Source organism: Taudactylus pleione, unplaced genomic scaffold (genome assembly GCF_031769625.1).
Source record: "Taudactylus pleione unplaced genomic scaffold, aTauple2 ptg000337l, whole genome shotgun sequence".
In the NCBI taxonomy this organism is placed as follows: Eukaryota; Metazoa; Chordata; class Amphibia; order Anura; family Myobatrachidae; genus Taudactylus; species Taudactylus pleione.
Genome location: NW_028284738.1, coordinates 2,829,499 through 2,973,677, shown reverse-complemented (window position 1 = coordinate 2,973,677; position 144,179 = coordinate 2,829,499).

The window sequence follows — 144,179 nt, the reverse complement described above, 5'->3', positions numbered from 1 at the left end:
TGAGACTCCGTGCACACAGGAAGTTGCCACGATCCTGCGCGAGGTCTGGTCAACCACTAATATGCACATGTGGCTGATGGATCTTGATGTTACCGATGTTACACTATCTTGCGTACTGATCAAACTGTGAGTAAAGGGAGATGGGCGGCTTAATATAGGGCTGGGTGTCTGCGCCTTATGCTGCTGTCTCCGTGCGTGTGCATTGATTAGCATATTCTCACAGCGGATGGGTGCATACGTCTGCTAGCGTGCGTTCCTTGCTGAATCAGGCCCTGTATCCACCCCGCAGATACAGATTCAGAGCCGCTCGTTCGCTCCGAGCGATGTTCGCACATCTGCGCATGCGTATGGGTCGTAATGCGCATGTGCCAACCAGTCAGTGCGGTCGGAAATCGAGCGCTCGCAAAATAGCGAGTGCCTGCTAATTTGAGTGACAGGATGAGGCGTTTGTGGGTGGTAACAGGGGAAGGCTTGAAAACGGGGAGTGGAGATCTGAACGCAGGCATGCCAAACGGTCAAAACGGGCGTTTTAAGGGTGTGCATAATTAACAAAGCAGCGTCATCGGCCATGTCACTTGGTTGTCTCTTAGCCTGAACTGTTCGCATGATTGCGGTAGGAAAATCCAACCACAAGCACTGCGAGCAGTTCAGACGCCTTTCGATGTACTCGATTAATCTAATAAATAGCGGAGATGACGTAGGATGCGAGCGGCCAGGGGTGTCTTTACAAAATAGCAAGCGCATGTTTCGTTCGCTCGCTCAGACATAGAGGCATCAACAGACCGCAAAGAGCGAGCGCTCAATCTAAATAGCCGGCCACTTTTTCTGAACGAGCAAGCGCAAATAGCGTCCGGCTCTGAATCAGGCCCACTGTTTTTATGGTTGAGGAGATTTTGGAGAACTGCTCAACAAAAAGGCTGATTGATCACATTACTAATTTGCAAAACATTTGTAAACAGAAATATCTGCCGTGTGTCTGTGCCGCTGCTCTGTTGCTTAGTTTAGCCGGCCAGCCTTTGGCCTATATTGGTGTACTATATTGTGAGCTGTGAGGGGGTGAAAATTGAGTGGAAATCACCCTAGTTGTGGCCCTGCCACCTACTGTAACCCTTGTTGTGCCCCTATGATGGCTCCCTCGTCTCCCTGCCACCTACTGTAACCCTTAATGTGCCCCTATGACGGCTTCCTCGTCTCCCTGCCACCTACTGTAACCCTTAATGTGCCCCTATGATGGCTCCCTCGTCTCCCTGCCACCTACTGTAACCCTTAATGTGCCCCTATGATGGCTCCCTCGTCTCCCTGCCACCTACTGTAACCCTTAATGTGCCCCTATGACGGCTCCCTCGTCTCCCTGCCACCTCCTGTAACCCTTAATGTGCCCCTATGATGGCTCCCTCGTCTCCCTGCCACCTACTGTAACCCTTAATGTGCCCCTATGATGGCTCCCTCGTCTCCCTGCCACCTCCTGTAACCCTTAATGTGCCCCTATGATGGCTCCCTCGTCTCCCTGCCACCTACTGTAACCATTGTTGTGCCCCTATGACGGCTCCCTCGTCTCCCTGCCACCTACTGTAACCATTGTTGTGCCCCTATGATGGCTCCCTCGTCTCTCTGCCACCTCCTGTAACCGTTAATGTGCCCCTATGACGGCTCCCTCGTCTCCCAGCCACCTCCTGTAACCCTTGTTGTGCCCCTATGATGGCTCCCTCGTCTCCCTGCCACCTACTGTAACCCTTGTTGTGCCCCTATGATGGCTCCCTCGTCTCCCTGCCACCTACTGTAACCCTTGTTGTGCCCCTATGATGGCTCCCTCGTCTCCCTGCCACCTACTGTAACCATTGTTGTGCCCCTATGACGGCTCCCTCATCTCTCTGCCACCTACTGTAACCATGACAGCATTTAGGAGTCCTACACACGGGGGAGCTCCACATCTTTTCACACCTCATAGACATAATATATGTTACCATTCCATGCAGATGAATCCCCAAATCCCTGAATTTAGGCCTTGATCCAGACCCGCGCGCTGCCACAGGCAGCACGCAGGGTCTGTGGGCGTTTTTTTTTTGCTATTTTCTCCTGCCACTCGCATGGCTGTGGGAGACCTCCCACAGCTTGTGCAAATGACCTGGAGACCGTTGCGATTATCGCGACCATTGGCCTTGCGACAAGATCCTGTGGTAAGGTCTAGGCTGCCGCAAGGCCGAGTGGACTTCCTGCTCTCATAGAGCAGGAAGTCAACTACTGACATCAGTAGTGATGTCAGTAGTGATCAGTAGTGATGTCAGTAGTGATGTCAGTAGGTCCTCCCACAAATGCCAGGCGTTCCTAAGGAAATGCCTGCGTTTGTGCAGCCACCCCCCCTACCCGCCTACAAAACAGAGTGCACTGTCACTCACCATCGACAGCCGCCCCATTTTGTAGCGAGCCCCGTAGCAACTGAAGTTCAGTCGCTCGGCGGGGCTTGCGCATGCCTACGCCAGACACGGTGCATGCGCAGTGGCCAAACTTCGAGCCGCTTGCGAGCGCTGTGAGCTCGCGAGCGGCTCTGAATCAGGCCCTTAGTCTGATATTGTAGCTGCTGCTTCCTATCAGTTGGCCGATGTTAATTGAACTGCGCCTGCATCAGAGTCACACTGCACAAGTGTCGTGGTGGTTTACCAATGGCAGCCGTAGTGAGTATTTGGACGCCGAGTGATTGACAGTCAGTGTGCGTTGACGGGAGGTGATGGGGTGCGTGTTGCAGCCAGTGACTGCGTCTTTGTATGTAAGCGACAGATTAGAGACGCTAGCGGGTATCTCTGTACAGAGTACAGCGGCTGCAGCATTAGCATAAACTCTCAGTACTGCTGCGTACAAGGACGCAGCCGCAACAAGATTAGAACCCAACTCTGAATCAGACTTTGTTTCTGCACTGTTTTAACTGGTAATATATATATATATATATATATAATAAAACATCATATAGATATAGCATCCAAGGAAACATTCTCCCCTAGGGCCTGATTGTGAGTCGGGTGTATCTTGTGAATATCGGCAGGTGGCACAGAAGATGCAGGCTGCACACGTGCCGTGCCATGCCTACGCACCTACAGAGAGGATATGACAGTGACTAGTTTGCCTGCTGCGTGGCTGGATCTCCCGTTTGTGAAATGGGCGGCTAACTTGCGTACAAGGGGAAAAGATCAACCTCATGGGAGTGTCGCAGGTGTGTAACAAGACCACGGTGCGAGTTGGGTGCGTGCGTATGGAGAGGGGGCGATGGTTGCTGATTGAATTTTCACACCTAGCGTGGGGCAGATGTATGTGCTGATACTAATGCTGACAGCTGCGACTGCAGGAGGAAAAACAGGGGCACACAGACCGTACCCATGAAGCTGTACGGATACCCTTATTATCAGGCCTAAGTTATGGGGATCAGCGTTGTAAAAACAGTAAATAACCTTTACAGGCCCTTTAACAACTTCTTACACTGCTGCGTCATTCAGAGAACCAGAGCTGGATTGGGCCGATGGCCACAGGGCCAGCTCGAGGAGGGCAGAAGTGCCCCAGGCCCCCGTGACTCGCACCACTCCCCTTTGAAACATAAACACGCCCCCTTAGATAGCGCTCGCGCCTAAGGCGCGCGCACAGGGCAGACTGCCAAGGCTGATGTACAGCCACAGTCCATCCCTGCATAGAACTGTGGGGGTCATTCAGACCCGCTCGCGAGCGCAGGACGCTCGCAAGCGGGTCGATGTTGCCCCCCTGCGCATGCGCACGACGGAGGGAGCTCCGTTGTGTGCATGTACGAGACCCGGATAATGACAGGTTCTCCGTCGCTCCGGGTCTCGCACCAAAGGGGGCGTGCTGTCGATGTTGATTGACAGCACGCCCCCTTTGGTGGGCGCGCCAGGGGCGTGGCTGCCAGACGGAGGCGTTCCCATGGGAACGCCTACCGTCTGAAGCCGGCCCCACTGACATCACTAGTGATGTCAGTGGGAGTGATTTTGGCTCTGATAGAGCCAAAATCACTCCAGGGCTTGCGGCAGCGAGACCCTACCACAGGGTCTCCGTCGCAAGCCCGATGGTCGCGATGGTCTTGACCATTGCGACCATCATCATGGACGCTCGCATAAGCTGTGGGTGGTAACCCACAGCTATGCGAGCGTCCAAAAGGACGCTCCATTTTCATGGTGGAGGGCCCTGATTCAGAGCGAGCGCTCTGGTCAGAGCGTTCGGCTCTGAATCAGGCCCTGTGTCTAAATTATGATTTACGACTGAAATAACATTTTCTCTTAAAATTATATTGAGACAATTACATACGAGTGTCAGGTACAATTTATCTGGATCCCGATGTGTCAATTGTTCAAACAAATCAAAACTTCCAGGTTCCTAATAATAATAATACTAATACAAGTACAATGTTAATCGTTTTAATGAATAAAATTCACAGGAAGGACTTTGTTTAGCACAATGTTGCTGATTTACCACGGAACAGAAGGTGGAGTAATTGGCAATAAGCTGCAGTAATTAGCACATTGTTGTGGTTATACAGGCTGGCAAGGCTCATATTAAATTAATTTTATATCCTATAGGAAATTTCTCAGGAAAATGGCATCTTAGTATCCAAAATTGTGCTTAAATGTAACTAATAATTATATTCAATTTATAACACATAAAAACATAAAAAGCAATAAGCATTCCCTAAAAGCCAACAAGATTAGCGCACATTCTCCTGTAAACAATGTAACTGCCAGGGGCGGGCTGGGCCGATGTGGTCACCGGGCCGGCCTATGGTAGGCCAAATGATTTCACCCTCCTGCACCATCTCGTACCTGCTCTGGTGTCCTTACTAATACCCCTTTTACACCAGAGCTAAAACCTGGGTTATTGCAGGGTTAAAATGGATCGCTCCTAGGTGTAAAAGGTCGAGTGACCCAGCAATCCAACCCAGGTAACTTGCAGGGTTTTACACGGGAACAACCCGTGAAACCCGGCAGTGCAAACGGGTACCCCGGGTCTCGTTTATAGCATGGGGACTTTCGGGTTTCTCTGCGCTTGGAGATGATGTTGTCTCCAAGGGCCAGGAAAAGTGTCCCACTGCACCCTTGTGCAGTGTGAACAGCGCCGATCCAGGAGTAATCCGGATCGGCGCAGCAGTAGGAAGGGTCTGTCAGCTGCTAATATTTGTAATTGTGATTTTCACAACATTAGAACAAGCCCAAATTAGAACATGCCCCTCTGTGTACTTTGTAAAGGTGGGGGGGTCAGTGTCAGCTCCAACTCCGTCACACTGCTGGCCTGCATGGTAACATTATAGGCCCCCATACATCAGCAATTCTGCAATCTGCAATCGATTGACAATGGGAAATTACACAATTGCTGATGTGTGGGGGCCTTAACTCTGCTCCTGGATTTCCCTCTTCATTATGATTGCAGCCACCTGTGTTGAAGCTACCTTCTCTTCAATAAAGGTCCCCATACATCAGAGATTGATTGCAGCAATCGTGCAATTTGCAATCAATTGTGTATAAAAATCTTTCCCTTTTTCAATCGATTGTGGCCATTCTGCAATCGATTGAAAAAGGGAAAGATTTTTATACACAATCGATTGCAAATTGCACGATGGGAGTGGTGTATGGGAGGTGTATGGGAGCCTTTACCTAGTGCAGCACAGGTGACTTTGATCATAAATGAGTTGGGCAGTCAGGAGCAGAGCTTTGTGCAACTGATGGAAGGAGTTATGTTGGAGGGTCTGTGTGGCCAGTCTGGAAAAGTGTGTAATGGTTTCATGCTGGTTTTAGTTACTGTTTTTCATTTAATGTCCCATTTCTACTTTATTTCCTTGGAAAATTCATCAATTAACCAGCCCCCATAGAATTCTTTGAGAGCAGCTTTTATGGTCAAAAACAAGGGAACCCCAGCGGATATCCCCCATATTCCAGCCTTTCTGTCCAATACTTCTCTCGATGCTCCTCCTGTCACCATCTTTTCAGCAGGCGGTTTTGAGAGATGAGGATCATGGATTGCAAGATAGATTGTAAAATTGTATATCCTATGTGCCGACTTCCAATGGATGGGGGACGGCCCTGCTGATTATAGCCACAATTTGCAGCATTTTACATTGAGCGGTGGGTCTACATGGGATCGTGGCCTAAGAGCAGCCTAACCCGAACACTTAAATGAACTGTGGTCCTGATTCAGAGCCGGACGCTCTTTCAGAGCGCTCGCTCTGAATCAGGGCGGCATTTTTTTTCTTATGTGAGCCGGCCTCCTGGCCGCTCGCAAAGCTGTGGGTGGCCACCAACAGCTTTTGCGAGCGGCCAGGTGATGGTCGCAATAGTCGCGTCGGGCTTGCAACGAGACTCTTGTGGTAGGGTCTCCTCCATCGCAAGCCCAAGTGATAGAGCCAGGAGCTCACTACTGAGGCCACCCCCAAACGACAGGCGTTCCTTCAAAAATGCCTCCGTTTGGCCAGCCACCCCTCTTGCCTGCCTCCAAAACGGGGCGAGCTGTCAATCAAAATCGACAGCCGCCCCCTTTTGGTGCGATGGAGCGCCCGTCGCTGGCCGGGTCTCGCGCATGTGCAGTGAGGGACCATCGACATGCTTGCGTGCGCTGTGAGCTCGCGAGCGGGTCTGAAGATTGTGCCTGCCAATAATAGAGTCTCTTGGCAATGAAGGCGGCACTCAGAGACGTTTCGGAAGCAGAGCCCCCTTCCTCAGGACACTCACAAACACAAAATACAGTGCACAAAGACCACCTTAAATACCTGTATACACCAGTGATCTGCACATCTCATGGTCCGTAGACGCCAGACGCACTTCGGAACGCCAGAGACCATGCCGCAAACAGACGGCGCACAGCCAATGACGTCAACTGGGGTAGCTTGCTATGGCCGCTGTCACCTGACCGCGATCACCTGATCAGACGCTGGCGACAGTGTTACCAGCTGTCAGTAGAGGAGATGTGCTAAGCCTTGGAAAGAGATAAAATACCAACCACTTATCTCCTAACTGTCATTTTTCAAACACAGTCTGTAAAGTGACAGGAGCTGTTAGGTTGGTATTTTATCTATCTCCACTTTACTTTTCTCCAAGGCTTAGCACATTTCCCCCCATTATGTTCATGTTGAGATTGTGAATGTGGACATTTTAACTGTCAACATTTTGTCCGTGTTACCTTCCGAATGTCGAGATAATGGGGGCGATTCAATTGTTTTCACTGGCGTCTATGACTAATGGGTGCCAGACGAAGCAACTCAATTGTTGCTCCGTTCGGGCGCGATAGCCGCCAGCGCCGTCATTTCTGCTCGCACCCTCCTGATGTTGAAAGTAGAAATGTGCTAATAGTCCATGGTTTGGGCGCCCTAACCAGGGCTTTAGACGGATTGAGCTATTTTACACAACTAACCCCAGTCTAACTACACGCGACAAGCCCAAAAATTCATATTAAACACCCAAACCAATTGCGTTGATACATTGGGCACCTATTAATTATCACGCCTGCAAAAACAATTGAATGGCCTCCAACAACTACATAGCAGTAAAGGAGACCCTATATGTCTTCCATGTATGCAAAACATTTGCTGCAATAAATTGCCTTCATTTACTTCCAAGGTTCCCAGTGAGTCTCACTGGTTTTAGTCCATAATTAAGACCAAGAAGCTTTCTCAGAAGCCAAGTAATATGAATGTAGCATTAAGTGTATGGCGCTGAGTGTTATGGATTAGAGCGAGGACAGCAGCAGGGGGAGTACATATTTTATGAAGAGAAATCTACAAAGGAAATCATACTCTCAGAGAGCTCAGATCTAGAACGCAGATGAAGCTGACGCACGTGACCTAAGCTGACAATACTGGGATAAAACTTGATGTGTTTACCCGGCACATTCCTTGACAAATAAAAGTGAGGGCTCAGAATTGCCTAAATGCCTGTAATATCTAGAGACCTAAGAATGGCGACCGGCTTTGCACTAGAAGATTGTCACGTTGCTCGCGCTTGCCAGTCTGTAGCTGTTATCCAAAACACATGTAGGAGGTGTCGTTAGTTCCCCTCAGATGGGATTTTATTCCTCTATCCCAACAAATGTTCTCATATAATTAATTATTCTAATTTATTTCATTCTTCACCAGCCAATAAGTTGCAGGGTCCATTCACTGGCAGAAAGACAGCGCATTGCTGGTTATTCGGATGCACAGCATAGGGCCGTAACTAGGGTAGTGCGACCAGTGCCATGGCACAGGGCACCGCAGGACAGGGAGCGCTGTTTGGGCCTGTCAGTTTACCTGTTTATTATCATTCTCATATGTAGCTTCCTCTTCTTTTATCCCCAGCATCTCCTGATCTCCAATATCTCTTCCCTGGCCCTTCCCCATGAGGCCATGGCCCTCTCTCAGGTGCACTCTATTATGTCCCTATTTATCCCCAGCATTTCCTGGCCTCCGCTATCTCTTCCCTGGCCCTTCCCCATGAGGCCATGGCCCTCTCTCAGGTGCACTATATTATGTCCCTATTTATCCCCAGCATCTCCTGGCCTCCGCTAACTCTTCCATGGCCCTGCCTCATGAGGCCATGGCCCTCTCTCAGGTGCACTATATTATGTCCCTATTTATCCCCAGCATCTCCTGGCCTCCCCTAACTATTCCCTGGCCCTTCCCCATGAGGCCATGACCCTCTCTCAGGTGCACTATATTATGTCCCTATTTATCCTCAGCATCTCCTGGCCTCCGCTATCTCTTCCCTGGCCCTTCCCCATGAGGCTATGGCCCTCTCTCAGGAGCACTCTATTATGGCCCTATCCCCAGCATCTTCTAGCTTCCTCTATCTCTTCCCTGGCCCTTTCCCATGGGCCATGGCCCTCTCTCAGGTGCACTATATTATGTCCCTATTTATCCATAGCATCTCCAGGCCTCCCCTATCTCTTCCCTGGCCCTTCCCCATGAGGCCATGGCCCTTTCTCAGGTGCACAATATTATGTCCCTATTTATCCCCAGCATCTCCTGGCCTCCGCTATCTCTTCCCTGGCCCTTCCCCATAAGGCCATGGCCCTCTCTCAGGTGCACTATATTATGTCCCTATTTATCCCCAGCATCTCCTGGCCTACCCTATCTCATCCTTGGCCCTTCCCCATGAGCTCATGGCCCTTTCTCAGATGCACTATATTATTTCCCTATTTAACCCCAGCATCTCCTGGCCTCACCTATCTCTTCCCTGGCCCTTCCCCATGAGTCCATGGCCCTTTCTCAGGTGCACTATATTATGTCCCTATTTATCCTCAGCATCTCCTGGCCTCCCATATCTCTTCCCTGGCCCTTCCCCATGAGGCTATGGCCCTCTCTCAGAAGCACTCTGTTATGTCCCTATTTATCCCCAGCATCTTCTAGCCTCCGCTATCTCTTCCCTGGCCCTTCCCCATGAGGCTATGGCCCTCTCGCAGGTGCACTATATTATGTCCCTATTTATCCCCAGCATCTCCTGGCCTCCCCTATCTCTTCCCTGGCCCTTACCCATGAGGCCACGGCCCTCTCTCAGGTGCACTATATTATGTCCCTATTTATCCCCGGCATCTCCTGGCCTCCGCTATCTCTTCCCTGGCCCTTCCCCATGAGGCCATGGCCCTCTCTAAGGTGCACTATATTATGTCCCTATTTATCCCCGGCACCTCCTGGCCTACCCTATCTCTTCCCTGGCCCTTCCCCATGAGGCCATGGCCCTCTCTCAGGTACACTATATTATGTCCCTGTTTATCCCCAGCATCTCCTGGCCTCCGCTATGTCTTCCCTGGCCCTTCTCCATGAGGTCATGACCCTCTCTCAGGTGCACTATATTATTTCCCTGTTTATCCCCAGCATCTCCTGGCCTCCCCTAACTATACCCTGGCCCTTCCCCATGAGGCCATGGCCCTCTCTCAGGTGCACTATATTATGTCCCTATTTATCCTCAGCATCTCCTGGCCTCCCCTATCTCTTCCCTGGCCTTTCCCCATGAGGCTATGGCCCTCTCTCAGGAGCACTCTGTTATGCCCCTATTTATCCACAGCATCTTCTAGCCTCCTCTATCTCTTACCTGGCCCTTCCCCATGAGGCCATGGCCCTTTCTCAGGTGCACTATATTATGTCCCTATTTATCCCCAGCATTTCCTGGCCTCTGCTATCTCTTCCCTGGCCCTTCCCCAAGAGGCCATGGCCCTCTCTCAGGTGCAATATATTATGTCCATATTTATCCACAGCATCTCCTGGCCTCCGCTATGTCTTCCTTGGCCCTTCCCTATGAAGTCATGACCCTCTCTCAGGTGCACTATATTATTTCCCTTTTTATCCCCAGCATCTCCTGGCCTCCCCTAACTATTCCCTGGCCCTTCCCCATGAGGCCATGGCCCTCTCTCAGGTGCAATATATTATGTCCCTATTTATCCCCTGCATCTGCTGGCCTCCCCTATCTCTTCCCTGGCCCTTCCCCATGAGGCCATGGCCCTCACTCAGGTGCACTATATTATGTCCCTATTTATCCCCAGCATCTCCAGGCATCCGCTATCTCTTCCCTGGCCCTTCCCCATGAGGCCATGGCCCTCTCTCAGGTGCACTATATTATGTCCCTATTTATCCCCAGCATCTCCCGGCCTCCCCTATCTCTTCCCTGGCCCTTCCCGATGAGGCCATGGCCCTCTCTCAGGTGCACTATATTATGTCCCTATTTATGCTCAGCATCTCCTGGCCTCCGCTATCTCTTCCCTGGCCCTTCCCCATGAGGCTATGGCCCTCTCTCAGGAGCACTCTATTATGACCCTATCCCCAGCATCTTCTAGCTTCCTCTATCTCTTCCCTGGCCCTTCCCCATGAGGCCATGGCCCTCTCTCAGGTGCACTATATTATGTCCCTATTTATCCTTAGCATCTCCTGGCCTCCCCTATCTCTTCCCTGGCCCTTCCCCATGAGGCCATGGCCCTCTCTCAGGTGCACAATATTATGTCCCTATTTATCCCCAGCATCTCCTGGCCTCCGCTAACTCTTCCCTGGCCCTTCCCCATGAGGCCATGGCCCTCTCTAAGGTGCACTATATTATGTCCCTATTTATCCTTAGCATCTCCTGGCCTCCCCTATCTCTTCCCTGGCCCTTCCCCATGAGGACATGGCCCTCTCTCAGGTGCACTATATTATGTCCCTATTTATCCCCAGCATCTCCTGGCCTCCGCTATCTCTTCCCTGGCCCTTCCCCATGAGGCTATGGCCCTCTCGCAGGTGCACTATATTATGTCCCTATTTATCCCCAGCATCTCCTGGCCTCCCCTATCTCTTCCCTGGCCCTTCCCCATGAGTCCATGGCCCTTTCTCAGGTGCACTATATTATGTCCCTATTTATCCTCAGCATCTCCTGGCTTCCCATATCTCTTCCCTGGCCCTTCCCCATGAGGCTATGGCCCTATCTCAGAAGCACTCTGTTATGTCCCTATTTATCCCCAGCATCTTCTAGCCTCCTGTATCTCTTCCCTGGCCCTTCCCCTTGAGGCCATGGCCCTTTCTCAGGTGCACTATATTATGTCCCTATTTATCCCCAGCATCTCCTGGCCTCCCCTATCTCTTCCCTGGCCCTTACCCATGAGGCCACGGCCCTCTCTCAGGTGCACTATATTATGTCCCTATTTATCCCCGTCATCTCCTGGCCTCCCCTATCTCTTCCCTGGCCCTTCCCCTTGAGGCCATGGCCCTCTCTAAGGTGCACTATATTATGTCCCTATTTATCCCCGGCATCTCCTGGCCTACCCTATCTCTTCCCTGGCCCTTCCCCATGAGGCCATGGCCCTCTCTCAGGTACACTATATTATGTCCCTATTTATCCCCAGCATCTCCTGGCCTCCGCTATGTCTTCCCTGGCCCTTCCCCATGAGGTCATGACCCTCTCTCAGGTGCACTATATTATTTCCCTGTTTATCCCCAGCATCTCCTGGCCTCCCCTAACTATTCCCTGGCCCTTCCCCATGAGGCCATGGCCCTCTCTCAGGTGCACTATATTATGTCCCTATTTATCCTCAGCATCTCCTGGCCTCCCCTATCTCTTCTCTGGCCTTTCCCCATGAGGCTATGGCCCTCTCTCAGGAGCACTCTGTTATGTCCCTATTTATCCCCATCATCTTCTAGCCTCCTCTATCTCTTCCCTGGTCCTTCCCAGTGAGGCCATGGCCCTCTCTCAGGTGCACTATATTATGTCCCTATTTCTCCTCAGCATCTCCTGGCCACCCCTATCTCTTCCCTGGCCCTTCCCCATGAGGCCATGGCCCTCTCTCAGGTGCACTATATTATGTCCCTATTTATCCCCAGCATCTCCTGGCCTCCCCTATCTCTTCCCTGGCCCTTCCCCATGAGGCCATGGCCCTCTCTCAGGTGCACTATATTATGTCCCTATTTATCCCCAGCATCTCCTGGCCTCCCCTATCTCTTCCGTGGCCCGTTCCCATGAGGCCATGGCCCTCTCTCAGGAGCACTCTATTCTGTCCCTATTTATCCCCAGCATCTTCTAGCCTCCTCTATCTCTTCCCTGGCCCTTCCCCATGAGGCCATGGCCCTCTCTCAGGTGCACTATATTATGTCCCTATTAATCCTCAGCATCTCCTGGCCTCCGCTATCTCTTCCCTGGCCCTTCCCCATGAGGCTATGGCCCTTTCTCATGAGCACTCTATTATGGCCCTATCCCCAGCATCTTCTAGCTTCCTCTATCTCTTCCCTGGCCCTTCCCCATGAGGCCATGGCCCTCTCTCAGGTGCACTATATTATGTCCCTATTTATCCTTAGCATCTCCTGGCCTCCCCTATCTCTTCCCTGGCCCTTCCCCATAAGGCCATGGCCCTCTCTCAGGTGCACTATATTATGTCCCTATTTATCCCCAGCATCTCCTTGCCTCCCATATCTCTTCCCTGGACCTTCCCCATGAGGCCATGGCCCTTTCTCAGGTGAACTATATTATTTCCCTATTTATCCCAAGCATCTCCTCGCCTCCCCTAACTATTCCCTGGCCCTTCCCCATGAGGCCATGGCCCTCTCTCAGGTGCTCTATATTATGTCCCTATTTATCCTCAGCATCTCCTGGCCTCCATTATCTCTTCCCTGGCCCTTCCCCATGAGGCTATGTCCCTCTCTCAGGAGCACTCCGTTATGTCCCTATTTATCCCCAGCATCTTCTAACCTCCTCTATCTCTTCCCTGGCCCTTCCCCATGAGGCCATGGCCCTCTCTCAGATTCACTATATTATGTCCCTATTTATCCTCAGCATCTCCTGGCCTCCCCTATCTCTTCCCTGGCCCTTCCCCAGAAGGCCATGGCCCTCTCTCAGGTGCACTATATTATGTCCCTATTTATCCCCAGCATCTCCTGGCCTCCCCTAACTATTCCCTGGACCTTTCCCAAGAGGCCATGACCCTCTCTCAGGTGCACTATATTATGTCCCTATTTATCCCCAGCATCTCCTGGCCTCCCCTATCTCTTCCCTGGCCCTTCCCCATGAGGCCATGGCCCTCTCTCAGGTGCACTATATTATGTCCCTATTTATCCCCGGCATCTCCTGGCCTCCCTTATCTCTTCCCTGGCCCTTCCCCATGAGGCCATGGCCCTCTCTCAGGTGCACTATATTATGTCCCTATTTATCCCCGGCATCTCCTGGCCTCCCCTATCTCTTCCCTGGCCCTTCCCCATGAGGCCATGGCCCTCTCTCAGGTACACTATATTATGTCCCTATTTATCCCCAGCATCTCCTTGCTTCCCCTATCTCTTCCCTGGTCCTTCCCCATGAGGCCATGGCCCTTTCTCAGGTGCACTATATTATTTCCCTATTTATCCCCAGCATCTCCTGGCCTCCCCTAACTCATCCCTGGCCCTTCCCCATGAGGCCATGGCCTTCTCTCAGGTGCTCTATATTATGTCCCTATTTATCCTCAGCATCTCCTTGCCTCCCCTATCTCTTCCCTGGCCCTTCCCCATGAGGCTATGGCCCTCTCTCAGGAGCACTCTGTTATGTCCCTATTTATCCCCAGCATCTCCTGGCCTCCCCTAACTATTCCCTGGCCCTTCCCCATGAGGCCATGGCCTTCTCTCAGGTGCTCTATATTTTGTCCCTATTTATCCTCAGCATTTCCTGGCCTCTCCTATCTCTTCCCTGGCCCTTCCCCATGAGACCATGGCCCTCTCTCAGGTGCACTATATTATGTCCCTATTTATCCCCGGCATCTCCTGGCCTCCCCTATCTCTTCCCTGGCCCTTCCCCATGAGGCAATGGCCCTCTCTAAGGTGCACTATATTATGTCCCTATTTATCCCCGGCATCTCCTGGCCTCCCCTATCTCTTCCCTGGCCCTTCCCAATGAGGCCATGGCCCTCTCTCAGGTACACTATATTATGTCCCTATTTATCCCCAGCTTCTCCTTGCCTCCCCTATCTCTTCCCTGGCCCTTCCCCATGAGGCCATGGCCCTTTCTCAGGTGCACTATATTATTTACCTATTTATCCCCAGCATCTCCTGGCCTCCCCTAACTATTCCCTGGCCCTTCCCCATGAGGCCATGGCCTTCTCTCCGGTGCTCTATATTATGTCCCTATTTATCCTCAGCATCTCCTGGCCTCCCCTATCTCTTCCCTGGCCCTTCCCCATGAGGCTATGGCCCTCTCTCAGGAGCACTGTGTTATGTCCCTATTTATCCCCAGCATCTTCTAACCTCCTCTATCTCTTCCCTGGCCCTTCCCCATGAGGCCATGGCCCTCTCTCAGGTGCACTATATTATGTCCCTATTTATCCCCAGCATCTCCTGGCCTCCCCTATCTCTTCCCTGGCCCGTTTCCATGAGGCCATGGCCCTCTCTCAGGAGCACTCTATTATGTCCCTATTTATCCCCAGCATCTTCTAACCTCCTCTATCTCTTCCCTGGCCCTTCCCCATGAGGCCATGCCCCTCTCTCAGTTGCACTATATTATGTCCCTATTTATCCTCAGCATCTCCTGGCCTCCCCTATCTCTTCCCTGGCCCTTCCCCACGAGGCCATGGCCCTCTCTCAGGTGCACTATATTATGTCCCTATTTATCCCCAGCATCTCCTGGTCTCCGCTATCTCTTCCCTGGCCCTTCCCCATGAGGCTATGGCCCTCTCTCAGGAGCACTATATTATGTCCCTATTGATCCCCAGCATCTCCTTGCCTCCGCTATCTCTTCCATGGCCCTTCCCCATGAGACCATGGCCCTCTCTCAGGTGCACTGTATTATGTCCCTATTTTTCCCCAGCATCTCCTGGCCTCCCCTATCTCTTTCCTGGCCCTTACCCATGAGGCCATGGCCCTCTCTCAGGTGCACTATATTATGTCCCTATTTATCCCCAGCATCTCCTGGCCTCCCCTAACTATTCCCTGGCCCTTCCCCTTGAGGCCATGGCCCTCTCTCAGGTGCACTATATTATGTCCCTATTTATCCCCAGCATCTCCTGGCTTCCCCTATCTCTTCCCTGGCCCGTACCCATGAGGCCATGGCCCTCTCTCAGGTGCACTATATTATGTCCCTATTTATCCCCAGCATCTCCTGGCCTCTCCTATCTCTTTCCTGGCCCTTTCCCATGAGACCATGGCCCTCTCTCAGGTGCACTATATTATGTCCCTATGTATCCCTGGCATCTCCTGGCCTCCCCTATCTCTTCCCTGGCCCTTCCCCATGAGGCCATGGCCCTCTCTAAGGTGCACTATATTATGTCCCTATTTGTCCCCGGCATCTCCTGGCCTCCCCTATCTCTTCCCTGGCCCTTCCCCATGAGGCCATGGCCCTCTCTCAGGTACACTATATTATGTCCCTATGTATCCCCAGTATCTCCTGGCCTCCCCTATCTCTTCCCTGGCCCTTCCACATGAGGCCATGGCCCTCTCTCAGGTGCACTATATTATGTCCCTTTGTATCCCCAGTATCTCCTGGCCTCCCCTATCTCTAACCTGGCCCTTCCCTATGAAGTCATGGTTCTTTTTCATGTGCACTATCTTATGTCCCTATTTAAAAAGTGTGTGTGGGGGGAGCACCAATGCTCTCTCTGGCACAGGGCACCAAAAGGTCTAGTTACGGCTCTGGCATAGTACATACTGTAGTGCCCAGCTGTAAGACCCTGTTCATCTGCAATCATTGCTGTTGGAAGCACCATTGTATTACTGCTATTGCTGTTACCAATAAGACCAGAATTCTGGTTAAGGACATCTGTGTGGCCTAACATCCACTTTCACATTTGCTGACACCCGGTTGGAGTCACCCCAAGGTTTTACCAACAGGTCGCATTATTGCTGTCTAGTTACCGCCATTCGAATTGCCCTATTTCAAGGAAAAAACAATGTGACCGAGTTCTTCATGACTCAGAACAGAATGAAACCATAGACGCCTCCTCTCCTGGAATCTGCGGGAGGCTCCCGATTTTCAGGTAACTCCTCCCCCGCACCCCTGGTAGAGTAGGCACTTCTCCTACATTCCGCCCACTTCTTAGTGAAGTGCGCAGACTGGGGAAATACTTCCCAGGAATCCGCGATCCGTCAGGAGGGGGTGGGGCATAATCCCACGATTTTACGATAATCTCAACATTTAGCCACACCTCCTATTCAAATGTCTGAGATTCTGGGGTTTTATAAGGGGTGGGCCCTAATGATGCGTATAGTCTAGCCCCGCCCCAATTACTGCCCACCTGCATCTCCTGTCCAGGCTTCTCCCGTAGGTAAATATGATAGAGAAACGCAAAAAATTGGTAAATTCACATCTGCACATGTGCTATAGGCAAAAAATCCGCCATTTGCGTCCGTGCACAGAGAACAGTCGGACTCATAATCAGGACCAGTATGTGCAGATAAATGGAGCATCCCAGTAAAGGTTTGGTGCAGTGATAATGAAGATGCTATAACCCACTAATTCGCACCGGTACACAGTGAGGAGACAGATGTTTTTGCAAACTAATTACCTAGAAATCCCTGAGGCCTGAGGTACAGATCACATTATGCCATATTAAAATACTCATGGAAACGCGTTATTGCGCTAATGCTCAGTCACTACCTCACCGCCCCGCCATCTTGTCACAGGTGTGATGGAGACTTTAGCTCAGCTCTCCAACTTTTTAAGGCGCACAATGTTTTCATAAATTTGCACGCTGGAAGGCAGTGGAGAAAAAATGAAAATATAATATGTGTTTCCAGACAGTATTCCCCGTGTTCTCCTGCAGCGGTCACACAAATCAATAGGATGCCTGAAGGGCTGCGGACACTGAAGAACATAAAAGTTCAGCATCCCTCCTCTGGGGCTGTGTGTAATCAGTCTTTCAGGAAAACACACTTCAATCAATCTTGTTGTGTTGTAGTTAGTTTCACTAAGAAAAATAATTCAGTAAAGGAAAAATGCTGCTTTCCCCCTCCTGTAAGTGTTGAATTCTCTGTATGGGAACGGACAGCACAGGATCGGACAGCGCAGGAACGTACAGCAGGATCGGACAGCAGGATCGGACAGGATCGGACAGGATCGGACAGCACAGGAACAGACGGCAGGAACCAGAGCCGTAACTAGACTTTTTGGTGCCCTGTGCCAGAAAGAGCATTGGCGCCCCCCTCATTTTTCAAAGGGACATAATGCACCAAAAAAAGGGCCATGGCTTCATGGGGAAGGGCCAGGGAAGAGTTAGGAGAGCCAGGAGATGCTGGGCATAAATAGGGACATAATATAGTGCACCTGAGAGAGGGCCATGGCCTCATGGAGAAGGGCCAGGGAAGAGATAGGGGAGGCCAGGAGATGCTGGGGATAAATAGGAACATAATATAGTGCACCTGAGAGAGGGCCATAGCCTCATGGGGAAGGGCCAGGGAAGAGATAGGCGAGGCCAGGAAATGCTGGGGATAAATAGGGACATAATATAGTACACCTGAGAGAGGGCCATGGCCTCATGGGGAAGGGCCAGGGAAGAGATAGGAGAGGCCAGGAGATGCTGGGGATAAATAGGCACATAATATAATGCACCTGAGAGAGGGCCATGGCCTCATGGGGAAGGGCCATGGAAGAGATTGGGGAGGCCAGGAGATGCTGGGGATAAATAGGGACATAACATAGTGGACCTGAGAGAGGGCCATAGCCTTTTGGGGAAGGGCCATGGAAGAGATAGGGGAGGCCAGGAGATGCTGGGGATAAATAGGGACATAATATAGTGCACCTGAGAGAGGGCCATGGCCTCATGTGGAAGGGCCAGAGAAGAGATAGAAGAGGTTAGAAGATGCTGGGGATAAATAGGGACATAGGGGATAGGGGAGGCCAGGAGATGCTGGGGATGAAATAAGAGGAAGCTACAAGCAAGAATGATAATAAACAAAAATCTGACAGGCCCAAACAGCGCCCCCTGACCTGTGGTGCCCTGTGTGATGGCATCGGCCGCACTACCCTAGCTACGGCCCTGGCAGGAACAGACAGCGCGGTAACAATCATTGCATCCGTTTAGAGAGCTCTTTCATATGCAATACACAAAAACACAGTCAGATAAGCCGATTCCAATAAGGAATACTTGCGTACACTCCCGAGACGGCCAGGAGGCTCACGAAAATTGGGTGTTGCTCCCTGCTCCCCTGAAGAGTGGGCAAGTCTCCCTAAGCCTGCCGGCAACTATTTACCTGGGCCCGTGCCTGTTGAAGGGACCCTGCAGTGGCCCAGGTCATCTGCTGCCTCTTTGAAGCGCACTGTTGCGCGAGCATAATATTTTACTGCCAATACCCCAAGGATTTGGCCACGTCCCCCTTACTGTAGTACCCCAACCCTGTGGATGTCTCAATGGCCCTGAAGATAGTGAGCTGGGGCATACTGTAAAGAAAGCCCCATAACAAAAGTCTGTAAGGGCCCCTAGTACAACCTAATGGTGAGAAATGTATATTACACATGTAACCTTGACAAGGAAGATGGGTCCCCAGCTCTGGGCCCCATAGCAGCTGCACCCCCCTGCACCTATGGTAGTTATGCCCATGATAGTGAGATGACGCTTATACCCGCTGTCCCTTTGTTGAACACCTATGTTAGATACTGGAATGGGAAGTCCTGGGGCATCGTTGGTAGCAGTTGCCCCCATTATGGTATTTTGCAGCAGGAGGCGGGGTCTCAATGATGTGATTCACACAGATTGTGCCAGGATGATTCCCGCCCTGCCCACTTTACTGCTTTAGTGGACATTATTTAGGAGGGTTGGAAATAATGGGTTGGATGAGTTTAGTGGGGCATTCCGGAAGAGTATGTATGTATGTATGTATGTACAGTATGTATGTACAGTATGTATGTATGTGTGTATGTATGTACAGTATGTATGTATGTATGTATGTGTGTATGTATGTACAGTATGTATGCATGTATGTATGTATGACTATAGGCCGGGTGCTCCTTAGGTTCTGTATAGACACAGACAAGAGAAATGTCCTGTATTTATCTTTTTCCTGCTACAGTACATTCAGGGAACAAATGTGCCAAACACTGCATCAGCCCACAAGGGAGTATATCGCTCTCCTTCTATTGATATAGAAATTATGCACACAATTCACTGTTCATATTTAATGTATATATACACCAGCTAAGGGAAAATGTATCTATATAAAATACTTGTTACTCAGCACATGTTACCATATTTCAGTCCCAGTCCTAAGCCGTGAAGTCACTGACTTGAGTGAGAATGGACTCAGATGTTACTGTTTACACGCAATTGCTGTCTTTTATTTGTATAGGGAGATATTGCTGAGGTCTATTCACATACTGTACAGTATTCCCTATACAGATCTACAGACTGATACCACAGAGTTTCATGTAAAATCTACAAATGTTGCTGATTTAAACTTCAAGATTATCTTTACATCTGTAGAATTGATGGGCTTTTTGGTGGTCATTCATTATCATATTGATAGTCCTTTTGTGCAACACTTCACATCCATTTATCAGATAATCAATCTTCCTGCCTGTGTGTGTTACCAAATGAGGGATGTATATCTGTAAGCAGCACTATAGATTTACTGCAGGGTCTGAACGTAGCATGAAAGAAAGGATATCAGTCATATACATTCATTATATATACATATATGTACTGTATGTGTGTATGTAATGCATGTATGTATATGTATGTAATATATATATATATATTAGGGGTGTGCACCGGCCACTTTTCGTGTTTTGTGTTTTGGTTTTGGATCTGGATCTTTCTTCGTGTTTTGGATCTGGATTGGTTTTGCCAAAACCACCCTTCCGTGTTTTGGGTTCTGGGTTTTGTGTTTTGGATCTGTATTTTTTTGAAAAAAAGCATAAAAACAGCTAAAATCACCGAATTTGTAGGTTTTTCTGCTCCTATGCTATTATTAACCTCAATAACCTTAATTTCCACTCATTTCCAGTCTATTCTGAACACCTCACACCTCACAATAGTGTTTTTATGTCCAAAAGGTTGCACCGAGGTAGCTGGATGACTATGCTAAGCGACACGAGTGGGCGGCACAAACACGTGACCCATCTAGGAGTGACACTGCAGTGGCAGACAGGATGGCAGTTAGAAAAACTAGGCCCCAAACTGTACATAATGCAAAGAAAAAAAGAGGTGCAAGATGGAATTGTCCTTGGGCCCTCCCACCCACCCTTATGTTGTATAAACAGGACATGCACACTTTAACAAATCAATCATTTCAGCGCCAGGGTCTGCCACACAACTGTGGCTGAAATGATTGGTTCGTTTGGGCCCCCACAAAACAAGCTGGCAATTAATGTGTCCCTGCACAAACTGGCTCTACGGAGGCAAGATGTCATCCTCATCCTCCTCATCCACCGATTCCTCACCCTCTTCAGTGTGTACATCCTCATCCTCACAAAGTATTAACTCGTCCCCACTTGAATCCACCACCACAGGTCCCTCTGTACGTTCTGGAGGCTGGTCTCCCTGGAAGAGCTGATAATTCATTTTGATGAACATCATCTTCTCCACATTCTGTGGAAGCAACCTCCTACGCCTTTCGCTGACAAGGTTCCCGGCTGCACTAAACACTCTTTCGGAGTACACACTGGAGGGGGGGCAACTCAGGTAAAATAGAGCCAGTTTGTACAGGGGCCTCCAAATTGCCTCTTTTTCCTGCCAGTACAGGTATGGACTGTCTGACATGCCTACTTGGATGCTGTCACCGATGTAATCCTCCACCATTCTGTCAATGGTGACAGTATCATATGCAGTGACAGTAGACATGTCAGAAATTGTTGCCAGGTCCTTCAGTCCGGACCAGATGTCCAAACTTGGTCCTGCCTGCCCTGCATCACCGCCAGCGGGTTGCTTAGGATACCTAAGTTTTTTCCTGGCAGCCCCAGTTGCGGGAGAAAATGAAGAAGGAGCCGTTGACGTGTCACGTTCCGCTTCAGCTGACAGTGTGTTCACCAGCAGGTCTTTGCACCTCTGCAGGCTTGTGTCGGCCGGAAAGAGAGACACCACATAGGCTTTAAACCTAGGATCGAGCACGGTGGCCAAAATGTAGTGGTCTGATTTCAACAGATTGACCACCCTGGAATCCTGGCAAAGCGAATGAAGGGCTTCATCCACAAGTCCCACATGCCGAGCGGAATCGCTCCGTCTTAGCTCCTCCTTCACTTTCTCCAGCTGCTTCTGCAAAAGCCTGATGAGGGGAATGACCTGACTCAAGCTGGCAGTGTCTGAACTGACTTCACGTGTGGCAAGTTCGAAGGGCTGAAGAACCTTGCACAACACGGAAATCATTCTCCACTGCGCTTGAGTCAGGTGCATACCCCCTCCTTTGCCTATGTCATAGGTGGATGTATAGGCTTGTATGGCCTTTTGCTGCTCCTCCATCCTCTGAAGCATATAGAGGGTTGAGTTCCACCGCGTCACAACCTCTTGCTTCAGGTGATGGCGGGGCAGGTTCAAGAGTGTTTGCTGGCGCTCCAGTCTTCGGCACGCAGTCGCTGAATGGCGAAAGTGGCCAGAAATTTTTCGGGCCACCCAAAGCGTCTCCTGCACGCCCCTGTCGCTTTTCAGAAAATTCTGCACCACCAAGTTTATTGTGTGAGCAAAACATGGGACGTGCTGGAATTTGCCCAGATGTAATGCCCGCACAATATTGGTGGCGTTGTCAGATATCACAAATCCCCAGGAGAGTCTAAGTGGGGTAAGCCACTGGGCGATGATTTCCCTCAGTTTCTCTAAGAGGTTGTCGGCGGTGTGCCTCTTACTGAAACCGGTGATACACAGCGTAGCCTGCCTTGTAACGAGCTGGCGTTTCTGAGATGCTGCTACTGGTGACGCTGCTGCTGTTGCTGCGTAAGGTGATACATCTACCCAGTGGGCTGTCACAGTCATATAGTCCTTAGTCTGCCCTGTTCCACTTGTCCACATGTCCGTGGTTAAGTGGACATTGTGTACAACGGCATTTTTCAGGACACTGAGGACACTTTTTCTGACGTTTCTGTACAGTCTCGGTATCGCCTGCCTAGTGAAGTGGAATCTAGACGGGATTTGGAACCGGGGACACACTACCTCCATCAATTGTCTAAATCCCACTGCACTAATGGCGGATACCGGACGCACGTCTAACACCAACATAGCAGTCAAGGCCTCAGTTATACGTTTTGCTTCAGGATGACTGCTGTCGTACTTCATCCTCCTCGCTAAGGACTGTTGGAGGGTCAATTGTTTAGTAAAAGTAGTGGTGTTCCTACTTCCTCTCTGGGATGATGAATGACTCCCAGCAGCAGCAGCAACAGCAGCAGCGGCAGCAGTAGGCGTAGCAATGCAGGATCCTCCGGAGGAATCCCGGATAGGAGAGTCAGTCATGCCAGTGATATGGCCTGCAGGACTACTTCCGATCCTGACTAAGGAGGAAATTGACGAGGAGGGAGTTGACGGTGTGGTTTGCAGGCGCTTGGATACAACAGGACAACGGGATTTAGGTGTCCCTGGACTGCTTACGGTCTGAGCCAAAGTTTCTGAACTTGACAGTAACTTTTTATGAACGCGCTGCAGGTGCCGTATAAGGGAGGATGTTCCTAGGTGGTTGACGTCCCTACCCCTACTTATTTCACCTTTACATATGGTACATATGGCAAGACAGTTGTTGTCCGGATTTGGATAGAAATATTGCCAGACCAAAGAGGTGGAATGTTTGGTCTTCTGCCCAGGCATGACCGTGATGGGCTTTTTCATCCCACGGACAACAACTGTCTCCCCCGGAGCCTGATTTAAACAAACCACATCACCATCAGAATCCTCCTCGCCAACTTCCTCCTCAGCGCCAGCTACACCAGTATCCTCATCCTGTTGTACTTCAACAGTGACATCTTCAATTTGCATATCAGCAAGTGGACTGTGGGTGCTCCTTTCAGCACTTGCAGGGGGCGTGCAAATGGTGGAAAGAGCCACCTCTTCCCGTCCAGTGCTGGGAAGGTCAGGCATCGCAACCACCACCACACTTGGACTCTCCTTGGGGATTTGTGATATCTTCTTAGAAAGCACAGTTCTTCGCTGTGCTTTTGCCAGCTTAACTCTTTTGATTTTTTTAGTGGGAGGAGTGCTTCCATCGTCATGTGAAGCTGAACCACTAGTCATGAACATACTAGGGATCGACCTTAGCCGTTCCTTGCCACTCCGTGTCGTAAATGGCATATTGGCAAGTTTACGTTTCTCTTCAGCTGATTTAAATGTCTTTTTCAAGGTCATTTTCCTGAACTTTGCCATTTGGGATTGTATGTGCCCTCTACTATGACATTGGGCATCGGCCTTGGCAGACGACGTTGATGGCATGTTATCGTCTATGTCATGACTAGTGGCAGCAGCTTCAGCACTAGGAGGAAGTGGTTCTTGATCTTTCTCTATTTTATTTTTATCGGAGAAAGTTTGGTCCTCCATTTATGTTATATCGATTTGATATATACGTGCGGCTAAACACAGAAAATAATTTTTTTTTTGGTTTGGACTGGAGTGTACTTTGTGGGTTACAGCACCCTTTAACGGTCAAGCCAGCCGGCCCTTTACTTATGACACAGGCGCACTCTTGGCACTACTTTGTTGATGCACGTGCGGCTACTGCGCACACAATTCACAAACACAGAAAATAATTTTTTTTTGGTTTGGACTGGAGTGTACTTTGGGGGTTACAGCACCCTTTAACGGTCAAGCCAGCCGGCCCTTTACTTATGACACAGGCGCACGCTTGGCACTACTTTGTTGATGCACGTGCGGCTACTGCGCACACAATTCACAAACACAGAAAATAATTTTTTTTTGGTTTGGACTGGAGTGTACTTTCGGGGGTTACAGCACCCTTTAACGGTCAAGCCAGCCGGCCCTTTACTTATGACACAGGCGCACGCTTCGCACTACTTTGTTGATGCACGTGCGGCTACTGCGCACACAATTCACAAACACAGAAAATAATTTTTTTTTGGTTTGGACTGGAGTGTACTTTCGGGGGTTACAGCACCCTTTAACGGTCAAGCCAGCTGGCCCTTTACTTATGACACAGGCGCACGCTTGGCACTACTTTGTTGATGCACGTGCGGCTACTGCGCACACAATTCACAAACACAGAAAATAATTTTTTTTTAGGTTTGGACTGGAGTGTACTTTCGGGGGTTACAGCACCCTTAACGGTCAAGCCAGCCGGCCCTTTACTTATGACACAGGCGCACGCTTGGCACTACTTTGTTGATGCACGTGCGGCTACTGCGCACACAATTCACAAACACAGAAAATAATTTTTTTTTGGTTTGGACTGGAGTGTACTTTCAGGGGTTACAGCACCCTTTAACGGTCAAGCCAGCCGGCCCTTTACTTATGACACAGGCGCACGCTTGGCACTACTTTGTTGATGCACGTGCGGCTACTGCGCACACAATTCACAAACACAGAAAATAATTTTTTTTTTGGTTTGGACTGGAGTGTACTTTCGGGGGTTACAGCACCCTTAACGGTCAAGCCAGCCGGCCCTTTACTTATGACACAGGCGCACGCTTGGCACTACTTTGTTGATGCACGTGCGGCTACTGCGCACACAATTCACAAACACAGAAAATAATTTTTTTTTTGGTTTGGACTGGAGTGTACTTTCGGGGGTTACAGCACCCTTAACGGTCAAGCCAGCCGGCCCTTTACTTATGACACAGGCGCACGCTTGGCACTACTTTGTTGATGCATGTGCGGCTACTGCGCACACAATTCACAAACACAGAAAATAATTTTTTTTTTGGTTTGGACTGGAGTGTACTTTCGGGGGTTACAGCACCCTTAACGGTCAAGCCAGCCGGCCCTTTACTTATGACACAGGCGCACGCTTGGCACTACTTTGTTGATGCACGTGCGGCTACTGCGCACACAATTCACAAACACAGAAAATATATTATTTTTTTAGCACTTGGGGGGAGCACCCCTGATGGACAGAGCACCCCCTGGACAACACTGCAGCGCTCCTTTAGGACTGGGACACTGCACAGGACTTTGGAGTGGACACAGCCCCTATGGAGAACTGACTGCACAACACAGTCCAGCCAGCCCCTATGGACTTTGAAGTAGTGGACACAGCCCCTATTAACAACAGCAGCACAGCACAACACAGCCAGCCCCTATGGACTTTGAAGTAGTGGACAACAGCAGCACTACACTACACTACACTACACAGCCCTAACTCCCACCCTCCCTCTTCACTGTCCACAGCCGAGTGAGAAAATGGCGCCGACGTGGGTACCTTATATAGGATCCAAAACCCGCGAGACTCGGAAGGCGGGATGATGACGTTTTGCCTCGATTTCAGATCCGAGTCAGGCGGGAAAAGTCGAGCCTGATTCGGATCGGACTCGGATCGGGGGGGCTCGGGGGGGTTCGGATTTCAGAAATCCGAACCCGCTCACCCCTAATATATATATATATACTTAGAAGGCTGAAGATAGTACTTAAAGGGTATACAATTGGGAAACCGGCTGCCTTAATACCGGCAGCCAGCTTCCCGACTGTCATATCCCGGCAAGGGTGAAATGCCGGGCGTCTAGATGTAGACGCCCGCATTTCCCCGATGCCGGGAGACCGGCGCCCGGCATCCCAATCGTAGTGATGCTGGGCGCCTCGAGCGGACAGCTGCGGGGGGGGGAGGGTTAGGTTTAGGGCCCCCGGGGGGGACTTAGGGTTTGGCACCCCCCGGTGGACTTAGGTTTAGGCAACGGGGACGGGGGTGGTTAGGGTTAAGCACTTAGAGGGGGGATTAGGGTTAGGCACTTGGGGGGGGGGAGTTAGGGTTAGGCATCCCTAAGGAGGGTTAGGGGGGTTAGGTTAGGTTAGTAGATACTCACCTATCCACGATCAGGATTTCCAGCACTGTCGGCCTTCCGCTGCTCGGAACTCTGCTGATGTCGGGCTGCCGCTGACGGGAATCGCATGGCCGGCGGTATTTCATACCCGTTCGTACCTTAGGGATGATAAGGATTTCCAGCGCTGTCGGGCTTCCGCTGCCGGGCTCTGCTCATCTGTCGGCCAGGCGCTGCCGGGAATCGAATTTCATATCGATTCCACTTAAAGTGCTGAAACGTTCCTTTATCTCCCTGGTGGTGTGTGTGTTTTTTTTTATAAGGGAGTGCTGCACATTAGCTGCATATATATATATATTAATGATACTGAATTAGAACCACTATACACTCCTTCCTATACCTTCTAATATCCTGCCTATACCTTCTAAGGATGACGCTAATTAGCGTACGCAGTCATACAGAAAATAAAGACTTCAGACCTAGAATCTGTGGTTCCAAAGCACAAAGTATTATTCAAGTAAAAGTACAGCAGTTACACGCTATTGATCCAAACACAATTTGGCGCAAAGGAATTATACAGACCCAAGTACAGTATACATACTCAGCGCTTCCGGACCAGATGTAGGCATCAGCAAGAAACCCCTCGTCAATCAGCATTCAGCACGAAGACTAAGACCCAGAGTTGGAGCACACATATTTATACCCCCCAGAAATAGAAAACACAATAGAGAAGTTTGTTGCTGATGCCATTGGTTCCCAAGGGGGATGCATCTGTTACAGAGCATTTAACAGGCTGATTCAAATAGACCCAACCCAGCCTCTAACAACTGGGGGTCTCTGGATTCCCGCCTCATGCAACATCCTAACAGTTGTTAATATAGTCAGGTGCATAAATATTGGGACATTGACAGAATTTTCATATTTTGGCCTCTATTCACCACCACAATGGCTTTGAAATGAAACAAACAAGATGTGCTTTAACTTCAGACTTTCAGATTTAATTTGAGGGTAATTACATCCAAATTAGGTGAACGGTGTAGGAATTACAATGGTTTCTATATGTGCCTCCCACTTTTTAAGGGGCCAAAAGTAATGGGACTATCAACTCAAAAGCTATTTCATGGACAGGTGTGGGCTATTCCCTCATTATTTAATTATCAATTAAGCAGGTAAAAGGTCTGGAGTTGATTCTAGGTGTGACATTTGCATTTGGAATCAGTTGCTGTCGACTCTCAATATGAGATCCAAAGAGCTGTCACTATCAGTGAAGCAAGCCATCATTAGGCTGAAAAATCAAAACAAACCCATCAGAGAGATAGCAAAAACATTGTGTGGCCAAATCAACTGTTTGGAACATTCTTAAAAAGAAAGAACGCACTGGAGAGCTCAGCAACACCAAAAGACCCGGAAGACCATGGAAAACAACTGTGGTGGATGACAGAAGAATTATTTCCCTGGTGAAGAAAAACCCCTTCACAACAGTGGGCCAAATCAAGAACACTCTCCAGGAGGTAGGTGTATATGTGTCATCGTCAACAATCAAGAGAAGACTTCACAAGAGTGAATATAGAGGGTTCACCACAAGATGTAAACCATTGATGAGGAAGACCAGATTAGAGTTTGCGAAACAACATCTAAAAAAGCCATTACAGTTCTGGAACAACATCCTATGGACAGATGAGACAAAGATCAACTTGTACCAGAGTGATGGGAAGAGAAGAGTATGGAGAAGGAAAGGAACTGCTCATGATCCAAAACATATCACCTCATCAGTGAAGCATGGTGGTGGTACTGTCATGGCATGGGCATGTATGGCTGCCAATGGAACTGGTTCCCTTGTATTTATTGATGATGTGGCTGCTGACAAAAGCAGCAGAATGAATTCTGAAGTGTTTCGGGCAATATTATATGCTCATATTCAGTCAAATGCTTCAGAACTCATTGGACGGCGCTTCACAGTGCAGATGGACAATGACCGGAAGCATACTGCAAAAGCAACCAAAGAGTTTTTTAAGGCTAAAAAGTGGAATGTTATGCAATGGCTAAGTCAATCCCCTGACCTGAATCCGATTGAGCATGCATTTCACTTGATGAAGACAAAACTGAAGGGAAAATGCCCCAAGAACAAGCAGGAACTGAAGACATTTGCAGTAGAGGCCTGGCAGAGCATCACCAGGGATGAAACCCAGCGTCTGGTGATGTCTATGCGTTCCAGACTTCAGGCTGTAATTGCCTGCAAAGAATTTGCAACAAAGTATTAAAAAGTGAAAGTTTGATTTAGGATTGTTTAGTTTGTCCCATTACTTTTGGCCCCTTAAAAAGTGGGAGGCACATATAGAAACCATTGTAATTCCTACACCGTTCACTTGATTTGGATGTAATTACCCTCAAATTAAATCTGAAAGTCTGCAGTTAAAGCACATCGTGTTTGTTTCATTTCAAAGCCATTGTGGTGGTGAATAGAGGCCAAAATATGAAAATTCTGTCAATTTCCTAATATTTATGCACCTGACTGTATAATATACATTTTGTTGGTTGAAGTCTCTGTGGTCCATAAGTTGAGAATGCATGATGCGATCTCCACACCGATGATACCGGAATACTGTGGAAAGAGTACGCATCAGTAGAAAACCAAACACGGCTTACTTATCATGTATAAAACCTTGGTTACCAAATAATCTTTATTTCATAGCATTTATACTAAATGAACAAACTTAAATCTTATCCCTTAAAGCTTATGGAACCTTGTATGTGGATATGTAATGTGTGAGTATGCGGGGTTTGATATACAGACGCTAGTTAACTTGGAGCAGATGCGTGCGCATAAAGCTAATAAACAGCGTTTTCATATAGAATCCTATGCATTTGCTAATAAGCGACTAGTTAACAGCGCAACTGTGCGCATTAATGTGTATATGAGGAATGGTGAAAGATGCAATCGCATGGTGCTAATAGTAATATGCCATATGTACTTAAATGTGAATTTATCTAAAATGGCGCTTGGGGCGGCCATTCGCAAAATGGCGTTTTGCGATCTCATTTCCAAGATGGCGTCGCTGCGATTCAATTTTAAACTGATTTTGTCTCAGCCAATAATCCAGCTTCGACAGTCCACCCTTTGACAGCGAACAACAGGCTATCACAATCTGATTTTAAAATATAATTTAGGCTTACATTTATATACTATTTAGTGTTATTATGGGATGGCACAAGGTGGTTCTTAATCCATCAATAATGTGTCTCTGGGTGGGGACATAAAACTACTATTATACGCACACCGCGGATCTTGGAAGATCATTTGAAAGGTGTGGGGATGCTGTATCTAGCTATCTATACAAATTAGGGATGAGCGGGTTCGGTTCCCTGAGAACCGAACCCACCCGAACTTCGGGGATCCGGGGCGATCCGAGCCCAAGCTCGGATCTCCCTGTCTGCCCCGGATCCCTCTCCCGAGGCAAAACCTCGAGATCTGCTGTCGGATCTCGAGGTTTTGCCTCGAGCGGCCATTTAAAAAAAAAATGCCTTTGCCTTTAATGGGCAAAGTGCTGATTGGCTGACAGAGCCGTCTGTCACGGCTCTCAGCCAATCAGCATTATGGTGCTCATTTGCATGTAGCACGGACTCGTGAGATCCGTGCTACATGCATCTGTGTGATTGACAGTGACACAGAGCACAGATGGGTCAGTGAGACCCGTCTGTGCTGCTGTGTATTTCAATGACACAGATGCACGCACGGACCAGGAGATCCGTGCTACTTGCATCTGTGTCATTGACACAGAGCACTAACGGGTCTGTGAGACCCGTCTGTGCTGCTGTGGTAAATAAAAAAAAAAAAACCTGTGTAAAAAGAGAAAAAAATGGCGTCCTCCCCCCCAAAAAAAGAGCAACCAGCCCCGGGCATTAGTGACCCAGTGCTGGGTGTGCTTAAATACAGGGGACAAACGACATAGGGGTCCCCTGTACTTAAACACAACCAGCACCGGGCTAGTCAGAACCAGAGCTGGTTGCCAAAATACGGGGGACAAACGACGTAGGGGTCCCCCGTATTCTGCGCAACCAGCTCTGGGCTCTGATCCGGTCCTGGTTCTGGAAATACAGGGGAAAAAAATGAGTAGGGTTCCCCTGTATGTTCCAGAACCAGCACTGGACTTTTTCTAGCGGGGGGCTGATGCCACAGCCAGGGGAGCCCTTTCACCGGGCCCCCCAGCCGCAGCATCAGCCCTGACCGCTAGTCAGCCCAGGCCGGGGATCCCTGGAGAGCTGGGGACCCCCCCAATAAAGGGGTCACCCTCTCCAGGGCACCCCAGGCCCAGGCTGATAGCCCGGGGCTATCCCCGCCACCCCTGGTGGCGGTGGGTGGCGGGTTGATTGTGTGGTGTGGTGTAAATAAAGAATATCAAACATTGTCTTTACAAGTAGAACTGCAAGTCCCAGCAAGCCTGCCCCGCATGCTGGTACTTGGAGAACCACAAGTACCAGCATGCAGGGCATTAAGGGCCCACTAGTACCTGTAGTTCACCTGTAAAAAAATGTTTAAAAAAAACACAGGACACACACACCGTGACAGTATAAGTTTATTAAACATACATACACACACACACACACACACACACATGTACACATACTCACCTATGTAACCCTGTAGCATCGGTCCACTTGTCCGGTAAAGTATCCATAGGGGACCTGTGAAAAAAAACATACTCACCATCTCCTATGCGAGGTTCTGTCCTCTTCGTTCCAAAGTAGGCATCCCCGGACTTGGCAAAAAAAAAAAAACGAAAACGCGATCCACGAACTTAGTACCGTTCTATAGAACGGTACTTCCCGAATGAGAGCTTAGCGGCGGGGTATCACCATGGAAACCCCGCTGCTAAGCGTTCATTGGCTGAGAGAGGCCATCTCCCGTCTCTCTCAGCCAATGAACGGCTCCCTCCATTGTAGTCAATGCTGGGAGCCGCAAGGTTATTAAAGTTTACCCTGCGGTTCCCACCATTGACTACAATGGAGGGAGCCGTTCATTGGCTGAGAGACGGGAGATGACCTCTCTCAGCCAATGAACGCTTAGCAGCGGGGTTTCCATGGTGATACCCCGCCGCTAAGCTCTCATTCGGGAAGTACCGTTCTATAGAACGGTACTAAGTTCGTGGATCGCGTTTTCGTTTTTTTTTTTTGCCAAGTCCGGGGATGCCTACTTTGGAACGAAGAGGACAGAACCTCGCATAGGAGATGGTGAGTATGTTTTTTTTCACAGGTCCCCTATGGATACTTTACCGGACAAGTGGACCGATGCTACAGGGTTACATAGGTGAGTATGTGTACATGTGTGTGTGTGTGTGTGTGTGTATGTATGTATGTTTAATAAACTTATACTGTCACGGTGTGTGTGTCCTGTGTTTTTTTAAACATTTTTTTTACAGGTGAACTACAGGTACTAGTGGGCCCTTAATGCCCTGCATGCTGGTACTTGTGGTTCTCCAAGTACCAGCATGCGGGGCAGGCTAGCTGGGACTTGCAGTTCTACTTGTAAAGACAATGTTTGATATTCTTTATTTACACCACACCACACAATCAACCCGCCACCCACCGCCACCAGGGGTGGCGGGGATAGCCCCGGGCTATCAGCCTGGGCCTGGGGTGCCCTGGAGAGGGTGACCCCTTTATTGGGGGGGTCCCCAGCTCTCCAGGGATCCCCGGCCTGGGCTGACTAGCGGTCAGGGTTGATGCTGCGGCTGGGGGGCCCGGTGAAAGGGCTCCCCTGGCTGTGGCATCAGCCCCCCGCTAGAAAAAGTCCAGTGCTGGTTCTGGAACATACAGGGGAACCCTACTCATTTTTTGTCCCCTATATTTCCAGAACCAGGACCGGATCAGAGCCCAGAGCTGGTTGCGCAGAATACAGGGGACCCCTATGTCGTTTGTCCCCCGTATTTTGGCAACCAGCGCTGGTTCTGACTAGCCCGGTGCTGGTTGTGCTTAAGTACAGGGGACCCCTACGTCGTTTGTCCCCTGTATTTAAGCACACCCAGCACTGGGTTACTAATGCCCGGGGCTGGTTGCTCTTTTTTGGGGGGGTGCACGCCATTTTTTTCTTTTTTTACACAGGTTTTTTTTTTTTTTTTTACCACAGCAGCACAGACGGGTCTCACGGACCTGTCATTGCTCTGTGCCAATCACACAGATGCATGTAGCACGGATCTCCCGGGTTCGTGCTACATGCAAATGGGCACCATAACGCTGATTGGCTTCCTGTCTGCCACTGCAGTGCCACTCCTAGATGGGCCACGTGTTTGTGCCGCCCCCTTGTGTCGCTTAGCATAGTCATCCAGCTTCCTCGGTACAACCTTTTGGCCTAAAAACAATATTGTGAGGTGTGAGGTGTTCAGAATAGAGTGGAAATGAGTGGAAATTAATGTTATTGGGGTTATTAATAGCGTAGGAACAAAAAAAGGCCCATTTATGTGATTTTAGCGGGTTTTTTTTATTTTTTAAGAAAAAATCCAGATCCAAAACACAAAACCCAGAACCCAAAACACGGAAGGGTGGTTTTGGCAAAACCAATCCAGATCCAAAACACGAAGAAAGATCCAGATCCAAAACCAAAACACAAAACACGAAAAGTGTCCGGTGCACACCCCTAATACAAATACATAGATATGTAAATACAATATTATTCTTACCTCTCCTCCTTTAACTCTTGCAAGATGTTCCTTTTCTAAGGCTCTGAGGTACTGCTGGTCCTCCTGCTGCCCCTGTGGGAGATTGATGTACCGCTGGTCCTCCTGCTGCTCCTGTGGGAGATTGATGTACCGCTGGTCCTCCTGCTGCCCCTGTGGGAGATTGATGTCTTGTGGCCAGAAAGTTCCCCTATATAGGCAAGAGTTTGCATTTTTCACTTTATATGGGCATGTTTTTCCCTTATATGGGCATGTTATCACCTTATATAGACATGCTTTCCCCCTATATGGGCATGCCCATATAAGGGGAAAATCTCATCCACCATCCACACCTAATAATAAATGCTATGCACGTCTAAATATAATACATTAAATTATGGTATTTCCTAGTTCAGGGTTGTAATGCAGTTCTATATTTACCTCTGTATTCATATTGTCATTACTGACCACCATCATAGTTTCGTTCTTGCATTTTACTCTATTTTTACATTTTCTACACTTCAACACAATAGGAACACACCGGACACATATGCCAATTATTATGATGACAATCAGTATAAGGATCAAGAATTTGCCTATGCTGGCGATCACTTCCTGAACCCATTCCCCTAGACCTGAGAAAAATTTCACTGGGTTCAGCCATGACACCCATCCTTCTATCTTTTCCCCTACTTCAGCCACTGAAGCGTTATGGTTCTTACGAAACTCCCATTTTAGCTGCAGAATTTCATCCATCTTCCGGTCTATCACCTCCTTAGGGTCGCTGGTATCATTGGTGACATAGGTGCAACATTTTACTCCAAATTGGGTGGCCAACATTACGCAATACCCTCCAGTAACAGCAGTTAAATAATTTAACACTAGCCTGTGTTGCACCAGTTCTTTCTTGTACGCTTGCAATTCTCTCCCTGTATACCTGAATGTGTCATCGTACATCTCGGTGATATTATCTATCAATTTAGCAAGATCCTGAATATACCTAAAATTTTATGTACCCCGAGCAATCCTGGTGGGATCCAGTGTGACTAAAACTTGAAAGCCAGATGTCTCACTAATTAACTGAGTGGCTTTATGCACGTCACCAGGTATCATATTTCATTTGCCTCTGTGCTCATATTGTGTGTGAAGATATGGTGATGGTGTGTTCTTATGTATACCAAGCATTTCAACATGTGTGAGGGTCATAACTTCTGGGACTACTCTTCCCAGGTAACACAAACCTTCGGAACTCGAGGAGAGCCACTTATACGCTTTTATTCCACATATAAAATATACATTATCAGGGAGAACATAAGGAATGGTATGCATCATTATCATTAAGCACATTTCTCTTGCAAACAATCCTATTTCTGGGTCTTCCATCTGGTTCATGCAAGTCTCTGGCTGTATTATTTTAGCACAATAACCATCTGGCACCTTACCAATAATTTCTTTGGTGGAACTCAATGTATACCGATACCTAAAATGTTTCCCACCAGATTTAATTGAGCGTAACAGATCATGGTTTATAGACTCATTATCAGCTCTTTGTGAGAAGGTCATTGTCTGATTATTCCCCGTCACTTCCCAACTCCCAGGTTTATTGGGGTTGGTTATGTTTAAACACAAAAGTGATCTATCTACTTGGAATTGATAGAGTTTGAAATGAGGTGGTTTGGATGAGAGGAATTTTCCATCCAATGTCTTCCCTTTTTGTAATTCTAAAATTTCCGTGATATTCAGCGGAAATGGCACCAACCCTACATTATGCTGTCCCTGTGGCACATGTGAACACACCCAGCAATCAGTTTGATTTAACACTTTGCCTACCATGCTATGATAATCCTCTAAAGGATACCCACCCCAGTACGGGTTATATTTAGGTTGGCACCGTTGGATACAGTTCTCATCAACTAGGGACCCACAAAGCTCACAAATACAGGAATCTGCAGACGATAAACCTCCACACTGTCCCCGAGTATCCGGAATGACAGCTCTCTTAACAATAACAGTACTAAGATTGGTCAGACACTCCAATCTTCTATGAAACCTTGGAGTAACCGTGTCCATGTATATTGTACACCTCTGTATGTAAATGTGAATAGATACTGACAGTCAGGGTGGAGAGGCACAGAGAAGAAAGCAGAACAGAGGTCAATGACAGTGAAATGGGTTGCATTTGGTGGGATCTGCATCATAATGACAGCTGGATTTGGCACTACTAGGAATTGGCTCTCTACCACCTTATTAACACCTCTAAGGTCTTGTACCAGCCTATAACCCCTCCCACCACTCTTCTTCACTGGAAAGATGGGACTGTTGGCTACACTAGCTGTACGAACTAAAATTCCCTGTTGCAATAATCGCTCAATTATTGGAAAAACCCCTAACTCTACCTCCTGTTTTAGTGGGTACTGGGGAAATTTTGGAGCTTGCCTACCACTTTTTAAATTTACCATTACAGGGCTTACGTTTGCCATTAATCCAGTGTCCTGTCCATCCTTAGTCCAAAGAGAATCTGGAATTTGGGACAACATTTTATCTACCTGAGATGGATTTTCATTTAAACTTGTAGAGTGATACATTATCCTTTGGGGAGTGTCCAACATATCCCACACCTCGTGTGCAACTCTCTCTGGGATATCTAAAAATACACCATCAGGGGTGCAATATATAACACATCCCATTTTACATAACAAGTCTCTGCCCAGCAGGTTAGTAGGAGTCGCAGCAGCCAGAAGGAAAGAATGCCTGGTATGCAACGGCCCAATAGTAACCTCTGTGGACTTTGTTAAAGGATAATGTTCCACTTTACCTGTTACACCAATTGTTGGTACTGTCTCGTTGGTCACCTGTAAATTAACGGGAGATTTTATCACCGACCTGGTCGCCCCTGTGTCTACAAGAAAAGGATATTCAGTACCAGCTACATCAACCATCATGACCAGTTCTTCCCTAGTACTTCCCGTTAACCTGACTATCTGTAGACTACAGGTATGACTGACCCCTAGCGTTGGCTACCATTCTCCAATAAAGCATTTACGGCTACAATTGGAGCTGGTGCCTGCTGGACATTTGCTGGTCTCTGTGCATATACTTTATGGGGATGTCCAGGTCTTCCCTGATTTGGGGATCCTACTCTTTTTACTGTACAGTTTCTACTTAAGTGTCCTGTTTGTTTACAATTGAAACATGTTCGTGGATCGGGTGAAGACATGTGTTGTTGTGAGGTTTGAGCAGAGGGTAAAGTTGGTGGATATGGGTAAGGATAGGGAGGGTAAGGGTATTGTGGGGGATATGAAGTTTGTGAGTAGTATGGGATCTGTGGTTGTATTGGGTTAGAGGAACAGAGTTGTGTTTGTTGTTGTGTGGGGTTAGTGAGGGCATATAACTGTTCAGATGTAAGTGTGTGTGCAGGTGCGAGTGTGTCTGTTGGCTGTGATCTTACCGTCATTCCCTCCAGAGCTTGGATACTGACAGCCATTAGTTTTTCGCTCTGGGTCTCTCTCTTCTTTGAGATGTTTTTATCATGTTCTATGGCAGATTCTATGAGGGTATCTATTGTGAGTCCCCTCCAGCCAGGCTGTGAGGTCTGAACCCGAGTCTTTAAATTCTCTTTCAGACCATCCATGAGTACCGTGACTATCATTCCCCTGTGGTGAGTGCTATCTTTAATGTCTTCTATCCCAGTGTACTGGGTGATAGCCTGCAGAGCCCGGTCGCAATAATCTTCTGCAGATTCACTCTCCTTTTGCTTAATGGTGAAAATTTTGTTCCAGTTAACTACTACTGGAAAATATATACCCAATTGAGTTACAATGCGGGAAATGTTACCTTGGTTTACTTGGTCTGTTAAGGGAACATCACCATCCAATACACAATCCGTGATAAATTTTGTCACATCGGTATTGCGTGGTAGACAGGCCCTTAACACCACACGCCATTCTTTATTAGTTGGCTCATGTGAACTACCCAAATTTCTCAAAAATCTTTGACATTTGGCTAGTTCCTTTTTGGGATCGGGGAAATCATTTATGATGGAATTTAGTTCTGCTCTTGTCCATGGACAATGCATTACTACTTCCCTCGTGGGCACTACACCGTTCGCATCTGCATTTCCATTCAGAACAGTTATCGTCCGAATGGGATGCAGACCGGTAGCGCTGCTACCTTTGACCTTGTTACCTGGCTGGGGGTTTAATCTGTTGCTGCTACGTATGGTATTAACAACTTCGGGTGCAGAAGGTGTTAGCACTTCCCTTGCTGTTACCGATGGAGATGGCGGCACCACTCGTGATTGTGGTGATGCAGCATCTATAATTTGCACAGCATGGGAAATGGCAGACATTACAATAGGCTCATCATCCACATCATAAACATTTTCTTTATGGTTATTTAAGAGAGGGTACAAATTGCTTGTTACATTTTTATGGGTATTTTTGGTAACTGTACTTGCACCTCCATCCACATAAGGTGGGGGAGGTGAGCGTGAACTGCTGGCAATACTCCCCACAACACTACCTTGATGCACGTGGCGCCATTTTGCGGCTCACCGTATTGCAATTCAGCGTAGCGGATGTATTCTCTGGCAATGCGCTCGCACCGCTAGTTTGTGTTGCTTGCGCATTTTTAAGCCACGCATGCCCTTCATGCTGCCACAACTTTAAACATTCATAATATTTGACCTTTTTCTCTCGGGAGCGCATCAGACTGATGTGATCCCGGACATTATCTAGTACATTTTTATCAAAACTATCAATTCTAGGAAACGGTCTAACACTCTTCATCGTCATTTTAAACCATACATCACAATACCTTATCGCATAAGTACCGTACTTAGTATGCATAATACGATGGGCCGATCCAATCGGCGCTTCCATTAGCAGCACATCATTGTCTAACATCTCTACTGTTTGCGCGGCTCCCATTCTGAGACAAATCCTACGCTTTTCAATAAAGATTTAAACTGGTGAAAGACAATCAAGATACTTTCACTTACCTGTGGACGATTTAAACGGCAGTGCCCACACACCTGGATAAGACTTGAAAATGGCAACTTCCACACCCGGATAAGATTTAGTAAGGCAACTTCCACACCTATGGAAGTTTATGTCGGCTACTTCCACACACCTCTCTACAACAAAGACAACATGTACACCTGCTACTGTGTATAGAACGGTAAGCTACTTACCGAGCGACTAGCACTTAGCCCTTAAAGGTCATACGGTACCTCTAACTGTAGGGCACAAGTTACCCCTACCAACAAATACTCATTGTTACACACTTTTTCCTGCGCAGAAAAATATACGTTAATCCAGATATTGATAACAATTGAAAAATGTAAACCTCAACGGCTTTATTTAAACATGTGGCAGCACAACCTGAAGTATGTATACGCTATTGTGCGACCAGTCGCATACACAATAATGCGACTACCACACAACCGAATGACAACTTTTTAGCTGCGTACGCAAAAGTGCATCTTTGCTGTGCGCAGAACTGTGACTCAGCCGCGTACTCAATACTGCGGCACCCCTTTAAACGTTAGGTTCTATCAACAAAGGAAAACAAACTTTTTCCTCTCTTGTCCCTGGATTCTAGTCAGCTTCCTTGGGTCGCACGAAAATGGATAGCGATCTTTCAGCACAAAGCGGTTGCAGGTAAACCCTGCATGTGGCCACTCCACCCTTTGCTGAGATATCGATAACCGTATGTGCCGTGTGAGTACGAGCCCCCAAATAACGTTACTGAATTAAAACCTCTATACACTCCTTCCTATACCTTCTAGTATCCTGCCTATGCCTTCTAAGGATGACGCTAATTAGCATTCGCAGTCATATAGTAAATAAAGACTTCAGACCTAGAATCTGTGGTTCCAAAGCACAAAGTATTATTCAAGTAAAAGTACAGTCAGTTACACACTATTGATCCAAGCATAATTCAGCGCAAAGGAATTATACAGACCCAAGTACAGTATACATACTCAGCGCTTCTGGACCAGATGTTAGGCATCAGCAAGAAACCCCTCATCAATCAGCATTCAGCACGAAGACTTAGACCCAGTGTTGGAGCACACATATTTATACCCCCCAGAAATAGACAACACAATAGAGAAGTTTGTTGCTGATGCCATTGGTTCCCAAGGGGGATGCATCTGTTACAGAGCATTTAACAGGCTGATTCAAATAGACCCAACCCAGCCTCTAACAACTAGAGGTCTCTGGATTACCACCTCATGCAACATCCTAACAGTTGTTCATATAATATACATTTTGTTGGTTGAAGTCTCTGCGGTCCATAAGTTGAGAATGCATGATGCGATCTCCACACTGATGATACTGGAATACTGTGGAAAGAGTACGCATCAGCACAAAACCAAACACGGCTTACTATCATGTATAAAACCTTAGTTACCAAATAATCTTTATTTCACAGCATTTATACTAAATGAACAAACTTAAATCTTATCCCTTAAAGCTTATGGAACCTTGTATGTGGATATGTAATGTGTGAGTATGCGGGGTGTGATATACAGATGCTAGTTAACTTGGAGCAGATAAGTGCGCATGAAGCTAATAAACAGCGTTTTCATATAGGATCTTATGCATTCGCTAATATGCGACTAGTTAACAGTGCAATTGTGCATATTAATGTGTATATGAGGAATGGTGAAAGATGCAATCGCATGGTGCTAATAGTAATATCGCCATATGTACTTAAATGTGAATTTATGTAAAATGGCGCTTGGGCAGACATTCGCAAAATGGCGTCTTGCGATCTCATTTCCAAGATGGTGTTTTGCGGCCAGTCGCAAGATGGCGTCGCTGCGATTCAATTTTAAACTGATCTTGTCTCAGGCGTGGCTTGATGTGGACATGGAGATTATGGATGAGCTGTTAGCTGGAGGCAATCTTGCTTCATGCTGTCACACTTGCAGTAGTTTAACTGCTTTTTCTGGTATGAGTGCACTTTGCAGTCAGTCTTTTTTTGCTTGTTTAAATAAACGCTACGTTATCTTTTAATGCACCATGTGGCGCCCCCTTCATTTGCTTCATTTCTATATATATATATATATATATATATATATATATATATGCATGCATATGCTTAGGAGGCTGTAATGTCTTCTGTACACAGTTGGGTCTCTGCTCTAAAAACAACCTGATGCTTTGAAAGCAGGTATTGGAAATAAGAGTATATACATAATTAATGTCAATTTTTCACATAATTTAATGGTAAAATTACACCCAAAATTAAAAATAAACTGATTGACTGTTGCTTTTTTGCAGATCAAAGCTAATATTAAAGGTGGTTTTGACCTATATATTATACTTGTGATTCTAACCTACATACTTGTAATCTGGAGATTTCAGATGTTCTGTATCATTTCAGTTTTAATGGATGATCCGACCCCTAACATCCCCTCTGCTCCCCATTTGTTACAGCAGCCACAGGTATGGTCCTTACATTGTTGCAACAATATGAGAATATAAGATAAATGTAAAGTTATTGCCAAATGAGGTACTGTATAAAGAGGAGGGTATATACCGAGGACACTATAGAATTAGTTTACTTTACAAAGTCATCCTAAATCTAAGAACACACTTTTTCTTTTTCATCAAACTCTAATTCCCTGAACCCAGGTTTCTCCTATTTCATTATTCTGCCATCCAGAACCAAAAATTCAACTCTACCCCTCACTTACTGTATCTGACCACTGCCTGAGGAAGCAGATCCACAAGACGCACTGCAAACACTGGCAATAGTGAGAATATGTATATATATATATATATATATATATATATATTTATATTTATATTAGGGGTGTGCACCGGCCACTTTTCGTGTTTTGTGTTTTGGTTTTGGATCTGGATCTTTTTTCGTGTTTTGGATCTGGATTGGTTTTGCCAAAACCACCCTTCCGTGTTTTGGGTTCTGGGTTTTGTGTTTTGGATCTGTATTTTTTTTTTAAAAAGCATAAAAACAGCTAAAATCACAGAATTTGTGTGTTTTTCTGCTCCTATGCTATTATTAACCTCAATAACCTTAATTTCCACTCATTTCCAGTCTATTCTGAACACCTCACACCTCACAATAGTGTTTTTATGTCCAAAAGGTTGCAACGAGGTAGCTGGATGACTATGCTAAGCGACATGAGTGGGCGGCACAAACACGTGGCCCATCTAGGAGTGACACTGCAGTGGCAGACAGGATGGCAGTTTGAAAAACTAGGCCCCAAACAGTACATAATGCAAAGAAAAAAAAGAGCTGCAAGATGGAATTGTCCTCCCACCCACCCTTATGTTGTATAAACAGGACATGCACACTTTAACAAACCAAACATTTCAGCGCCAGGGTCTGCCACACGACTGTGGCTGAAATGATTGGTTTGTTTGGGCCCCCACAAAACAAGCTGGCAATTAATCTGTCCCTGCACAAACTGGCTCTACGGAGGCATGATGTCGTCCTCATCCTCCGATTCCTCACCCTCTTCAGTGTTGTTAACATCCTCATCCTCAGAGTATTAATTCATCCCCGCTGGAATCCACAACCACAGGTCCCTCTGTACGTTCTGGAGGCTGGTCTCCCTGGAAGAGTTGATAATTCATTTTATGAACATCATCTTCTCCACATTTTGTGGAAGCAACCTCCTACGCCTTTTGCTGACAAGGTTCCCGGCTGCACTAAACACTCTTTCGGAGTACACACTGGAGGGGGGGCAACTCAGGTAAAATAGAGCCAGTTTGTACAGGGACCTCCAAATTGCTTCTTTTGCCTGCCAGTACAGGTACGGACTGTCTGACATGCCTACTTGGATGCTGTCACCGATGTAATCCTTTAACAGACAGACGCACGCTTGTCGCTGCTGTTTTAAGGATGCAGGTGCGGCTACAGCCCACACATTTCACAAAGACAGAAAAAAAAAGAAGAATATTTTTATTGTTTGTGGAGCGCACTTTGAGGGTGTCGCCACCCTTTAACAGACAGACGCACGCTTGTCGCTGCTGCTTTAAGGATGCAGGTGCAGCTACAGCCCACACATTTCACAAAGACAGAAAAAAAAATAAGAATTTTTTTATTGTTTGTGGAGCGCACTTTGAGGTTTACACCACCCTTTAACAGACAGATGCACGCTTGTCGCTGCTGCTTTGAGGATGCAGGTGCAGCTACAGCCCACACATTTCACAGACAGAAAAAAAAGAAGAATTTTTTAATTGTTTGTGGAGCGCACTTTGAGGGTTACACCACCCTTTAACAGACAGACGCACGCTTGTCGCTGCTGCTTTAAGGATGCAGGTGCGGCTACAGCCCACACATTTCACAAAGACAGAAAAAAAATAAGACTTTTTTAATTGTTTGTGGAGCTCACTTTGAGGGTAACACCACCCTTTAACAGACAGACGCACGCTTGTCGCTGCTGCTTTGAGGACAGTATCATATGCAGTGACAGTAGACTTGTCAGAAATGGTTGGCACGTCCTTCAGTCTGGACCAGATGTCCAAACCGGCCCTTGACTTATGACACAGGCGCACGCTTGGCACTGCTACTGTGTTGCTGCACGTGCGGCTACATCGCACACAAGTCACAAACATAAAAAAAATATTTTTTATTTTTTGGAGCACTTTGAGGGTTACACCACCCTTTAACAGACAGATGCACGCTTGTCGCTGCTGCTTTGAGGATGCAAGTGCGGCTACAGCCCACACAATTCACAAAGACAGAAAAAAAATAAGAATATTTTTATTGTTTGTGGAGCGCACTTTGAGGGTTACACCACCCTTTAACAGACAGAAGCACGCTTGTCGCTGCTGCTTTAAGGATGCAGGTGCGGCTACAGCCCACACATTTCACAAAGACAGAAAGAAAAATAAGAATATTTTTATTGTTTGTGGAGCACACTTTGAGGGTTACACCACCCTTTAACAGACAGACGCATGCTTGTCGCTGCTGCTTTGAGGATGCAAGTGCGGCTACAGCCCACACAATTCGCAAAGACAGAAAAAAAAAGAATATTTTTATTGTTTGTGGAGCGCACTTTGAGGGTTACACCACCCTTTAACAGACAGATGCACGCTTGTCGCTGCTGCTTTAAGGATGCAGGTGCGGCTACAGCCACACATTTCACAAAGACAGAAAAAAAAATAAGAATTTTTTAATTGTTTGTGGAGCGCACTTTGAGGGTTACACCACCTTTTAACAGACAGATGCATGCTTGTCGCTGCTGCTTTAAGGATGCGGGTGCGGATACAGCCCACACATTTCACAAAGACAGAAAAAAAAAGAAGAATATTTTTATTGTTTGTGGAGCACACTTTGAGGGTTACACCACCCTTTAACAGACAGATGCACGCTTGTCGCTGCTGCTTTGAGGATGCAAGTGCGGCTACAGCCCACACAATTCACAAAGACAGAAAAAAAAGAATATTTTTATTGTTTGTGGAGCGCACTTTGAGGGTTACACCACCCTTTAACAGACATACGCACGCTTGTCACTGCTGCTTTAAGGATGCAGGTGCGGCTACAGCCCACACATTTCACAAAGACAGAAAAAAAATAAGAATTTTTTAATTGTTTGTGGAGCGCACTTTGAGGGTTACACCACCCTTTAACAGACAGAAGCACACTTGTCGCTGCTGCTTTGAGGACAGTATCATATGCAGTGACAGTAGACTTGTCAGAAATTGTTGGCACGTCCTTCAGTCCGGACCAGATGTCCAAACCGGCCCTTGACTTGTCGCTGCTGCTTTGAGGATGCAGGTGGAATCTAGACGGGATTTGGAACCGGGGACACACTACCTCCAACAATTGTCTAAATCCCACTGCACTAATGGCGGATACCGGACCCATGTCTAACACCAACATAGCAGTCAAGGCCTCAGTTATACGTTTTGCTTCAGGATGACTGCTGTCGTACTTCATCCTCATCGCTAGGGACTGTTGGAGGGTCAATTGTTTAGTAAAAGTGGTGGTGTTCCTACTTCCTCTCTGGGAACAACTCCCAGCAGCAGCAACAGCACTAGGAGGAAGTGGTTCTTGATCTTTCCCTATTTTATTTTTATAGGAGAAAGTTTGGTCCTCCATTTATGTTATATTGATATATACGTGCGGCTAAAGCGCACACAAACACAGAAAATATTTTTTTAATTTTGCTGGAGAGTAGTGCACTTTGTGGGTTACACCACCCTTTAAGAAATGAGCCAGCCGGCTCTTTACTTATGGGACACAAGCGCACGCTTGGCGCTGCTCCTTTGTTGATGCACGTGCAGCCACAGTGCACACAATTCACAAACACAGAAAATAATTTTTTTTTTGGTTTGGACTGGAGTGTACTTTGGGGGTTACAGCACCCTTTAACGGTCAAGCCAGCCGGCCCTTTACTTATGACACAGGCGCACACTTGGCACTACTTTGTTGATGCAAGTGCGGCTACTGCGCACACAATTCACAAACACAGAAAATATTTTTTTATTTGGTTTGGAGTGTACTTTGGGGGTTACAGCACCCTTTAATGGTCAAGCCAGCCGGCCCTTTACTTATGACACAGGCGCACGCTTGGCACTACTTTGTTGATGCACGTGCGGCTACTGTGCACACAATTCACAAACACAGAAAATATTTTTTTATTTGGTTTGGACTGGAGTGTACTTTGGGGGTTACAGCACCCTTTAACGGTCAAGCCAGCCGGCCCTTTACTTATGACACAAGCGCACGATTGGCACTACTTTGTTGATGCACGTGCGGCTACTGTGCACACAATTCACAAACACAGAAAATATTTTTTTATTTGGTTTGGACTGGAGTGTACTTTGGGGGTTACAGCACCCTTTAACGGTCAAGCCAGCCGGCCCTTTACTTATGACACAGGCGCACGCTTGGCACTACTTTGTTGATGCACGTGCGGCTACTGCGCACACAATTCACAAACACAGAAAATATTTTTTTATTTGGTTTGGACTGGAGTGTACTCTGGGGGTTACAGCACCCTTTAACGGTCAAGCCAGCCAGCCCTTTACTTATGACACAGGCGCACGCTTGGCACTACTTTGTTGATGCACGTGCGGCTACTGCGCACACAATTCACAAACACAGAAAAAATATTTTGTTATTTGGTTTGGAGTGTACTTTGGGGGTTACAGCACCCTTTAACGGTCAAGCCAGCCGGCCCTTTACTTATGATACAGGCGCACGCTTGGCACTACTTTGTTGATGCACGTGCAGCTACTGCGCACACAATTCACAAACACAGAAAATATTTTTTTTTTTGGTTTGGACTGGAGTGTACTTTGGGGGTTACAGCACCCTTTAACGGTCAAGCCAGCCGGCCCTTTACTTATGACACAGGCACACGCTTGGCACTACTTTGTTGATGCACGTGCGGCTACTGCGCACACAATTCACAAACACAGAAAATATTTTTATTTTGGTTTGGACTGGAGTGTACTTTGTGGGTTACAGCACCCTTTAACGGTCAAGCCAGCCGGCCCTTTACTTATGACACAGGCGCACGCTTGGCACTACTTTGTTGATGCAAGTGCGGCTACTGCGCACACAATTCACAAACACAGAAAATATTTATTTATTTGGTTTGGAGTGTACTTTGGGGGTTACAGCACCCTTTAATGGTCAAGCCAGCCGGCCCTTTACTTATGACACAGGCGCACGCTTGGCACTACTTTGTTGATGCACGTGCGGCTACTGCGCACACAATTCACAAACACAGAAAAAATATTTTGTTATTAGGTTTGGAGTGTACTTTGGGGGTTACAGCACCCTTTAACGGTCAAGCCAGCCAGCCCTTTACTTATGACACAGGCGCACGCTTGGCACTACTTTGTTGGTGCTCGTGCACTACTGCGCACACAATTCACAAACACAGAAAAAATATTTTGTTATTTGGTTTGGACTGGAGTGTACTTTGGGGGTTACAGCACCCTTTAACGGTCAAGCCAGCCAGCCCTTTACTTATGACACAGGCGCACGCTTGGCACTACTTTGTTGATGCACGTGCGGCTACTGCGCACACAATTCACAAACACAGAAAAAATATTATTTTTTTAGCACTTGGGGGGAGCACCCCTGATGGACAGAGCACCCCCTGGACAACACTACAGCACCCCTTTAGGACTGGGACACTGCACAGGACTTTGTAGTTGACACAGCCCCTATGGAGAACTGACTGCACAACACAGTCCAGCCAGCCCCTATGGACTTTGAAGTAGTGGACACAGCCCCTATTAACAACAGCAGCACAGCACAACACAGCCAGCCCCTATGGACTTTGAAGTAGTGGACAACAGCAGCACAGCGCAGCACAGCACAGCACAACACTACTCTGCACTACACTACACTACACTACACAGCCCAGCCAGCCCTAACTCCCACCCTCCCTCTTCACTGTCCACAGCTGAGTGAGAAAATGGCGCCGACACGGGTACCTTAAATAGGATCCAAAACCCGCGAGACTCGGAAGGCGGGATGATGACGTTTTGCCTCGATTTCAGATCCGAGTCAGGCGGGAAAAATCGAGCCTGACTCGGATTGGCCTCCGATCGGGGGGGCTCGGGGGGGTTCGGATTTCAGAAATCCGAACCCGCTCACCCCTAATATATATATATATATATATATATATTTTTTCCATTAATTTGTGATCTTTGTCTTATAAAAATGTATCACCTATGATATTTTGTGTGCGAGTTTGTGTGTTGCTTTGTCTTTTATATATATTTTTCTTTTATTGTTGTGTGTGAAGAAATTACCAACACAATAAGCATATAACTTAGGGCCTGATTCAGAGCCGGTCGCTATTTGCGCTCGCTCGTCCAGAAAATAGGGGTGGCTATTCAAATGAACCGTTCGCTCTTTGAGGTCTGTTCACGCCTCTAGGTCTGAACGAGCGAACAAAACTTGCGGTCGTTTTCTGGGAAACTACGCCCCCTGTTCGCTCGCATCCTACGTCATGTCCGCTATTTATTAGATTAATCGAGTACATCGAACAGGGTATGAGCTGCTTGCTATTCTTGTGGTTGGTTTTTGCTACCACAATTTTGCGAGCAATTCTGGCTGTAAAATAACCCAGTGACGTGGTCAATGACGCTGCTGTTTTAAATATGCACACCCATAAAACGCCCGTTTTGACCTTTAAGCACACCTGCTTTCGGATCTCCACTCCCCGTTTTCAAGCACCTTCCCCTGTTACCACCCACATACGCCTCATCCTGTCACTCAAATTAGCAGGCATTCGCTATTTTGCGAGCACATGAATTTCGGCCGCACTGACTGGTTCGCGCATGCGTATAACGATCCGTACGCATGCGCAGTTGGGCAAACATCGCTCGGAGCGAACGAGCTGCCGCTTACAAGTGGCTCTGAATCAGGCCCTTAGTTCATTTATTGTTGTATTATTATTGTACCTGTTACATTATTTATTATACATTATATACGGTACTAATTACTGGGAGTGAAGGAGCAAACACCCCAGTTACTAAATTTAAAATAACAGGTGTGCTAAATAAAAAAAAAGTGCAAAAAATAAAAAAGCAGCCTGGGGGTACTATACTTCTGGGTGTCGCGTATCCCAGGTGGAAACAAATGAAGCAGTAAAAAACAGTAGTATATTGCCCCTGGCGCCAGATGCACTATACTACTCTATTTTACTACCCCCGTTACTGAGCAACGATACATTTTACCCCATAAAATTCACTTTGATTGCACATTACTGGATGCTCTGTCATTATATTTCCAGGTCATTATTAGTGAGTAATAGAGGAGGAGGAAACGTTATCAACCAAGACGTACTGATAGGGGGTGGTCCGGCCGTGACCCTGCTTACGAGTCAACACGTAATGCAAAAGCAATTTATGTCCAACTTGCGTTTAGCTCTGCCCTAGACCCTTATTGTCCAGTGCATACAGAGCCTATGGCACCTATTTAAAAAAATCTCCTTATTGAGATGAAAAGTATTTTTTTTATCACCGCAATAAAGTAATTCTAAAATATTCTTTTTGTTGCAACTTCTGATCTTGTCATCGGGGCAGCTCAGTGATACATGTAGCAGCCCTGGTGAATACTGGTGCAGAGCAGTGAGAGTTACTTATCGCTGTGCCGGACCAGTCCATGCATGCCTATGCCTGCCTGCCACTCCACCGCTATAGGATACAAACCAAAAGTTACATAAAAGCGAAGAAAAGCTTTCAAACAAAAAAGATAGACTAAAGCGCTAGATATAATAAATAAATACATAAATAATATTATATATTTTTTTTGGTCGACTCCCAAAAATAAAATTACCGCAATTACCTTTATCTTTTTGCGCAGGTCAGCGCTAAAGTAAGCATCTTTACTTCCAAGCAATTAAGAAGTGGAAGTGGAAATTAATGATTGCAACAAAGGAACTTCACACCCAGTGAGTTAGGGATAATGAGTGCAGGGTGTGTGGTGCATACGGCTCATGTATTATGCCAGTGGCTTTGCTGCCGCAGGTAATAGCAAAGGCCTTGGCATTGTGCCAGAGCCATTGCTATCTTCTGCGCAAACGCCATTTTTAATAATAATATTGCTGGAACGATGATTCTGCAGGCACTCGCCTCCCCTCCCCCTCCCAGGCATTAATACGCTTCTGGTCACACTTTTGCAACATTGTTCCACTGCTAAATTCGATTTGTGCAAAACTCATCAGAGGATATTTAGCACTGACGTGCTGTGAGGTCAATGGCTAGGGAGGCACACATGGAAATGGGTCTGAGTGCTGGGAGCCTGTCTCACCCCCTACTCACTGTAACTCCCCCCTCACTACACTAAGCTTCAGTGTCCATTGATTCTTCTACCTGCATCACTGTGTCTTCTCTTGCTGCTGCTGACTGAGCTCCCATCTCTAAACACTGCAGTGCACTTCCTGGTCACATGACAGATCCAAGGTGTCCATCAGTGCTCAAGACACATCCCCCATACTCAAAGGCATTCCTCTATTAGCTCCCTTTCTGTGTAGCTTACTGCCCGTGGTGTGGCCCTGCCCCCAGCTCTGCAAGCAGTGTCTGACTATACAGAAGTGAGGCTGAGCTGTTGCTGCCTCATCTCTTATCTCCCTGCAGTCCCAGGGAGCTCCTATAAAAATAATTTCAATAAACAAAGATGATGTTTTTAAGTTATAAATATCTTATTTGTATTATTCTAGTCATTTTTATAACAAAGCCCAGGAGTATGACAGGAGAGGCTCTGCCTCCCCTGCCTACCATGACTGCACATCCCAGATATTTAGGATGAATAAATAAAAAAAAATTAAGAGGGTGCATGGTAATTATACGGGTATATATGCAAGTTAAAATGGTTAGGAAGGGTGAGAAATCCATGCTCCACTACAGAGAATTGCAGTCATGATAATTAGAAATAACCCCAGTAATAATAATGACGAAGATGTCTGCATTGCCTTCGAAAGAAAATAATAAAAAAAAAATTGTATTTCATTTGTGCTTTTGGAAGTTGGAGTAAAAGTATCCAGCGACTGTACAGGGGTCAGCGGGTTATAGGTGTCCTGAGTCCCTTCTCGCCGTCTTTTAGAGGACACAATCATCTTGTCAGAGCCGCGGGCAGCGGAGTTTATCCATCTATCTATTAATCTCTGTACAAGTCAATAGACATGTTCTCTCGGAGCTGTCTTCCTAGAGAGCCAATTTCCCCTATCATCTCCACTCCGCCAGCTGTATAATTCCTGCCGAGTGATAGCAATGTCCAGGAGCCATGCACAGAACACTGATAATAAGTGAATAATCTATATTCAAAAGTGTTAGTCTGAAATAAAATCAACAGGCGCAGCGCAGTCACCAAGCACAGAATTCAGAGAAAGTTTCTCACATTCATTGTCAGTAATAAGACTCTGCTAGAGAACTGTTCTCTATTCTCATGTGGCCATGGCATCTTAGCCCGATCATCCACTATGCAACCCAAGCTCCCGTATGGGGCACAGTGGTACTTTGGGGCACAGGTTACGGTCAATCTGCTTTATGCCAGTATATGCGGCAAGACAAAGGTGTTTTATTGTGGTGGGAGGTTAGTGTGTCCTAACATTGTACAACTGCCAGGCATACCCAGTGTCAGGCAGCTAGCCCCCCCCCTTGTCCACACCCCCATGTCCAGATTTCTCCTAACTCAATTTTGGGAGTTGTGACATTTTAGAGTTTCGGTTCTTGCTTTACCATTTTGCAAAACTTATAGTCAATAAAAAGCAGTGAGATGTCATCAGTGCCAATTGTGCCCTGCGATGGGTGCGGATAGCATAAAACATACACAGGGCACAATCCCTCTGTAGAAACATGCATGATTTAATGACCAGAGATGAGATGGGTGACTGATTAGCAGGGGTGTAACTAGGACTTTGTGAGCCCCATAGCAAAATTTTGAAGAGGCCTCAAACACTTCTGGAGAGACACCTCTTTCTGTAGCGCTCTACCCGAGCTTTTCATGCCATTCACTACTGGATAAAGTTATCCTTCTTTTTCTATGTCTCCTACAGTATGTACACTAACCCCTGTATATTCTGTTTGGGTGTGGGATGCCAGGAGTCGGGATACCGACAGCGGCATCCCGATGCTTAGAGGCCCAACATGGGCTTAGTAAGTATTCCAACATTCCCCCCTTCACCTCCTAACCCTCCCTTCCTGCACCCTAACCCTCCCTTCCTGCACCCTAACCCCCCAGTGGTGCCTAAACCTAACCTTCCCTGTCCGCAGCCTAAGCCTAACCACCCCCATGCCGGAGCATAACCCTATCCTCCCAATGGTGCCTAAACCTAACCCCCCCCCCGTGCGGCTAACAGCTATCCCGGCCCAATATACTTATGTTCAGGATGCCAGCTGTTGAGATTCTGGCATCAGCATTTCAACTGATGTTGGGATTCCGGCGCCGGTGTTCTGGCTGCGGGTCAAGATTCTGGTGCCGGGATTTTGACCGCCGGCATCCCAGTGGTCACATAACTACATCCCATATGTCGAGTCTCCTGGCTTATTTTCTCTCCTTAGATATTTTAAGAAATTAGGTCACTGAAGCAGCCTGGCTGCCTTCCCTCCAGACCCTGGGGTGAGGGGTGGGTAACACACCTGTAATGGATTCCTCACAGTTGCTGAAGACATGATACCCTAGTGCAAGGGAAGGCAATCTTTTGCTATCAGTGTGCCAGCTAAAATATGATCTTAGACCCCTCCACATGCCTCTTATATACCATCACACTCATCCATGTGTCCATTATATACCATCACACTCATCCATGTGTCCATTATATATCATCACACTCATCCATGAGTCCATTGTACACCATCACACTCCTCCACCTGTCCATTATATACCATCACACTCATCCACCTGTCCATTATACACCATCACACTCATCCACCTGTCCATTATATACCATCACACTCCTCCATGTGTCCATTATATATCATCACACTCGTACACCTGTCCATTAAATACATCACACTCATCCAACTGTCCATTATATACCATCACACTCATACACCTGTCCATTATATACCATCACACTCATCCACCTGTCCATTATACACCATCACACTCACTCATCCATGTGTCCATTATATATCATCACACTCATCCATCTGTCCATTATATACCATCACACTCATCCACCTGTCCATTATATACCATCACACTCATCCATGTGTCCATTATATACCATCACACTCATCCACCTGTCCATTATATACCATCACACTCATACACCTGTCCATTATATACCATCACACTCATCCATGTGTCCATTATATACCATCACACTGTCCATTATATACCATCACACTCATACATCTGTCCATTATTTACCATCACACTCCTCCATGTGTCCATTATATACCATCACACTCCTCCATGTGTCCATTATATGCCATCACACTCATCCACCTGTCCATTATATACCATCACACTCATCCATGTGTCCATTATATACCATCACACTCATACACCTGTCCATTATATGCCATCACACTCATCCACCTGTCCATTATATACCATCACACTCATCCATGTGTCTATTATATACCATCACACTCCTCCATGTGTCCATTATATGCCAACACACTCATCCACCTGTCCATTATATACCATCACACTCATCCATGTGTCCATTATATACCGTTACACTCATCCATGTGTCCATTATATACCATCACACTCCTCCATGTGTACATTATATACCATCACACTCCTCCATGTGTCCATTATATGCCATCACACTCATACACCTGTCCATTATATACCATCAAACTCATCCATGTGTCCATTATATACCATCACACTCATACACCTTTCCATTATATACCATCACTCTCATCCATGTGTCCATTATATACCATCACACTCATACACCTGTCTATTATATACATCACACTCATACACCTGTCCATTATATACCATCACACTCATACACCTGTCCATTATATACCATCACACTCATCCATGTGTCCATTATATACCATCACACTGTCCATTATATACCATCACACTCATACATCTGTCTATTATTTACCATCACACTCCCCCATGTGTCCATTATATACCATCACACTCATACACCTGTCAATTATACACCATCACACTCCTCCATGTGTCCATTATATACCATCACACTCCTCCATGTGTCCATTATATGCCATCACACTCATCCACCTGTCCATTATATACCATCACACTCATCCATGTGTCCATTATATGCCATCACACTCATACACCTGTCCATTATATGCCATCACACTCATCCACCTGTCCATTATATACCATCACACTCATCCATGTGTCCATTATATACCATCACACTCATACACCTGTCCATTATATACCATCAAACTCATCCATGTGTCCATTATATACCATCACACTCATCCTTGTGTCCATTATATACCATCACACTCATCCATGTGTCCATTATATACCATCACACTCATCCATGTGTCCATTATATACCATCACACTCATCCATGTGTCCATTACATACATCACACTCATCCATGTGTCCATTATATGCCATCACACTCATACACCTGTTCATTAATTACCATCACACTCATACACCTGTCCATTATATACCATCACACTCCTCCATGTGTCCATTATATACCATCACACTCATACACCTGTCCATTATATAGCATCAAACTCATCCATGTGTCCATTATATACCATCACACTCATACACCTGTCCATTAAATACCATCACACTCATCAATGTGTCTATTGTATACCATCGCACTCATACACCTGTCCATTATATACATCACACTCCTCCATGTGCCCATTATATGCCATCACACTCATACACCTGGCCATTATATACATCACACTCATACACCTGTCCATTATATACCATCAGACTCCTCCATGTGTCCATTATATGCCATCACACTCATACACCTGTCCATTATATACCATCAAACTCATCCAAGTGTCCATTATATACCATCACACTCATACACCTGTCCAGTATATACCGTCACACTCCTCCATGTGTAAATTATATGCCATCACACTCATACACCTGTCCATTATATACTTTCAAACTCATCCATGTGTCCATTATATACCATCACACTCATACACCTGTCCATTATATACCATCAAACTCATCCATGTGTCCATTATATACCATCACACTCATCCATGTGTCCATTATATACCATCACACTCATCCATGTGTCCATTATATACCATCACACTCATCCATGTGTCCATTATATACCATCACACTCATCCATGTGTCCATTATATACCATCACACTCATCCTTGTGTCCATTATATACCATCACACTCATCCATGTGTCCATTACATACATCACACTCATCCATGTGTCCATTATATGCCTTCACACTCATACACCTGTTCATTAATTACCATCACACTCATACACCTGTCCATTATATACCATCACACTCCTCCATGTGTCCATTATATACACTCACACTCATCCTTGTGTCCATTATACACCATCACTCTCATCCATGTGTCCATTATATACCATCACACTCATACACCTGTCCATTAATTACCATCAAACTCATACACCTGTCCATTATACACCATCACACTCCTCCATGTATCCATTATATGCCATCACACTCATACACCTGTACATTATACACCATCACACTTCTCCATGTGTCCATTATACACCATCACACTCCTCCATGTGTCCATTATACACCATCACACTCCTCCATGTGGGCATTATATACCATCACACTCTTCTGTGTCCATTATACACCATCACACTCATACACCTGTCCATTATATGCCATCACACTCATACACCTGTCCATTATATACCATCACACTGATCCATGTGTCCATTATATACCATCACACTCATATACCTGTCCATTATATACCATCACACTCATACACCTGTCCATTATATACCATCACACTCATCCATGTGTCCATTATATACCATGACACTCATACACCTGTCCATTATATGCCGTCACACTCATCCATGTGTCCATTATACACCATCACACTCATACACCTGTCCATTATATACCATCAAACTCATCCATGTGTCCATTATATACCATCACACTCATCCACCAGTCCATTATATACCATCACACTACTCCATGTGTCCATTATATACCATCACACTCCTCCATATGTCCATTATATGCCATCACACTCATACACCTGTCCATTATATACATCACACTCATACACCTGTCCATTATATACCATCACACTCATACACATGCCTATTATATACCATCATACTCCTCCATGTGTCCATTATATGCCATCACACTCATACACCTGTCCATTATATACCATCAAACTCATCCATGTGTCCATTATATACCATCACACTCATCCACCTGTCCATTATATACCATCAAACTCATCCATGTGTCCATTATATACCATCACATTCATACACCTGTCCATTATATACCATCACACTCATCTATGTGTCCATTATATACCATCACACTCATACACCTGTCCATTATATACATCACACTCCTCCATGTGTCCATTATATGCCATCACACTCATACACCTGGCCATTATATACATCACACTCAGACACCTGTCCATTATATATCATCAGACTCCTCCATGTGTTCATTATATGCCATCACACTCATACACCTGTCCATTATATACCATCAAACTCATCCATGTGTCCATTATATACCATCACACTCATACACCTGTCCATTATATACCATCACACTCCTCCATTTGTCCATTATATGCCATCACACTCATACACCTGTCCATTATATACCATCAAACTCATCCATGTGTCCATTATATACCATCACACTCATACACCTGTCCATTATATACCATCAAACTCATCCATGTGTCCATTATATACCATAACACTCATCCATGTGTCCATTATATACCATCACACTCATCCATGTGTAAATTATATACCATCATACTCATCCATGTGTCCATTATATACCATCACACTCATACACCTGTCCATTAATTACCTTCAAACTCATACACCTGTCCATTATACACCATCACACTCCTCTATGTGTCCATTATATGCCATCACACTCATACACCTGTCCATTAATTACCATCAAACTCATACACCTGTCCATTATATACCATCAAACTCATACACCTGTCCATTATATACCATCACACTCATCCGTGTCCATTATATACCATCACACTCATCCACGTGTCCATTATATACATCACACTCATCCATGTGTCCATTATATGCCATCACACTCATTCACCTGTCCATTAATTACCATCACACTCATACACTTGTCCATTATATACATCACACTCCTCCATGTGTCCATTATATACCATCACACTCATCCATGTGTCCATTATATACCATCACACTCATCCATGTGTCCATTATATACCATCACACTCATACACCTGTCCATTAATTACCATCAAACTCATACACCTGTTCATTATACACCATCACACTCCTCCATGTGTCCATTATATGCCATCACACTCATACACCTGTCCATTATATACCATCAAACTCATCCATGTGTCCATTATATACATCACACTCATACACCTGTCCATTATATACCATCACACTTCCTCCATGTGTCCATTCTATGCCATCACACTCATCCATGTGTCCATTATATACCATCACACTCATACACCTGTCCATTATATAGCATCAAACTCATCCATGTGTCCATTATATACCATCACACTCATACACCTGTCCATTAAATACCATCACACTCATCAATGTGTCTATTGTATACCATCGCACTCATACACCTGTCCATTATATACATCACACTCCTCCATGTGCCCATTATATGCCATCACACTCATACACCTGTCCATTATATACATCACACTCATACACCTGTCCATTATATACCATCAGAGTCCTCCATGTGTCCATTCTATGCCATCACACTTATCCATGTGTCCATTATATACTATCCCCTAAAATTGGGTTGGTTCGGATCTCTGAGATCCGAACCAGCTCATCTCTAATTATAAGTATCTAGCAGTAACATTCCAAATTTGTGGTATTTTGTACAGATGAGAGAAATTGCAGCTAAATATCACACGGATTGAGTTTCACAGTGGAAAAGTTCATTTCACCAAAGCGCAAAGTTACATTAATACAATTTTCGATGGCCGCTTTTCGCCATTTCCCCAGAATACCATTCTGCACTGCATAAGGATATTTATATTTCATGGCTAATCTATAAATAGAGGAAGGGTAACCACTCTGTCTTTATTCTGTGCTGTCCAATGTGGTTGGGTTAGTACAATTTAGACCAAGTACACCTGCGAAATGCAATGAAGTATTTCATTTGTTTCTTATACAGTACTTACATCTAGCACATGATTTTGTATTGAAAACCATTATATCAGAGTTAATACATTGATGTATGCTATTGTAGACTAATAAAAATGAAATATATTGGGATGGATGATATTCTATGTTGCAGTCAGGTTCCTTGTAGTTTTCCTGACTTGTTTGACCTTAAGTGAAGACTTAATAGCTGATATAAGTAGAAGACACTGTGGCTGTTAATATGTCACAATTAGTCATTTGTAATATTTTACATATCCTGATTATTTAACGCAATACAAACATTCCCATTACAGGGGAGTTATGTGTTTTGTACCCCTTTACATTTTTCTCACTGCATAAAACTGTGTCACAGATAATCATCACTTCTATATACATAGAGTCCGCATAGTCACCGACCGTGTTTGTGCACTATTAAGTCGGATGGCAGAGGTGAACAGTTTGGTAGCATTTCAGGTCCGAGATTAGATGCTCAGTCTCTTAGCAGTTTGATGTTTCATGAAAATCTAGAAATAAAGACAACTAATTTAAATGTAACAAACCGTCTAGCAATTAGCGGTTGTGGCTGAATCCTGCAGATAAGGTGACGCAGCGCCAGGCGTGCAGAAATCAGACTTTGAAGATGAAGAGACTTACAGGAAGGAGGGTGATACTTTATTGACATAAGAGAAACAGAAAAACATCACAGACACAACATGTAACATATATATTTATAGTTAATCACTGTAATACTGAAAACAAGGGATTGATGTTTTTGAAGATGATATTTTAATTTTAAAATACAGTGAGATAGAATGCATAGAGGCACATGCTGTTGTATAGATAAACCATAAACAAACATTGTAACATATTCCTTGCCTTTATGTATGTGTGCATATATATATATATATATATATATATAAATATAAAATCTATATCTAATTTATTTATTTTATTACCAGTTATTTATATAGCGCACACATACTCCACCACGCTTTACAGAGAGAATATTTGGCCGTTCACATCAGTCCCTGCCCCAGTGGAGCTTACAATCTGTGGGCCTGATTCAGAGCCGGATGCTCGCTCTGAATCAGGGTGTTTTTTTTTTTTTAGTGCGGCCTCTGGGCCACTCGCATAGCTGTGGGTGACCACCCACAGCTATTGCGAGCGGCCAGGTGATGGTCGTGATGGTCTCGACCATCCAGGCTTGCAACAAGACCCTTGCAGTAGGGTCTCGATCCCGCAAGCCCCAGTGAGCTTCTGGCTCTTCAAAGAGCCGGAAGCTCACCACTGATATCAATCGTGATTTCAGTGGGCCGCCCCCAAACGGCAGCCGTTCTGTCGGGAACGCCTCTGATTGGCCAGCCACCCACCCTGCACGCCTCAAAAATAGTGCAAGGTGTCGATCAAAATCGAGGTCGCCCCTTTTGGTGTGAGACCCGGAGCGATGAAGCGCCTGTTGCTAGCAGGTATGGCGCATGCTTATGTCAGAGCCGGCTCCGGTGTGCACATGTGCAGTGGCCAAACATCGACCCGCTCGCGAGCGCATAGCACTTGCGAGTGGGTCTGAATCAGGCCCTATGTTCCCTATCATATGCGCACACATACACTTACACACTAGGATTCATTTTTGTAGGGAGCCAATTAACCTACCAGTATATTTTTGGAGTGTGGGAGAAAACCGGAGAACCAGGGGCGTATCTACCTATTGGCCAGGATGGCACTCGCCAGGGGTGCTGGCCTAGGGGGGGCGCCATCTGGCGGTGCCACCTGCGGCCAAGAGGTAGAAATTCTTCCAATAAAAATAAGCCCATTGCTCTCTCAGAAACCGCTGGTGACAGGAGCATTTTTTTTCTCAAAAAGCCTGTCCGAGCGAGCCGAGCGAGGTCCCGCCCATTAAACCCTGCCGGGTCACCACCACACACACTCCTGCCCGTCTCCTACCGGAAGAGCAGGGGGTCAGTCATGGAAAGCTGGCCATAACCTGTGAAAATGGTGACGCAGTGAAAGGCTTCACAAGCCCTTCCTGGGCGGCATAGGGTCTCAGTGTCTCCTCCGGGTGACGTCACCTACAGAGTCAGGTATGCTGTAGGCCGCCTGCCCGTAGATGCAGTGAGAAGCTACAGTAGAGCTGAGTTCCGTGAAGGCGGCCTTGGAGGGACTCCTACTTATCGAGACCTCACTTCTGGCATCGCACATATATATTTATATTATATATATTTATTTATATATATATATGTGTGTGTGTTTGTATGTGTGTGTGTAATATATATATATATATATATATATATATATATGTATAAATATGTGTGTGTATATGTGTATATATATATATACAGTATGTGTGTGTATATATATATATATGTGTGTGTGTATATATATATATATATATAAATATGTGTGTGTATATATATATATATGTATATATGTGTGTGTATATATATATATATATATGTTATTTATTGTATAGTGTAATTTTTCAGAAACTGGGGGGAGGGGGGCGCCAATCCACTACGTTGCCAGGGGGCGCTCGGACCCCTGGATACACCCCTGCGGAGAACCCAGAGGAAACCCACGCAAGCACAGGGAGAATATACAAACTCCACACAGTTAGGGCCATGGTAGGAATTGAAACCACGATCTCAGTGCTGTGAGGCAGTAATGCTAACCATTACACCGTCTGTGCTGCCCTATATCTAATATATCTATCAATATCTAATCAATATCTAATCTGTATATATATATATATACATACTGTATATATATATATATACTACCTACTGTATAAACTGGTTGTTTTTTTCTCCCCGTTTTGTGGATAAATAGTTTTGTGTGCGGAACGCCGTCTTCTGTCTCACCTTCAGAGGTTGCGCTGTCAATCAGAGCATCACAGATCTTTTCCAACTGACCTCCGAACTCCGGAGACCCCCACAAGAAGTCATTAAGTGGAGTTCTGCGCCCAGAGACAGCCCGGGGTCTGCCAGATAAAGCGACATGTCAGCTGTGTGTAATGGGAAATGCTTCTCTGTACTGGTCTATCCTGAATGACAAACAGGCCGGGGACGTGGAACCTCCACCACAAATAGCAGCAAGCCGGGGGATTATTATCAGCAATAATGAGGAAAAGATTTATTTTATTTCTACACTGTCATTTATTGTAAAACACAGGAGGAAGTATTAATGCGGAAGGTGATAACTTATGCAGTATATTCTGTATGTTACATGCGGCTCATTGCAGAAAACATACAGTAATACAAAGTTATACACCGACTATATGCACGCACACTAGTGGGAAATAAAAGATGGGTCAGGATGCATCCCGCCACTCGTCGCAAGCATAGCGGCGTAAACAAAGCCGCTATGTATGGATAAAGTCACAAAGGACAGTAAACAAAGCCGCTATGCATGGATAAAGTCACAAAGGACAGTAAACAAAGCCGGTGTGCATGGAAAAAGTCACAAAGGACAGTAAACAAAGCCGGTATGCATGGATAAAGTTACAAAGGACAGTAAACAAAGCCGCTATGCATGGATAAAGTCACAAAGGACAGTAAACAAAGCCGGTATGCATGGATAAAGTCACAAAGGACATGAAACAAAGCTGCTATGCATGGATAAAGTCACAAAGTACAGTAAACCAAGCTGGTATGCATGGATAAAGTCACAAAGGACAGTAAACAAAGCCGGTATGCATGGATAAAGTCACAAAGGACAGTAAACAAAGCCGCTATGCATGGATAAAGTCGCAAAGGACATTTAACAAAGCCGGTATGCATGGATAAAGTCACAAAGGACAGTAAACAAAGCCGGTATGCATGGATAAAGTCACAAAGTACAGTAAACAAAGCCGGTATGCATGGATAAAGTCACAAAGGACAGTAAACAAAGCCGGTATGCATGGATAAAGTCACAAAGTACAGTAAACAAAGCCGGTATGCATGGATAAAGTCACAAAGGACAGTAAACAAAGCCGGTATGCATGGATAAAATCACAAAGGACAGTAAACAAAGCTGCTATGCATGGATAAAGTCACAAAGGACAGTAAACAAAGCCGGTATGCATGGATAAAGTCACAAAGGACAGTAAACAAAGCCGGTATGCATGGATAAAGTCAGAAAGGACAGTAAACAAAGCCGCTATGCATGGATAAAGTCACAAAGGACAGTAAACAAAGCCGCTATGCATGGATAAAGTCACAAAGGACAGTAAACAAAGCCGCTATGCATGGATAAAGTCGCAAAGGACAGTAAACAAAGCCGGTATACATGGATAAAGTCACAAAGTACAGTAAACAAAGCCGGTATGCATGGATAAAGTCACAAAGTACAGTAAACAAAGCCGCTATGCATGGATAAAGTCACAAAGGACAGTAAACAAAGCCGGTATGCATGGATAAAGTCACAAAGGACAGTAAACAAAGCCGCTATGCATGGATAAAGTCACAAAGGACAGTAAACAAAGCCGCTATGCATGGATAAAGTCACAAAGGACAGTAAACAAAGCCGGTATGCATGGATAAAGTCACAAAGGACAGTAAACAAAGCCGGTGTGCATGGATAAAGTCACAAAGGACAGTAAACAAAGCCGGTATGCATGGATAAAGTCGCAAAGGACAGTAAACAAAGCCGGTATGCATGGATAAAGTTACAAAGTACAGTAAACAAAGCCGGTATACATGGATAAAGTCACAAAGTACAGTAAACAAAGCCGGTATGCATGGATAAAGTCACAAAGGACATGAAACAAAGCCGCTATGCGTGGATAAAGTCACAAAGGAAAGTAAACAAAGCCGCTATGCATGGATAAAGTCACAAAGGACAGTAAACAAAGCCGCTATGCATGGATAAAGTCACAAAGGACAGTAAACAAAGCCGCTATGTGTGGATAAAGTCACAAAGGACAGTAAACGGAGCCGCTATGCATGGATAAAGTCACAAAGGACATGAAACAAAGCCGCTATGCGTGGATAAAGTCACAAAGGTCAGTAAACAAAGCCGGTATGCGTGGATAAAGTCAAAAAGGACAGTAAACAAAGCCGCTATGCATGAATAAAGTCACAAAGGTCAGTAAACAAAGCCGGTATGCATGGATAAAGTCACAAAGGACAGTAAACAAAGCCGCTATGCATAGATAAAGTCACAAAGGACAGTAAACAAAGCCGCTATGCATGGATAAAGTCACAAAGGCCAGTAAACAAAGCCGGTATGCATAGATAAAGTGACAAAGGACAGTAAGCAAAGCCGGTATGCATAGATAAAGTCACAAAGGACATGAAACAAAGCTGCTATGCATGGATAAAGTCACAAAGGACAGTAAACAAAGCCGGTATGCATGGATAAAGTCAGAAAGGACAGTAAACAAAGCCGGTATGCATAGATAAAGTCACAAAGGACATGAAACAAAGCTGCTATGCATGGATAAAGTCACAAAGGACAGTAAACAAAGCCGCTATGCATGGATAAAGTCACAAAGGACAGTAAACAAAGCCGCTATGCATGGATAAAGTCACAAAGGACAGTAAACAAAGCCGCTATGCATGGATAAAGTCACAAAGGACAGTAAACAAAGCCGGTATGCATGGATAAAGTCACAAAGGACAGTAAACAAAGCCGCTATGCATGGATAAAGTCGCAAAGGACAGTAAACAAAGCTGGTATGCATGGATAAAGTCACAAAGGACAGTAAACAAAGCCGGTATGCATGGATAAAGTCGCAAAGTACAATAAACAAAGCCGGTATGCATGGATAAAGTCGCAAAGGACAGTAAACAAAGCCGGTATGCATGGATAAAGTCACAAAGGACAGTAAACAAAGCCGTTATGCATGGATAAAGTCACAAAGGACAGTAAACAAAGCCGCTATGCATGGATAAAGTTGCAAAGGACAGTAAACAAAGCCGGTATGCATGGATAAAGTCACAAAGGACAGTAAACAAAGCCGGTATGCATGGATAAAGTCACAAAGTACAATAAACAAAGCCGGTATGCATGGATAAAGTCACAAAGTACAGTAAACAAAGCCGGTATGCATGGATAAAGTCTCAAAGGACAGTAAACAAAGCCGGTATGCATGGATAAAGTCACAAAGTACAGTAAACAAATCCGGTATGCATGGATAAAGTCACAAAGGACAGTAAACAAAGCCGGTAAGCATGGATAAAGTCACAAAGGACAGTAAACAAAGCCGCTTTGCATGGATAAAGTCACAAAGTACAGTAAACAAAGCCGGTATGCATGGATAAAATCACAAAGGACAGTAAACAAAGCCGCTATGCATGGATAAAGTCACAAAGGACAGTAAACAAAGCCGGTATGCATGGATAAAGTCACAAAGGACAGTAAACAAAGCCGGTATGCATGGATAAAGTCACAAAGGACAGTAAACAAAGCCGCTATGCATGGATAAAGTCGCAAAGGACAGTAAACAAAGCCAGTATGCATGGATAAAGTCACAAAGGACAGTAAACAAAGCCGGTATGCATGGATAAAGTCACAAAGTACAATAAACAAAGCCGGTATGCATGGATAAAGTCACAAAGTACAGTAAACAAAGCCGGTATGCATGGATAAAGTCACAAAGGACAGTAAACAAAGCCGGTATGCATGGATAAAGTCACAAAGTACAGTAAACAAAGCCGGTATGCATGGATAAAGTCACAAAGGACAGTAAACAAAGCAGTATGCATAGATAAAGTCACAAAGGACATGAAACAAAGCTGCTATGCATGGATAAAGTCACAAAGGACAGTAAACAAAGCCGCTATGCATGGATAAAGTCACAAAGGACAGTAAACAAAGCCGGTATGCATGGATAAAGTCACAAAGGACAGTAAACAAAGCCGCTATGCATGGATAAAGTCACAAAGTACAGTAAACAAAGCCGGTATGCATGGATAAAATCACAAAGGACAGTAAACAAAGCCGCTATGCATGGATAAAGTCACAAAGGACAGTAAAGAAAGCCGCTATGCATGGATAAAGTCACAAAGGACAGTAAACAAAGCCGGTATGCATGGATAAAGTCACAAAGGACAGTAAACAAAGCCGCTATGCATGGATAAAGTCGCAAAGGACAGTAAACAAAGCCGGTATGCATGGATAAAGTCACAAAGGACAGTAAACAAAGCCGGTATGCATGGATAAAGTCACAAAGTACAATAAACAAAGCCGGTATGCATGGATAAAGTCACAAAGTATAGTAAACAAAGCCGGTATGCATGGATAAAGTCACAAAGGACAGTAAACAAAGCCGGTATGCATGGATAAAGTCACAAAGGACAGTAAACAAAGCCGGTATGCATGGATAAAGTCACAAAGTACAGTAAACAAAGCCGGTATGCATGGATAAAGTCACAAAGGACAGTAAACAAAGCCGCTATGCAAGGATAAAGTCACAAAGTACAGTAAACAAAGCCGGTATGCATGGATAAAATCACAAAGGACAGTAAACAAAGCCGCTATGCATGGATAAAGTCACAAAGGACAGTAAACAAAGCCGCTATGCATGGATAAAGTCACAAAGGACAGTAAACAAAGCTGGTATGCATGGATAAAGTCAGAAAGGACAGTAAACAAAGCCGCTATGCATGGATAAAGTCACAAAGGACAGTAAACAAAGCCGCTATGCATGGATAAAGTCAAAAAGGACAGTAAACAAAGCCGCTATGCTTGGATAAAGTCGCAAAGGACAGTAAACAAAGCCGGTATACATGGATAAAGTCACAAAGTACAGTAAACAAAGCCGGTATGCATGGATAAAGTCACAAAGTACAGTAAACAAAGCCGCTATGCATGGATAAAGTATCAAAGGACAGTAAACAAAGCCGGTATGCATGGATAAAGTCACAAATGACAGTAAACAAAGCCGCTATGCATGGATAAAGTCAAAAAGGACAGTAAACAAAGCCGCTATGCATGGATAAAGTCACAAAGGACAGTAAACAAAGCCGGTATGCATGGATAAAGTCACAAAGGACAGTAAACAAAGCTGGTGTGCATGGATAAAGTCACAAAGGACAGTAAACAAAGCCGGTATGCATGGATAAAGTCGCAAAGGACAGTAAACAAAGCCGGTATGCATGGATAAAGTCACAAAGTACAGTAAACAAAGCCGGTATGCATGGATAAAGTCACAAAGGACAGTAAACAAAGCCGGTATGCATGGATAAAGTCACAAAGGACAGTAAACAAAGCCGCTATGCATGGATAAAGTCACAAAGTACAGTAAACAAAGCCGATATGCATGGATAAAGTCACAAAGGACAGTAAACAAAGCCGGTATGCATGGATAAATTCACAAAGGATAAAAAACAAAGCCGGTATGCATGGATAAAGTCACAAAGTACAGTAAACAAAGCTGGTATGCATGGATAAAGTCACAAAGTACAGTAAACAAAGCTGGTATGCATGGATAAAGTCACAAAGGACATGAAACAAAGCCGCTATGCGTGGATAAAGTCACAAAGGAAAGTAAACAAAGCCGCTATGCATGGATAAAGTCACAAAGGACAGTAAACAAAGCCGCTATGCATGGATAAAGTCACAAAGGACAGTAAACAAAGCCGCTATGCGTGGATAAAGTCACAAAGGACAGTAAACGAAGCCGCTATGCATGGATAAAGTCACAAAGGACATGAAACAAAGCCGCTATGCGTGGATAAAGTCACAAACGACAGTAAACAAAGCCGGTATGCGTGGATAAAGTCACAAAGGACAGTAAACAAAGCCGCTATGCATGGATAAAGTCACAAAGGTCAGTAAACTAAGCCGCTATGCATGGATAAAGTCACAAAGGACAGTAAACAGAGCCGCTATGCATGGATAAAGTCACAAAGGTCAGTAAACAAAGCCGGTATGCATGGATAAAGTCACAAAGGACAGTATACAAAGCCGCTATGCATGGATAAAGTCACAAAGGACAGTAAACAAAGCCAGTATGCATGGATAAAGTCACAAAGGACAGTAAACAAAGCCGGTATGCATAGATAAAGTCACAAAGGACAGTAAACAAAGCCGCTATGCATGGATAAAGTCACAAAGGACAGTTAACAAAGCCGGTATGCATGGATAAAGTCACAAAGGACAGTAAACAAAGCCGGTATGCATAGATAAAGTCACAAAGGACATGAAACAAAGCTGCTATGCGTGGATAAAGTCACAAAGGTCAGTAAACAAAGCCGGTATGCATGGATAAAGTCACAAAGGACAGTAAACAAAGCCGCTATGCATGGATAAAGTCACAAAGGACAGTAAACAAAGCCGCTATGCATGGATAAAGTCACAAAGGACAGTAAACAAAGCCGGTATGCATGGATAAAGTCACAAAGGACAGTAAACAAAGCCGGTATGCATGGATAAAGTCACAAAGAACAGTAAACAAAGCCGGTATGCATGGATAAAGTCACAAAGGACAGTAAACAAAGCCGGTATGCATGGATAAAGTCACAAAGGACAGTATACAAAGCCGCTATGCATGGATAAAGTCACAAAGGACAGTAAACAAAGCCAGTATGCATGGATAAGTCACAAAGGACATGAAACAAAGCCGGTATGCATGGATAAAGTCGCAAAGGACAGTAAACAAAGCCGGTATGCATGGATAAAGTCACAAAGTACAGTAAACAAAGCCGGTATGCATGGATAAAGTCACAAAGGACAGTAAACAAAGCTGGTATGCATGGATAAAGTCACAAAGGACAGTAAACAAAGCCGCTATGCATGGATAAAGTCACAAAGTACAGTAAACAAAGCCGGTATGCATGGATAAAGTCAGAAAGGACAGTAAACAAAGCCGTTATGCATAGATAAAGTCACAAAGGACATGAAACAAAGCTGCTATGCATGGATAAAGTCACAAAGGACAGTAAACAAAGCCGCTATGCATGGATAAAGTCACAAAGGACAGTAAGCAAAGCCGCTATGCATGGATAAAGTCACAAAGGTCAGTAAACAAAGCCGGTATGCATGGATAAAGTCACAAAGGACAGTATACAAAGCCGCTATGCATGGATAAAGTCACAAAGGACAGTAATCAAAGCCAGTATGCATGGATAAAGTCAAAAAGGACAGTAAACAAAGCCGCTATGCATGGATAAAGTCACAAAGGACAGTAAACAAAGCCGCTATGCATGGATAAAGTCACAAAGGACAGTAAACAAAGCCGCTATACATGGAAAAAGTCCCAAAGGACAGTAAACAAAGCCGGTATGCATGGATAAAGTCACAAAGTACAGTAAACAAAGCCGGTATGCATGGATAAAGTCACAAAGGACAGTAAACAAAGCCGGTATGCATAGATAAAGTCACAAAGGACATGAAACAAAGCTGCTATGCGTGGATAAAGTCACAAAGGTCAGTAAACAAAGCCGGTATGCATGGATAAAGTCACAATGGACAGTAAACAAAGCCGCTATGCATGGATAAAGTCACAAAGGACAGTAAACGAAGCCGCTATGCATGGATAAAGTCACAAAGGACAGTAAACAAAGCCGGTATGCATGGATAAAGTCACAAAGGACAGTAAACAAAGCCGGTGTGCATGGATAAAGTCACAAAGGACAGTAAACAAAGCCGTTATGCATGGATAAAGTCGCAAATGACAGTAAACAAAGCCGGTATGCATGGATAAAGTCACAAAGTACAGTAAACAAAGCCGGTATGCATGGATAAAGTCACAAAGGACAGTAAACAATGCCGGTATGCATGGATAAAGTCACAAAGTACAGTAAACAAAGCCGGTATGCATGGATAAAGTCACAAAGGACAGTAAACAAAGCCGGTATGCATGGATAAAGTCACAAAGGACAGTAAACAAAGCCGGTATGCATGGATAAAGTCGCAAAGGACAGTAAACAAAGCCGGTATGCATGGATAAAGTCACAAGGTACAGTAAACAAAGCCGGTATGCATGGATAAAGTCATAAAGGACAGTAAACAAAGCAGGTATGCATGGATAAAGTCACAAAGGACAGTAAACAAAGCCGCTATGCATGGATAAAGTCACAAAGGACAGTAAACAAAGCCGATATGCATGGATAAAGTCACAAAGGACAGTAAACAAAGCCGCTATGCATGGATAAAGTCACAAAGGACAGTAGACAAAGCCGCTATGCATGGATAAAGTTACAAAGGACAGTAAAAAAAGCCGCAATGCATGGATAAAGTCACAAAGTACAGTAAACAAAGCCGGTATGCATGGATAAAGTCACAAAGGACAGTAAACAAAGCCGGAATGCATGGTTAAATTCACAAAGGATAGTAAACAAAGCCGGTATGCATGGATAAAGTCACAAAGTACAGTAAACAAAGCCGGTATGCATGGATAAAGTCACAAAGTACATGAAACAAAGCCGGTATGCATGGATAAAGACAAAACGGACAGTAAACAAAGCCGCTATGCATGGATAAAGTCATAAAGGACATGAAACAAAGCCGGTATGCATCGATAAAGTCACAAAGGACATGAAATAAAGCCGCTATGCGTGGATAAAGTCACAAAGGACAGTAAACAAAGCCGCTATGCATGGATAAAGTCACAAAGGACAGTAAACAAAGCCGCTATGCATGGATAAAGTCACAAAGGACAGTAAACAAAGCCGCTATGCATGGATAAAGTCACAAAGGACAGTAAACAAAGCCGGTATGCATGGATAAAGTCACAAAGGACATAAAACAAAGGCCCTCATTCAGAGCCGCTCGTTAGCGGCAGTACGCTCGTTCCGAGCGATGTTTGCACATCTGCGCATGCGTACGCTTTTTAGTACGCATGCGCGAACCAGTCAGTGCGGCCGAAAATCCTTTGTACGCTATATAGCGAGTGCCTGCTATTTTGAGTGACAGAATGAGGCGTATGTGGGTGGTAACAGGGGAAGGTGCTTGAAAATGGGGAGTGGAGATCCGAACGCAGGCGTGCTTAAAGGTCAAAACGGGCGTTTTATGGGTGTGTATATTTAAAACAGCAGCGTCATTGACCACGTCACTGGGTTATTTTATAGCCAGAACTGCACGCAAAATTGTGGTAGCAAACACCAACCACAAGAATAGCGAGCAGTTCATACGCTGGTCGATGTACTCGATTATTCTAATAAATAGCGGACATGACGTAGGATGCGTGCGGCCAGGGGGCGTTTTTAACAAATAAACGAGCGTATGTTTTGCTCGTTCGTTCAGACTTAGAGGTGTGAACACACTGCAATGTGCGTACGGATCATTTAAATAGCCACCCCTTGTTTTTAAACGAACGACCGCAAATAGCGTCCGGCTCTGAATGAGGGCCAAAGTCGCTATGCGTGGATAAAGTCACAAAGGACAGTAAACAAAGCCGGTATGCGTGGATAAAGTCACAAAGGACAGTAAACAAAGCCGCTATGCATGGATAAAGTCACAAAGGTCAGTAAACTAAGCCGCTATGCATGGATAATGTCACAAAGGACAGTAAACAAAGCCGCTATGCATAGATAAAGTCACAAAGGACAGTAAACAAAGCCGGTATGCATAGATAAAGTCACAAAGGACATGAAACAAAGCAGCTATGCATGGATAAAGTCACAAAGGACAGTAAACAAAGCCGGTATGCATGGATAAAGTCAGAAAGGACAGTAAACAAAGCCGGTATGCATAGATAAAGTCACAAAGGACATGAAACAAAGCTGCTATGCATGGATAAAGTCACAAAGGACAGTAAACAAAGCTGCTATGCATGGATAAAGTCACAAAGGACAGTAAACAAAGCCGCTATGCATGGATAAAGTCACAAAGGTCAGTAAACAAAGCCGGTATGCATGGATAAAGTCATAAAGGACAGTAAACAAAGCCGCTATGCATGGATAAAGTCACAAAGGACAGTAAACAAAGCCAGTATGCATGGATAAAGTCACAAAGGACAGTAAACAAAGCCGGTATGCATGGATAAAGTCACAAAGTACAGTAAACAAAGCCGGTATGCATGGATAAAGTCACAAAGGACAGTAAACAAAGCCGGTATGCATGGATAAAGTCACAAAGGACAGTAAACAAAGCCGGTATGCATGGATAAAGTCACAAAGGACAGTAAACAAAGCCGGTATGCATGGATAAAGTCGCAAAGGACAGTAAACAAAGCCGGTATGCTTGGATAAAGTCGCAAAGGACAGTAAACAAAGCCGGTATGCATGGATAAAGTCGCAAAGGACAGTAAACAAAGCTGGTATGCATGGATAAAGTCACAAAGGACAGTAAACAAAGCCGGTATGCATGGATAAAGTCACAAAGGACAGTAAACAAAGCCGGTATGCTTGGATAAAGTCACAAAGGACAGTAAACAAAGCCGCTATGCATGGATAAAGTCACAAAGTACAGTAAACAAAGCCGCTATGCATGGATAAAGTCACAAAGGACAGTAGACAAAGCCGCTATGCATGGATAAAGTCACAAAGGACAGTAGACAAAGCCGCTATGCATGGATAAAGTCACAAAGGACAGTAAAAAAAGCCGCTATGCATGGATAAAGTCTCAAAGTACAGTAAACAAAGCCGGTATGCATGGATAAAGTCACAAAGGACAGTAAACAAAGCCGGTATGCATGGATAAATTCACAAAGGATAGTAAACAAAGCCAGTATGCATGGATAAAGTCACAAAGTACAGTAAACAAAGCCGGTATGCATGTATAAAGTCTCAAAGGTCAGTAAACAAAGCCGGTATGCATGTATAAAGTCACAAAGGACATGAAACAAAGCCGCTATGCATGGATAAAGTCACAAAGGACAGTAAACAAAGCCGCTATGCATGGATAAAGTCACAAAGGACATGAAACAAAGCCGGTATGCATGGATAAAGTCACAAAGGACATGAAATAATGCCGCTATGCGTGGATAAAGTCACAAAGGACAGTAAACAAAGCCGCTATGCATGGATAAAGTCACAAAGGACAGTAAACAAAGCAGCTATGCATGGATAAAGTCACAAAGGACAGTAAACAAAGCCGCTATGCATGGATAAAGTCACAAAGGACAGTAAACAAAGCCGGTATGCATGGATAAAGTCACAAAGGACATGAAACAAAGCCGCTATGCGTGGATAAAGTCACAAAGGACAGTAAACAAAGCCGGTATGCGTGGATAAAGTCACAAAGGACAGTAAACAAAGCCGCTATGCATGGATAAAGTCACAAAGGTCAGTAAACTATGCCGCTATGCATGGATAAAGTCACAAAGGACAGTAAACAAAGCCGCTATGCATGGATAAAGTCGCAAAGGACAGTAAACAAAGCCGCTATGCATGGATAAAGTCACAAAGGACAGTAAACAAAGCCGGTATGCATAGATAAAGTCACAAAGGACAGTAAACAAAGCCGGTGTGCATGGATAAAGTCACAAAGGACAGTAAACAAAGCCGGTATGCATGGATAAAGTCGCAAAGGACAGTAAACAAAGCCAGTATGCATGGATAAAGTCACAAAGGACAGTAAACAAAGCCGTTATGCATGGATAAAGTCACAAAGGACAGTAAACAAAGCCGCTATGCATGGATAAAGTCACAAAGGACAGTAAACAAAGCCGGTATACATGGATAAAGTCACAAAGGACAGTAAACAAAGCCGGTATGCATGGATAAAGTCACAAAGGACAGTAAACTATGCCGCTATGCATGGATAAAGTCACAAAGGACAGTAAACTAAGCCGGTATGCATGGATAAAGTCACAAAGGATAGTAAACAAATCCGCTATGCATGGATAAAGACACAAAGGACAGTAAACAAAGCCGGTATGCATGGATAAAGTCACAAAGGACAGTAAACAAAGCCGGTGTGCATGGATAAAGTCACAAAGGACAGCTCTCCCATTGCCCTCGGCATCCAAGCCTCAGACTGTATCACAGTCGGGGGCTTGTTGCATATGCGGTGAGCAGCCAAGCCCCTGAAACCCTCATTTTTAGACGTTTGACCAGTATACAGTATCTGCAATAGTGCATCCAACACACAAGCACTGGTGTAAATTAGCATAATGATGGTGGGCTTGATGCAGCCTTGATAGCAAAATGGTTGTAAATTACGTAAAAAAATAAATGTGCATTTTTGAACATAAGTAGAGCAGTGCACAGATGCGTACGGACCTACTGTACCTACTACAAAGCATCATTCAATGAAATAGCATTTTCCCTGCACGGCAAATCAGGGGTAAATGTGTGCAAACCCACTGATTCCAAGTAAACTGCGGAATCAATGGGTTTCCCTGCACGTGAGATGCCCGATGATGCCTTTTTCTCACAGACTTCTCCTTGCAGTTACTGAAAGTGCGAGGAAAAGTCCACCAAGGGGAGATGATGCCCGGGGTTAACCTTAATTAAATTCCCTCTATTTGTCTGTAATGCATCCCACTCTGTTACTATACAATACTATGCGTTTATCTTCTGCTCATGCACAGTGCAACATTATGCAGATAGGCCATGCCAACCGGTCTAGTACTCACACTGCATCAGCCCCTGTATGACTTGTGGGGTAGCTGAACCATCACTGCATGGAGCCGTATTCAATTTGAGCCGAGCCGCGATACTTTTTCAGAGCCCAGACTTTTCACCTACTTCGCCTGTTTCGCAGGCGGAAAAGTATCACGCGCGTGCCCGCTTTACCCCGTATTCAAATTCATAGTACACGAAAACGGCACCTGGCAAAACTTGAACAGGCGGAAAGTACTGTCAGATTTGGGGAAATCAGCGTGACACCCCCAAAAGATGCTCTGACATGGGGGTTAGCTATGGTACCCCCCGATTTGGCTTGCTGAAGGTATTTGGTGTTTTTAAACGGGCTCAATAGCTGCTAAATAGCGTTTTTCTATACGTGGTGAAGAATAGTATTCAGGAGTTTTATTTGCAGAAAATAACTTATCCCAGCAATTTTGGGGTACTTGAAAATGGGGGTCAGCGTATTTAAAAGTTGCTAAAGTGAAGTTGAAAATATCATGAAAACTCCAGCTGCTGCAAAAACCTGAAATAAAAAAAAACACCTGGGGCATACTTGGGGGACCCCCTGGAGTCAAATTCGCTACTTTTTAACTTTGTACTCCAACTTTTTTTTTTTCCCCCTTTTTCAAAGTCATTTTTTTGTGTCCTTTCGAGTTTGAAAACATTTTTTTGACACAGTTTACCTTTGGGGGGCTCTCTGAAGGCTGCATGGAGGTTCCCGCAACGTTGCACCCCAAAACCCCAATTCTGTACTTTTTTCCGCCTGCTATTCATAGGCGATACTTTTTCGCCTGGTACATTACATTGACTTTCCGCCTAGGCGGAAAGCCTTTCAACTGGAATACGGGGTAAGAGCAAAACAGGCGAAAATGACGTCATCGGCGAAAAAGTATGGCGGATCCGGACTTTTCACCTCAAACTGAATACGGGCCATGGTCGGTAATATACAGAAGGACGCAAATCACAAATACACATAGGGGCTCATTTATCATTGTATATTTGCGTCTTAATCCCCAAAAAACACCCGGTGGTTAACCACCAATATTACATTTATTTCCGATACCTGCTGCGATCCCCCCATTCCCAAGCAGCCGCATCCCCTCTAGGTTTCTATGGGAGATGCGATGCTGCCAAATTTACCAACTTCCGGAATGCGATGCCTTCCAGATACTGGCCCCAGCGGCTAACTCCATCTGAGGATGACATTAGCCCATTGTAGCAATGCGATAATTCATAAATGGGCCCCTTATACAGAAACATAGAATGCGTAGCGGCCTGCAACCAACACACACTGCAATACACAGAGTTCTACGTTTATTTGGTCAACTTGCAATATTGGGTCCATTTTTAAGAAAAAAACAACTTTTAGAACTTTTTTGAAACCGAAATAGTCCCTGAATTTGATTAAACCGTCCACTTACTGCTTAAAACCCCCAGATGTCTATTAGCAACTTTTTAAAATAGAAAATTCCAACATTTTCTTCATCGTGACCACCGCACAGCCATTAACCAGCCACAAGTTACTGAAATGCATAAATTTGAATTTGCAAGATCAGCAGGAACCAAAAAAAAAAAAAACTTTTTTTTAAAAATGGTGAAATGATTGGCTAAAATTCAGCTACTACTGTGCCATCAGACAGATCCCAGCCTAGTTCTTGGGAGAAGTTCATTTAAATACTCAAATTGCAAGAAAAAATGGAATAAAAATGTTATTTATTCCAGCTTATCTGCAGAGGAAACGGTCTCGGGAATGCATTACCATCTCATCTATTCGCTTCAAACCAGATGATCTGTCCTCGACAAGCGTCTGGAGTGTCCTATTCCGGCGCAGACAGAGAAACTGCAACAATTAATGACAAGTAAATTGGAAAAAAAGTTGTAACCAGTGTAACATCTTTAAATAAAACATTCCATTTATAATGTAATCTCAGCTGAGCATTCCATTAGCTAGAGACTGTAAGAGCGGCTGGCATCAGGATATTGGGCAGTAATAGCGATAGAGGGAAATCTCAGTGCTGGGATGAGAGAGGAGATGTAGATTGAATTCTCCCTCTGGGTCCTATCTTATTTTCCCAGAGCAAATGTAAATGTGTTTCTGCTGTGATGGAGGTGCTCTGGCCTCTCCTGAAAGGATTAATAACGGGCTGGGATTGATGTACAGTACAGAGGCATGGCTGAGTGTCGGCTGATACAACCTCTCCCCACACTTGTCTCCAGCTCCACCGAGGTCCTCTGTGAAATTGCTTTCCTCCGTTCTCAGAGATACATAGAAATAGCCGTACAAATATATTCATATCTGATGTCCTAACATCTGTGTCAAGTCTTGTTATACGCTGAACATCTTGTTATTTTGTTGCAAGCGGAAAATAATGATACTTTTAATGGCGATGTGTCCTTGTCGAGTGTCTCCGTCAACGACCGATAGACAGGAATTATACAGTACTGCATATTCTATGACATGTATCATGTAACTGTGTTGTATTCTAGGCATGTGCTGCTAAAACACGTAAGGACAAGGGCTCACTAGTATACACAGAACTGGATTAACAACAGGGGCAGTCCCCCAGGGTCCTACACGCATAGCTACATCACCAGCGTGGGGGGCAGTGTGTGGCACACGTGAATGTGGGCAGTGTGTGGCATATGTGAATGTGGGCAGTGTGTGACAAATGTGAATGGGGACAGTGTGTGGCATATGTGAATGTGGGTAAGAGTGGAATATGTGAATGGGGGCAGTGTGTGGCACATGTGAATGTGGGCAGTGTGTGGCATATGTGAATGTGGGCAATGAGTGGCATATGTGAATGGGGCAGTGTGTGGCACATGTGAATGTGGGCAGTGTGTGGCATATGTGAATGGGGGCAGTGTGGCGTATATGAAAGGGGGCACTGTTTAGCATAATGAGAACTGGGACCTCTACAGTGTGTTTCACATGTATGTGGTACTGGGATCATTTACACATTATACATTTTAAGCCAGTTTAACATATTGACATTTTTTTGTAGGATCCTCCCACTAGTTAGTTGCCCTGGGGCCCCCATAAACCTTAACCCAGCCTTGGATATACATACAGTGGACCTGATATACAGATGGACGGATTTGCAGAGCCGCACACAAGCGGCTGTACAATTGCGTCCATCTCAGATACTAAGTTGCATTTGCGAACCCAGCACTTTGACCGATGGTGCAGGCTGAAATCACCATTGTGACGGTTGCTCCTTTGGTCAGGCTGTGTCACTGCAGACCCTGCCTCGTCCTCGTGTATTTGTACATGCCGCATTTCGCTAGGTGTATTGTCTGTAAATAGAGGTGGTATGATGACAGTGTCAGCTTATTCTACTCGCCGTTGTGTTTGGGTTACAATAAGAGACATGTCCGGATGCAAGAAATTGATAGCGGGAATCTACTCAGGTCATTAAAGGGCCAATTCTGCTGCAGAAAAGTACAGAAATTGGCACCAAATGCTGCAACAAGGTAAATAATCTGCAGAACTGTATAGAAAATGATTAAATATGATATTTTTTAACACTGTTACATTTACACCTGTTCAATACTTCCCTACTGTGCAGTGTCTACGTGATACGTTTAAGAAGCCGGCGGCTGCAATCGCGACCGCCGGCTTCCCAAATCCTCTATCCTGCCTAGGGTTAAATGACAGGCTCCTAAAATCCAGACACCTGTAATTTTCCTGACGCCGGGAGACAGGCAACCGGCATCCCGATCGAAGGGATGCCGGGCATCATGAGCGGACAGCCGCGGGGGGGGGGGGGAGGGTTAGGTTTAGGGCACCCTGGTGGGAATTAGGGCACCCCCCGGGAGGTTTAGGGTTAGGCACCCCAGGGGAGGAATTAGGGTTAGGCACCCCCCGGGATCCCATACCGAATGCGTGTCTACATGGGGGGAGATGTAGCCAGAGGTGTAGCTAGGAGCCATGTTGCCCGGAGCAATGGTATATTGCAGCACCCCCCTTACCTGTCCTGAATTGGAGGCAGGGCCGGATTAAGGGGGGGGGCGACAGGGGCGATCATCCCAGGGTACATACACACAGGGGGCCCCCACACAGGCTCACTGCAGTAGCGGACTCATGCTAAGAATCCCAGACGACTGCTTAGGGTCTGGTGGGTCCCACGGGACCCACCTACAGGTGCACTGAGAGAGCATTTTCCGGCGGAACCTGAGCTCTGCCAAAAATGCCCAAGCACTGGGCTGGCTAAAGCTCGGCAAGCAGTCAGTGATGACAGCTGCTGGGTGCCAGCTCCAGGGCAGCACACACATACATCCACTGTACCCTTTGTGTGTGACCTGTCATGACGCATGGATGTATGACGTCACACGCGCAGTGAAGATCCGGGACACACGCCGCGGTGGAGTGAGCCACTGCGCGTGTCTGCTGAGGTATGCGGGAGGCCCTGGGTGGCTAGGGGGAAAGGGGTGGTGGGAGCGATAGACTGCATGTACCCAAGAGCGGGGGGGAGGGGGTGGTGTCTATGTAGGCTATGTGTGGTAAGGGGGGAGGAGGGGATGGCTATGTAAGCTGCTTGTGGCTTGAAGGGGGCCCCCACAATTTAGTTACCCTGGGGCCCCCACATGTCTTAATCCGGCCCTGATTGGGGGTGTGGCCAACATGTGAGCATTTGAAAGGTGTTGTAGTCATAATGAAAAAAACTAAACTAAAAAAAAAATAAAATATATATATATATATGCATTACAATTATACATAGCAGGAGCAGCCAGCATGCACCTTTCTTCTTTTTTTTTTTGTTATTATGGGAACCAGAACATTTTCTCCCTGTTCTTGTGCAGCTCCCGAGGGATCTGAGCTTAAGCCCCACCCCCTGACTTAAGCCCCACCTCCTGGCGACGTCACCCATCAGTCTCTGTGAAGGCAGGCAGAGTGCTGTATAGGTGGAGAGGCACTGCATCACTCCAAGGGGGCATGGCTTCATGGCTGGTGCGTTAGCATCCTGTACTCCAGTCCTCAGTGTTGTAAACTTATCCATCGGGACCTGAGTACACTGAGTCAGACTTTCACCCTCTGAAGTCTTTGGCACGTGGAGCTCGTGCTCCGCCGGAGCCACCCTCCCTACGCCTCTGGATGTAGCAAACCTTGTAAAGAGATAAAGGGGCCTATTCAGTAAACCTAAACTTTTGTATTTAAGCTACTTATATATATCACTTGTATTAATTAAAAGACAATGCAGGAGATATGTCTAATATCTCCAGGTTATGTCCGTCTGCGTTATTTTCCTCATACAGTACTATGGTGATGTAGAAAGTACTGTATTCATCAACTGATAGTGTAACTGAACGCCATCTCCAGATGATGTACAGCCCCTGAAATTGCTCACAAGCTACTGTTTACTAGGCAGCTTTTGTAGCAGATCTACCTGCAGCTGCTGCTGTGCGCTCCAATGCCCTCGTGTCCGGCAGTGGCTGCCCCCTTCTCCTGCTGCATGAATCATCTCACCTCCACTGCTGCTAGCTGGTTAGTGGCCACTCTTCTTGTCCACCCCCTTCTCCGCTCATCACCCCCTCCACTGCCTGCTGGTATTGTGTGTCCTCAGGGACTCTTGTTCGGTGCTGCCCGCTCCCTCCGTCAGGTGTCTCCATCAGCGCAGGCCAGTCCCTTCGGCTCCCTGTTCAGACGGATCTCTCCGGCTCCCTCCTCCGTACCCTCCAGCTCCGGTTGCACTGTGTTCTCCCTGCCTCTGCATGCTGTTGCTGATCGGAAGCCTCTCCCCTCTGTTCCCCGGTAGCACTTGTAAGTAAGCTTAATATTTAACTGTTTATTTACTATAAACTGTTTATTTACTAATTGAAGAAGCACTTACAAGTACCACTAGGGAGCAGACAGAGGGGAGACGCTTCCCATCCGATGCAGGATGCAACTGCGGGGTGAACAAAGATAAGTATCTTATAAAAATAAATATATATTATATTCAATTACCGCAGCTGTAATCAGTGCTGCACGTGCGGCACTTCTGTGAATGGAAGCGGCATATCGGCAGAACAGATTACAGCTCTGGTAATGGAGGAGCAGGCAGGGAAAGTATCTTTTTTCCTAAAAGCTGTCATCGCAAAAATACTTTTGGTGCGGAGGAATGATAAATTCCTCCGATAATATGAGAGTTCTAAACCTAATTATTTCCATAGATTTTTTTAGTAATGATGAATAGGCCCCAAAGTGTAAAGAGATTTACGGGTCTATGTACTAAGCCTTGGAGAGAGATAAACTACCAAACAATCAGCTCCTAACTGTCATTTTTCAAACACAGCCTTTAACATGACAGGAGCTGTGGCTGTATCAGAAATATGACAGTTAGGAGCTGATATGTTGGTATTTTATCTCCATTCACTTTGTTGAGCGAAATGCGTTAGTGAAATAAACACCTGCTCCTTTTTTATCCTATCTTTCATCTGGGAGTACACAGAGTTTCCATATACGCAGGCACCCGGCTTAAGGACTTGTCATCCACTGCAGCACGGAGACCTCTCATAGCTGGGAGACGGAGGCTTCCAGAACGCTCCACTCAGCCCCACACCAGCTTGGCTGAACAGAGGTGGAATAAGTAGAGCTACGGGCGAGATTGTCCAGCACTTCTGCTATCACGAGTGGGACATATCAGTCTTAGGAGGCGACTTTAGGTAAACACCTGCAGCGATAGACTTTACAGTACTTTGCACACATGCTGCAAGTACGCTCAGCTTATCCCTCCACTCAGATGTGATATAGCATTTGGAGACTTTACCTGGAGCCAAAAAGGAAATAATAATAACTCCATCACCTGAAAATCACTAATCATTACCGAAGTACAACTCCAAAGGTGATTAATATTGCACACATTAATATATCCTCTATTTTTTATTATGAAGATATGAGCTCATACATATATATTTATTGTCTTCTCCACGCTATCAAGGTCACATGTGATAACCCTGAGAGATCGTTTCTATGCCACTAAACAGAGTCGGATTTACTTTGTTTTATAACCGCATATTTCTGAATATACAGTTTTTTTTATATATGTCATTCTGAATAATTGATAAAGAATGTTTGTCTGTTACAGCAATAAATTGCATTTATATTTCTATATTCAGTGTGTTGGGGATGGTGTGAAATTCAGCCTTGAAGTATTAGGGGTATGGTTCATTAGATCGGACGGGTATTGATCGAACATTAATAGGTCAACCACCTTAGTCAGACATGTAATTTAGATAGACAAAATATAGATCGACCGTAACAATAGTCAAAAAGTAATATAGTCGAACGGAACATTAGATCGATATGTTATATATCGAATATTTAAGATCGAAAGGTATTTAAGGGCGACACATCTTAGATCGACAACTAATAGTTAGACAATGATCCAAGATCGAAACAAAATAGGTAGACATTTATTAGATCAACTATTAATAGATCGACAGTACACAAATAGACATTTCAGTAGATCGAAATTATTTAGATCGACAGCAAATAGTTCGACAAAGATCGAACAGTATTAGATTGAATTTATATAGGTCGAAATTATTTAGGTCGACATATAATAGATCAACAAATCAAAGATCGACACATTAATTTTAGATAATCCAAATAGTAATACATGCTGCACGCTAATAGCGCCTGTCCCGACTCTACTTTCAACCGTGGATCCGTCTGAAACTAGATGGATGCGCCCATGTCCAGGCGTCCAGGATAGCGGGGATGGTAGCGGTGGATGAGGGGGTGTGTTCCAGCACATGGGCAATTAGAGCCAAGGGGTGAAGGGTGACTTTAGGGGGCTAGCATGGCCTGGAGCGCTTACATGGATGTAAGGACTGGCTGGGAGCTGTGGTTCCACGGTTGAAAGTTAGGAGCTGGTTGGTTGGAACATTATCTCCATTCAAGTACCAACCAATCAGCTTCTAAATGTCATTTTACAGGCTGTGCTTCAAAAAAGACAGAAGCTAATTGGTTGTACCTTTATCTCTCCAAAGTTTGATACATGTCTCCTATAGTTGCCTATTTATCAATAGTTTCGGGGTACCCACAAATACTTAGTATCCCCTGTATGTGTCTATGGGGGACCACAACAGATATTGCATACCTTCCAACTTCTGGGAGTATGTACAGTAGGAGGGATAATCGAGTGCACACCGTAGGCGCTCGCCCAAAAAAGTGACGTGACCTTACAAAAAGGAGCCTCATGCCCCCGCTTACAGCACTCAGCATACCCAACTTTTGGGCTGCCCCCAGGCTCACCTTGCTCTATGTAGATGCTGCCGCTCTGCTATCCCACCATAATCCCCCTCACCTGTGGGACAGTAAAACATTGGCCGAAATGAGGGACAGGTGAGGGGCAAAGATATCTGAGATATCTGCTGCGGTCCCCCATTTTCATCTGTAAAAGCAGCCCCATAGATAACTAGGGGGGCTGTTTTCTTGCTTCGCATTCCATTTCTTCTCCCAGGTAGCTAAGAACATGTCTAGATGGCGTTATCCATTGTAGCACATAGGATACAGAACGCAAAAAGTTCCGGTAGAGGGATCTGTAGGATTCCTTTCCCGGCACTAACCACTCATGCATGTGCGGTCAGAAGAATCCCTATTGGAGCCCCTGCATGTGTTCTTTAATACATTTTGGTGGTAGAGAATTTGTTATTGCCGCCAATAGCTGCAATAGGAAATTATAATTATTGGGTCAGAAACACGTAAGGCTCAATTATGAACCACAAGACGTGTGTACCCAGAGTGCCAGGTATTCATCATGGCTTTAGGTACTAAACTGGACACGGGGCGGGATGTACTAACTTTGCGGAGTACATCCCGCCAGTCAACGCATCCCTACTGATTTCACACTGTATGTACTAACATATGCCATCAGTACCGCAAAGAACATCTCTTCCGATAAGAGCTGTCCCTTGTGATGTGCTCTGTGCCACAGACTTCCGAATGTATGACCCGGGAGTCCATCTGCGCATGTGCAGAGTGACGCGGCGGCCGCGGGGCATGCTGGGAGGGATCCGATCGGATCCCTCATACCAGTGCGATGTGGTAGAAGACCATAGGCTTCTATAGGGTAATGCCAGCAATAGCTTCAAGCAATTATGGATACTGGGCCTGATTTAGGGGCCTAGGTATTAATAATTGCAGAACTGCTGCGATTATTCATATTGTGGTGGATATTTTCATAGTTAATGAAAATATACCTCTATGTCAGGCTTGCCAACTTTCTGGCTGCCCCTTCCTGGAGGGAGCAGCCAGATCGGCATAACAGGGGGCGTGGCCAGCTCAAGGAGGTGGGGAACGGCCAGGCTGTGAGTATTTGAGGGCAGGGGAGGCGGAGCCACATGATCACGTCATTTTGGTCCCGCCCCCGCTACACAATGCCGATATTACAGGCATTGTGAAGCAGCGGGCGGGGCCAAAATTACGCGATTCACAGTGAATCGCGTCACCGCCCCCCCACACTGCGGGGGATTCAGAGGTAATTGCAGGGGGGATAGGAGGGGTGGGAGACAGCCGAGAGGATTGCCTGCCTTCCCGGGAGGTCGGGAGCTGCACCCAATTTTCGGTAGGCTCCCGACCAAATCGGGAGGGTAGGGAAGTATGGTCTATATGCAAAGAAGAACTCGCAGGGTCAGAGGTAACCGCTGTCCCTTCAAGTTTGATACTGCATTTTGTGTAACTATTTCATGTTTGCGAAAGACTTCTCTGGGGAACCTGATATTGCACAAGCGCACAGTGCCCCCGCTGGCCGGAGGCTGCTGCTGAAGAGGCATTGGAAGATCTCTCTCCTGCTCATGAGCCTCCATAGGCTTAGAGCTAACTATTGAGGATAAACACTGGAAAACTTCACATTTTGCAGCTTGGTACTGATGTATCCACATAAATCTTGCTTCCATATGCTACAAGTCGCGTTAAACATAACACGCGATCGCCGTGCAACAGCAACAGCACAAAGAATATAGGCATGCTGCGTATCATTTTAATCAGCAGAAACTGCTTGGGCATCCTATTCACTTTGCTGATAAGACGCATTTGAAGTTAAAAAGTCACACCGAAAAAACGCTTGGCACTACTTAGTCACGCCACAGCATGGCACGACTAAAAGGGGTCTTTAGCGCACAAGGACGTAAGATGTATGTGGACACATCTGTACATAGGGCTGAGATCATAGTCTCCATTGATAATAACGTGGACTGCGATCTGCAGTGCTAATAAGCATTCTGCTGAAGATTTCTGTGACATGTCCAGCTTTGAGCTATTAGTACATAGCCACAATACATGAAGTTGTGCAGAAACTGCAGTTTCACCATAATGTTTTGAACAAAAAAAAACGCTTGCTACATAGGCCCCTTAGGGGTCTATTTACTAAGCAGTGTTAGGAGAGAGTGAAAAGTGATGAGAAAGTGATAAGGTACCAGCCAATCAGCTCCCAACTGTCATTTTTCAAACACAGCCTGTGAGATGACAGTTGGGAGCTGATTGGCTGGTACCTTATCACTTTTCACTCTGTCTCCTAACATTGCTTAGTAAATAGACCCCTAAGTGTTGAAAGCAAAATTGTGACTGTATATTAACGATTCTGCAGCTGTATTTGAGTCACCTGTACTGCACTCTGCATGTGACTAATTGTACCATATATAGGGGTACCCTGAGGAATAATGTCGCTGTCATTATCATTAACTTGTAATTGTGTAGCAGACTTATGCTGGCCACACACAGCGATATTTTACCCGATCTGGCCAATTCCGACACATTGGAACGACAGATCGTGTACAATATGGGCAAATCCTGAGTAAATTGTGAGTTCCCACTCACGATCACGATGCGATGCGCGTCCCCGCTGGTCGCACATCGCATCGTCAGATCTGCCGTACAGTAGGGCAGATCTGACAATCTAGGACACGATGCACTGTGACAGTCTGCCTGCAGGAGTGATCGTATGAAGATTGGACACCAAATCGTGTGCAGATCGTGTGGCGATCGCGTGCAGATCGTGTGCAGATCGTGTGCAGATCGTGTGGCGATCGTGTGGCGATCGTGTGGAGAGCTGCCGGGGAGAGTTTCAAGGGAAATTGTACACAAATTGTACACATCGGCTCATCGTGTGCAGATCGCCATGTGTGTGGCCACCATTATAGAACATGTATGATATGACACCTAAGATGTGCATCCCAAAGGTAAGTCTGAGACATATGGGACACATCTCTAAGGGGCATGGCGGTTTTGCATCTCTTAGTGTACTTATCTTACGCACCAGGGAACCACAAGTGCCAGCTATGTGCAACTCAGAATACAGCCACCAATCACATCACAGATCAACGCTAATAATAACATTACATCATGTGTAGTGCAACAAAGTAGCCACAAGTCACATTTCTGGACACGGTCCACCGATATATCAGACACAAGGTCTGTAATTCTGTACCACTCATTTTCCTGACATTTATGAGGAAATATTTTTAAATCACTGATTCATGTAGAACTGGCTACAATACAATTCTGCATGTAAAGCCGGGTAAATCTCAGCAAATGTGTCTGAATAGGTGCCCAGTCCGTGCCTTGCTCTTGGCATTTCTTTCTCACCACTTACCTCATTACCCAACTGGTTGTTAAGGATTTTATAGGATAAACCCAAGCAGGATAGGGCTGGCAGGGAGGCAGTAACACCTGCAGATCTCAGCATCCTTCTGTTCCTGGAAATGAGCTCCGGTTGTTCCTTGTGGCGTGGACTTTGCTGCCCGCATGTACTGTATAATACATTACATGAACTGTGGGGAGAAAAACAACCTGGTTTTGCCTTTTTCAATTATTGCCGCTCTAAATCTGCGGGCTAAATGGCCGAAATCGCAGGAGTTCCTGCATCTCGCAGGCTATTATATAAATGGGTCTCAAGACAGCGTTCTCTTGAACGATCAGTTTCTATGGTATATGTTTATGAAGTCGGCAGTCGGAATCCCGACCACCGGTTTCTAGACTACTGAATCCCGGCGAGGGTTAAATGACTGGCGTCTAAATATAGACGCCTGTCATTTTACCGATGCCGGGAGACCGGCGTCCGGCATCCCGATCGAAGGGATGCCGGGCCCGGACAGCCGCGGGGGTAAGAGGGTTAGGTTTAGGGCTCCCGGGGGGGACGTAGGGTTAGGCATCCCCCGGGAGGTTAGGGTTAGGCTAGGGGGAGGGAGGGTTAGGGTTAGGCACCCCCGGGGGGAACTTAGGGTTAGGCACCCCCACGGGGGACTTAGGTTTAGGCGGTGGGGAAGGGGGGGTTAGGTTTAGGCACTTAGAGAGGGGATTAGGGTTAGGCACAGGGGGAGAGGTTAGGGTTAGGCACCCCTAAGGAGGGTTAGGGTTAGGGGGTTAAATTAGGTTAGTTTATACTTACCTGGGGACGATCAGAATTTCCTCCTCCTTCGGGCTGCCGCTGCCGGTGTTTGAATCATACCGATTCCGTTTCTATAACATGTATACAGCTGTCTATACACATACTTCCAATAGTAGTAATAAAACTTGGCATAACATTTTGAAACTTGATCGAAATACACTAGTTCGATGGACATGTTCACGGTAATTCGCCAATAGTTCTCAGTTTTAATTGTGGTTAGGAATTTGCAGCTAACAGTCACTGCTTGCAGTTCGTGGTCACCTTTTATCATTCACGTTCGAAGAGCTTTTTAAAGGTTTATCACTGACATTCCTGGATCACCAGACTCGGCTTAGGTTAATTCACAATAAGTTTAAAATTTAAATACTATTTTTTATTAAAAAAAGGGTATTTCAAGACTTCATATTAGAGAACTTCAAAGAGTGCTGTGCTTTAAGTTTTCTGTTGATATTTCAGTGTTCACAATTAACCACCAAAATGTATCAATTGTAGCTCAAACCAGCTCCACCCTGTGATACGGCTCCAACACGGTGGAACCTGTTCATACTTTCTGAATTTAACTGCAACGACCGACTCTGAATGAGGTCCTGTATGTGGCCGGTTCGACTACCTCTAGTCACGAATAATGGAAAAGCAGTTTAACACAGTGGGCCTAATTCAGACCCGCTCGCGAGCGCTGAGCACTCGCAAGCGGGTCGATGTTGGCCCAGTGCGCATGCGCACGACGGACCCGGCTCCGCCGTGCGCATGCGCGAGACCGGGATAGCGGCGGGCAAGCCGTCACTATGGGTCTTGCTACAAAGGGGGCGTGCTGTCGATGGTGAGTGACAGCACATCCCCTTTGGTGGGCGTGCCTGCGACATCACAAGTGATGTCAGTGGTTGTTTTTTCAGCTCTGATAGAGCCGAAGCACTCCAGGGCTTGTGGCAACTAGACCCTACCACAAGGGTCTCGTCGCAAGCCCGATGGTCGCGATTGTCGCGATTTTTAGAGCGGCCAGGAGGCCGCTCTAAAAATGAAGAAGGACGGCCCTGATTCAGAGCGAGCGCTCTGTTAGAGCGTCCGGCTCTGAATCAGGGCCAGTGTTCAGTGCACATTTTTACCTTCTTCTTGTTACACTGAAATAATCCCCAAATATGTGAAAAATAAATGTCACTCATTTGATCCTATTTCAGATGTTTTGTTGATATAGCGACAACTATAAAGTGGACAGAGGTAAAGTACCAACCATCCAGCTCCTAACTGTCACTTTACAGGCTGTGCTTGGAAAATTACAGGAGCTGATTGGTCGGTACTTTATCTTCATCCATTTTATCTCTCTCCGAGGCTTATTAGTACATAGACCCCACAGTCTGTAAAATGACAGTTAGGAGCTGATTGGTTGGTACTTTATCTCTCTACAAAGCTTAGTACATCTCCCCTTATAAGAGATGAACTTGATAAGAATCAGAGACATATTTAATACATTTTATCTGTCAATATAAGTATTCAAAGATAACAGAATCAGCAAGCAGTAGAATTCCCCAAACCAAGCAAAGGATGCCCAGCCAATAGCATAACCCCATGATACCCCCCAAACCAAGCAAAGGATGCCCAGCCAATAGCATAACTCCATGATACCCCCCAAACCAAGCAAAGGATGCCCAGCCAATAGCATAACCCCATGATACCCCCCAAACCAAGCAAAGGATGCCCAGCCAATAGCATAACTCCATGATACCCCCCAAACCAAGCAAAGGATGCCCAGCCAATAGCATAACTCCATGATACCCCCCAAACCAAGCAAAGGAAACCCAGCCAATAGCATAACTCCATGATACCCCCCAAACCAAGCAAAGGAAACCCAGCTAATAGCATAACTCCATGATACCCCCAAACAAAGCAAAGGATGCCCAGCCAATAGCATAACTCCATGATACCCCCCAAAACAAGCAAAGGATGCCCAGCCAATAGCATAACTCCATGATACCCCCCAAACCAAGCAAAGGATGCCCAGCCAATAGCATAACTCCATGATACCCCCCAAACCAAGCAAAGGAAACCCAGCCAATAGCATAACTCCATGATACCCCCCAAACCAAGCAAAGGATGCCCAGCCAATAGCATAACTCCATGATAACCCCCACACCAAGCAAAGGAAACCCAGCTAATAGCATAACTCCATGATACCCCCCAAACCAAGCAAAGGATGCCCAGCCAATAGCATAACTCCATGATACCCCCCAAACCAAGCAAATGATGCCCAGCCAATAGCATAACTCCATGATACCCCCCAAACCAAGCAAAGGATGCCCAGCCAATAGCATAATTCCATGATACCCCCCAAAGCAAGCAAAGTAAACCAGCCAATAGCATAACTCCATGATACCCCCCAAACCAAGCAAAGGATGCCCAGCCAATAGCATAACTTCATGATACCCCCCATACAAAGCAAAGGATGCCCAGCCAATATCATAACTCCTTGATACCCCCCAAACCAAGCAAAGGATGCCCAGCCAATAGCATAACTCCATAATACCCCCCAAACCAAGCAAAGGAAACCCAGCCAATAGCATAACTGCATGATACCCCCCCAAACCAAGCAAAGGATGCCCAGCCAATAGCATAACTCCATGATACCCCCCAAACCAAGCAAAGGAAACCCAGCCAATAGCATAACTGCATGATACCCCCCAAACCAAGCAAAGGATGCCCAGCCAATAGCATAACTCCATGATACCCCCCAAACCAAGCAAAGGAAACCCAGCTAACAGCATAACTCCATGATAGCCCCCAAACCAAGCAAAGGATGCCCAGCCAATAGCATATATCCATGATACCCCCAAACCAAGCAAAGGATGCCCAGCCAATAGCAAAGCTCCACGATACCTCTCAAACCAAGCAAAGGATGCCCAGCCAATAGCATAACTCCATGATACCCCTCAAACCAAGCAAAGGATGCCCAGCCAATAGCATAACTCCATGATACCCCCCAAACCAAGCAAAGGATGCCCAGCCGATAGCATAACTCCATGATACCCCCAAACAAAGTAAAGGAAACCCAGCTAATAGCATAACTCCATGATACCCCCCAAGCCAAACAAAGGATGCCCAGCCAATAGCATAACTCCATGATACCCCCCAAACCAAGCAAAGGATGCCCAGCCAATAGCATAACTCCATGATACCCCCCAAACCAAGCAAAGGATGCCCAGCCAATAGCATAACTCCATGATACCCCAATTCTAAAATCCAGACAACATACAGACCATGTCCGAAATCTGCTCAGTCCTTGACTTGCCTGATGCCTATCACATGTTGAGACTGAAGAAAATCAATACTGCTGGCAGGTGGCAATCAGGCTTTTTTTTAAATGGGCAAAAACGTATTTAGAACCAGAATAAATGTAAAAAACCCCAAAACAAATCAGTGTTATCAATACCGCTAGTTGTTTCCCTACTGTAGCCTGAAATTAGATGCAAATTCTATGTAAATGAATGCAAAGATAAACACTCGTACAGCATTATTATCTATACAGAGTCGGTGTATAAACACATACTAAATGTACTATAACATATTATTCTTTCTATATCAGCTACAGTATCTGCCGATATGACAATGATTCCGATATGTTTATATAAATTACATAAAAGGAGAAGGACAGTTTGATCCATCAAGGCTTTAGTAGAGCACTGACCGCACCAAGGAAAATGACCAACTGATAAATATAATGTTCTATGCACTTTCTGGAAAACTTCAAAATTCCACCGATTTCTAGACCATGATCTGGTGGGTTTAAAACGTTCAACTTACTGTAGGTTCGCCATTATATAAGCTTACATTTGAAATTTATCGTTGAACTTTTTTTTTTTGTACAAATAAACACTATTTATATATTTTTAATCCAGAAAAGAATATTTCATTTAAGAAAAAAAAAGCTTTTGGTGTTTGAAATCCACTGTTCGAGGGTCACCATTTGCATTAAAACAAACCAATTCAATCACAACAATTTTTTTGATGGTTTTCAATTTTGAGAAATTGTGTTAAACATTCTAATTTTACTATCGAATTGTTTGAGATGCTGGGGGAAGAGGAACGATGGTCTTCAGGAGAAAATGTTGCAGAACACTGTAGTTTCATGTCCAGGACCAATCACATGATATCGCATGCGACCGCGGAAGCGTGCAAATTGGGCATACACACATGCACGATATGCCCGATTTGTCATTCCGATTTGGGCAAATCGGGCAGATATCATGCAAGTGTGTAGCCGGCCTAAACATAAACACATGTAGTTCTGCAGGCTGCAACACTGGCGCTGTGACACAAAATAACTAAAGGTTTTTGCAGGGGCGTAGCCAGAACTTTGTGGGCCCCATAACGACATTTTGAAGGGGCCACCACCCCAATGCTTCTCGAGAAGACACCGCCACAGCAGTCATTCATTTTATGCCCGATAGTAATGCCCTAGTTAATGTTATGCACCATAGATGTGCCCTAGTTCACACTGCACCAAACAGTGCACTCAGGGCCTGACACTACCGTACGCAACTGCGATTACGCACAAAATCGGACAATTGTTACGTACAGCGTATGCATCACAGGGCTCGTGCTGAAAGTTGCCATTACAATCGGGACTGCGATCGCAATGATCACACAGACCCATTGTAGAGTGATTGACAGGAAGTGCCGTTTGTGGGTGGTAAAGGGGGGGGGCTTCGGGCTAATGCAGGTGTGCCAGTGCGTTTCAGCGCCATTGCAGGGGCGTGCATAAATTATCCACTGCGATGCCGTACGCATCCTGAGCACTGATAGCGTGGGTGGAGGTTAGCAATCTCAGGGTAAGGTCAGACCTTGTGCAAGTGTGCGTGAGGCTGCGATGGTACTCGATTGTACTGATGATTTCACAGTCTTGCTGAACATTACGGATGTGTGGTGAGTAAAGTGAGCGTCCTTAAGTTATCCTGCGAGGGCATTGCGATCACAATTGATTAGCATACATCACAGTTGAACTGCGTGCATAATCGCTAATGCATTCACAGTTGCGTACGGTAATGAATCAGGTCCTCAGCTCATATGCCACAATGTAGTGCTGCCAGTTCACATTATGCCACATTGTGGTTCCCCAAGTTCATATTATGCCACATTACAGTGCCCTCAATTCATATTGTGCCACACCATAGTGTCCCCAGTTCATACTGTGCAATGTTTCGGTTCAACCAGTTCATTATATGCCACTTTACAGGCCCCCCTCAGGTCATATCATATAACATTGCAGTTCCCTCCAGAGATGGATCATATCAGTGTGGAGGGAGAGGGGGAGACGGAGACCACCATAGAGTGCTGACGATTGCTCCTTTTTCAGAGAAGGGTAATGGGCTGGAACCAATTGCTTAATAAGCAATTCTGGGAACTTGGTAGACAACTATATGCCCTGAGGGCCTGATTCAGACCCGGTCACAAGCGCTGTGCGCTTGCAACCGGGTCGATGGTGGGCTCGTGCGCACGCGCGAGACCCGGATAGCGACGGGTACTCTGTCGCTCCGGGTCTCGCAACAAAGGGGGCGAGCTGTCGATGTTGAGTGACAGCTCTCCCCCTTTGGTGGGTGGGCCGGGGGAGTGGCTGCCCAAACGGAGGCTTTCCCATGTGAACGCCTCCGTTTGGGGGCGGCCCCACTGACATCACAAGTGATGTCAGTGGGAGAGATTTCGGCTCTGTTAGAGCCGAAATCTCTATGGGGCTTGCGGCAACGAGACCCTACCACAAGGGTCTCGTCGCAAGCCCGATGGTAGCGATGGTCTTGACCATCGCGACCATCTTCCTGGCTGCTCGCTATAGCTGTGGGCGGTCACCCACAGCTATGCGAGCGGCCAGGAGGTCGTTCTAAAAAAAAAAAAGACTGGCCCTAATTCAGAGCGAGCGGTCTGTCAGAGCGTCCGGCTCTGAATCAGGGCCGGAGTCCTCTGGGTCCCATAGAAATAGCACCCACTGCACCCTCCTTAGCTATGCCCATAGGTTTCAGCAGTAAGTTACAGCCATCTGATGGTTGGACAACTTATATTAAGCTGTGTGGCTGCCACCAACATGCAATGAATTAGGTCTTAATTTTATTCCCCAGCTGCCAACTGTGTGGCGCAGGGCCGTAACTAGGGTTGTGTGACTGGTGCTGCTGTGGCACAGCTGGAGCATCCTTTAGACGCTCCTGGCAAACACCCTGCAGTCTGTGTCGCTGATTAGAGCGTCCACAGGAAGCTCCATCCAGTGCTGCACTTACCGGGGCAGTGGGCCCCACCCCCTCCACGTGATGTAATGACATGTAGCTCTGTTATGGCACTGGTGTGCCCCCCCCCGCCAGTCCTAGCACACTAGGCTGCAGCTTAATCATCTTAATTATTATTCATAACCATTGGGCGGTATGCAGCAAAATGAGAAATCAGTCAAACCCCAGAAATGCAGATTTGACCACATTTCTCATATGCGCCAAGTGCATTTCGGGGCTTGGATGTGCTAGGTAACGCTATCACCTTATGGTTTTGCCCTATAGAATCCTATTGGCTTCTATCTGGAGCGTGCTGTGAGAGGAATCCAATCGGATTCCTCTCAGCACCCCCCTGCAGCGAGTGCCAGAGGGGCTTCTGGGTCATACACCTGGATGCCCCTCATTTGGAAAGGACAACTCTTACAGAGAGAGCGGTCCTTTGTGATGTTCTTCATGCATACCGGCCAGGTACGTCTTAAGAGAGGAGGGGGCCCATGTGCATTCCCTGTGGCGGGACCTATCCTCCTCTCTCCCCAGCGGCCGGCACATGACGCGAGACCACGGACAGGTGAGTTTTAGATCATATGGGTGCAGTGTGTGGTGCGGGCCCCTCTGGACCTGGGGGCCCGTGTGCACCGCACACCCTGCACCCATGATAGATACGCCCCTGATACCGGCGTTACTAACAAACCTTATTAGTAGGAGCAGATATCATGATGATTTCAGAAATATACACCTTTTGGATTTACCTGCATTACATGATCTTACAGTATGGCGCAGGATGACATCATAAGTGTGCATGAGTGTGTATATTTCTGGGTGATGGGAGATGGGAGAGGCGCGGTGAAATTCTGAGGGTGTGACCATGTCTTTTTGGCAAAAAATCTATCTTAGCTGACATGACAGAAGAGGTCGCTTGGATTCTACCAGACAGGGACGTATCTATAATGGGTGCAGGGTGTGCGGGGAACATGGGCCCCGCACTGCATGCCCTGCACCCATAATAGTACTTACCTCTCCGGATCCCACGTCGGCGTGGGGGTCCGGCGCTGTAAAACGACTGGAAAATGGCCACAGCAGCCATTTTCCCGTTGTTTGCACATGCGCAGTACAGGGAAAATGGCTGCCGCGGCCATTTTCCCAGTGACCTGTGCATACATTATAGACTCTAGGCACACTCTAGTGCCCAGAGTTTATAACTCCGGCGCTGGCCGCGCACAGCTCAGTGCGCTGCTGGCCGCCGGGCGGAGAGGAGGGGGCCCGTGTCGGAGACTGAACACGGGCCCCCTCTTCTCTAGAAACGCCCATGGCTACCAGACACCACTTTCCAAAACATGTAGCAAACACATCACTAAATATAAAGGGTCCCATTTATTAACGATCCTAAATCCCAGCTGCATATTTCTTTTAGTATCGCACAACTGAATATGTCAGTCGTATTCATCATTATTTATCTCGCCGGCGAGGTCCAGCGACGTCCCCCTCCTCAGCAGCGTCCTCCGCTCACCTGCTAGAAGTCTATCTCTGCCATGCGATGGTTCTCTTTGTCATGCGTATGTGCGATGGTTAGTCTGCGCTTGTGCATGACTGTTTCACCCGGCATACACAAACGATGGAAGCCAGAAAGGCTGCTGCCAGGTCTACCGCAACGCTCGGGTCCACCTAAAGATGGCGAGAGCGAGGTAGCGGCAAACGGTATGTAGTCAGCGGCCGCCGGTCTAAATGCAGACGCTGATATCTCGAGAAGGGAGTTAAGATAGGTGTCAAAATGCCGAAGCCTATCTTAATCCCGACGCCGGAAAGCAGACGGACGGATGCCTGAACGAGGTAAGTCCGGGGCGCCCGTTTAGAAATGGGGCCCATAGAAAGAATAAATAATACACTGTAGTGGGGTAAGAAAGATCCTATGGGACTTACTGTGCCTTACAGTATAATACATTTGACGATGATGATTGATTATGATAATTTAACCTGTGGTTTTACTAATGCATCATTTTCCAATCTCGAATATACCTGCCCACAAGATGGCGCTGTGCCCTCCACCTTTTGTTTGGTGGGAGAGATGCTGCTTCTATGCGGAGAGACTGAGGGCCTGATTTAGAGCTGGACGCTATTTGTGCTCGCTCGTTCAAAAAAAGGGGCCGGATATTTAAATAGAGCGCTCGCTCTTTGCGGTCTGTTGACGCCTCTTTGTCTGAGCGTGCGAACGAAACATGCGCTCGCTATTTTTTAAAAAACGCCCCCTGGCCGCTCGCATCCTACGTCATCTCCGCTATTTATTAGATTAATCGAGTACATCGAAAGGCGTATGAACTGCTCGCAGTGCTTGTGGTAGCATTTTCCTACCGCAATCATGCGAACAGTTCAGGCTAAGAAACAACTAAGTGACGTGGTCGATGACGCTGCTTTGTTAATTATGCACACCCTTAAAATGCCCATTTTGACCGTTTGGCACGCCTGCGTTCGGATCTCCACTCCCCGTTTTCAAGCACCTTCCCCTGTTACCACCCACAAACGCCTCATCCTGTCACTCAAATTAGCAGGCACTCGCTATTTAGCGAGCGCTCGATTTCCGACCGCAATGACTGGTTCGCGCATACGCATTACAACCCATACGCATGCGCAGTTGTGCGAACATCACTCGGAGCGAACGAGCGGCCGCTTACGAGCGGCTCTGAATCAGGCCCTGAGGCGTTTTGTTGTTGTCTTCTTGTGTTAGCTGCAGTCAGATAAGATAATGTACAGGGACAATCATTGCCAAATTTTACAGTTAGCGTGTGTCCCGAGAGACCGGACTCACTGTGCTAAGATTAGGGGGGTTACTACCCACCACCTGGCATTCCATATGCTTCATTATTTGCTATTTTCCGAGAATTTATTCACAGCAGCGGTAAGGTTGAGAAACGCATTTGAATAGGTGACCAGGCCTGCAGATGGCGTACGGGATGATGGAGAGAGAGAGAGGTACGCGTCGTGTAACGGAGGCTGCCCACCTGTTTCTGTGTAACAAAACTCGGTGTAATGAGGAGAAAATAACATTTACTCAACGTACCGACCAGGCTACAGCCAGGATTTTCAGTGCTCATTAAATTGAGTTGGCAACAGAACGGATGTGGGGAAAAATAGTGAATTAAATGACATTAATGCAAAATTTCAAAGTAAATTGCATGAAATCATACTGGACATGTTTAGTTACGTATAAGATTTATGCCCATGTGTGTGATACACAGGCTGCTGTATGTGCTTATCCCTGTTCTGTGGTATGATGATAACATGCTGTGATGCCCTCTGTTCTGTATTATCAGGGTCCCCTTATAAGGGCCCAGTGCAGACAGGGGCCCATCATTACATTGTGTGACCTATGACCCAGGAAGATCAGAGACTTCTTGCATTAAAACTGTGATCTCCTGAGTCAAATTGTTTCTCATCTCTTATCAGGTGACATCTTATGGGTAAAATGAGGTCACGAGAGAGTACGCTTCAATAGTCTTTAATACTAACTCTATGGGGGAAATGTACTAAGCCTTGGTAAGAGATAAAGGCCCTCATTCAGAGCCACTCGCTAGCGGCAGTACGCTCGTTCCGAGCGATGTTCGCACATCTGCGCATGCGTACGGATCGTTGTACGCATGCGCGAACCAGTCAGTGCGGCCGAAATTCATGTGCTCGCAATATAGCGAATGCCTGCTATTTTGAGTGACAGAATGAGGCGTATGTGGGTGGTAACAGGGGAAGGTGCTTGAAAATGGGGAGTGGAGATCCGAACGCAGGCGTGCTTAAAGGTCAAAACGGGCGTTTTATTGGTGTGCATAATTAATACAGCAGCGTCATTGACCACGTCACTGGGTTATTTTAAAGCCAGAACTGCTCGCAAAATAGCGGTTGAAACACCAACCACAAGAATAGCGAGCAGTTCAGACGCCTTTTGATGTACTCGATTAATCTAATAAATAGCGGACATGACGTATGGTGCGTGCGGCCAGGGGGCGTTTTTATCAAAAAAACGAGCGTATGTTTTGCTCGCTCGTTCAGACTTAGAGGTGGGAACAGACTGCAATTTGCGAACGGATCATTTGAATAGCCACCCCTTGTTTTTGAACGAACGACCACAAATAGCGAACGGCTCTGAATCAGGCCCAAAGTACCAACCAATCAGGTCCTAATTGTCTTTTTTCAAAACACAGGGCCTGATTCAGAGTTGGGAATAGAGCACACTTGCCGACTTCTAGCTCCCTCCTTCCGGGAGGGAGCTGTCGGGCGTTCTCAGCAGGGGGGCGTGCCACATCAAAGGGGGGCGTGGTGCAGAAAATGACTCGACAATGGGGGCGGGGCATGGGCGTGACAGCACGATTGCATCATCGCAGCCCCGCCCCTTCTTCACAATGCCGAGATAAATGGCATTGTGAAGCAGGGGGCGGGGCCACGCTGACGCGATTCAGCGCGAATCGCGTCACCGGCCTCTCCCGCTGCCGGGGATTATACTGTATTCGCGGGGGGGGGGCAGATAGATCGCCGGGGACCAGGAGGCTTGCCTACCTTTCCGGGAGGCCGGGAGCGGCACCCGATTTTCGGGAGGCTCCCGACCAAATCGGGAGGGTAGGCAAGTATGGAATAGAGTTAAGGCCCCCCCATACATCAGCAGTCAATTGAGGCAATTCTGCAATTTGCAGATGATTGTGTATAAAAGTCTGCAATGTTTGGGCTTCACAGATCGCAAATTGCAACCAAAAAGTGATTGGAATAGTTAAATCAGATTATCCAACATGTTGGATATCACAGATGGATTGGGGCTGTAGATTGCTAGTGTATGGACATGATCAGCAGATTTGCAGACCGTTACTAGTAAAAGGATGGAGCCTTTCAAACCTGCCAGTCTTCACATATTTTTAAAGTGGCAATCATTTTAAAGGCCAACCCTTATGATGTCACACAAGGGGGTGGGACTTATGCGACCAAGAATAAGCTGAGCATCTGGAGCATCCTTGGCACCAGTCAGCCAGAGTTACACCCCCGCCTACAGAGTGCAGTCATGAGCAAGCTCAGCACTACGGGAGCCGGAATCTTGGTATGTGCTATGTACAGACCATCGGGAACATGGAGAAGGCCTGAGATAATGTCCTCATACAGATATGCCCAGTAATATTGTTACCGCCGGCGCGGCGAATCATACATGTGCAACCGCGCCTCCATAGGAATGCATGGTGCGATTGCAGTGCTGACACAGTGACACTTATGGTCCCTCCGCTGTATGATCCAGTTTCAAGTGCAGAGACGCTCAGGGACACGTCCTATCTCAATGAAGGACAGTGAGAGAAGATGCACGGAGGGGTCAGCCCGACATGATATGCAGGGTGGGGTGAGGAGTGTGATGGTGTGATTGCGGTCCCGCTCCGCTATATAACGTTGCGATTACCTGCACTGTAAATGGGGAGGCGGGGTTGCAATAATGCAATTCAGAATGAATCACGTCAATTAGCCACCCAGACCAGCAGGTGGTCTCCAGGACTTGCCCACTCTCCTGGGCGTCCGGCAGAGCCACCCGAGATTCAGCAGCCTCCTGGACGTTCCGGGAGAGAAGACAAGTACATGATAACAGGTGTATCTCCATTAGCCCCCAAAGGCTTCAATTAGGCCATTTCTCTGCTATGTGAAATTATTGTTTAGTGTACTTTAGTGATTTTCCACTAAGGGGCGTATTCAATTGGGCGCAAAACTATCAAAAATCCAGGAGGTTTTTATTCTCTCACCTCCAGAGCAAGTGTGATTTTTCCTAAAATCGTTCAGTTTAGTAAAAATCAGTGGGACTTGCTAAGGGGCCCCAGTGACACCCCCCCCCCCCCCCCCCCAGGACTAATTAAGCATTTGGAAGTTTCCAATTAGCTTAATTAGTCCTTAATTGCTCACCTTCTTCAACGCTGTCTTCTGCATCCAGAGTCAGGAGCAGGCTCTTCCGTAGCAGGGTGAGTGTGTCAGTGTGTGTGGTGTTTGTATGAGTGAGTGTGTGTGTGTGCATGAGAGTGTGTGTGTGTGTGACCGCCGTGTATGTGTACCCCTTCCTAGTGACAGTGTGGCCCCCCGGAATAGGTGCTGGGAGAACTACATCTCCCAGTAGCCCTTGCCCCTCCCAACAGCCCCTGGCGCTTCCCAGCAGCCCCCGGGACTCCCAGCAGCACCCTCTCCAGTAAGAAGATAGAGGGGAGTCCACGGGGAGACGCGGAGACCACAGGGCAGGTAAGTACTTTTTGTTTTACGCAGCGCAGGGTTTTCAGAGCTGAAAAACCCCTCGACCACTATTTTTTTATTTGGATGCCGCGCATACCCGCAGTAATCCAAGATTGGGTTCGACGTGTGCAAGTTTTTTTCCTCGCTAAACCTTGCACTCAATTGAATCTGCCCCTATGTGTGGTGGAATATAGATTTATCCTCATGTTCTCCTGAATGATATAGTTACATACTGCAGGAAGGGTAGGGAGCATCTGTTATAGGATGTGGGATTAATGCTAAGCGGAGTCACCTCCTTGTACATCTGCCGTGAGACAGAATCTCGGCCGCGCAGTGATGGGGGCTCTGACAGACCTGTACTGATTGCTTTATTTGCACTTGGTGGAGACGTGTAAGGAACACATGGATACATCGGCAGCTACAGACACAGAGTCTGGCTCATAAATAAATAAACTGGTAAATGTATGGGTTGCAGGTCTGTGAATCATTTTTGTTTACACAGCTCACTCCATAGACTTTACAAAGTGAAAGAGATCATCCTCAATCGCTATCACATCAGACATCTTGGCGTCTGTGCAGAACAAACACGTGTATTAGGAAATTTGCTGATTAGGTCTAATAGTACTATTATGTGTTTAACAATATATAAGGTAAAATATGTTCTCCGTCCATCAGTCTCTCATATCTGTCTGTCTTGTTGTTACTAGCTGGGGGTTTGGGCCATAGTGCCTTACTACATACAGGCCCTCATTCAGACCCACTCGCAAGCGGGCGCACGTACGTTAGGCGTACGTACAAAAATATTTAAATTCAATGGCTCGCTCGTATTTTCGTTCGCATCTAAAATTCCTCCCTAAACTCAGGCGACCCCTCCTCTAACTAACGAGCGTGCGAAATAGCGAGCGTACATCCCCGAAATGGCTTGAAGGGAACGCACGCACAAGTGAAACCGGAAGTGGCCTTGTCAGATGTCGATTACCTGCTCCTTTATTCTGCCTACCTCCCTCAATCGTATCATGCCAATCAATGTATCAATTAGCTTAATTGTTTTTTATTTTTCAACACAATGCAAGAAACTTTACTCTTGTCCGTGTTTGTGTTTACCCGCAGAATACGTACGGATGGAACATTCGCTTTTATTGTTCAAAAAACATGTGAACCACAATTAAACAATTGTTCTATTGCTGTGGATCCCCGCATATTTTCCGGGGTTCATTTCTTTATTTAAATTTGCAAACGCATGTCACTGCATCAAGCCTATCATAACTCTCCAGATATTTCTGGCCCTGTTGAACACATGACTCATACACTAACCAATAAAATTGCTCCTGTTAATTTCCAAAATACATTAGCCAATCAGAAATTTTGGCCACACTTTATCAAAAATGTTTTGTATGAAAAACTCCATTGCCATCATGAGAGCCTCCGCATTCACCAGGCGCGAGCTGCTGGTGCTTACGGAGGTGATGGATAGGCGGATCACCAGCCAGCCTCCACCCATCACCAACCGGCAGAAGCGCTCCGCGTATGCGGAGGCACGGTCCCGCCTGCGGTCGTTGGGTTCACGCCGCAACATCGGGCAGCTTGAGCGCAGGTGGTCAGACCTGCAACGGTGAACGCCCCGCTTGCTGGCATGCTTTCGCATGCAGATCGTTGAAAGTAAGTGTTATGTATTGTGGTTTTCATGTTTGTGTTTGTGGGGCAAACTGTGTGTGCATGTTTTCCTGTCTGTCCTATTATTTATTTGTCCTCATATCTGCGTGTGCATGTTTTCCTGTCTGTCCTATTAATTATTTGTCCTCATATCTGCGTGTGCATGTTTTCCTGTCTGTCCTATTAATTATTTGTCCTCATATCTGCGTGTGCATGTTTTCCTGTCTGTCCTATTAATTATTTGTCCTCATATCTGCGTGTGCATGTTTTCCTGTCTGTCCTATTAATTATTTGTCCTCATATCTGCGTGTGCATGTTTTCCTGTCTGTCCTATTAATTATTTGTCCTCATATCTGCGTGTGCATGTTTTCCTGTCTGTCCTATTAATTATTTGTCCTCATATCTGCGTGTGCATGTTTTCCTGTCTATCCTATTAATTATTTGTCCTCATATCTGCGTGTGCATGTTTTCCTGTCTGTCCTATTAATTATTTGTCCTCATATCTGCGTGTGCATGTTTTCCTGTCTGTCCTATTAATTATCTGTCCTCATATCTGCGTGTGCATGTTTTCCTGTCTGTCCTATTAATTATTTGTCCTCATATCTGCGTGTGCATGTTTTCCTGTCTGTCCTATTAATTATTTGTCCTCATATCAGCGTGTGCTTGTTTTCCCTCTATTTCTGTTTTTTTCATTCTACTCCTTTTTGCATGTTTTTTGTTGCTGTTTTTTTTTTTTTATTTGGGCCCCGGATTTGCCCAGAAACTAACCTCAATTTGTTTGACATATTTTAGGAGGACAGCCAAGACTACGCCGTCACCGTCCGGCCAGACGGCGTTCCCGGCCACTATCCCCAACCCCCAGCCAACACTCCACCCCAAATATTTCCCCTATACCCCACTCCTCCCCAGCCTTCCCAGACCCTCTCCCGGAACTGTCGGGCCTCCTTCCCCTCCGTCCCACTTCCCCCTCTCCTCCACCCACCCCTCTTCCAATTACCCCCTCCCCGGAGTCCATCATTACCCCTCCCCGTTCTTTGGGGAATGAAGGCTCCTCCGAGGAGGAACATGGAGGGACTTCCGGAGCTCCCGTTTTGGCTCCCGGTATGTTTTTATTTCTCATTTTTTTAACCACAAACTGTTTGTATGTAATCATGTGTCGTGCCTTTATTCGTGCTTGTTTGGTTTACTTTTGGTGATTTAGCAGTTTGCCTTTACCTCTTCCTGCTGATTTCAACATACACATATCACACCTGTGTGAATTTGTACATAGGCCTTGTATTTTTGCCAGCACCCCCTTTTTGTTTTGGTTTTTCTTTTTTCGGTTTAAGAGTGATTTTGTTGTGTTTTTGTTTTTTTAATGTGGATTCCCTATTGTTTTATTAATCCACACACTTTTCTCACCCACAGAGGAACAGAGGCGTCGTCAAGAGGTGGAGGATTGTGTTGGCCAGATGCGCCAACATGTCATTGGCCTTCTTGTGGCCCTTGACCGGCTGTCTGGCATCCTTCGCCAGTAGTTTTTTTTGTTTATTTTCGTTTTGTAAATAAATTTTGTAGTTCTAATATACGTTCTGGCTCATTCTTTTTTTCTAAAACACAAATAGTTTTCCCTGACATAAGTAGACTGTTCCTGCAAGGATTTCCCTTTTTTAAAAGTTAGATTGTATTTTGTATTTGTATGTTAAACAGCCACAAGAAACACATAACAGTAACAATGTCATTTCCCTTTTTGGGTGTAGTGTCAATTAGATATTTCGCCATTTTACAGGTTCCTAGTTGGTGTGCAAGCTGCTTAGGCCAATCTTCAAAATCCAAAGGTTTGGACAGGCTTCCTTTTGGTGTGGGTTGGGAACCTGCAAACATATTTCAGTTTACATCAACTGGTGTCAGTACTGGATTACCCCTTAGTCAATTGTAAGGTGTGTTAACCTGGTTCCACTTGCTGTTAACGTCCAAAAAAAGGAAGACCATTTCACTCTCCAAACATTTATTCACAACATAAATGAGAAATCAAAGTGGTCAGTCCCAAAACAAAAAAACAGTGATAATCTCAAATACAACACATACAAATAAAATATTTAATTAAAAAAAACAATCAAGAACTGGTTGACGAAGGACCATGCCAACATGATTCCACAAACATGGCGTTGCTATATGGGCTCCAGAATATATGGCCAAAATCACCAGATCCAGGTTTGGTAAGGGTAGCAGGAAGTAGTGAGCGTTGGAGTGGCAAAGATTATGTGAACAAACAGAAGATGGTGAAAAAAAATAAATAAATTAGATGTTCGCAAACAAACACAAACACATTAGGTATAAACACTGTAGTTTGGGTCAAACTTACCTAAAAAATCTGGCCACCACATCATCGCGTATGGCCCCCCCCACATACTGACCTCCGACCAACCTCGGGGGGGCCATCCTCAGGTAAGGCATCCTCTGGCTGCATTGGGACACCACTCCTTATGGCGATGTTGTGAAATATCCCACACAGGACCACAATTTTCGAAAACCATATCCGGCAAATACATGAGCTCGCCACCAGAGCGGTGGAGGCATCTGAATCGGCCTTTTAAAAGGCCGATACAGCGCTCCACCACTTGCCTGGTGGCTGTAAGTGCGGAATTATACTCACTTTGTGGGCCTGGTGTGGGAGCCAAATAAGGAGTGAGCAGCCAGGACATGCAAGGGTATCCACTGTCTCCTGTGAAAAATAAGAGACAACATCAGGAACACTGTGTATCAAGCTTAACATTGTTATGTACTAAAGGTCTCCACTTACCCAGAAGCCACGCATCACCAGCTTGTAGGTTGGTTAATTTCTGCCATATCCCTGATTGCCGGATGACGAAGGAGTCATGTGCACTTCCTGGTAACTTAGCATTCAGGGACAGGATCTGGAGGGAGGCATCACATACCACCATTACATTCAGGGAGTGATAGTGTTTCCTGTTTCAAAATATTGCCTCCAGCCGTGCTGGAGGCTGAAGTGGTATGTGAGTACCAACCACAACCCCTATGATGTGTGGGAAGCCAGCTATTTGGTAAAAATTGGCCTTGGCCACACTAAGGGCACCGATATCCAAAGGCATTTGAATAAAATTATGGAGTAGCTTGAAAAGTGCCTCCATCAATGCCCTCAGGATCCGGGAAAATGAGGATTGGTAGATGCCCGCCACTATTCCCACCGTTGTTTGAAACGATCCTGAGGCACAGAAATGTAACACCGCCATAAATTGCGTCAGTGGTGGTATTGCTGTTGGACTGTCAATTTGCCGCTCAAGATCACTTTCTATTAATGAGAGAGTGTCTATGATGATTTTGGGAGGTAGACGGTAGCGTCTTAAAACCTCATCATCAGGCATTCCAAAAAGGGTGACACGTGTTCGAAATATCTGGGGCCTTGCATGCCTACGATGCCTACGCCTGGGATGAGATTGAGGTTGGTCGGCTTCCGGGAGCATGGCCAGAACAATCCTCCCCAGATCAACCTGAAATTCCAAAATTTCAAAGTCAGGCTTTTGACCCACCCCAAAACTATATTAAAACAACTTAGCTTGATGATACCATCCATTGCTGCTTACATGCCGGGGTATTGTCATGATACGTCCAAACTGAAAATAAACAACAAAATTACTTGACACATTTCACTCTGTGCATTTTTGTGGATACATTTTGTGCTAGACCAAAGTTCAAATATGCCAAACACCCATTTAGCAAAACTGCAAAGCGACATTTAACACAGTACATCAAAACGGGTCGAAATGTTGGCTCAAAAAGCGAAAGCTAAACCATCAAAAAGTTAGAATGATTATTAAGCTGTTTAAAATGCGCTAATTAGTTCGCTAATACAAGTCACAAGAGTAACTACTAAAAATGTGCTAATTAGTTCGCTAATACAAGTCACAAGAGTAACTACTAAAAATGCGCTAATTAGTTCGCTAATACAAGTCACAAGAGTAACTACTAAAAATGCGCTAATTAGTTCGCTAATACAAGTCACAAGAGTAACTACTAAAAATGTGCTAATTAGTTCGCTAATACAAGTCACAAGAGTAACTACTAAAAATGCGCTAATTAGTTCGCTAATACAAGTCACAAGAGTAACTACTAAAAATGCGCTAATTAGTTCGCTAATACAAGTCACAAGAGTAACTACTAAAAATGTGCTAATTAGTTCGCTAATACAAGTCACAAGAGTAACTACTAAAAATGCGCTAATTAGTTCGCTAATACAAGATAAAAAATGGACTTACCAAGAGCAAATATCTAAGATGCAAAATCAAAAGGTCTTTGGGGTCGAAAATAAACAAAATCTAAAATAGAATAAATTAGGTATCCAAAAATTACAAAATATACGAAACACAATGAAACAACAATTGAACAAAAGTTAGACTTCACAAAACTTACCAAATCAAGAAACGAGGTCCCAAAAATATAAACCAACAAAGATAACGGAAAATAAAAACGCAAATCTAACCAACAAACGAATCTCCAACTGCCAACTCCTTTCTACGCAATCAATAAACTCCAGCCAAGATAACCTCCAACAATCCAAAAACGCCACCTCGACTTGAGACACACCAAGCCATAAATAGTGTTTCGTTTCCCGCACAAATTAAGGAGGGATCATAGGGCCGCACAATCAATGATGCGGCCGCAAAATAAGGACGCATGTATAAATACGTCACGAAAACACATTCAAATTCTGGTGTATTTCTTGTTTGGACCTCAGACATGGCGACAGACCAGGGAAAAAATGCCCAAGAGTCAGGCGGTAAGTCTTTCATGCATTTTCTATCAACGATTAATTTGAAACATAAGATGAGGCAAGTTGTGATTTTGTGAATTCTGTAAATTTACACAAATAGGTGAGGAGGATGACATGGAAGAAGCTGCTGGGCCCAGTATTCCGGCCAAAGCGGCCAAAAAAGAAAAGGCAGCCACATTTCACAAGAAAGGAGATGGAGGTTTTGATCCAGAAGTGTGTGGACATCCTGCCACAGGCAGACAGGAATATGAGTCTAAGCCAGAAGTGGAGAATGTGGGAAGAGGTAGCCGTTGCTGTCAATACGGTGGGTGATTATGTCCGTCTAGCCCGGGATGTCAAACGGCGGTAAGTAAACCCTTGCCCCCCCTAAAAACAAACCCCATTTTAAACCAAAGGATAATGGCTTCCATTTTTCCCCACAGATGGGGCGACTTCAAATATCGCCTAAAGCAAAAACTCACGGACAGGGCTAGGCATGCAAGGGGGACAGGTGGGGGTCCCACCCCTGTGTCATTGGAGTTGACGGATTTAGAAGAGCTGGCACAGGGGTGTGTGCAGCCTGTGGAGGTGTTTGGCGTGTCCAACATGGATACGGACATGCCAGACTTTGCGGCTCCTCATGTTGGCCCAGGTAAGTATTGTGATGTCACCAACTCTGAAATGCTATTGTGCCAATATGTAGATTCTAATGTGAGTCTTTTCTCATTTTTCCAACAGAGACACAGGCGGATGAGTCTGCTCCAGAGGGAAGCCTTGGCCGCAGAATTTCTGCTGGCTCTGCAGGGGAGGAACCAGTACATCCGGCTGAGGACCCTGCAGAAGCCAGTCCAGGGCGTGCCCCCTCGCAGGCAGTGGGCCTCCTCACAGAACTCAATTTCAAATCGGATTTCCATACGGAGATTCTGCAGAGGATGGACGCCAGTCTGCTACGGGTGGCTGAGGCCCTGGAGCAAAATGCTGCGGCCAACGTGACCATTGGTCAGGCCCTGGCGGAAAATACCAGGGCCAACATCCGCATCGCCGATGCCCTGGAGCAGCTCGTTCGCCAGCACATGGTGGAGCCGACCTCCCTTCCTGCCGGAACATCAGGATCCTCCACCTCTGGCACAACATCAGCCAATCCTCCAAATGTGCCTAGCCCTGTGCCTAGTCCAGAGGCCACAACATCTGCCTCTGGACAGGCCAGCCCGATGGCATCCCGGACCCGGTCTGGCGCCCACCCTCCCCCATCCAAACGGGCGAAAAAACGGTGACAGCAATGGCGACTTTACCCACACTCCTTCTGTGCTTGGCTCATATTCCTTTCTGGTCAAAACTTCCCTCTCCTTTCTTGAGAAATGTTTTTAAGTTATTTTTGTACGTTTATGTTATCAGTTATTGATTATTTATTTTTGATAAAAAGTATCTTTGGCAGAAAAACTAAAAAAAAATATTATGCCAATTGGTTTGTGTTTAAACAATAAATTTATGAAAAAAATCTGACATTGTATTGTGACATTATTGGACAAATGGGTTACATTTAATCCTGGCCCTAAAGGCAAAAAAGGACACCAAAAACCATTTCATTTGTATAAAAAAAAGGCCTCTTGAAGGAACGTTTAAAAAAACACATAACGATGCAAATTGCACATTAAAAAAAAAAAGGGGAGCTAATTAAAACATGATGACATTATTGTCACAATAGGCCATAAACAACAAATTGAGGCCAAAAACCCCCCCCAAAAATGTACGCCAATTGATTGTGTAATCCTGACATTAGCAGGTATGATTTCCACCTGCGTACGGTTTTGTGCTATCCCAATAAACTGCTTTCCAAACACATACCAAGCCGGTTTTCAATACAACACTAATTGCTTTTGTGACCACCCGCGATTAATCGCTGCAACATAGTGGAGTCCCGGGACGGAGGAGAAGGCCATCGCCAATGTGGTCGAGTAATCCAGACCCTAAACTGTGCGAGCATTTTGAAGGGAAAGAGGATGTTCCAGTGACGTATGTGACGGTCCGAACACATTTGACGTTCGCATCTGCTAATGTATGTATGCCCCAAAAACGCCTCGCCACGCCTGCGTTTTTCCATCTCCACCCCCGTCAACACCCAAAAACGCCCTGTTCTGTCAATCACATTTGACATGTCACTTCCTGTACGCTATTTTAGGAACGACAGATAAAAAGCTCGCAATCTGCCGTACGCACATGCGCAGTGTAACACCGACGCATGCGTGGTTAGTAAACATCGGAACGCAACGAGCGTACTGCTGTTTGCGAGTGCGTCTGAATGAGGGCCACAGTACGCTATTACCAGCTTCATGCCTGGGAGCCTGCCAGGGGCACACGTTGAAATATACCAGATTCTGCTAACGATTTGATTATCTTTATCTAGATGATCAGCTTTTATCTGTAATAAATATTACTGTGTACACTGCGCTATGTGCATAGACTGTGTTTATGGGAACACAGCTACCAGGAGACTGTGCTCTACATTATACCATCCAGACAAACAGCAATATACAGTATCTCTGCTCTTATTCTGTGTACTAGACCCCTAACTACAGGCTGGAACATTACTGGGTAAGAATTATGGAGTAGCTGCAACATCTGAATATATATTTATATTAGGGGTGAGCGGGTTCGGATTTCTGAAATCCGAACCCCCCCGAGCCCCCCCGATCCGAGGCCGATCCGAGTCAGGCTCGACTTTTCCCGCCTGACTCGGATCTGAAATCGAGGCAAAACGGCATCATCCCGCCTTCCGAGTCTCTCGGGTTTTGGAAGCTATATAAGGTACCCGCGTCGGCGCCATTTTCTCACTCGGCTGTGGACAGTGAAGAGGGAGGGTGGGAGTTAGGGCTGGCTGGGCTGTGTAGTGTAGTGTAGTGTAGTGCAGAGTAGTGTTGTGCTGTGCTGCGCTGTGCTGCTGTTGTCCACTACTACAAAGTCCATAGGGGCTGGCTGTGTTGTGCTGTGCTGCTGTTGTTAATAGGGGCTGTGTCCACTACTTCAAAGTCCATAGGGGCTGGCTGGACTGTGTTGTGCAGTCAGTTCTCCATAGGGGCTGTGTCCACTCCAAAGTCCTGTGCAGTGTCCCAGTCCTAAAGGGGTGCTGTAGTGTTGTCCAGGGGGTGCTCTGTCCATCAGGGGTGCTCCCCCCAAGTGCTAAAAAAATTATATTTTTTGTGTGTTTGTGAATTGTGTGCGCAGTAGCCGCACGTGCATCAACAAAGTAGTGCCAAGCGTGCGCCTGTGTCATAAGTAAAGGGCCGGCTGGCTTGACCGTTAAAGGGTGCTGTAACCCCCAAAGTACACTCCAGTCCAAACCAAAAAAAAAAATATTTTCTGTGTTTGTGAATTGTGTGCGCAGTATCCGCACGTGCATCAACAAAGTAGTGCCAAGCGTGCGCCTGTGTCATAAGTAAAGGGCCGGCTGGCTTGACCATTAAAGGGTGCTGTAACCCCCAAAGTACTCTCCAGTCCAAACCAAAAAAAAAATTATTTTCTGTGTTTGTGAATTGTGTGCGCAGTAGCAGCACGTGCATCAACAAAGTAGTGCCAAGCGTGCGCCTGTGTCATAAGTAAAGGGCCGGCTGGCTTGACCGTTAAAGGGTGCTGTAACCCCCAAAGTACACTCCAAACCAAAAAAATATATATTTTCTGTGTTTGTGAATTGTGTGCGCAGTAGCCGCACGTGCATCAACAAAGTAGTGCCAAGCGTGCGCCTGTGTCATAAGTAAAGGGCTGGCTGGCTTGACCGTTAAAGGGTGCTGTAACCCCCAAAGTACACTCCAGTCCAAACCAAAAAAAAAATATTTTCTGTGTTTGTGAATTGTGTGCGCAGTAGCCGCACGTGCATCAACAAAGTAGTGCCAAGCGTGCACCTGTGTCATAAGTAAAGGGCCGGCTGGCTTGACCATTAAAGGGTGCTGTAACCCCCAAAGTACACTCCAGTCCAAACCAAAGAAAAATATATTTTCTGTGTTTGTGAATTGTGTGCGCAGTAGCCGCACGTGCATCAACAAAGTAGTGCCAAGCGTGCGCCTGTTTCATAAGTAAAGGGCCAGCTGGCTTGACTGTTAAAGGGTGCTGTAACCCCCAAAGTACACTCCAAACCAAAAAAATATATATTTTCTGTGTTTGTGAATTGTGTGCGCAGTAGCCGCACGTGCATCAACAAAGTAGTGCCAAGCGTGCGCCTGTGTCATAAGTAAAGGGCTGGCTGGCTTGACCGTTAAAGGGTGCTGTAACCCCCAAAGTACACTCCAGTCCAAACCAAAAAAAAAAATATTTTCTGTGTTTGTGAATTGTGTGCGCAGTAGCCGCACGTGCATCAACAAAGTAGTGCCAAGCGTGCGCCTGTGTCATAAGTAAAGGGCCGGCTGGCTTGACCGTTAAAGGGTGCTGTAACACAAACAATAAAAATATTGTTCTTTTTTTTGTCTTTGTGAATTGTGTGGGCTGTAGCCGCACTTGCATCCTCAAAGCAGCAGCGACAAGCGTGCATCTGTCTGTTAAAGGGTGGTGACACCTTCAAAGTGTGCTACACAAACAATAAAAATATTCTTCTTTTTTCTGTCTTTGTGAATTGTGTGGGCTGTAGCCGCACTTGCATCCTCAAAGCAGCAGCGACAAGCGTGCGTCTGTCTGTTAAAGGGTGGTGTAACCCTCAAAGTGCTCCAAAAAATAAAAAACTATTTTTTTTATGTGTTTGTGACTTGTGTGTGATGTAGCCGCACGTGCATCAACATAGTAGCAGCGCCAAGCGTGCGCCTGTGTCATAAGTCAAGGGCTGGTTTGGACATCTGGTCCGGACTGAAGGACGTGCCAACAATTTCTGACAAGTCTACTGTCACTGCATATGATACTGTCCTCAAAGCAACAGCGACAAGCGTGCGTCTGTCTGTTAAAGGGTGGTGACACCCTCAAAGTGTGCTACACAAACAATAAAAATATTGTGCTTTTTTTCCTGTCTTTGTGAATTGTGTGGGCTGTAGCCGCACTTGCATCCTCAAAGCAGCAGCGACAAGCGTGCGTCTGTCTGTTAAAGGGTGGTGTAACTCTCAAAGTGCTCCAAAAAATAAAAAACTATTTTTTTATGTGTTTGTGACATGTGTGCGATGTAGCCGCACTTGCATCCTCAAAGCAGCAGCGACAAGCATGCGTCTGTCTGTTAAACGGTGGTGACACCCTCAAAGTGTGCTACACAAACAATAAAAATATTCTTCTTCTTTTTTCTGTCTTTGTGAATTGTGTGGGCTGTAGCCGCACTTGCATCCTCAAAGCAGCAGCGACAAGCGTGCGTCTGTCTGTTAAAGGGTGGTGTAACCCTCAAAGTGCTCCAAAAAATAAAAAATTATTTTTTTAATGTGTTTGTGACTTGTGTGCGATGTAGCCGCATGTGCATAAACATTGTAGCAGCGCCAAGCGTGCGCCTGTGTCATAAGTCAAGGGCTGGTTTTACACATCTGGTCCGGACTGAAGGACGTGCCAACAATTTCTGACAAGTCTACTGTCACTGCATAAGATACTGTCCTCAAAGCAGCAGCGACAAGCGTGCGTCTATCTGTTAAAGGGTGGTGACACCCTCAAAGTGTGCTACACAAACAATAAAAATATTGTGCATTTTTTTCTGTCTTTGTGAATTGTGTGGGCTGTAGCCGCACTTGCATCCTCAAAGCAACAGCGACAAGCGTGCGTCTGTCTGTTAAAGGGTGGTGTAACTGTCAAAGTGCTCCAAAAAATAAAAAACTATTTTTTTAATGTGTTTGTGACTTGTGTGCGATGTAGCCGCACTTGCATCTTCAAAGCAGCAGCGACAAGCGTGCGTCTGTCTGTTAAAGGGTGGTGACACCCTCAAAGTGCGCTCCTCAAACAATAAAAATATTCTTCTTTTTTTTTCTGTCTTTGTGAATTGTGTGGGCTGTAGCCGCACTTGCATCCTCAAAGCAGCAGCGACAAGCGTGCGTCTGTCTGTTAAAGGATTTCATCGGTGACAGCATCCAAGTAGGCATGTCAGACAGTCCGTACCTGTACTGGCAGGAAAAAGAAGCAATTTGGAGGTCCCTGTACAAACTGGCTCTATTTTACCTGAGTTGCCCCCCCTCCAGTGTGTACTCCGAAAGAGTGTTTAGTGCAGCCGGGAACCTTGTCAGCGAAAGGCGTAGGAGGTTGCTTCCACAAAATGTGGAGAAGATGATGTTCATAAAATGAATTATCAACTCTTCCAGGGAGACCAGCCTCCAGAACGTACAGAGGGACCTGTGGTTGTGGATTCCAGCGGGGACGAATTAATACTCTGTGAGGATGAGGATGTACACACTGAAGAGGGTGAGGAATCGGTGGATGAGGAGGATGAGGATGACATCTTACCACCGTAGAGCCAGTTTGTGCAGGGACAGATTAATTGCCAGCTTGTTTTGTGGGGGCCCAAATGAACCAATTATTTCAGCCACAGTTGTGTGGCAGACCCTGGCGCTGAAATGATTGGTTTGTTAAAGTGTGCATGTCCTGTTTATACAACATAAGGGTGGGTGGGAGGGCCCAAGGACAATTCCATCTTGCACCTCTTTTTTTTCTTTGCATTATGCACAGTTTGGGGCCTAGTTTTTCAAACTGCCATCCTGTCTGCCACTGCAGTTTCATGCCTAGATGGGTCACGTGTGTGTGCCGCCCACTCGTGTCGCTTAGCATAGTCATCCAGCTACCTCGGTGCAACCTTTTGGACATAAAAACACTATTGTGAGGTGTGAGGTGTTCAGAATAGACTGGAAATGAGTGGAAATTAAGGTTATTGAGGTTAATAATAGCATAGGAGCAGAAAAACACACAAATTCTGTGATTTTAGCTGTTTTTATGCTTTTTTTCAAAAAAATACAGATCCAAAACACAAAACCCAGAACCCAAAACACGGAAGGGTGGTTTTGGCAAAACCAATCCAGATCCAAAACACGAAGAAAGATCCAGATCCAAAACCAAAACACAAAACACGAAAAGTGGCCGGTGCACACCCCTAATTTATATATAGCTGATCATAGCCAGGTATATACACATCTCTCAGGTCATTGTTATACCGTGCTCCTAGCCACTGAGCTGCTCATAGCAAGATATACGTATCTACATCTCTCAGATCAGTTATATCGTGCTCCTAGCCACTGAGCTGTCCATAGCCAGATATATCTACATCTCTCAGGTCATTGTTATACAGTGCTCCTAGCCACTGAGCTGCCCATAGCAAGATAAAGCCACATCTCTCAGGTTATTGTTATACAGTGCTCCTAGCCACTGAGCTGCTCATAGCCAGATATAGCCACATCTCTCAGGTCATTGTTATACCGTGCTCCTAGCCACTGAGCTGCTCATAGCCAGATATAGCCACATCTCTCAGGTCATTGTTATACCATGCTCCTAGCCACTGAGCTGCTCATAGCCAGATATAGCCACATCTCTCAGGTCATTGTTATACCGTGCTCCTAGCCACTGAGCTGCTCATAGCCAGATATAGCCACATCTCTCAGGTCATTGTTATACCATGCTCCTAGCCACTGAGCTGCCCATAGCCAGATATAGCCACATCTCTAAGGTCATTGTTATACAGTGCTCCTAGCCACTGAGCTGCTCATAGCCAGATATAGCCACATCTCTCAGGTCATTGTCATACACTGCTCCTAGCCACTGAGCTGCTCATCGCCAGATATAGCCACATCTCTCAGGTCATTGCTATACAGTGCTCCTAGCCACTGAACTGCTCATAACCAGATATATCTACATCTCTCAGGTTATTGTTATACAGTGCTCCTAGCCACTGAGCTGCCCATAGCCAGATATAGCCACATCTCTCAGGTCATTATTATACAGTGCTCCTAGCCACTGAGCTGCCCATAGCCAGATATAGCCACATCTCTCAGGTCATTGTCATATAGTGCTCCTAGCCACTGAGCTGCCCATAGCCAGATATAGCCACATCTCTTAGGTCATTGTCATATAGTGCTCCTAGCCACTGAGCTGCCCATAGCCAGTTATATACACATCTCTCAGGTCAATGTTATACAGTGCTCCTAGCCACTGAGCTGCCCATAGCAAGATATAGCCACATCTCTCAGGTTATTGTTATACAGTGCTCCTAGCCACTGAGCTGCTCATAGCCAGATATAGCCACATCTCTCAGGTCATTGTTATACCGTGCTCCTAGCCACTGAGCTGCTCATAGCCAGATATAGCCACATCTCTCAGGTCATTGTTATACCGTGCTCCTAGCCACTGAGCTGCTCATAGCCAGATATATCTACATCTCTCAGGTCATTGTTATACCGTGCTCCTAGCCACTGAGCTGCCCATAGCAAGGTATAGCCACATATCTCAGGTCATTGTTATACCATGCTCCTAGCCACTGAGCTGCTCATAGCCAGATATAGCCACATCTCTCAGGTCATTGTTATACCGTGCTCCTAGCCACTGAGCTGCTCATAGCCAGATATAGCCACATCTCTCAGGTCATTGTTATACCATGCACCTAGCCACTGAGCTGCCCATAGCCAGATATAGCCACATCTCTAAGGTCATTGTTATACAGTGCTCCTAGCCACTGAGCTGCTCATAGCCAGATATAGCCACATCTCTCAGGTCATTGTCATACACTGCTCCTAGCCACTGAGCTGGTCATCGCCAGATATAGCCACATCTCTCAGGTCATTGTTATACAGTGCTCCGAGCCACTGAACTGCTCATAGCCAGATATATCTACATCTCTCAGGTTATTGTTATACAGTGCTCCTAGCCACTGAGCTGCCCATAGCCAGATATAGCCACATCTCTCAGGTCATTGTTATACAGTGCTCCTAGCCACTGAGCTGCCCATAGCCAGATATAGCCACATCTCTCAGGTCATTGTCATATAGTGCTCCTAGCCACTGAGCTGCCCATAGCCAGATATAGCCACATCTCTTAGGTCATTGTCATATAGTGCTCCTAGCCACTGAGCTGCCCATAGCCAGTTATATACACATCTCTCAGGTCATTGTTATACAGTGCTCCTAGCCACTGAGCTGCCCATAGCAAGATATAGCCACATCTCTCAGGTTATTGTTATACAGTGCTCCTATCCACTGAGCTGCTCATAGCCAGATATAGCCACATCTCTCAGGTCATTGTTATACCGTGCTCCTAGCCACTGAGCTGCTCATTGCCAGATATAGCCACATCTCTCAGGTCATTGTTATACCGTGCTCCTAGCCACTGAGCTGCTCATAGCCAGATATATCTACATCTCTCAGGTCATTGTTATACCATGCTCCTAGCCACTGAGCTGCCCATAGCAAGGTATAGCCACATCTCTCAGGTCATTGTTATACCGTGCTCCTAGCCACTGAGCTGCTCATAGCCAGATATATCTACATCTCTCAGGTCATTGTTATACCGTGCTCCTAGACACTGAGCTGCCCATAGCAAGGTATAGCCACATCTCTCAGGTCATTGTTATACCATGCTCCTAGCCACTGAGCTGCTCATAGCCAGATATAGCCACATCTCTCAGGTCATTATTATACCGTGCTCCTAGCCACTGAGGTGCTCATAGCCAGATATAGCCACATCTCTCAGGTCATTGTCATACACTGCTCCTAGCCACTGAGCTGCTCATAGCCAGATATAGCCACATCTCTCAGGTCATTGTTATACAGTGCTCCTAGCCACTGAACTGCTCATAACCAGATATATCTACATCTCTCAGGTTATTGTTATACAGTGCTCCTAGCCACTGAGCTGCCCATAGCCAGATATAGCCACATCTCTCAGGTCATTGTTCTACCGCGCTCCTAGCCACTGAGCTGCCCATAGCCAGATATAGCCACATCTCTCAGGCCATTGTTATACAGTGCTCCTAGCCACTGAGCTGCTCATAGCCAGATATAGCCACATCTCTCAGGTCATTGTTATACCGTGCTCCTAGCCACTGAGCTGCCCATAGCCAGATATAGCCACATCTCTCAGGTCATTGTTATATCGTGCTCATAGCCACTGAGCTGCCCATAGCCAGATATAGCCACATCTCTCAGGTTATTGTTATACAGTGCTCCTAGCCACTGAGCTGCCCATAGCCAGATATAGCCACATCTCTCAGGTCATTGTCATATAGTGCTCCGAGCCACTGAGCTGCCCATAGCCAGTTATATACACATCTCTCAGGTTATTGTTATGCAGTGCTCCTAGCCACAGAGCTGCCCATAGCCAGATATAGCCACATCTCTCAGGTCATTGTTATACCGTGCTCCTAGCCACTGAGCTGCTCATAGCCAGATATATCTACATCTCTCAGGTCATTGTTATACCATGCTCCTAGCCACTGAGCTGCCCATAGCAAGGTATAGCCACATCTCTCAGGTCATTGTTATACAGTGCTCCTAGCCACTGAACTGCTCATAACCAGATATATCTACATCTCTCAGGTTATTGTTATACAGTGCTCCTAGCCACTGAGCTGCCCATAGCCAGATATAGCCACATCTCTCAGGTCATTGTTATACCGCGCTCCTAGCCACTGAGCTGCCCATAGCCAGATATAGCCACATCTCTCAGGCCATTGTTATACAGTGCTCCTAGCCACTGAGCTGCTCATAGCCAGATATAGCCACATCTCTCAGGTCATTGTTATACCATGCTCCTAGCCACTGAGCTGCCCATAGCCAGATATAGCCACATCTCTCAGGTCATTGTTATATCGTGCTCATAGCCACTGAGCTGCCCATAGCCAGATATAGCCACATCTCTCAGGTTATTGTTATGCAGTGCTCCTAGCCACTGAGCTGCCCATAGCCAGATATAGCCACATCTCTCAGGTCATTGTCATATAGTGCTCCTAGCCACTGAGCTGCCCATAGCAAGGTATAGCCACATCTCTCAGGTCATTGTTATACAGTGCTCCTAGCCACTGAACTGCTCATAACCAGATATATCTACATCTCTCAGGTTATTGTTATACAGTGCTCCTAGCCACTGAGCTGCCCATAGCCAGATATAGCCACATCTCTCAGGTCATTGTTATACCGCGCTCCTAGCCACTGAGCTGCCCATAGCCAGATATAGCCACATCTCTCAGGCCATTGTTATACAGTGCTCCTAGCCACTGAGCTGCTCATAGCCAGATATAGCCACATCTCTCAGGTCATTGTTATACCATGCTCCTAGCCACTGAGCTGCCCATAGCCAGATATAGCCACATCTCTCAGGTCATTGTTATATCGTGCTCATAGCCACTGAGCTGCCCATAGCCAGATATAGCCACATCTCTCAGGTTATTGTTATGCAGTGCTCCTAGCCACTGAGCTGCCCATAGCCAGATATAGCCACATCTCTCAGGTCATTGTCATATAGTGCTCCTAGCCACTGAGCTGCCCATAGCCAGTTATATACACATCTCTCAGGTTATTGTTATACAATGCTCCTAGCCACTGAGCTGCCCATAGCAAGATATAGCCACATCTCTCAGGTCATTGTTATACCGTGCTCCTAGCCACTGAGCTGCCCATAGCCAGATATAGCCACATCTCTTAGGTCATTGTCATATAGTGCTCCTAGCCACTGAGCTGCCCATAGCCAGTTATATACACATCTCTCAGGTTATTGTTATACAGTGCTCCTAGCCAAATTAGTGCCCTAGGCAAGATTTTGGGTGGTGCCCCCCTTCCCGTGAGATTCTGAAAAGGGGTGTGGCCTCATGGAATGGGTGTGGTCTCACTGTGCTGTGGCCCCTTCCCCCATTGTGCTATGCTCACAGTACCCCTATACCAGCAGAGCACTCCTCTCCCAGCAGTGAGTATCACAGCACCCTGACCCTCTTCCAGTTCCAGACTTATTCCCACTGTTCCCGGCTCAGGCTGGTAGGCCGCAGCTGTGTGTGATGATTGCTGGAAGCGGAGCCTGGGGTGTAACTCGCTACTCCAAGCTCAGCAAAGGCCCATGGGAGGAATCGCTGAACGTGCAGCAGCATTCCCACCGCCATTTTTCACCTATAGTTCAGAATGAGCCTCTGCCCATGCGCAGAAGCACATTCTGCTCACAATAGTGGCCACCGCCATCCATCGTCCCGGTGCATGCCACCCCAGAGCCAGCCTGGCACTAACCACTAGCCACCGTCACAGTGCCCCGCCCTCACAATCTGCCGCCGACTGTTCCACCACTACCCACTCATTGTTTGCTGCTGCCGGACCCGATCGGAGCGGACTGCTGAGCTCCGTTAGTGGACGATGCGCAGCAGTAACTGCCAGAGTTTCTGCCAAGCGGGCAGCATGTGCCACGGCCCCAAACCTCCACCGACCCTAGGCAGGATTGGATGCCCCTAGGCATTTGCTTAGTTTACCTATGCCTAGGGCCGGCTCTGCCTCCACATCTATTAGGTCACTGTTATTTAGCGCTCGTAACCACTGAGCTGCTCGTAGCTAGAACCCTGTAAATCTCTCAGATTATTATTACTAAGTGCCCTGTTCCTAACCACTGAGCTGCTCATTTCCCTAAGTGCAGCATTCTGGCCTTATAAACTGTGCTTACAATACCAATGATTTTACCTAGAAAATAACAGGAGAAGCAGCCTGTAAATACACTTTTACTTTCATGCTCACAGCCTCCCCTGACCATCGGCAGCGTTTCAGTTCCCTCTCGGGCTCTGAGACCTACACCGGGCTTGTCAGAGTCCCGGCCATTGGTAATAATATATTATTCATGACCATTGCGCTCCTGGGACTGAGTGCTGCAGACAGGTACAGACCACTGTGCCCACAATTTGCTAGTAAATTTGCTTCATGCTATGAATACACCTAAATGGCTGAAAATACTAAATCTCCGCAGGTTTTTACTGCAGTGAGCAGGCCGCCTGCTTTTAATTTCCTGGAGCTTAACGTGAGATCCCCACTATACTTTCTAATATTCCTGCCTAATACCTCAATGTTCTAAAGCCCCCCCCCCCTCATTCACGCCAAGGGATAATTGTAACACCTTGCCTGCTACGCCAACTGTTACCCTAAAATAAAATGAAGCAGATCTGTAATCCCCCAAGAATCCAATTCTCTGATAAAATAGTAATTACGTCTCAAAATAACATAAAGTGGAATGTATGTAGAGTGCCTCACAGTGCCATGTTATATGTAGACATGATGAGGGGGCTGGGGGGCCATGTACTATCTTTATAAAGGTGGGAAGGTGCCTCCTGGAGAGAAAGGTGCTCTCAGCCTGATAGGCTAAAATTAGAGATGATCGGATTCGGATTTAAGAGATACGAACCCACCCGAATTTAGCAGATCCGAGTCGGATCCAAGCAGGCTCGAAGTTTCCCGCCTGACTCGGATCTCAAAACCGAGGCAAAACCATAGAGTCGGAAATCTTGCGGTTCGTGAGCTTACGTCTCTATGATCAATGTAGTATATAGGGACCACGTGGCGGATGCCATTTCACTATGGCTGTGGAGACTGGACAGGGAGGACGGGTAGTGTAGGGCTGGGAGAGTTGCTGGTGTTATTTGGTGTTGTGCTGTCTGCTGTGTCCTGGGCTGGTGTTGCTGATCCATTCTGTGCTGTGCTGTCTCCTGTGTCCATCTGGGCTGGTCCAGAATACATCTGGTTTCTGCTGCGTCCATTTGGGCCCAAGATCTGGACTAAAAAAAAAAAAAATAGTCAAAAAAACAAAACAAAACAATAAAAGTGTCTTTTTGTGTAATATTTTTCTGTGTGTTAGTGCGTGTTAGGCTTTTACCGCACAAGATCCAGCCAACAATGCAAGTTGCAACCTAGTGTTGCCCGACTCTAGTCGTGATCAATCGGTGCTCTGGGCTCAAGTTCTGGAGCTGAAAAAAAATAAAAATCAAATGTCTTTTTTTTAATCTTTTACTGTCTGTGTGTGTGCGTGTGTGTTAGGCTAACCGTACAAGATCCAGCCAGCAACACAAGTTGCAACCTAGTGCTGCCTGACTCCACTTGTAATCAATCGGTGCTCTGAGCCCAAGTTCTGGAGCTGAAAAAAAAAATCTATTCTTTTTTTTATCTTTTACTGTCTGGTGTGTGCGTGCGTGTTAGGCTTAACCGTACAAGATCCAGCCAGCAACGCAAGTTGCATCCTAGTGCTGCCCGACTCTAGCCGTGATCAATTGGTGCTCTGGGCACAAGTTCTGGAGCTGAAAAAAAAAAAAATCAATTGTCTTTTTTTAAAATCTTTTACTGTCTGTGTGTGTGCGTGTGTGTTAGGCTAACCGTACAAGATCCAGCCAGCAACACAAGTTGCAACCTAGTGCTGCCTGACTCCACTTGTAATCAATCGGTGCTCTGGGCCCAAGTTCTGGAGCTGAAAAAAAAAATCTATTCTTTTTTTATCTTTTACTGTCTGTGTGTGTGTGTGCATGTTAGGCTTAACCGTACAAGATCCAGCCAGCAAAGCAAGTTGCAATCTAGTGCTGCCCGACTCTAGCCGTGATCAATCGGTGCTCTGGGCTCAAGTTCTGGAGCTGAAAAAAAAAAAATAAATTGTCTTTTTTTTGTCTAATATTTTTGTGTGTGTGCACGACTGCACGTGTGTGAATTTTGTACCAACACATTGGCTACACTATTGGTGCTTGTGACAGTGCCGCAAGACTGCAGAAAATATGGAGGGCTGTCACATGACAGGAGAGCAAGACCAAGAACCACATGTTGTAGATGCCGCCAGCAGTGCAAGGCCGTCAACTTCCTCGTCCTCTATTAAGGCCTATGCCCCAGGGCTTAAGTCACGCCATTGATATGGTAAAGCTACTTGTACTGAAGTTAGGAAAAAAAATGAAAGGAAATTTGCCTTTAGATAAACAAAAATTTGGCAATATGCCCTTCACTACACGAAATGGCAAGGAAAGCCTTTCTTTAGGAAGATTGCTGATTCTGATAGCCCTTCGGAAAAAACAACTGTGTGCCCTGAGAAATTGAAATCACAAATCCCAGAGGAGAGTGCAAGTGTGTCCGTGGTTGCCATGTGTGAGCCAGACTTAAATACTAGTGTACTGGAGGATCCTCCAAGCTCCAACATTTGTGTGCCTTCTGTAAATGTGGGGAAGGGCAGTCAACATCTTGCAGACGTAGTCAGTGAAGATGCTTCTGTGGAATTGCACATGGAGGAGGAGGATATTTTGGTAGTTGAAGGCGCTAAGGATGATGAGGATGTTGATGATGAAGATGTTGGTGATGAGGATGTTGATGCCCGAGGATGTCCTTTGTGTAAGTAAGGCAACAGCTGTTGCCCATGGATTGAAAAAGCCAAAGCCCATTGTTGTCATGCCGGGGAAAAAGACAAAAAAATACACTTCTCACGTGTGGAATTATTTCCACCCCAATCCGGACAACAGTTGTCAAGCCATACTGTATGTAACCATTGCAAAGCAAGAGTGAGTTCACGGAGGGACCTAAACCACCTAGGAACCTCCTCCTTGTTACGTCACTTGGAGCGCATTCATCAAATATCAAAGTGTACGTCGCCAAGTTCCAAAACTCAAAACGTAACAAGTCCAGTGTCACCTACCTGCTCCCTCTCTGTAAGATCCAAGCGCCTTCGATCTCCAACACCAACACCTGCATCATCACCTACATCCTCATTCGTGATCGGAAGTAATTTAAAAAAACAATTGACTATTAAACAGTCCTTTGATAGAGGAAGTAAGTATAACAGCTGCCACCCAGTTTTACAGCGGATCACTGATGCCATGACGGCTGTGCTAGTCTTAGATGGTAAACTAATAAAAAATGAGGATGATAGTGTGGAGGAAGTGCAAAAGGAGGATGAGGGGGAAATTTGTTTCCTATTTGACACTAATTTGGATGTTGATGATAAGGATGTAAATCACCCACCAGTGGCAGCAGTTCTTGCTAATGATAAAAAGAAAGCCAGAAAAGTACCTCTTTCCTTTACATTTGGCACAATTTGGGGCATTGCCGACTGACAATATTATAGTTTATTAAACTGCCATCCTGTCTGCCACTGCTGTGTGGCAATGTTTCATACAGTAGATGTCTGATATTTTTTTATATTGTCGTGCGTTTGTGCCTCTGCTCTGTCGCTTACTTTAGCCAGCCAGCTCGCTGCAGCCTTTGGCCTATATTGGTGAAAAATAGTGAAATCAATATTGTGAGGTGGTTAAACATGCCTAGAAATGCCTGAAAATGACTGTTATTAAGGTTAATAATACTGTAGGAACAAAAACAGGCCCAAATTATGTGGTTGTAGCCGTTTATATAATTTTTGGGAAAAAATACAGTTCCAAACCAAAACCTAAAAACAAAACACCAAGGAAAAAAATCCAAAACCAGATTCAGATCCAAAACCAGGGGAGATCCAGATTCAAAACCAAAACCAAAAGTTTAGATGACACTGCAGGGTCCAGTGCCCGAAACCACAACCAACCTCACCAAATTGTAGTCGCCCTTACCACGCACACAGGCTAAAGTTGCACTAATAACAGGAAATGTTACTTTATTACAGATATAATGGGCTTAGGGTACTGCAATAGTTATAACCCTAAGGACAATTAGTTGCTTTAAATGAACTGAATTTGTAGTTATTTTAGACTCAGGGATCCCAAACCTAACAACAAGGCCATGTACATAGGAGGCAGCATTCTTAGGGGCATTCTGCAAAGCTCTTACAGTGCCTACTGTACCATGATGATGTACCATGATAGAAGTATATATGTGACATACTGTACCATGATGATGTACCATGATAGAAGTATATATGTGACATACTGTACCATGATGATGTACCATGATAGAAGTATATATGTGACATACTGTACCATGATGATGTACCATGATAGAAGTATATATGTGACATACTGTACCATGATGATGTACCATGATAGAAGTATATATGTGACATACTGTACCATGATGATGTACCATGATAGAAGTATATATGTGACATACTGTACCATGATGATGTACCATGATAGAAGTATATATGTGACATACTGTACCATGATGATGTACCATGATAGAAGTATATATGTGACATACTGTACCATGATGATGTACCATGATAGAAGTATATATGTGACATACTGTACCATGATGATGTACCATGATAGAAGTATATATGTGACATACTGTACCATGATGATGTACCATGATAGAAGTATATATGTGACATACTGTACCATGATGATGTACCATGATAGAAGTATATATGTGACATACTGTACCATGATGATGTACCATGATAGAAGTATATATGTGACATACTGTACCATGATGATGTACCATGATAGAAGTATATATGTGACACACTGTACCATGATGATGTACTATGATATAAGTATATATGTGACATACTGTAGTATACTTTATACTGGCTCTGTGTACAGGCTGTGAGCAAACACCAGGATTTCTCCCTGCACGCCATCTGCTGTCTGTCACATATGGGCCGGCAATTCCCACAGTGACATCATGGCTAAACCACGGTTATAGCAAACTTGCCGACCCCTTTGTGGGTGGACCTGAATATGTAGCGCAGGTGTTGGTGCTGGTGGTGGTTAGTGCACACGAGGTGCAGCCAATCCAGGACAGGTTTATTGAACTAGGTAGAACAACAAGTAGCATAAGACACAGGGATGTCACAGGTGTAACAGCGGTATGCATATAGATAGATAGATAGATAGATATGATAGATAGATATTAGATAGATAGATAGATAGCTAGAGAGATATGAGATACATAGATAGATATGAGATAGATAGATAATAGATAGATAGATAGATAGATAGATAGATAGATAGATATGAGATACATAGATATGAGATAGATAGATATGAGATAGATAGATAGATAGATAGATAGATAGATAGATAGATAGATAGATAGATATGAGATACATAGATAGATTTGAGATAGATAGATATGAGATAGATAGATAGATAGATATGAGATAGATAGATATTAGATAGATAGATAGATAGATAAATAGATATGAGATACATAGATAGATATGAGATAGATAGATATGAGATAGATAGATAGATAGATAGATAGATAGATAGATAGATAGATAGATATGAGATACATAGATAGATTTGAGATAGATAGATATGAGATAGATAGATAGATAGATAGATAGATAGATAGATATGAGATAGATAGATATTAGATAGATAGATAGATAGATATGAGATAGATAGATAGATAGATAGATAGATAGATAGATAGATATGACATAGCTAGATGATAGATATTTAGTGTTCACTCTAGGTCCGGCAGCAGGCAGTATGCCGGAGCTAGGGCACTTCTGTGCGCGCCCGAATAGGGGCGTGGCCAAATAAAAGGGGGCATGTCTTTATGAAACGTCCCCTTTTCGTCACTCCTGGGGGCATGCTCGGCACTTCCAGACATGCCGGGCAGCCTCCAAGCCTGTCACCGGCGGTGACCTCTGCGCTGCCGTTTTCACCACCCACGGGACACTGTGACCCACGGGTGGAGACAGAACCCACAGGCTGTGTCAGCAGGGCCCCGCGCTGGAGGGCAGGGTGCTTTCTGGCCTTCAGAAATAGGGCAGGGTGTGGCACCCCACTAAAACAGCCTAGCGGGAATGCTAGATATTAGATAGATAGATATTAGATAGATAGATATGACATAGATAGATAGATAGATAGATAGATAGATCAGCAACGACCTCCTTGCTGCCAAATCCAAAGGCCACTACTCTCTTCTCATTCTCCTTGATCTCTCTGCTGTTTTTGACACTGTGGACCACCCTCTCCTACTGCAAATCCCTCACTCCCTTGCTCTATGTGACACTGCCCTCTCCTGGCTGTCCTACTTCTCTGACCGATCTTTCTTGGTTTCCTCTCATGACTCCTCTTCCCCCCCACAGCCTCTTACAGTAGGTGTTCCCCAAGGTTCTGTTCTTGAACCTCCCCTATTCTCTCTCTATACGTCCTCTCTAGGTAAACTCATCCGCTCTTTTGACCTCCGTTATCATCTCTTTGCTGATGATACTCAGATTTACCTTTCCCCCCCTGATCTCTCTCCCTTTCTTCTGACTTGTATCTCAAACTGTCTATCTGATATTTCTTCCTGGATGTCCCAGCGATTTCTTAAACTTAATATGTCTAAGACAGAGCTGATCGTCTTCCCACCCTCCCACATAACATCACTTCCCACTATTTCTTTATCAATTGATGGAATAACTATCTCATCTAGTCCCAAGGTGCGCTGTCTTGGAGTTATCCTGGACTCATCCCTCTCCTTCAAACCACATATCCAGAATCTTTCACAGTCCTGTTGTTTCCATCTCAAAAACATTTCTAAGATCAGACCCTATCTCATCCAGGATGCTACTAAAACCCTCATACACTCACTGGTCATCTCCAGATTGGACTACTGTAACCTCCTCCTATCTGGCCTCCCTAAATCCCATCTCTCTTCTCTCCGGTCTGTCCTCAATGCTGCTGCTCGGCTCATCTTCCTCTCCAAATGCTCTACATCTGCCTCCCCTCTCCTACAAGCCCTCTACTGGCTCCCCTTCCCTTTTAGAACCCAATTTAAGGTTCTCACGCTCACTTACAAAGCCCTCACCCAATCTTCTCTCATATATATCTCTGATCTCATCTCCCTTCACTCTCCTCTCCGCTCTCTTCGTTCAACAAATGCACGCCGTCTGTCGTGCCAACTGATTTACTTCCTCCAACTCCCGCCTCCAAGATTTTGCCTGTGCTGCTCCCGACCTCTGGAACTCTCTCCCTCTCCCCATCAGACTCTCCACCTCTTTGCAATCCTTCAAACGGGCTCTCAAGACCCACTACTTCATCAAAGCCTTCCAGCTATCATTCTAATTCCCTGCTACATGCTCCTTCCCCCTCATCTACCCCATCTGTGTCACCCCTGTTTGTCTTCCCCTCACTTTTAGAATGTAAGCTCTTACGAGCAGGGCCTCTACCCTCTTGTGTTTCTCCCTACTTTAGTTTCATCTACTTCTTACTCACCCCTAGGGCACCTAACACTTGGTTGCTTATGCTCTATTGCTTATCTGGGTGTTATGGTCGCTAATGTAGCAATATATATTATCCATATCCTGGTCCTGTATTGTATTGTTCTGTAAGTCGCCTGTCCACAATTTGTTTATGTACATTATAAGGCACTGTGGAACACTTGTGGCGCCATATAAATAAATGATAATAATAATAGATAGATATGAGGTAAATGGCTGGGGAGGCACTGGCACTGATGTGCGGTGAGGTAAATGGCTGGGGAGGCACTGGCAGTGATGTGCGGTGAGGTACATGGCTGGGGAGGCACTGGCAGTGACGTGCGGTGAGGTAAATGGATGGGGAAGCACTGGCAGTGACGTGCGATGAGGTAAATGGCTGAGGAGGCACTGGCAGTGACCTGCAGTGAGGTAAATGGCTGGGGAGGCACTGGCAGTGACGTGCGGTGAGGTAAATGGATGGGGAGGCACTGGCAGTGACATGCGGTGAGGTACATGTATGGGGAGGCACTGGCAGTGACGTGCGGTGAGGTAAATGGCTGGGGAGGCACTGACAGTGATGTGTGGGGAGGTACATGGCTGAGGAGCCACTGGCAGTGACCTGTGGTGAGGTAAATGGCTGGGGAGACACTGGCAGTGACCTGTGGTGAGGTAAATGGCTGGGGAGGTACTGGCAGTGATGTGTGGGGAGGTACATGGCTGAGGAGCCACTGGCAGTGACCTGTGGTGAGGTAAATGGCTGGGGAGACACTGGCAGTGACCTGTGGTGAGGTAAATGGCTGGGGAGGTACTGGCAGTGACCTTTGGTGAGGTAAATGGCTGGGGAGGTACTGGCAGTGACATGCGGTGAGGTAAATGGCTGGGGAGGCACTGGCAGTGACATGCGGTGAGGTAAATGGCTGGGGAGGCACTGGCAGTGATGTGCGGTGAGGTAAATGGATGGGGAGGCACTGGCTAGTGTCAGAGCCTAGTCAGTAGTAAAGTATCTTTAATAGCATATAAAAGAAATAAACACATACAATATAAATGAAATCATAAAACAAATATATTAATCCAAAAAAAAAACTCTATTACACTAGTACAATAGAAGAAAAACATGATGATCATATGGTGTAATTATCAGCACGGCCCAAATATATCAGCATTTATATTCCTACTGAAAAGATGAATGTAGCATTAATATAGTCTTTTTTTAGATTAATATATATTTTTTTATGATTTCTTTTATATTTATTTATTTTCTATGCTTTCAAAGATACTTTACTATTGACTAGCGCCTACCCCCATTTTCCTTATCCTTGTTTTTTTGGGGGGGGTATCCAGTATCCCCCCACCTGTTTTACCATCACCTATAGCACTAGTGTTACCATCACTTATAGCACTAGTGTTACCATCACCTATAGCACTAGTGTTACCATCACCTATAGCACTAGTGTTACCATCACCCATAGCACTAGTGTTACCATCACCCATAGCACTCGTGTTACCATCACTTATAGCACTAGTGTTATCATCACCTATAGCACTAGTGTTACCATCACCCATAGCACTAGTGTTACCATCACCCATAGCACTAGTGTTACCATCACCTATAGCACTAGTGTTACCATCACCCATAGCACTAGTGTTACCATTACCCATAGCACTAGTGTTACCATCACCCATAGCACTAGTGTTACCATCACCCATAGCTCTAGTGTTACCATCACCCATAGCTCTAGTGTTACCATCACCCATAGCACTAGTGTTACCATCACCCATAGCACTAGTGTTACCATCACCTATAGCACTAGTGTTACCATCACCTATAGCACTAGTGTTACCATCACCTATAGCACTAGTGTTACCATCACCCATAGCACTAGTGTTACCATCACCCATAGCACTAGTGTTACCATCACCTATAGCACTAGTGTTACTATCACCTATAGCACCAGTGTTACCATCACCTATACCACCAGTGTTACCATCACTTATCGCACTAGTGTTACCATCACCTATAGCACTAGTGTTATCATAACGCATAGCACTAGTGTTATCATCACCTATAGCACTAGTGTTACCATCACCCATAGCACTAGTGTTACCATCACCCATAGCACTTGTGTTACCATCACCTATAGCACTAGTGTTACCATCACCCATAGCACTAGTGTTACCATCACTTGTAGCACTAGTGTTACCATCACCTATAGCACTAGTGTTACCATCACCTATAGCACTAGTGTTACCATCACCTATAGCAGCAGTGTTACCATCACCTATACCACCAGTGTTACCATCACCTATAGCACTAGTGTTACCATCACATATCGCACTAGTGTTACCATCACCCATAGCACTAGTGTTATCATCACCTATAGCACTAGTGTTACCATCACCCATAGCACTAGTGTTACCATCACCCATAGCACTAGTGTTACCATCACCCATAGCACTAGTGTTACCATCACCCATAGCATTAGTGTTAACATCACCTATAGCACTAGTGTTACCATCACCTATAGCACTAGTGTTACCATAACCTATAGCACTAGTGTTACCATCACCCATAGCACTAGTGTTATCATCACCTATAGCACTAGTGTTATCATCACCTATAGCACTAGGGTTACCATCACCCATAGCACTAGTGTTACCATCACCCATAGCATTAGTGTTACCATCACCCATAGCACTAGTGTTACCATCACCTATAGCACTAGTGTTACCATCACCCATAGCACTAGTGTTACCATCACCTATATCACTAGTGTTACCATCACCCATAGCACTAGTGTTACCATCACCCATAGCACTCGTGTTAACATCACTTATAGCACTAGTGTTACCATCACCTATAGCACTAGTGTTACCATCACCCATAGCACTAGTGGCACTTTCTTGTATGTAATGTTCACAGTGAGTCACTGCCAGACTGTCCATTATTGGTGACTGTGAGCAATGACCCCACCAGTCCCACAGTCCCGAGCTGTGGGGCCATACGTGCTGACTGCATGTTTTGTATATAATGTTTGGGCTGCTCGCCTTGACTTGCTGTACCTCAGTTTTTCATGTGTCATCTATATATCTCACTTTTATCTGGTAACACTAGATGCTCTCAGCAGTCTCATCCACTACAGTATTCAGTGACACTGCTGGGTGTGCACGGATCATTAGGGGAGATGTACGAAGGCCAGAAGCGGTATCAGTGCACGTTATGTGCGTTGATACCGCTTCTCCCCGATGTATTATCGGGGGTCTGGGCGGTAAATGACAGGGGCGCTATGTGCCCCTATCATTATCGGCGCTGCTATCTACAAGATAGCAGTGCCTAGCGGCAGGGCGATGTACGAACGGTCATATCGTCTGACCATTCGACCGGCTGTAGCTGTCGTTATCAATAGCTACAGCCTGGCGCTAGCCTATCCCCACAGCAGGGACAGCGCTGTCCCTGCTGCAGCTGCTGCCTGCTCCATGACTGCACGCGGAGATCTCGCGATACTTGCGAGATCCCGCGCATGCTCAGTGGAGCCGGCCGGGAAGAGACACAGCGCATCAGCACTAGGCTGATGCGCTGTTGTCACTAGCGGGTAGCGCCGGAGGGGGGAGTTAACGCTCCCCTTCTCCGTCCGATGAGATGTTTATACATCTCATCAGTAGTGCTTCCTGCTGCGCCTCGGTAAAGAGGCGAAGCGGGAAGCGTTATAGCGGCACTTTAAGTGCCGCTATAATACATCTACCCCATTATGTCAGGTGATGGAGGCGGAGTCTCTGTGCTTCTCAGCAGTGCCTTACAGCCAACCTTAGTGGAGAATACAGCATCTCATTAATAAACATCCTCTATGAATCACAGTAACACTAATATCCCCACAATAACGGTATTAAGAAATGTATTCCTGTAGCAAAATATCAAAGTAATTATATAAATAGGTGCGTGTTAATGTGAAGAAAAAATTAATAAAAGAAATAATCATTATTATTTTTTTTACATAATTAGATTGCATCTAGGGAGAATTGTCACACAGCAGAGGGCTGTGTGCACAGAACTACATTACATGGTTTTATTTTGTGAGCTCCTGGTCCCTCTGCGTCTCTCTCTGTCAGAAGTGCTCGGCAGCTACCGGCAGCTCCTCGTTTGTTTATAATTTACCTCGTCTGTGCTTTGTGACCCATATTCCTGACATGCAGTCACAGGGACTTGGGGATTTGTGAATAGCAGACAGGATATGCTGCCTGCATTGTAATTACACATTAAATGCAGGATGTGAGACTCTCATTGCTGACTCGCTTTACGTGTGCAGCATAGTATATGTGGTGCGTGATGGCGACTCACAACTGGGGTAGAGTGATGGGCAGCAATCAGAAGAAGATGGCGTGCCTGGCTGCCCAATCCGCTTCTCTATATGACATAAAGGGGTCTGGGATGGGGACAGCTGAGTGCAGGGAGGAGGAGAGATTGCTGGGCAGGTGGGGGAAAGAGGACTGAGCATTGTACCAAGAAGTCTACATTCAGTTAATGCGCGGGCGCGGAAATCTTGCTAATGGAATGCTGATGGAACTATGCGCACGTCTTCACGCATACACATCACAGCTCCTCACTGTTCTCCATCTACTAGCGCAGCGGGATGTAGTTTGGAAGCTGATGGTCTAAATGTCGACTGGCGGCTTCCAGACTTTCTAATCCCGGCGTGGTACTAATGACAGGCATCAAAAACTCGACGCCTGTCATTGACCACACACCAGAAGACCGATGCCCGGCATACCGATCGAAGGTAAACCGGGCGTGGGCAGCCCTGCGGGGGGGGGGGTTTAGGGGTTAGGTTTAGGGCTCCCGGGGGAACTTAGGGTTAGGCACCCCCCAGGAGGATTAGGTTTAGGCTAGGAGAAGGGGGACTTAGGGTTAGGAACCCCCCTGGGGGACTTAGGGTTAGGAAGCGGGGAATGGGGGGGTTATGTTTGGGCACTTAGACGGGGATTAGGGCTAGGCACTTGAGGGGGAGGGGAGGTTAGGCTTAGACACCCCTAAGAGAGGGTTAGGGTTAGGGAGTAGAATTAGGTTAGCGATACTTAGCTTAGGGACGATCGGAATTTGAACTGCCGGCCATGCGTCCGGCGGTGATACCTACTACACCCCCCCTGGCATATGCACAATTCAGAACAAGACGCAGCTCTGGCTACAGGCCCACGATACTCCAGTCACACTTTAGTAAGATGGTCCTCTGCCATACATAGGTAAGGAATTGAGAACGAATCCCCTCCACTTCAGAGGCCAGCACATAGAAAGGGGGCACAACAGTGACAATAAACCCTGATTAGCAAATGCTTAGGTCCTCCTGGTGGTAGCGCTGGCCCTGAGCTTGTGCTTTGTTCTGAAATATCTTAGGAATGTTTAACAAAGATACAAGACTGGGTAATCCAAGCAATAAATAGATATCCATGTGACACTTGCTCACCTGCTCCTGGGCCTGATTCAGGGAAGGACAGAATTGCAGAGCGGCACACAAGCGGCTGTGCAACTCCGTCCCTCCAAAATGCAGATGCAGCAGGAGGTGTCAGACAGCTCCTTGCTGCATCTGCGATCCCAGTGATGCAACCGCGGTCTCAGGCTGGGATCACCATCGCAACCACTGCTCTTTTGGTGAGGCTGCAGGAGCTGAAGCTTCCCACAGCCCGCGTCTGCCCGATGCAGGCCCTGGACTCCTTCCTCCTGGAAGACGGGGGCGACGAACCATTTCCGGAAATGGTGATTAGCTACACCCCCGCTCTGCCCCCCAAACGCCACTTCATGTCATCCATGGGTTAGCATCAGGGGTGTCTTAAGAGAGGAGAGGGCCCGTGTGCATCCCCCGTGCAGGGCCTCCTCCTCTCTTCCCAGTGGCCGTCAGCCGACTAACGCGGCTGGCCAGCCACCGGAGCATTAGTAGACTCCGGGCACTAGAGTATGCCCAGAGTCTACTGCTCATACGCAGAACACCGGAAAAATTGCTGCCACGGCAATTTGTTCTGAGCAGCGCTAACACGCTGCTAACACCACGGACAGGTAAGTTTAAAATAATATGGGTGCAGGGTGTGTGGTGCGGGGCCCCCTGAACCCAGGGTCCCGTGTGCCCCCTCACACACTGCACCCATTATAGATACGCCACTGGTTAGCATTAGGGGTGAGCGGGTTTGGATTTCTGAAATCCGAACCCCCCCGAGTCCCCCCCGATCCGAGGCAGATCCGAGTCAGGCTCGACTTTTCCCGCCTGACTCGGATCTGAAATTGAGGCAAAACGTTATCATCCCGCCTTCCGAGTCTCGCGGGTTTTGGATCCTATATAAGGTACCCGCGTCGGCGCCATTTTCTCACTCGGCTGTGGACAGTGAAGAGGGAGGGTGGGAGTTAGGGCTGGCTGGGCTGTGTAGTGTAGTGTAGTGCAGAGTAGTGTTGTGCTGTGCTGTGCTGTGCTGCGCTGTGCTGCTGTTGTCCACTACTTCAAAGTCCATAGAGGCTGGCTGTGTTGTGCTGTGCTGCTGTTGTTAATAGGGGCTGTGTCCACTACTTCAAAGTAGGGATGAGCGGGTTCGGTTCCCTGAAAACCGAACCCACCCGAACTTCGGGGATCCGGGGCGATCCGAGCCCAAGCTCGGATCTCCCTGTTTGCCCCGGATCCCTCTCCCGAGGCCAAACCTCGAGATCTGCTGTCGGAGCCGCAAGGTTATTAAAGTTTACCCTGCGGTTCCCACCATTGACTACAATGGAGGGAGCCGTTCATTGGCTGAGAGACGGGAGATGACCTCTCTCAGCCAATGAACGCTTAGCAGCGGGGTTTCCATGGTGATACCCCGCCGCTAAGCTCTCATTCGGGAAGTACCGTTCTATAGAACGGTACTAAGTTCGTGGATCGCGTTTTCGTTTTTTTTTTTTGCCAAGTCCGGGGATGCCTACTTTGGAATGAAGAGGACAGAACCTCGCATAGGAGATGGTGAGTATGTTATTTTTCACAGGTCCCCTATGGATACTTTAAATGACAAGTGGACGATGTTACATAGGTGAGTATATGTACATTTGTGTGTGTGTGTATATGTATGTTTAATAAACTTATACTGTCACGGTGTGTGTGTCCTGTGTTTTTTGAAACATTTTTTTTACAGGTGAACTACAGGTACTAGTGGGCCCTTAATTCCCTGCATGCTGGTACTTGTGGTTCTCCAAGTACCAGCATGCGGGGCAGGCTAGCTGGGACTTGCAGTTCTACTTGTAAAGACAATGTTTGATATTCTTTATTTACACCACACCACACAATCAACCCGCCACCCACCGCCACCAGGGGTGGCGGGGATAGCCCCGGGCTATCAGCCTGGGCCTGGGGTGCCCTGGAGAGGGTGACCCCTTTATTGGGGGGGTCCCCAGCTCTCCAGGGATCCCCGGCCTGGGCTGACTAGCGGTCAGGGCAGATGCTGCGGCTGGGGGACACGGTGAAAGGGCTCCCCTGGCTGTGGCATCAGCCCCCCGCTAGAAAAAGTCCAGTGCTGGTTCTGGAACATACAGGGGAACCCTACTAATTTTTTTCCCCTGTATTTCCAGAACCAGGACCGGATCAGAGCCCAGAGCTGGTTGCGCAGAATACGGGGGACCCCTACGTCGTTTGTCCCCCGTATTTTGGCAACCAGCGCTGGTTCTGACTAGCCCGGTGCTGGTTGTGCTTAAGTACAGGGGACCCCTACGTCGTTTGTCCCCTGTATTTAAGCACACCCAGCACTGGGTTACTAATGCCCGGGGCTGGTTGCTCTTTTTTGGGGGGGTGCACGCCATTTTTTTCTTTTTTTACACAGGTTTGTTTTTTTTTTTTTACCACAGCAGCACAGACGGGTCTCACGGACCTGTCATTGCTCTGTGCCAATCACACAGATGCATGTAGCATGGATCTCCCGGGTTCGTGCTACATGCAAATGGGCACCATAACGCTGATTGGCTTCCTGTCTGCCACTGCAGTGCCACTCCTAGATGGGCCACGTGTTTGTGCCGCCCACTTGTGTCGCTTAGCATAGTCATCCAGCTTCCTCGGTGCAACCTTTTGGCCTAAAAACAATATTGTGAGGTGTGAGGTGATCAGAATAGAGTGGAAATGAGTGGAAATTAATATTATTGGGGTTATTAATAGCGTAGGAACAAAAAAAGGCCCATTTTATGTGATTTTAGCGTCTTTTTTTATTTTTTAAGAAAAAATCCAGATCCAAAACACAAAACCCAGAACCCAAAACACGGAAGGGTGGTTTTGGCAAAACCAATCCAGATCCAAAACACGAAGAAAGATCCAGATCCAAAACCAAAACACAAAACACGAAAAGTGGCCGGTGCACACCCCTACTTCAAAGTCCATAGGGGCTGGCTGGACTGTGTTGTGCAGTCAGTTCTCCATAGGGGCTGTGTCCACTCCAAAGTCCTGTGCAGTGTCCGTGTCCTAAAGGGGTGCTGTAGTGTTGTCCAGGGGGTGCTCTGTCCATCAGGGGTGCTCCCCCCAAGTGCTAAAAAAATAATATTTTTTGTGTGTTTGTGAATTGTGTGCGCAGTAGCCGCACGTGCATCAACAAAGTAGTGCCAAGTGTGCGCCTGTGTCATAAGTAAAGGGCCGGCTGGCTTGACCGTTAAAGGGTGCTGTAACCCCCAAAGTACACTCCAGTCCAAACCAAAAAAAAAATTATTTTCTGTGTTTGTGAATTGTGTGCGCAGTAGCCGCACGTGCATCAACAAAGTAGTGCCAAGCATGCGCCTGTGTCATAAGTAAAGGGCCGGCTGGCTTGACCGTTAAAGGGTGCTGTAACCCCCAAAGTACACTCCAGTCCAAACCAAAAAAAAAATTATTTTCTGTGTTTGTGAATTGTGTGCGCAGTAGCCGCACGTGCATCAACAAAGGAGCAGCGCCAAACGTGCGCCTGTGTCCCGTAAGTAAAGAGCCGGCTGGCTCATTTCATAATGGCTGGTGTAACCCACAAAGTGCACTACTCTCCAGCAAAAATATAAAAATATTTTCTGTGTTTAGCCGCACGTATATATCAAATCGATATAACATAAATGGAGGACCAAACTTTCTCCGATAAAAATAAAATAGAGAAAGATCAAGAACCACTTCCTCCTAGTGCTGAAGCTGCTGCCACTAGTCATGACATAGACGATAACATGCCATCAACGTCGTCTGCCATGGCCGATGCCCAATGTCATAATAGAGGGCACATACAATCCCAAATGACAAAGTTCAGGAAAATGACCTTGAAAAAACATTTAAATCAGCTGAAGAGAAACGTAAACTTGCCAATATGCCATTTACAACACGGAGTGGCAAGGAACGGCTAAGGTCGATCCCTAGTATGTTCATGACTAGTGGTTCAGCTTCACATGACGATGGAAGCCCTCCTCCCACTAAAAAAATCAGAAGAGTTAAGCTGGCAAAAGCACAGCGAAGAACTGTGCTTTCTAAGAAGATATCACAAATCCCCAAGGAGAGTCCAAGTGTGGTGGTGGTTGCGATGCCTGACCTTCCCAGCACTGGACGGGAAGAGGTGGGTGGCTCTTTCCACCATTTGCACGCCCCCTGCAAGTGCTGAAAGGAGCACCCACAGTCCACTTGCTGATATGCAAATTGAAGATGTCACTGTTGAAGTACAACAGGATGAGGATACTGGTGTAGCTGGCGCTGAGGAGGAAGTTGGCGAGGAGGATTCTGATGGTGATGTGGTTTGTTTAAATCAGGCTCCGGGGGAGACAGTTGTTGTCCGTGGGATGAAAAAGCCCATCACGGTCATGCCTGGGCAGAAGACCAAACATTCCACCTCTTTGGTCTGGCAATATTTCTATCCAAATCCGGACAACAACTGTCTTGCCATATGTACCTTATGTAAAGGTGGAATAAGTAGGGGTAGGGACATTAACCACCTAGGAACATCCTCCCTTATACGGCACCTACAGCGCGTTCATAATAAGTTACTGTCAAGTTCAGAAACTTTGGCTAAGACCGTAAGCAGTCCAGGGACACCTAAATCCCGTTGTCCTGTTGTATCCAAGCGCCTGCAAACCACACCGTCAACTCCCTCCTCGTCAATTTCCTCCTTAGTCAGGATCGGAAGTAGTCCTGCAGGCCATGTCACTGGCATGACTGACTCTCCTATCGGGGATTCCTCCGGAGGATCCTGCATTGCTATGCCTCCTGCTGCTGCTGCTGTTGCTGCTGCTGGGAGTCGTTCATCATCCCAGAGAGGAAGTAGGAACACCACTACTTTTACTAAACAATTGACCCTCCAACAGTCCTTAGCGAGGAGGATGAAGTACGACAGCAGTCATCCTGAAGCAAAACGTATAACTGAGGCCTTGACTGCTATGTTGGTGTTAGACGTGCGTCCGGTATCCGCCATTAGTGCAGTGGGATTTAGACAATTGATGGAGGTAGTGTGTCCCCGGTTCCAAATCCCATCTAGATTCCACTTCACTAGGCAGGCGATACCGAGACTGTACAGAAATGTCAGAAAAAGTGTCCTCAGTGTCCTGAAAAATGCCGTTGTACCCAATGTCCACTTAACCACGGACATGTGGACAAGTGGAACAGGGCAGACTAAGGACTATATGACTGTGACAGCCCACTGGGTAGATGTATCACCTTACGCAGCAACAGCAGCAGCGTCACCAGTCGCAGCATCTCAGAAACGCCAGCTCGTTCCAAGGCAGGCTACGCTGTGTATCACCGGTTTAAGTAAGAGGCACACCGCCGACAACCTCTTAGAGAAACTGAGGGAAATCATCGCCCAGTGGCTTACCCCACTTAGACTCTCCTGGGGATTTGTGATATCTGACAACGCCACCAATATTGTGCGGGCATTACATCTGGGCAAATTCCAGCACGTCCCATGTTTTGCTCACACAATAAACTTGGTGGTGCAGAATTTTCTGAAAAGCGACAGGGGCGTGCAGGAGACGCTTTGGGTGGCCCGAAAAATTTCAGGCCACTTTCGCCATTCAGCGACTGCGTGCCGAAGACTGGAGCGCCAGCAAACACTCTTGAACCTGCCCCGCCATCATCTGAAGCAAGAGGTTGTGACGCGGTGGAACTCAACCCTCTATATGCTTCAGAGGATGGAGGAGCAGCAAAAGGCCATTCAAGCCTATACATCCACCTATGACATAGGCAAAGGAGGGGGTATGCACCTGACTCAAGTGCAGTGGAGAATGATTTCTGTGTTGTGCAAGGTTCTCCAGCCCTTCGAACTTGCCACACGTGAAGTCAGTTCAGACACTGCCAGCTTGAGTCAGGTCATTCCCCTTATCAGGCTTTTGCAGAAGCAGCTGGAGAAAGTGAAGGAGGAGCTAAGACGGAGCGATTCCGCTCAGCATGTGGGACTTGTGGATGAAGCCCTTCATTCGCTTTGCCAGGATTCCAGGGTGGTCAATCTGTTGAAATCAGACCACTACATTTTGGCCACCGTGCTCGATCCTAGGTTTAAAGCCTATGTGGTGTCTCTCTTTCCGGCCGACACAAGCCTGCAGAGGTGCAAAGACCTGCTGGTGAACACACTGTCAGCTGAAGCGGAACGTGACACGTCAACAGCTCCTTCTTCATTTTCTCCCGCAACTGGGGCGGCCAGGAAAAAACTTAGGTATCCTAAGCAACCCGCTGGCGGTGATGCAGGGAAGGCAGGACCAAGTTTGGACATCTGGTCCGGACTGAAGGACCTGGCAACAATTTCAGACATGTCTACTGTCACTGCATATGATACTGTCACCATTGACAGAATGGTGGAGGATTACATCGGTGACAGCATCCAAGTAGGCATGTCAGACAGTCCATACCTGTACTGGCAGGAAAAAGAGGCAATTTGGAGGCCCCTGTACAAACTGGCTCTATTTTACCTGAGTTGCCCCCCCTCCAGTGTGTACTCCGAAAGAGTGTTTAGTGCAGCCGGGAACCTTGTCAACGAAAGGCGTAGGAGGTTGCTTCCACAGAATGTGGAGAAGATGATGTTCATCAAAATGAATTATCAGCTCTTCCAGGGAGACCAGCCTCCAGAACGTACAGAGGAACCTGTGGTGGTGGATTCAAGTGGGGACGAGTTAATACTTTGTGAGGATGAGGATGTACACACTGAAGAGGGTGAGGAATCGGTGGATGAGGAGGATGAGGATGACATCTTGCCTCCGTAGAGCCAGTTTGTGCAGGGACAGATTAATTGCCAGCTTGTTTTGTGGGGGCCCAAACGAACCAGTCATTTCAGCCACAGTTGTGTGGCAGACCCTGGCGCTGAAATGATTGGTTTGTTAAAGTGTGCATGTCCTGTTTATACAACATATTACCCAAGGACAATTCCATCTTGCACCTCTTTTTTTTCTTTGCATTATGTACAGTTTGGGGCCTGCCATCCTGTCTGCCACTGCAGTATCACGCCTAGATGGGTCACGTGTTTGTGCCGCCCACTCGTGTCGCTTAGCATAGTCATCCAGCTACCTCGGTGCAACCTTTTGGACATAAAAACACTATTGTGAGGTGTGAGGTGTTCAGAATAGACTGGAAATGAGTGGAAATTAAGGTTATTGAGGTTAATAATAGCATAGGAGCAGAATAACCTACAAATTCTGTGATTTTAGCTGTTTTTATGCTTTTTTTCAAAAAAATACAGATCCAAAACACAAAACCCAGATCCCAAAACACGGAAGGGTGGTTTTGGCAAAACCAATCCAGATCCAAAACACGAAGAAAGATCCAGATCCAAAACCAAAACACAAAACACGAAAAGTGGCCGGTGCACACCCCTAGTTAGCATACGTCTCCGAAGTAGGTCCTCACTTGATGTGGGATAAGGAGTGGGCCAGATGTACTAAGCTCTGAAAAGTGATAAACTGGACAGTGATAAACCACCAGCCAAGTAGCTGCTAACTGTCATTTTTCAAACACAGCCTGTAACATGACAGTTGGGAGCTATTGGCTTCTCATTTATCAATCTCCAGTTTATCACTTTTCAGAGCTTAGTACATCTCCCCCCTGGGTCACTAACTATGGGCTTTTCTTGAGAATGCCATTCTTGGTGGGGCCCCCACCCAATCTACAGTATCTTTTGTCTTTCATGGAAAAAATGGGGGTTCACCAAGGTCAGCTCTGGGATTACCACTATTGGTCTATAGGTGCAATTAACTCTGTACCCTTCCCTAACCCAAATATGATAAGACACAATGACCTGGATTAGAAAAATAAATAACCCTATAAGGGGTGGGGGGAGGGGATTTTATAAAAATATATATTATATATATATATATATATATATATATATCAAAATGAGGAATTGTGAATCAAATGCAAATTGCCACAAAAATTAACTTCTTATCTCACAGGATCACAATATAACATTGCTTAGATTAATATAGGTAGTATACAAATTAGAATCAACCCCACACTCCCCCAAACAATATCACCCACTCCCCACTCTAGTAAAACTTACCTATCATTACCCCTGATCATAGGTGTGCGCAGTATCTGGCACAGGGGGTGCTAATTCAGCACTTCAATCCCCCCGCCGGGTCATGGATTACCACGTGCCCTCTTCCACAGGGACATAGGGCCTGATTCAGACCCTCTTGCAAGCGGCCGCTCGCTCATATGCAGGCCGATCTTACGCAATTGCGCATGCATATGCATCACAGGGCGCGTGCGCAAACTAGATCCAGCGATCGGGAAGCGCTCACTCACCCAGCAAAGACAGCCCTGTGGAATGAGTGACAGGAGAGGCCGTTTGTGGGTGGTAACAGGGGCTGGCCAGTAGCAATGGGGGAGTGGAGTTGCAGACGCAGACGTGCCAGAGAGTTTCAACGCCGTTTCAGAGGCGTGCATAATTAACAGGCAGCGTCATAGTACACGTCACCTGGCTGGATTATACACTGAAGTGCTCGCAGTGCTTGCGGTAGGGTACAGTCAATCACAAGCTCTGCGGTCAGATCCGATAGACCCGATGTACCGATGGTTGTATATACTTCCTGGAGATGACGTGCGCTAGTGGGTGGCTAAAGACACGCTGGTGGGCGTCTATAAGCATAAAGTGATCGATTGCCAAGAAATATTGGGCGTGCTTATGCCTTGCCGTGCGATTGCCTGCCTTGACGTCAGCTGAATTTCCATACGATGGGAGTGAGCGGCCGCATCTAGCGAGCGGGTCTGAATCAGGCCCATAGTCTACTCACCTTGGTGGCCAGGTGAGTCCAGGTGAGTAGTATATGTCCCAGTAGGAGGGGAGAACGTGGTAGTCCATGAGTCGGCAGAGGGGGAAGTGCCGAAGCGACACCCCCTGTGCCGACCTCTGCACACGCCTGTGCCCCTGATCCTGTTTTGCTCTCCATTAACTAATATATAATTTACTAGTGAAACCTAACCCTAATACCCAATATCACCTGCATCCTGAATCCTTCACCAAACCCTTGAATAAACTCTAGATTCTTTATACCAAAACCTTAATTACTGGTGTTTTTTGTCACAGCCCTCGGTGCAGCCCAGAGCTCCTACTACAGGGCAGCATTAACCCTTTACTGGTGCACACTGGTGCTCGCAGAAGTTTATGGTGTGTGCCACTATTACTATGAATATAAGCACAGTGATTTCCAGCAGTGTGTAAAAAAATAAATATAAAAAGAACAAAAAAAAAAGAAAACAATTGTGCGTGTTGAGAGTCAGGCTGCGCCAGAGGGTTAAAAATATAAGCGCTGTGAGTCACGGTGCGGAAGTTGTTGTCAATTGTTAAAAAACAGAATTTTTTTAATGTAAAATGTGTGTGTGTGTGTGTGTGTTCACTGGGCTGTATATGTTATAAAAGAACGTACTGTATAGTGCGTGCAGTTCACCATTAATATCGGTGCTGTGTGTAGTTCAGGGGTGTTTTAAGAGAGGAGGGGGACGTGCACAGCCTCCATTTGGGCCCCCTCCTCTCTGACGGGTGCTCAGCGGCACTGAGCGCCGTAGATCCTGGCTTCATGCCAGAATCTACAGTGCATGCGTGGGTCTCTGGGAAAATGGCGCCAGCGCCTACTGTCCCGGGGACATCTTTTCTCCGCTTGCGCAGATCACTGGGAAAATGGCCACCACCATTTTCCCAGTGAGTGTTTGCTGCTCTACAGTGCCGCTTCGGCGGTGTGGAGCAGCACTTCAGGAATCAACGGAGAGGTAAGTATAATTACCTATGGGTGCAGGGTGTGCAGTGTGGGCCCCTGGACCCGGGGGCCCGTGTGCCCCACACACCGTGCACCCATTATAGATACGCCCCTGGTGTAGTTGTCATTTCTTGCCAAAGTTTTAAAGAAACCAACATTTATTATTTCTAAAACATGTGTGTTCACTGGGCAGTGCATTGTAAACATTACAAAATAATGTATAGTGTGTGCACCCCATCGTTAATATCAGCGCTGTGTGTAGTTGTCATTAAACACCATATCGGCTGATGTCAGCCTACACATTCCCAGACAGTTGACAAACAATGTGTACTTATCTAAAATAAAGACTCAGAGGCAGATGTTGGTGGGGAATGAAAGGGTCAGATTTTATTTAATTTAAAATTATTTTATTTTTAAGTTATAACTAATAGAAAAAGGGGGAGGAGTATGGTGGCAAAGATAGAAGTAACCATCTGCAAACTTCCACTGGGGGGCCTAGATGAGGGCCTTCTGCCAGCCCATCATACTCCACTCAAGATCTCCATCTCCCCTCCCAATGACACAAATCCATAAGGTCCACCTGGACCAGTGGTGACGCTGACCCCAGGAGGGTAGAATCAGCCTAAACCCACAAACAGTGGGTGCAGTTCTCTTAATATCAGCAATGTGAGTTGTTATGGATCATGATCTGTCAATAGAAGAGTAGGAGCAGCAAGCAAGTACTAGCACTGCAGCTGCTGACACCAGTCATGACAATACTAGTCCTTCAACATCTACTAAAGCCAACACCCATGGTCATAAAGGGTATAAGTCAGGGCATCTGAAATCAATACAATATTTACATTGTTAAAGAAAATAAATATCACCTCTTATAAAGGGAAGTTTCCTGCCGAAAAATATACATATGCCAATATGCCATACACCACACTCAGTGGCAAGGAAAGGCTCAGACCTTGGCCTTTATTTGTGAGTGGTGGTTCTGCAACTGCTGTCAGTTAGGTATCTTCTTCTGCAACCTCACATGACAATGCAACACCTCATCAAATAAACAGAAAAATCAGTGCAGAAAAAAAAAACAATCAGACTGAAGGACAAATTGTGTGTTCAGAAATGTCGCAAATACCTAAAGAGAGTGTTAGAGTGTCCACAAGTGCTATGTGTGAGTCTGACATTTTGGATACTGTACTTGTAGAGACGCCTCCTTCCACCATTTCTGCATCCTCTGCCAATGTGGGGATGAGCAGCACAAGTAAAGATGGTGACATAGAAATTGAGGATGCTGCTGAGGAATGCAACAGGATGAGGAGGATATATGTGTAGCAGACGCTGGCGCTAATGAGGATGTTGATGATGAGGATGTTGTTTGGGTAATTCAGGCAGTGGAAGCAGTAACTGCTCATGATAAGAAGGTCATTGTCATGCCTGGGCATAGGACCAACAAATCTAATGCTTATACGTGGAATTATTTTTACCCAAATTCTGCCAACAATTGTCATGCCATCTGTAGTGTTTTTAAAGCCAAAGTACTGTAAGTAGAGTTAAGGACATTAACCATCTAGGGACCTCCTCCCTGTTACATCATTTGCAGTGAGTTCATGTAAAGTTTGTGGCAAAATCTATAAATTACACTAAAGTTATTGTCAGTTAGCTCCCTTCTCTCAGCTAGATCCTATCACCTGCAATCTCCACCGCCAACACCTTCATCATCAAAACAATTGACTGTGAAACAATCCTTTGCAAGAGGAAGCAAGTATGACAGCTACCATCCAGTAGCACAGTGGATCACTGAAGCCATGATGCCTGGGCTAGTATTAGATCTGCATTCAATATCTGCCATTAATGCATCTGATTTTATACAGTTAATTGAGGTCCTGTGTCCCCACTTCTAATTCCATCTCATTTTCATTTTACCAAAAATCAATTCCTCACCTCTACAAGGACGTTAAAAAACTAATTTTGTATACCCGGGAACCTTGTCAGCGATCGGCGTAGGAGGCTGATTCCTCAAAATGTGGAAAAGATGATGTTCATCAAAATTAACTAAAGTACAAATTCCACGAGGAAGACCTTTACCGCCAATTGCACCAAAGTACAGAGACTTCTGTAATTGTGGATTCCATCGGGGATGAGTTAATATTGTGTGAAGATGATGTTAACAGTGATGAGGGTGAGGAGGAGGATGACAATGATGCCATATTGCCACTGTAGTGGTCATTAACAGAACTATTCTTTGCCTTAAGCCCATTGGTAGCTTGTTTTGTGGGTGCCCAAACAAATTAAGCAGTTCAGCCACAAAAGTGGCAGTCTCTGTCGCTTAAGTGCTTGGTTTGTTAATCTGTTCAAGTCCCTTTTTAATATACAACATAAGGGTTGGTGGGAGGACCCAAGGACATTCCATCTTGCAGTTCTTTTCTTTGTATTATGCACTGTTTGGGGCATTGGTGACTGATGTCCTATATTATTTTAAACTGCCATGAAGCTGTGCCACTGCTCTGTTGCTTACTTTAGCCAGCCAGCTTCCTGCAGCTTTTGCCCAATATTAGTGAAAAGTGAAAACAATATTGTGAGCTGTGAGGTGGTCAAAACAATCTACTGGAAATTAATGTTATTGAGGTTAATAATACTGTAGGGACAAAAACAGTCACAAATTATGGGAATAGAAAAAAAAGAGAGTGTAATGCTATGTGGCGCTCAAAATAATAGAAGTATAAAGTTAAATTGGTATCAAAAGTAATTTTAATTAGATAGTACTAAAAGTAATCACAATATGAATATTCAATGGGAGTGTAAAAGTAAATAATTAAAAACAATTGCGCAAATGTCGATGCTAAATAAGCAGCATGATAAACACAGATAGCTCTAGCATATAATAAAAAAGATACACTGGTGTAAACAAGTAATGATACTTTGTGTAGGTACACAAAAAATAAACAAAGTAACAATCTGGTAGATATCAGTCCAGAAGCATACAGATGGAAACACCGGTCGGGTGTGTTGCCGGCCCGGATGTTGTGGACGTAGAGCCTGGGGATACTGGGCCTGATTCAGACCCGGTCGCAAGCGCTGACCGCTCGCAACCGGGTCGATGGCGGCCCACAGCGCATGCGCACGATGGAGCCGGCTCCGTCGTGGGCATTCGCGAGACCCGACTAGCGACGGGCAATCCGTCGCTCTGGTGCTCGCCCCGTTTGGTGGGTGGGCCGGGGGGGTGGCTGCCCAAACTGAGGCATTCCCGAGGGAACGCCCGAGGGAATGCCCGAGGGAACGCCCGAGGGAACGCTTGCCGTTTGGGTGTGGCCCCACTGACACGAGTGATGTCAGTGGGAGTGCTCTCAGCTCTGTTAGAGCAGAAAGCTCTCTGGGGCTTGCGATGAACGAGACCCTACCACAAGGGTCTCATCGCAAGCCCGATGGTTGCGATGGTCTTGACCATCGCGACCATCATCATGGCCGCTCGCTATAGCTGTGGGTGGACACCCACAGCTATGTGAGCGGCCCGGAGGCCGCTCCAAAAATAAAAAAAAAACGCCCTGATTCAGAGCGAGAGGCTCTGAATAAGGCCCACAGATCGCTGTTGTAGCGGCATGGCATACTGATTCACTGCTGGATGTCAGGCTATGCTCCCGGTAGAGATCATACGGCAGTACGGGTCTAGGACTTACTTTGACCTGCTGCAAGTCTTATTCCTCACCCGTCTACTGAGGACAGTGAGTATAAGGGGAAGCAATCGGGAAGCCGACTGCCTAAATACCGGCAGCCGGCTTCCCGACTGTCATATCCCGGCAAGAGTGAAATGCCGGGCGTCTAGACGTAGACACCCGCATTTCCCCGATGCCGGGACACTGGCGCCTGGCATCCCGATCGTAGTGATGCCGGGCGCCGCGAGCGGACAGCCACGGGGGGAGGGTTAGGTTTAGGGCTCCCGGGGGGGACTCAGGGTTAGGCACCCCCCCGGGAGGGTTAGGGTTAGGCTAGGGGGAGGGAGGGTTAGGGTTAGGTACCCCCGGGAGGAACTTAGGGTTAGGCACCCCCCCGGGGGACTTAGGTTTAGGCAGCGGGGAAGGGGGTGGTTAGGGTTAGGCACTTAGAGGGGGGATTAGGGATAGGCACTTGGGGGGGAAGTTAGGGTTAGGCACCCCTAAGGAGGGTTAGGGTTAGGGGGGTTAGGTTAGGTTAGTAGATACTCACCTATCCACGATTTCCAGCGCTGTCGGGCTTCCGCTGCTCGGAACTCTGCTGATGTCGGCCTGCCGTTGACGGGAATCGGGTATTTCATACCCATTCCAGTATAAGAGAGGGATCTGGACATTCTTTTATCTATACACATCTATACAATTCACTGCATATAGATGTGATCTCATCATTTCATTGATTTACTATTACGGAGAACATTAATATACTACTGACTATATTACGCCTATCCAGTGCGGTTTAAAGGATCACTGATTGAGGAATATTTCCATCTGTATGCTTCTGGACTGATATCTACCAGATTGTTACTTTATTTATTTTTTGTGTACCTACAAAAAGTATCATTATTTCTTTACACCAGTATATCTTTTTTATTATACGTTAGCTCTATCTGTGTTTACAATGCTGCTTATTTTGCATCGATATGTGCACAATTGTGTTTAATTATTTACTTTTACTCTCCCGGGAGTTGAATATTCATATTGTAATTACTTTTAGTACTATCTAATTCAAATTACTTTTGATACCAATTTAACCTTATACTTCTAGTATTTTAAGTGCCACATAGCATTACACTCTCTTTTTTCTATTGTTTTTCTATTGTGGAGATAGGCAATCCCCACGTTTTAGTGCTGGTTGGCTGCTAGAGATACTTGATTTACTCAAATCCAGGTGTCTCATTAAGCGCAAGTTAAATTTGTATTACAAATGATGGGACTTTAGTTATTTAAAAAAAATAATAAAATACCGGTCCAAAACCAAATCACGTGAGGGCGGTTTTAGCAAAATCAAAACCAAAACACAACAATGAATTAGAACCAAAACCAAAACACATTGGGTCTCATTCAGACCCTGTCGCAAGCGCTGAGCACTCGCAACCGGGTCGATGTTAAGGCCCTGCGCATGCGCAGTGGCCGCACTGCACATGCACAAGCCCCGGAGCGAGAGAGAAATTCTCTCCCTCCGGAGCTCACTACAAAAGGGCGGCTGTCGATGGTGATCAACAGCTCGCCCCATTTTGTAGGCGGGGCGGAGGGGGTGGCTACACATACGGAGGCGTTCCTAACAGAATGCCTGCCGTTTTGTGGGCGGCCGCACTGATATCAGCAGTGATGTCAGTGGGGAGCTTCCTGCTCGATCAGAGCAGGAAGATCCCTGGAGCTTGCGGTTGCCGAGACTAAACCTTAGGGTTTCGACGCAAGCCCTGATGGTCGCGATGGTCTTGACCATCGCGACCATCAACCTGGTTGGTCGCTAAAGCTGTGGGTGGTAACCCACAGCTTAGCTAGCGACCAGGAGGCTGCACTTAAAAAAAGAAGTGGCCGCCCTCATTCAGAACAAGCGCTCTCTTCTTGCAAACGCCTCTGAATGAGGGCAATTGTCCACAAGCATGTCTTCATTTCTAACTCTCCCTGCCAGTCATACCTTAATGACGCTTCTGAGTTTGCGTAGCCACTGTAGTCTCTATGCAACATGTG